This window comes from Lutjanus erythropterus, chromosome 22 (genome assembly GCF_056507025.1).
Source record: "Lutjanus erythropterus isolate fLutEry1 chromosome 22, fLutEry1.hap2, whole genome shotgun sequence".
NCBI classification, from domain to species: domain Eukaryota; kingdom Metazoa; phylum Chordata; class Actinopteri; order Lutjaniformes; family Lutjanidae; genus Lutjanus; species Lutjanus erythropterus.
Genome location: NC_139338.1, coordinates 19,186,207 through 19,330,385, shown reverse-complemented (window position 1 = coordinate 19,330,385; position 144,179 = coordinate 19,186,207). Strand labels below are relative to the sequence as shown.

General features: G+C 40.1%; 5 protein-coding genes and 1 non-coding gene across 8 annotated transcripts; 3 read left to right on the top strand and 3 right to left on the bottom strand.

The window, feature by feature from the left end:
• Positions 1-17,273: 17,273 nt before the first annotated feature.
• On the bottom strand, positions 17,274-17,360 carry trnay-gua (transfer RNA tyrosine (anticodon GUA)). The gene is given in 2 exon segments: positions 17,274-17,309; positions 17,324-17,360. It is a non-coding gene; the product is annotated as a tRNA-Tyr (tRNA).
• A 48,063-nt stretch (positions 17,361-65,423) lies between these two features.
• tspan11 (tetraspanin 11) lies at positions 65,424-84,382 on the bottom strand. 3 transcript variants are annotated; one of them, XM_084711291.1, is made up of 9 exons: positions 84,250-84,382; positions 81,123-81,230; positions 78,154-78,345; positions 75,027-75,101; positions 72,307-72,411; positions 71,800-71,958; positions 70,494-70,580; positions 69,324-69,447; positions 65,424-66,860 (listed from the first exon to the last, which is right to left on the bottom strand). In XM_084711291.1, exons 2-8 carry the CDS (start codon positions 81,207-81,209, stop codon positions 69,370-69,372), a joined length of 783 nt encoding a protein of 260 aa, XP_084567417.1. In that variant the 5' UTR covers positions 81,210-81,230; positions 84,250-84,382; the 3' UTR covers positions 65,424-66,860; positions 69,324-69,369. The 3 variants fall into 3 exon arrangements, with proteins under 3 accessions (XP_084567417.1, XP_084567418.1, XP_084567419.1); XM_084711292.1 differs by having other exon boundaries at positions 84,221-84,341; XM_084711293.1 differs by lacking the exon at positions 69,324-69,447.
• Positions 84,383-91,433: 7,051 nt separating this feature from the next.
• Positions 91,434-94,182, top strand: LOC146306861 (E3 ubiquitin-protein ligase TRIM39-like). Its single transcript, XM_084711232.1, has 2 exons — positions 91,434-91,591; positions 91,707-94,182. Exon 2 carries the CDS (start codon positions 91,709-91,711, stop codon positions 93,338-93,340), a length of 1,632 nt encoding a protein of 543 aa, XP_084567358.1. The 5' UTR covers positions 91,434-91,591; positions 91,707-91,708; the 3' UTR covers positions 93,341-94,182.
• Positions 94,183-95,105: 923 nt separating this feature from the next.
• On the top strand, positions 95,106-98,373 carry LOC146306860 (E3 ubiquitin-protein ligase TRIM39-like). The gene is made up of 2 exons (XM_084711233.1): positions 95,106-95,440; positions 95,554-98,373. The coding sequence occupies exon 2, from the start codon at positions 95,556-95,558 to the stop codon at positions 97,176-97,178; it is 1,623 nt and encodes a 540-aa protein (XP_084567359.1). The 5' UTR covers positions 95,106-95,440; positions 95,554-95,555; the 3' UTR covers positions 97,179-98,373.
• Positions 98,374-101,804: 3,431 nt separating this feature from the next.
• Positions 101,805-124,552, top strand: prmt8b (protein arginine methyltransferase 8b). The gene is made up of 10 exons (XM_084710797.1): positions 101,805-102,237; positions 104,057-104,281; positions 107,460-107,615; positions 109,034-109,097; positions 111,737-111,879; positions 112,208-112,295; positions 116,161-116,276; positions 120,105-120,255; positions 122,112-122,233; positions 123,717-124,552. Exons 1-10 carry the CDS (start codon positions 102,169-102,171, stop codon positions 123,798-123,800), a joined length of 1,218 nt encoding a protein of 405 aa, XP_084566923.1. The 5' UTR covers positions 101,805-102,168; the 3' UTR covers positions 123,801-124,552.
• A 37-nt stretch (positions 124,553-124,589) lies between these two features.
• cracr2ab (calcium release activated channel regulator 2Ab) lies at positions 124,590-143,126 on the bottom strand. Its single transcript, XM_084710799.1, has 18 exons — positions 142,990-143,126; positions 140,846-141,221; positions 137,565-137,676; positions 136,154-136,343; positions 135,860-136,006; positions 132,954-133,044; positions 132,520-132,615; positions 132,015-132,202; positions 131,177-131,248; positions 130,932-130,980; positions 130,739-130,821; positions 129,798-130,473; positions 128,563-128,701; positions 127,942-128,023; positions 126,773-126,887; positions 126,334-126,435; positions 125,813-125,889; positions 124,590-125,681 (listed from the first exon to the last, which is right to left on the bottom strand). Exons 2-18 carry the CDS (start codon positions 140,996-140,998, stop codon positions 125,594-125,596), a joined length of 2,460 nt encoding a protein of 819 aa, XP_084566925.1. The 5' UTR covers positions 140,999-141,221; positions 142,990-143,126; the 3' UTR covers positions 124,590-125,593.
• Between the last annotated feature and the right edge of the window lie 1,053 nt (positions 143,127-144,179).

Sequence of the window (144,179 nt, the reverse complement as noted above, 5' to 3'; positions counted from 1 at the left end):
GGTCGGCCGCCGTAAACAAGCAGGAAATGAAGTTTAGTATGGCTTGTAATTGTGTTCATTGATCCTGTGTTTGCAGGGATTAGTGAACTAACAAAGCCCCTGTTAAGAAGTCAGACTTGACAAATTTGCAGTGTTTGGTAAGCTTTTTTTGTAAAATGAGTGTCCTGTGTGACCGTATGTTTGTGTGTTCATGTGTGTCTAGAGGGTACAGAGTCCTAAAACCTGGAAATGAGTCAGCATGTTTGTACTTCTGGTTCCCTTGTCCTGAAGTCACTGGGTTTTTTGAACAGATGCCTCAAATAAGGTCTGTGCTTAGCATGAAATTAAGGGAAAACCCTGTCATACATTTACTGTAATCAATCATAAAATGACTGTTATATCATCAGAGATTAAGGAAACATGCTATGCTTAAAAAAAAGTGTTCATTTGTGAAGATTATGTTGCTGAACACAATATATATTGTAGAGCTGCAATGATTAATCGGTTAGTTATCAACTATTACCAGCTATTTTGATTAGAGACGGTTTTATTTGCTATGAAAAAAGTGAATTTCTTTGAGTTGTGGAGAAAACAAGACATTTTACACCCCAAACAAGCAGCTCTAGTGTATTGTATCAATGTTTTGTTCGCTATAGAGCTTATTTTCTGCACTGATATAAATTCTAATGAAAAAATTCACTTTGGCTTTTCGTCAGAGGAACCAGAGTGATGCTAATTTCCAGGTCCGTCAGCAAAATTACAGTCAACAAAAGAATAAAAGCAAAACTCTTGTTTTTGTAATCATTTTGTATGAGTTTAAGTGAGAGATCCAAGACTTCTTCTGTGTACACAAAATATGTATTTCTCTCTAATTTTGTTCACTAAATTCTTCTTCCCAGAGTCCCAAAGCCAGGACCCGCCCTACTCTGCCTTTGAGTGGCTAGTGCTCGTCGCCTTCGGTGGTTGGGTTGGTTAGGTTAAGGGCCAGACGTGACTTAGCATTCCTGGGAAAAAAAATGGTATCTATAACCCTGTGTGGAAAAGCCATAGCTCAGTGCCTGATAAATGTCTTTTCTCAAATAAAACTGCACATTTTAGAGTGGCCTTTCATTGTGACCAGTCCAAGGAACACCTGTGCAATAATCATTCCATTTAATTAGCATCTCTATACACCACACCTGTCAGGTGGATGGATTATCTATTACCATTAACATTTTAACAAATCTGTGAACACAAATTTGGGAGAAATAAATCTTTTGTGTGAACAGAATAAGTATGATTTTTTTTTCCTCAATTCATTAAAAATGTGAGAAAAAAACAAAATATTGTATTTTTGTTGAGTGTGCATCATCACTGCTGTAGTCTATAGAAAGGAAGAGGAGAGACGGGGAAAAGGAAAAGAAATTACCACTCTGTAACACACATCCAAGCATATACACACACACACACACACACAATCAAAAACACTTCTCTCTTTCTTGCTCTCTCAGAAGCACACACACACACACACACACACACACACACACACACACACACACACACATTGAGCTCATTACATCCACCCTGCTGCCTGATGCCTGGTTGACAACTTAGCACCTTCAACTTACTTTCACACTTTCCAAACTTCCTAAGTGCTCGGCCTCTGCGCACACAGTGGAGCTCATTCACTCGAATCCTCGGCGGACGGCGAGGAGACAAATAACCCTGCAAAACCTGTCTCCCCCAAATCCTCAATATCTTATCAGCTTGAACTCCTGACTTTTCCACTCCCACTTTAATTGTTCACACACGGGCCAAAAACTGCTGTTCAAAAACACTCCTCAATAAAAGTGAGAAACTTTTTCTCCCCCCAAAGCAAACGGGGGTTCTGTTGCGACTAAAATCTCCATCCATCATGCAGATAGGTATGTGTCCCTCGAGGGGACTCCAGCACTCTCTGGCTGCTGTAATAAAGTGGACCTATCAGTCAGGACGGAGCAGACTTATTACTGTTTGTGTGGCCACCTAATGCTTTACAGTCTGTAAACCTCCTGCTGCTGCTGCTCACTGTGCAATAACATCAGTTTTTAAAACACGGGTTTAGAAACAGTGGGAGGCAGACCCCAGGGTACAGAGCAGGACTAAAACAATTTATTATGGATTACTAATGAAAACGGCCAGAAGTGACAAATTTAAAGGAGAAATCTGTCATATATTTATTATAATAAATCGTAAAATTACCACATGTCAACAGAAATTAAGGAAACATGCTAACCTGAAATACTCGCTACTCTGACAACAACTCTACAGCTGCAGTGTCTTCCTTTGGCTGTTTGCTCGTTTCACATAAATTAAAGTTAAAATTAATGCCAAATGTTGTGTGTTGTGGAGTAGATGTTTATAACTGTTAAAATGAACAATGTGTTCAGTCACTGAATTCTCCAGAGTGTGTATTTTTGGAGCAGCGGGCTTTTGTTTTTCTTGACATTTGACAGTTAAAAGCAGCTGATCAACTCACAGTGTGGGACTCGTCATCGCTTGTTATTGTCAGATTTCTATGTTGCGCTCGTCTTGCACTCCTGCAGCGTTCCCGCAGCCTGCCTGAGCTTCCTCGAGTCTAGAGAGGAGAGGACGGACGAAAACAACTCACATCAACCATGGATCATATATTAAATAGGATTTTAACCTATTTATTATACATTTTACGGCTCCAGTACTCATTTTTGGATGTGCAGTTGTTACATATTGCTCCTTTAGCATCGCACTCAATAACAAACATTGTCAGAAAGAATTCTGAGTGTCATATATAATAGCCACACAGTTATTAATAATACAAATGATGAATTACTATACATGAAAAGCCTTTTGACTGCTTTGTGGCCACAATTTCTCACTTTGTTCCCATTTTGTTTTTATGTTGGAGGATTAATTAACTGGAAGGACAATGGCCAAACGCATTGTGCAACCAAAGGAAAATAAAACAATGTGCTGCACTGCGGCCACCAGACACACTGGCTGCAGCAACAACACAAGGACACTTATCAAGGATGCAGCTGCACTGCAAAGGCAACTGGGACTTCTTTTTTCACCTACATACCACCACTACAACCACCAAAACTGTGGTCACAGCACTACACTGCACTACTACCGATATAAAGGTTGACCAATATTATCGGCCGACAGGGCCCTGATATGGGCCGATCACAGATATATCAGTATTGGCGTACATGCTTTCCAATATGAAAACTCTTTTTACAGAACATATAATGAAAGAAAAAAGTAGTAACTAAAATATGTTTTGAAGTACACTTTAGCTGTTTCTGCTCATGAAGCTGGTGCCTGAAGAAAATACTAAATAAAACAAGATATGAGGCCAAAAAAATAGAGCTTGTGAAAACTGCACAGAGCACAAAGAGTCTAAATTAACATCATTCAAATGAGTTTGAATTTGGACCCACTGACGCTGCTGTAGCTGGTCAGTGTGGAGCAAGATCGTGATGCTATTCTACACTATTATATGTTAGCATCGAGCTAATAGTCTAAGGGTGAGTTATTTCTAAATTAAAAACAAATAATAATTCAGCAGTCAAAACATCCAAGCTACAGTACAGTGAGACACTTCAAATCAACCCCTGGTTTCTGCTCTACAGAGAAGCATCAATCTTTCGAGTATTTCGCAAGTGAGCCAAAGGTTAAGTCTTGGAAAATAACTAAATTATCTGAATGACACAGTTAACGCCCCACAAGCCATATGCATCAGGACAGGCTCGAGTAAATCATTGCTTGCACTTTCACATGGTGCACCTGAACGTGGCGTTTGAAGGCTTAACGGTGTGGCAGGTCATCTGCACTGTGTTCAAACACCCTCGGGGCAAAGGCGAGTCAGAGCACTCGTTCAAAGACCTCCAGTATGTACAGCTACATCTTCCACCTGGGTGGCAAGTAGTAAAGATACAGTGGGAGATCAGTGGGAAGGAATGTTATGGATTCATTCATGTCAGGTATCACCTGTCAGAAAGTGGGGATGATGTACAGGCAGAGATCTATAATGAAGAGGCCAGGGCTTGTAAATGAGGTTCCCATGTTTGTGGGTTATGGCTCCATTTTTCCATCCCGTCACACCTGCTTTCTCTCTGTCACTGTCTATGTTTGCTCGGGTCTTTAGAGGTGAGATGTTTCTATGAACCCTGTGACTTTGAGTTCACCAGCAGCAGAATCTACCTTACACTTTGCTTTCAGTTACTGCAATTATTTTGAATTAACAGCACACATGAGGCACTTTATTTATTTAATAATGTAATTCTGCTACTTCTACTCCTGCCAACACTGGATGTAAAACACATATTTCATGCCTTTATCTACTGGATCCTCTTTCTGTTGCTCTTGGTGTGTTCTGCTCCATCTAGACTCGCAAATCAGCCTCTAAACACTTCTCAGAATAGACACTGAGGACAATCTCAAAAACTTCCACTGCCTAATCAATCGAAATTCTTTAGAGCAGCCCTTCAAATTGGGGTGGTGACATTGTGTTCTTACCACTGAGGTGAATGGGTGCACACAGCAATGTTTCTGTTAAGGTGTGTCCTTGAAAATACATAACGGGCATAGATATGTTAGCTGCTGTTCTTGCCACCATTCAAACAGCCAACTTGCATTTATATCCCAAGACAATCAGCAGGCAGCAAGATCTCCAACTTTCTGGTATGAATTGCATTCATATTGGATTCTGCACTGCTGCTTTATGTTCAGGGCTGTTGTTCAGCGCCAGTGCAGGAAGTTGTGTGTATGTTGCAAGGTGGAAAAGAAGTGGGTGGAAGTCAGGTTGGTGAATGAGCGCGTGGTCTTCATAAATGAAACTGGAGGTTGAATCAAATCACTTACGTGCATTAATGTGTGACTTTAAAAAAAAAAAAAAAAAAATCTAAATCAAACAAAACATTGGCATTGGCTGGAGGAAATAAATCACTCTGAGGTTTTGGATTAGATGAGATAGCTTTGTTAACCCCCAGTGTGGAAACTCATTTGCCATCAAATAAACTCATACAGACAACAAACATTGCAGACATTACATTAACAGACCACAACAAATGAATGAAAACAACATAAAAATCCATTTGAGACATGAACAGTTGAAAGGTGCTATTCATCTAGGCCACAACTAAAAGCGTTCATTAAAAAATATGAACAAATCATCCAATGTCAACACTTTCATACGTTGAAATTAACTGTAAACTCTCTCCAAGTCCATTAAAAGAGGAGGAAATGCTGTGATTAGACTGTAGGTAAGCCATTACCCCCTTTGTCTCCTGGGCCTCTCCAGCCCAGGCAGGGAATGTGCTGAAATTCCCAGCGCCATCCAGAAGCAACTATTTCAGGACATCTTTAGAAGAAATGTCCCCCTCTTTCCCCTTGCATCATCAACTACAGCCTCTCTCCTTCGCCTGAGAGCTTTAGGGGAGCAGAGCAGCACGGGGTCAAAAAAAAAAACGCAACAGCTCCATCTTGATACCCATCACCTGTCATTATGTGACCCAGGTAATGCACTTAAGGCGCCCTGCAGAGCCTTGAGGGTATTTCTTCTGTTTTAAGTATCCACAATCAGAACCCCTTAAAATATCAGTGGGTTCCCCTGAGGCTGGGTGCACCGGCGACCTTTGACCTCGAAGGTCAGGCGACTAATTAGCCAACACCTCGGCGGAGCTGTGGAATGCTCTGTGCCGAGAGCAGGAAAAACAGAAGTGGGATCTGTCAGTTCCCTTCGCTGGGACTATAAACACTCGCAGGACGATACTTGGAAACAGCTGATTATGGTGTGTGTACAGTCACTCCTCATGTGTACAATACAGCAGTGGCACCAAGTGTCAAGTGGAAAATGATAGATGAGAGGGAGGAGGGGTTTGGGAGGGGGAGCTACTTATGTTTGTGTTGACAGAACATTTGGTGCAAACATCACCGACAAAAGTAAAAGCTTAAATGCTCTTAATGCCTGCCTCTGGGTCAGATTCTCCTTGAAATATGATGAAATAATTTACCAGAGGTGGGACTCTCATTGTTTTGCAGGTTATAAATAAGTCTCAAGTCTTTGCACTCACAGTCCCAAGTCTCACATCAAGACTGACAAGACCCAAGTCCTAAACTCTGAGTTCTGGGGCCTTATTACAGAAAGTCTTAAATCCATTCTTATCTCAGTTTAGGATGACACTTGGGAATGTTGCTATTACAGAAATGTATTTCCTAACTGCTGTTAGGAAAAATTATTATCTTAAGATAGCGATTTACACAACCAGCCTGACTGAAGAATTTCCTGAGGAAGGAATCTTAAGTTAGGATGGGACAGACGCTGCCCTAACTTCAAAATAAGCACCCATTTTGTTAGGCCTGTAAGGCAATGACCATGAAGATGGAGAACAACAAGAACACACAAATATTATGATTGAAAGGCTACTCAAACCATATGATAATGCTTTAAATTTCCTGAACCAGGTATTAATGGACATATATTGGCTGCTAAGTTCAAATCTTTACTCTGGGCTGAAATTTGGCGACAATTCGTCGTGGGTTTCTCCTGAAACTTGACTGGATGCTGTCTGAGAGATTCAAACAAGTGGATCTGGGTAATTAAATGTTGACTTGCTGGGTGTGAGAAGCGTTAATGCTGGTTGATTCAGGAAAAGAACTGATTTATGGATCTACACTCCATAAATAACATCTAATGTTTAATCTTTGGGGTTGGGGGAGGGTATCAAGTATTTTTTAAGGTAAAAGCCTCAAATCCAATCTAAAGTAATCAAATTTTTATGCCTCGAGTCCAAGTCATGTGACTCATGTCTCCACCTCTGAAATTTATGTATTTGGACCAGAAGAGCCTGTGTTTACATTTCCCAGGCAAAGTTACAGTGAGTATTATGTTAACCTGTTAAAAAGAAGCAGGAGATTTCTCTATTGATAATTTTATTTTTGACATTATATTTTATGGTTATGGAGGTGCACACTACTGCTTTTGTTCTCAGGGGCCTTCAAAATCAGCACCATATGAACGTTCCTTGTAGCCGTGTACAGTTCCTGCATGTGCTGTCATTCGCTAACTTTAACCTTATTTCGCTGAAAAACACCCTTTTGTTCCCAGACAGTCTGTGCTAGTTGCTGAAGGGGTAGAGTATAATTTAATGTGTTTAGATGGAGGGTATGATCTGGGTTCTAATGACATATAATGGTCTGTGTCCTACAGCACTTTATTGGCTTTTCAAGGGCATAATGATAGTCAATGGCCATGCATTACATTTCAGACCATGGCCCCCATTAGGTCCAATAGGATCTTTCATCTTCTACGTTCCTGCTTGTAGCCGATAGAAGATCCTATGTCATTGTCAGAACACTGTCCCCACGGTGCAGGAATCAACTCCAGGCCACCTTGACACAGAATTCAACATGATTGATGGTAATTGCCTTTTGTGAAATGCCACGGCCACCCTTTATTTTCCTCCCTGCCTTTCATGAGGAGCGGCTAACATACTTTACCTGATCTATATATGGAAATGGTCGGCACCGTATGAAACGCATGACACACTCGGCTCTCTGCGCTAAATGGCTTAATTATGCTGATGACATGTTGCGATTCATTGGCCTATTTGGACGTGGCGACTGTGGCCGAGCCGTGCCAGATTTAGAAGGGATAAAAAGACTATTGTGTGTGTGAGGATGGACGGGGGAGAATATATAAGGAAAGGCATCTGAAACTGAAACCAGATGTGTGCGTGAGTGTGTTTCTGTGTGAGTGTGTGCGTGTGTGCAAATGCAGCGCTTGTTTCAAGACTGCCGGCCATGCCATTTCTTGGCCAGCTATTTTTTTTTAAGAGTTTGTGGTTTTGAAGAAGTATGTTTGGTACAATTAAAGGAAAGAATAAAATGAGTAACACGGTAGGGTAAGAAACTGCTTGAGGTTTTGATTAGATCTGAGGAAAGGGAAAGCGGTGAGGATGATAGGAAGAGAATATATCCAAGTGCTCTCTTGACTCAGCAAAACAGGCCACATTGGAGGAAGAGAATATGTCAAAACCTGACATCCTGGATTCACATCACTGGAACAAAGGATGGGCAGAAAATCTCACCCAGGGATGACCTGCATGAAACAGTCATCTTACATAAATGACTGTCCTACAAAACAAACAAAGTCCAGCCTATTCAGAACTATTCAGTGTAACAACCAAACAGAGCAACAGAAAATAATTTCTGTTTGAGGAAGTAATGAAAAAAAAGTGCTCTGGCATTGCTCGGCACAATATCGGCCAAGAGACTCATTCCAACACGGCTCCATAAATGTCCCCTTTCCTTGCACCTTGAATATTTCCAGCCGCGGCAAATAAAATTGTTCCAGGTGCACCAATGAAAAGGACGGGCCCGATTTCCTAAAAGTGGGGCCAAGGGCTGTTAAACGGAGAGGCGTGAATTCAGCCAGGTTTTGTAATAGCTTGAAGTGTTGGCCAGTGGCCCCTGTGAAGGCGGAGTGCCCTCTCTCACAATACAGAGTGGTGTTATACTGACAGGTGTCTGCTAACCATTAAACCACATGGCAGATTCATTCTGTCTCAGAACATATGACAGAAATAAGGATGTTCACTGATTTTACATTATGACATTCGGTGGGGAAAATAACTATGGCAATTATATAATGAAACATAATAAAAAAAGAGACATATCATATCCCAAATATGCCAGAAAAATCCTGAGAAATCAGCCAATATATTTCAAAATGACGCCAGAGAAAAGAAAACTAGCAGCGACACAGACCACTATTACAATTATATGAGAAATTATATTAGACATATTATTTTAGACATATAACTTTGGGTTTCAGTTATTCCAGGAAATGATTCCCTGCGTATCCAACTTAAAGGTTTATTTGTTGAAAATTCAGGCAAAAACATAAAGGCTTTTTTTTTTAAGGCAAAACTATTGTGTCTTTGATGCACACGTACCAAGACTGCAAATGTGTGCTTGTAATGAAAGCTAGAATAGCTGAAAAGTAAAGACATATGGATATCATTCATCAGAAGCCTGCTTTTTTAGAATTTTTAGAAACTAGCAGAAACTTTAATTTAAATTTTAAAATATTATTCTAAATAGGGCCTATTTTGGTCGCTATTTTATATAAATATTTGAATAGAACATTATTGTAGGACAAGAGCAATCAAACAGTTACTAATAGGAGGGTCACATGACATGGAAATTATTCAAAACTATGAAAAATCTTTATGAAAAAAATGTGATATATGCTTTATGAAATAGAAGCACTCCATGCATGATCTACAGCCTCTGACTCTGAAAAACTTTCATCAGTATTTTGATGAGTCACTATATCTGTATCTAGAAAACAAATAAAAGAACTATTTAGTATAACTTATCTATAGCTAACATTCAGTAATGTAGCTATCTTGATACTTATTACCGTTAGCCACTTTGAACATAATGAATTAAATAATGAATAATGACAAACTGCTTGCAAGTCACATTCAGATGAAAATTTCATGATTTTTCAAATCATCTAAATTGAGCCCCTGGGCTTCTTTGCTAACATTAGCATTAAAATTGCAAAGATCCCAATTAAGGTTATTAATATGCAGCCTAACATGTAATTGACAGATCAAAGTATTCTGAGCAGGACTGAACGATTAATCTACAGTGTCTGAAACAGCAGTACATAGCAAGCAGAAAAATTATGTGCTGTCAGGTAACATAAGATCATTTATTAACCGACACACTCATGACTCAATTGGTCTTTTTGAACACCCGAAAGACTGAATGCTCACCAACTTTTTCCAAAACTAAATGGTACAGAGAGGAGTTTCTCCTTTCTCACAATCCATCTGGAGATGAGCGTACAGATATTGGATGGCAAATCTAAAAATGAGAAGCCTGCTTAGAGCTTTAATCGTACCCTTGATTTTATTGGGACACTCAGGCGCAGACGGTTGCAGCAATGAGACATTTTATGTTTTAATGGGGACATTGGTCTTGAGGGAGAAGATGGTGAAGAAATACAGTACAGAGTCCAGAGTTGTACAACAGATTCCAGCACTCAGTTTGGCAAGAATCACGTGTGATATATGAGAACAATTTTATTTTTACAAATATATTAACTGACTACTGTAGTTATATGCAGTATGAGAGACTACAGAGAGGTCAGCGAGTGGAGCAGGTCTCATTTTTTTAAGCCCTAACAAACTCCAAGCCTAGAGGAGCAGAGCTTTCTGTTCGAGGTTCATCAGTGCCACTGAGCTGAAACCTGAGCAGAGGAAAAAGGGCACCTCTACGTATGGAAAGGTTTAGGTGAGTAGTAAACTCCCTTTTACGGAACTGATGAGAAACACCTGGGCGTCTGAGCAACGACGTCAAGCCAGACGAATCAAAGCCAGAATAGATGATTGAGAGCGAGGCGGCACAAATCAAGACCTGTGATCACACAGTCCAGAACTACGAAAACGTACACGAACGGCTGAGTGGCCGGCGCTGGAATGAAACCTGAAACATCCCATCAAAGACGCAACACAAACAAAATATGAGTAAAAGAAATTAATCAAATACTTTGCAGTAAACATTTAATAAACAACTTTAAGTCTGCATAAATAATCAGGAACCAAGTTTAATCCTCTAAGAACTTCACATTAACAATTACGCAACACACTCAGAGGCATTAAAAGAGGCTTGAGCATTTACAAAATCGAGCCACTCTGAAAAGAAACCTACACTCCTAGAAATTAAGGGTTCCACAAGGGTTCTTTCCAGTTGCTTCTGAAAATAAGTAAGAAAGGGTTCCTCAAGCAGTTCTTTGAAAGACTAAATTTCCATTAAAAACAAGAACACTTCTTAGAAGAGTTCTTCAAGGATTTTTAATATTCTCAAAGAATTCTTTCTGCAAGGGTTTTGAGAAACCCCTCTTTGAGAGTTCTAGATAAAACCCTTTGAAATATAAAAGGGTTCTCGATACAACCTGCAAGTGGGTTCTGAATAAAATCCTTGGAACAGAAAAGGGTTCTTGGTAGATCCCCTCAGTGGGTTCTACATTAAACTCCTTGTTTTAACCATCTGGGTTAGTTCTAGATAAGACCCTTAGAATATAAAAGGGTTCTCGTTTGAACTTCCTGTTTGCATTTTAGATAAAACCCTCAGAAAATAAAAGGGTTTTTGGTAGAACCTCTGGGTGGGTTCTAGATTAAACTCTTGGAAAGATTCTGAATATAAATAAGTGGAACCATTACATCCTAGAAGGGTTCTGTGTAGAGCCTCTCATAAGGGTTTCTGGGTGATGGTTCAAGGTATAACTGTTTATGTTGAGGTCTAGGTAGAACTCTCTGAAAGGATTCCCAGTGGAACCTTTATAAAAAGGTTCTACCAGAAACCATAAGGGGACAAGCCAAAGAACTCTTTATGGGTCTAGTTAGCAGCTTTATTTCTAAGAGTGCACTTGCAGCATTTAGTCTATGTGTGAGGTTCCAGTGTTTGCCTCTTCCCAGCTTTCTGTCTCTTGATGGTGCTATAAATGATTAAATCGGGGCACTGGGTTCTTTCTTGCTTTGGCAGCAGAACATCTGATTGAAGTCATTAGAGGGACGCCTGTTGAAAACAATCAAATGAGGGCAGAGGAAAAGCAAAAGGGCTGGAACTTGTCTAATCCTCGACCAGCGCTGCCAAACACTTCTCCCTTCATGTGAAAAGGAGTGTGTTGGGTAAAACCAAGATTTCAAAGTGCCACGGGCAATTTTAGCTAACTGCCCTAAGTTGCCTGCTATTTTGGATCGTGTAACCAGATATTTCTTAATTTATGCTGTCTTCATGAAACCCAATTGCACCTCAACCAAGAGTGACCATTTTCGATGTTGTACATCAATTGAAAATAATTATATTCTGGATAATCGCAGGGGTTTGATGTTTCAATTTCCTCTTTGTGGCGAAAATGTTGGCAAATCGTTCGTGAACGGAAATGAAACACAAATGTCTCTCACCCTGTGGTCTCAGGTTTGTGATGTGTTTAAGGAGGCACCGTATGAAATGTGCCCTTCGCTGCCCACTGCTGCTGTGTGTTCTTGCATGGAGGACAGATGTCAAAGTTGTTTTTCCTGCACTTTGTTTTAAAGCATGGCTTCTCCCAACTGTACTCTGTTTATACTCTTGTGTGCGAGTCTGTCGGCTGTATCTGTGCGTGTGTGCTGGCGTCAGTACTAATAGGTCTGTCAGATGAGATGCTGCTGAGAGCAGTTGTCATAGTCCGATGTCCAAACTGGCAGCATTCACTTTCCACTTCCAGTCCCTGGAGACAGTTTGACCTGAGTGGAGTTACCACAATGTGCTTTCACACTGCCCAGTCGGTCATCTAACCCTGCATGCACACACACACACTTTCTCTCTCTCTCACACACACACTCACACACAGCCAAGGCAACTCAGCTGACACATTTAAAGAGTCTGTTAGTAAAACCTCAACTGAGATCCTATTCATTATTCAATATTATATTGTCCTAATTAGCCATATAAACAATTCAGTCCAGAGTTTCAGAAGGACGTGGGCACATTTTCATATCATAGATTTTAGCAGGCAGTCAATACTGTATATGCTGATTTTAAACATATGCACAAACAATTATTTATTTTCCCTTATGAGAACTTGTTCATTGGTAATGTAGCAGCCCGAGAGAATACCTCTAAGTGGCAAATACACTGCCACTTTACACAAACCTCATTCAATGGATTCATTACTCGACATACTGTGACAGTATTTTAGTGCAGAGAAGTATTAAAATGATCTATTGACACTGAAAACACGCCGTACGAATATGGAATAATATTGTCACTGTCACAACAAAAACACTATTTACATACCAACAAAAACAGGACTTTTTGCAATATCCTGTGAGGGGAAACAATAACAGGATCAAAAGCATTATAAAAAAGTTGAATGAAACAAAAGTCTATAGTTGATCTTTGTGTCAGTGTGAGGGAAATGTCATTCAGGTTAAAATTAGAGTCAGATTCTTGGTATCACTATAGGTTATCTCACTTGAAACTTTTTCTCATAAATCCCAATTTCCGCATAAAATGTCAGAACAACAATGGCTCTTCCTGCGCAGGGTCAGGCTTTGGCCTGCAACACGCACATATATATAATTCTCCCTGCGCATCCAAATTTTTTAAGGTCATATACTCGCAGTCAGAAATCTCTGCAGTGTACACGCGGCTTATGAAAAACTCCCTCTGTGCTCATAGATGAGGCTGAGTATACAATGAAGGCAGAGGACAGAGACCTCAACCGAGATTTAACAGGAAAACAGCATGCCAGCGCGCTGGCCAGCCAGTAGAGATCTCACTAAGAAAACAGCCCCGTATTATTCCAACCAGAGGAGCCCGGATTGGCTATTCTGCCTGTTCTACAGCAGGACCTGTTTAGTCTTTGACTGATTTTACAGCAACTACTACTGTCTGTGGTGTACAATAACCACACCACCCATGCTTTCATTGGAAATGAATAAAAGTAGTGACCTCACTGCGTTCGTCTGGACCACCCTTAAGTGAAAGCTCCCAGAGAAAATCAAAGTGTCGGAGTTTGAGGCCTTGTATGAAACAAATCTCCCCGTCAGGCGCCTATGTTGAGATTTCCCATATTGAAAGAGTGTTTTCGCATCGAGGCGGGGAGGTGCAGCTGCAGAACATCCGTGTGCTGATGTTTATAAGTGAACCTGGAGATCCAGCAGAGCTCTGTCACTACTTTTAACAAGCCTCCACAGAACGCTCCATGCATGCAAACACATAAGCACGCACTGCAAGCAGCGTGCAAACAAACACACAAGCTTAGGGGGACAGAAATGACGACACTGCACTAGAGTCCAAGTGACCTCAACCTGCAAATACCTCCTTTAACAGCAAGTCCTATGAACACATTCATTTATGAAAAAAAAATGTAATTCTTTTCCTGCCGCAGCCATTTTTCCTCTCAAATAAAACTGCACTGAAATCAAAATGGAATTCATCCATCTCTGTCTCGGGGGCTCTTATTAATAAATACAGCCAGGCAGGCTCTGGTTTGAGTGCTGCGGAGAGAGAAGAGTGTGCGCTTGCATTAGGGGTGTATGTGCATGAAGGAGATTAAGTGTGGGAGAAAATGTACAGCTTGTAGTACTGCTTGTAATGCTTGTAGCTTTGTTGTGTTTGCAGGAGAGTGTTTGCTGCCCAGAGGACAAGTAGAAGGCACCCGGTTCCAAATGACTCTCTATGTGTGTGCACTGGTGCTGGCTCAGCAGGCTTTGAGTCCGCTTCATTCGGCTCCCTTGATTGCATTGGCCTTCTGTCCACCTAGCCATTGATTCCCATGCCCCAGCCAAGCACTTTTCTGTTTGCATTGCTGCTCCTCTCAATACCTACAACCAAAGCTGCCTCAATACTGGTATTACCACGGTGTTACCTGTATTAGAGCAGAGGTCAATGGGTTTGAGAGGAGAGTGGAAGATGCATGGGCCCTGGCTTAGGCAACCTGACATTATGACTTACACCCTGCTGCACTAGTAAAACAGAGAACGGCTTGAACAATCCCATAGGTCAGAAGGTGCTGTTTCATCATTCCGCTTAAGAGGTCTATCACTTTGACTTAAGTTCAGTTATCGGTATTTGAAGTCCTGTGAGGAAACACTTTGCAAAAGGTTACAGGGGTCAGAGGTAAAGTACATAATTATTCCTCTGTCCAAAACTCACTACCCAAAATGACATCTTAAACTGACACCAAACAGCGTATGAAGATACACACTCCTCTCAAGTTCCTGCTGATGAAAATCCATCATTTCCTGATTTCCCTGCTTCATAACAAAAGCTTTTGAGTAACAAAATATTTTACACAGGGCTTTCATTGTGAAGAAGAAATAGAAAATGAAGCCTTTAACCACAGATTTACAGCCGCTCAGGTCAAGCGAACGTAGCCCTGAAATGCAAATCCTTGCCATCTTCATCAAACTGAGTCGAGCCGGGCCAACTCATGTGTATGGAAAAGGTGTATGAGTCAGTTTCTCTTACTCTTTCTCTCTGGATCTCTGGATTAGGATGTTCCTATATCTTCTAAATAGGCAAACAGTTGTAAATAGCTATATAAATAATCCATTAGAGCTTCTCACTCAATCTTTCTCTTCAGATCTTGGGTGTTCCTATATACAGCCACAAGAGTGCCATTAAAAGAATAAATCTATACAAGAATAAGAAAATAAATGTGGCAACATAAACAGTTAGCTTGATCTTGCTGATGTGCAAATAGTTTAATTTTGTAAATATTTAAATAGTTTGTTTTAGCTTCTTTTTTTTTTATATGATGTCCCTGTCATGAGTTTGTCATTATTTAGATACAGAGTTCTCCACATGGCATAAGATCACTCCCTTGCTGCAACAACACATCCAATAAGCTGTATGAAATGAATATGCAATGATGTCACTAATATGCAAAAGAGCATATGACATCATCTGGCAAATTTTAGCGACTTTTAGAGCTAGTGCGGTCATTATAAAAGAGTTAGCACCACTGGTTGTGTGTCCCTCGTGTTAGAAATGAATATTGAACAGGAAATTGCTCATATTGTCTCATATCATGCTAAATATGGAATGAGTGAACCGCGTCATTCTTGCCACAACCACAGCCAAAATCTGCCTGTGTTTCTGCCACCTTGTTAAACTGTTTTCCCTCTTGTTAATTTCCTCCAGGAGCTTGATGGGACATCATTTCAAAAGGAATCTAGTTGTAGTCTCAATAGTGACCCTGCAAGATCAACAGTCTTTGCACAATCTTAGCCTGTAACTTTGTCTTTTAAAAGTCTTTTTAAAGTCTTCTCGTGCATAGGAGGCATAAGTTTCTGAAATATCAATTTCACAAAAAAAAAAAAAAAAACTCTTCATAACCTTCAGCTGTAACTGTCTCTCTAGCGCCGGATCAAAATCACGCAAAGTGAACCTGCTGTGAAACTGATATTGGCTTTAAAGGAGAGCTTTGCAGGCAGACAAAAACACAGAAGGCACATTGTATTTTGTAATAGCTCTTTATCTTATAAGCATGTCTTTGATAATAATATGTCCAATTGTACAATGAAGACATTTCAAGACTCCAATGTGCGCCGTCTATGACACGGTGAGACTTGATCTGGCTTCTCCAGCAGAGTTTCAGTATTAGCAGCCCTGCATTAGCACTGTCCTGTCATTCATGCTCAGCTACGAGGTAGGTTTCATAATGGACGGAAACATGAAACCGGACGCAGAGGTGGGAACGTTTGCAGACACAAAATATTCTGAAAAAACACAAAGGAATGCAAGTCAAGCCTTTGAAGATTAGAAACCGAAGGAGGCAGTCTGATAACAGTGTCTGTCTGACAGGAGAGTTTTACAAAGACAGGTTCTGAAATTCCTTGTGTATTTTTTTTTCTTTCAGAGGAGCAGACTGTATTTACCTGTGTGATTTGATCAGAGTGATGGGCACTAACTACAGCAAAGAAAGGTCATAATAATTTGAATTTAAACAAATAAATTCCTGATGTTGACATGTAAAAATCACTGACGTCATGCCACTAAATAAAACCATCAATCTACAATTATTTGGTTTTTGAATCATATTACTAACAGAACATAAACTGATAGGAGGGGTGATAACATTCAGGGTTGATTGCTCAGCCTCAGTGGCTTGGATGTTTTCAACCAGTACAATTAGAGCAACCTTTTTTTTTGACTTGGCTTGAATATTTAGATCAGAATATGATGAGCCATTTCTATAATAATACAGTAATAATAGAATTTTTTTTTTGCCTATCGGAGACTTACTTTTTCTAACTTTTCTGAAATATTCCAATGGTATAAATTCAGTGCTATGTGAATTTCAACTACGGTTGAGTTTGTAATAGCGCTTTAATTTCACAGTATGATATTCAGTTGCTCTCAGGTTGAAGAAGTATTCAGATCTTTTACTTTCAGATCTTTTTATTTCAGTATCAATACCACACTATGAAAATGCTCCATTACAAGAAAAAGTCCTGAATTCAAGTAAGTAAAAGTAGTCATTGTGCAGTAAAATGGTCTGTCAGTGTTTTACTATTGTTATTAATAAAAGCCCTCCTTTGAAATGTAATCAAGTCAGAGACTCATGTACAGCCTGTTGACCAGCTAACTACTCCTAGTTAGTTAGTTTCTATATATTTTAGATTATTTTATTATTTTTTATGTACTGTATGTTGAACCATATGCAGTCTAAACTCTTCTATATATTGTATATACATGACATGCCAGCAAGTCCTTCATTAAAAAGCAACTCCTTCGAGCCGGATTTGAACCAGCGACCTAAGGATGCCTGATGTGACCACTACAGTCCTCCGCTCTACCAACTGAGCTATCGAAGGAAGTTGTCTGCCTGTGGAAGAAAAAAAAACATCACAGGAAGTGTAAAAGATAATATACTAGACTATGCATATCTACTTTTTTTGTAAAAGAAAAACAGAAAAAAATAGCATGTATATTGCATTTTACTTCTGTAGATGTTTAAAGTTGAGCTCATTTCAACTACTTTATATACTGTTGGGTAGTTTCATCTACACCAATGCATCGTATTCTATAAAAAATGGTTCAGTCTGGGGGTTGGGACCCCCAAGGGGGTCGCATGATAATTTCCGGGGACGCCAGATGGATGTGAAAAATAAAATAAAATATTGTTGCAAGCTGCGCAGAATGAGAGCCCAAGAAGCAGTTCTCAGCCTCGTCAGCTCGTTAAAGACATTCAGCATAAAGGAGAAACGCTTCAAAAAATGCAAAATAGGTCTCCAGGTGGCCTCACGAAATGTAACAGCCGCCTCACTCATGGTTAAAACAATAAACCAGCTTGAAAATGACTACTTAGTTACTTACTGACATAAAAAACCACCATATTCTGAACAGACACAAACACCAACAAAAAGTAACATTTGTATTTTGTAATATAAAATAGCAAAGTCTCACAAGGAATGATGGGAAATAAGGACCAAATTTTAAACCAGTATCATGATTAACCAAGCAGCTATAACCAGTTTTTCTAGCTATGACATGGAAAAACTACTATGGAGCGACGTCTTCTGAGAAAAAGTATTCCAGTTCATGACTCAGGCCAACAGGACACTGGACAGGAAATGCAGTTGGGTCACCTGAGAGTTCGAACAGAAGCGCCATCATCTGCTGGACGCAAGACGCCGGCATTTCCACCAAGCCATGGAAACATCCCCCTGACTTTCTGCAAAACAGATTTTTTGAGGGGGTCGCAGACACCAACCTGATTATTGTGGGGAGCCACAACTGGAAAAAAGGTTGAGAACCACTGTTCTACAAGAGCATCATATATTTTGTGTTGCTGTCCTGGGAGAACTATGAATCTCTAAAAAGTCAACTTTCCATGAGCTCAGAGAAACAGTCTTGTTTTCAGCTTTGTGATAATGCATTTTCCATCTAATCCAAGGTGGTTTTACAGTTTAGAGTTGATTTAGCTTAAGATGTATGAGAATTTGTGAACCCATAAAAGAACACTTTGTCCTTCTGAAAAATGCAAAAACACCAAATTTGGAGACACATGGTTATCACTGGACTGAAAAGTAACTAAAGCTCTCAGACAAATGTAGTGTAATAAAAAGTAATAAAAATGTAATAAAAAGTATATTTGCCTCTGAGATGTAGTGTAGTGCAACTGCTTTTAAGATTCAAATCCTTACAAAATCAATTTTCTTCCACACTATCTTGCCTAACTATAAACCACGAGAAAAAAAAGACAGATAGCAACAAATCCAAAGAGAAAAAGACAGTGTGAGGAAAGAACAAAGTGCAGACAGACCGACCTAAAGAATTCCTCTTAATGAATTCACTTTCACAAGCAGCAAGGCGCTTTAATGAAAATCAATAGTGTAATTTTCTACTTAGATAACCCAATCCCTCGAAACTGACTCCCTCATTTCCTCCTGGTGCATCTTCGATTATTCAATCAGGAAGCCGACCCCAACAGCACCTTGGTACGGAGATTACAGTTTTAAAGTCAGTCAACTCCAGCCCTCGGGTCAATCTTCCACAAAGTTCATGGCTATTTCATCCGCCCACTTCAAACGCTCAAATTCAGTAGCTGTTTGTTGTGTAACCCCTCTCACTAAGACATGCTTCTTATTTATGATTTAATCAATGTAGACCCTCAGACCTGGAGGCCAGTCGATATTACTACAGGGCTGTTAAAAATCTGTTAAGACTTGCCAAGTCCAAATTCAATTGTGCTGACTGGGCAGCCTCAGAAGGTTGTCAGTCTTCGAGGTCTCACTCGCGTAACGTCCAGGGATTTTGCAGAAGGCTAATCAGGGCGAACATGTCATGTTTGTGCAAGTTTAACCACAATCAAATGTGCCTTGCTGAGCTCCCGCTAAAGCCAAGCCTCCTCATTCTCAGGGTGCTCATGTTTTCCCCTGAGACATTTTAAGACCTTTAGCACTAAGCAACGCTGGACGTACGGAGCACCGTCTGTGTTGCATTCTTATTTTCACATTGTTAAACTGTTTAGGTTTGGGTGGGTCCAGTTGTTTTGAGCAGATTTCATTGTGCCACACTTTGGAGTTGGCATTTCAAATCCTGTTTCCTGCCAGGAAAGTGTTAATGCTAGTTGTAAATGGAAGGTACTGCAAACCATTACAAATAAGTGTGTCTAGACACATAAAGTGTGTTGTTAAGGGAGAAAGAGATAGGTAGTGGAAATAGCCAGAGAATAAATTTAAACTTGATATATTTTAGAAAGCTGTAACATTTATTAGTACCAAACAAAGCACTCCTACACCTTTTCCTTTGGTCAAATTCAAGCACTTTTCAAGGATTTTCAGGTCAGTTTCAAGCTTCCCTAGTACCTTACTGTATACAAGTGGTGGACTCTCCAGCTGGGCACCACCTGTATGCAGCAGGACACCAGTATGGTGAAAGTTGTGATGCATTTATTGCGAAACAGTTGAAATCTCTGGTGTAGATTAGAATTGTTTTATTATGCGACTTAAAACACAACAACTACTTCACCTTTTAATAAAAACACACAGGAAACTATTAACCACTTAACCATTTAGAGGCACACAAAGACCTAAAAAAGCTGAACTGAAATGTAAATCTTGATCATTTTCTAAAATGTAGCACACTATATGGCTCTGCATCATGTTTTCTCTGCTGAGAGCGTACTCAAGAGGGCACTTTACCACATTTTCTCTACTGGAAGTACATCCTAGTGGGACCTTTACCACATTTTGTCCACTAGAAGAGCACCACAGGGGGCACTTTATAGAGTTTTATCTACCATAGGGGCATCTAAGAGGGCACTTTTGTGTTGTTTTTTTCGAAACATGGGGCAGGAAGGAGGGCAATCACTACCAGTGCTACTCAAAATAACTATTTCACTGCTTCATCATATTAAATCAGATGTTATTGTGCAATAAACAACAAAGTTTTGTGACAGATTTCTACAGAAGGGTGACAAACTAAAGGAAAATACAACAAAGTTTCATGTTTCAAAATGTGTCACCTGCCTATAACTATACATGGCATCATATATAACTTGGCTGAGCCAATATAAACGATAAAAATGCAGATTTGGCAAGCGAGATTCAAAGAGAGTAATGTCTATTTTGTGCAAAAGGCAAAAGCAATTAGGCTCTTCCAACTTGTTTTATTTCTTTATCTAAAAAGCAAACTATTTGGTCAGATAGTGATTTATTATGAAAGTAATGCAACAATTACAATTTAAAGCAATTCAAGCAGCACTTTTTAAACCTGGAAAACATCACCACAGCACCTGTGTGAACCTTGTATTTTCTAACCAAACATAAATTTGGGAACAGTGAAAAAGGACAATTAAAAGACCAAACAATTCTTTACGATATTTCTGAAGTGATCTGTATTTTACAATCTGTACCTGCCGAAGTCTCTAAATCAACTTTTATCATGTGCTGGAACTTCATAAATCTCAATATGTACATGAAAGAGGGGCCTCTGCTGACGCTGTGCCAAAAACGATTCGGAATCTCATGAAAAGAAATCAGCATCCAGATGCAGTAAGCATGGGTTTCTGCTTTGCATTTAATCTGCGGCCCGATCTGGGTCTGAGGTAAGCGTGAGCTGATCGCTACCAACAGCTGGTATGCGATCATTTCCATTGTCTGGATCGTCTTTCTCTTTTGGACAGGCAGGGAAAAAAATGGGGCTCATGAAGTGGACGTAAAGTTTCTCGCTGGGAGAAGATGGAAAAGACGGAAGGTGCAACAGGAAGAGGTGGCATGAGAGGAAATTGAGAAAGGGGTAGAGGACAAGTGTGAGACAAAAAGAGACAGAAAGAGAAGGCCGGGCCTCACGGTACCTGATCAAACAACTTGACAGTCTGTCAACACACATCTGGAGCAGATATACCGCCTCCCTCCCATTATGAAACCAACTCCTCCCTTCCTCCACATTCCCAGTAAAACATATTTGATATCAGTGCCGTCTCACTTCATTATGATAAATACTGATCAAGAAGAGGACTCACCAAGAAGACAGAAATAAAGCGAAACTATGTTAATCGCATGAGAGTTTGACTTCTCAAAAGACTCCTTACAGTCTGAGAGCACTTGGCACAGTTTCCACATCTTTCTTGTTTTGCTCTTGGCAGCCTCCTCTTGTTTTTATGAACTGGCCCTTTAATCCAATGCGACCACAATTGATGCAAACAACACTGGGCAGTGGAGTACACACTCGGCAATTGCACAAACACAAACATGTCCTAACATTTACAGCAGTGATTGAAGTCAAGGCCTGGAACCTCGAGAGAGTCCAAATGAGTCCATTTCCCAAGGGCAGATAGAGTGCATGTGTGCAGGACCGAACAGTGACCATGTGTGATTCAAGGCATGTTCGGGGCATTATTCTTGGCGCGTGGACACGACGCATCTGATATTACTTCCGTACTGTAATAATAAACCACTTCATCTCTTCGGAAAAGGACGGATAGAGTGTTCTGGAAGGCACAGCCCTTCCTGAAATTACAAACCAGATGCTGAGGGCATCTCTACTGCCTGATATGTACAGAAATTAAAACCAACAGTCACTCCTCCTTAAAAGTACAATGCCTCAAAATGGTCTCAAATGAACACAAGGACTGACCAGTGGTGGGACATAACGAAGTACAAATACTTTGCTACTATACTTACGTACACTGTAACGGCAACTGGCTTCAGAAAATTTTTGAGTTTTAAGTCAAACTCAAACGCTTAAGTTTCGAAATAAACTAAAGTTTTGCTGACTATTAATCTTTTGCTGAGATAATTTACTTTTATTCTTTAGAAAAAAAAAACAAAAAATCAATATTTCAAAAAACTGCCCACAGTGAGCAGTGAGAAGTTTTAATTTTTTAAATTTGATTCAAAACTCAATGATTTAGTGAAGACAGGTACTGGTACCAATACTTTAGTTTCAATACTGGTTACTGAAACTACATTGCACTTTATGGTAGCTGCTCAAAAACCTGGTGGTTAAAAATCTGGATGTAACGTTGTGTTTTTTGTACAAGCATGCTGCATGCTTAATGGCTCCTGACGCTGATGAGATTTACTCCTTAGATATCTAAATTGGTATCAAATAACAAGCCGTTGTATCTGTCACTGCACATCAGGCACATAGGGATGAAACAAAAACAGGGTTCATAATAAACTGCAAAATTCCAGACGATTAGTATTTCTGTTTCAAATTTCAATTACTGTAATAACCAGCATCAACCAAAGTTAGCAACAGTGCAGGTGCAGCACCAATGTGGATTTGTTTTGCGTCAATGAAAACAACTGACACCACAAAGGACATGACACCATCTCAAACTGCTGAGAGGTTCTCATAGTGAAATGTCAGTGTGTGTGTCGGTGCTTTTTGAAAATTCCTCTTAACATTTAAGCAACACCCTGATAATAATGACAAACGTGAGATAACTTTGGTCATTATAATCCTGAGACGAAATTCCTCACGCTGTAGACATAACAAGACGAAAACAACAGAAAAGATGCAACGAGACAAAACAGACATGAGACGGAGACTCGACCGCAGAGAAAAGGTGAAGTTCAGTTGGCTTAGCACAGACACAGCTGGGAGAAATGAAATGTCTTTCAGATGGCTACTTTTTGCTTTTATACTTCTGAGTACATTTCAGAGACTGCATTTTTTTTTTTTTTATTTCTACTTGAGTAAAGAATGCGTGTGCTTTCGCCAACACTGCACAGGCTGAATAAAATGTTAGTTTATGACAAAAGAGGGGAAAGAAATAAATTAACCCAATGAGTCACCAAAGAGAATAACGACTCACGAGTAAATACTGTTTGTAGATTTAGTCGCACACATGGTACGAGGATTCACAAAAACAGATATAATTACTCTATCCCGGTCACATATATACAAACACACACAAACACGCCGCGCAGGACGCCTTTGTGACATAACCATGTGTGTGTGTGTCATTAAGTGAGTGTGGCAGGTTGTTTTTGCCCGGGCTGCCCTCTCTGCATCTGTTCCCCATAGAGCCTCATTAGTGGAATTCCTCTGGGAGCTGATGGGCAGGTCAGAAAGAGGGTCCCAGACCTCCGCTGTCTGTGGATCTGACAGAGCCGATAACGTTGAGGTCTGGATGGGACAGAGGAGGAGGAAGGCGGGGGGGCTCGGATCCAGGACCCCCTGACCTCGATACCCATGATCCGATGAGAAGGTGAGGCTGAGGAGGCGTGCGAAGAAGGCATCCCAGCATGCAACCTCAGCTCCTTTTGTGTCCTATCAAAGGTTAAGGGTAATGTGAGCAACAGTTGATGTGCTAGCTGTATTATTAAAGGGTCAATTCACCCAAATAACAAAATAATTGTCAAATAATACTTTTACTTTTTATCTTTTTTCCAGAGTATTTCTCTATGATATGTTCTGATTACACTTTGATCCCAAGTAACAGGATTCTCTGGAATACCCATCCAAGCCATTTCCCATTTCCTGAGAAATAGAAAAATGGGAAAAATACATTAGAACGTAGGCATTTTCAAATCTGTTCTGAAAATACGAATTATACGGTTTACTTTCTTAAAATATATGCAACAGGGCGCCCCTATAGCTCAGTCGGTAGGGCGTGCGCACCATGTATTGAGGCTGTTAGTCCTCTGCAGCGGCTGCTGGTTCGAATCCCGCCTGTGGCTCATTTGCTGCGTGTCATCCCCTGTCTCTTCACCCCCCTTTCCTGTCATACCTTCAGCTGTCACTGTCAATAAAGGCAAAAATGCCCAAAAAGTAACCTTTAAAAAAAATATATATATATATATGCAACAGCTGTGTGCACGCTCTGGTAAAACACACTGAAGGTGTCCAATTAATAAGCACAAAGCACCTTGAATTAAAACATTTCTGACCTTGTGGAACTGTGCCATGACTGTTAATGCAGTCAGTAGGTAACTTCTACAGTAGACTAACACAACACTATGTCTGCCACCAGCTTTGCATGGATATACTTAAAAATATCAAGCAATTAAGATGTAAAGTGTGTGTTGCGCTCTGGAATCACAAAAATTCCAAATAAAAGCCTAAAGCGTGCAAAAGGACTGAATTCATACTTTGTCTAAAACACTTCTTCAGGCAAAATACTGGCAGAGATGGCAGCATGTGATGGATTTACACTCAATAGTTTGGCGATATGCACCTATCTCTGAGCAACACTGAAGAAAGACGATCATTATCTCCAGAACGATCCATCTGAAATCTCACACTAAGAGCTTCGCTTTTTAAGTGATTAACCGCTGATTTTGTTAGGGCAAATATATTGAACACTGCTTGGCACGCACAGTGTGAGCTCTGCAAGCTAACAGAACTAATTCATCTCAGCATTATAGAATGACTTTAATAAGGAGATGCCTAAATAGAATGATTTTAACAAAGTTCATTTGCATCACTTCCTGTTAAGACAAACAGTGACGTTCAAGCTGCATGTGCTGGATGGTGTGCTTCTATTCCTGGGATAGAAAATGTCATTTTAAGGAAAAACATTAATCCCTAGTTCATAATGATATTTGCACCCCTATTGATTGTCTGAGATGATCAAGCACATCTTGCAGACCTGTATGTGCGTTTATTACCAAAAAAAATGTGTTCATTTGCAAAAAAACAGACATTTATTTATTTGTATGCATCATGTTGGGGGTTTTTTGTTCACTCCACGGGTTGTCAATCAAACTGCTGCTGAGCTGTGTTGATATCTCAAAATGTTTTCATTTTCAAAAATCATGTTTCTTTATTGTTCACTCAAAAGAACACCAATCAAACTCATGCTGGATCGTAGCTATTTCTGTAAATGAACTCTTGAATGTTGAAGCCTTTGAGCTAAAGCACATTTTCATGAGTCTCATAAAGTGCTGAGTGAAACCCGTTGCTCATATCAGTGCTAATAAAACATCCTTGATTATATTTTTGCAGGACGAATGTGGGATAAAAGTTTTTCTGGTTAGCAAAGAGACACTTTTGGTTTTATGTGCTCAGACTTGGATATCTGTCTTCTGTAAACCCAATGCAACAGAGCTGAGAAGAATGCTGCTTTCTGGTGCTCACAGCACTGGAAAAAATATATTTGCATTTTAATAGTAATGTGTCTTTCCAGGAAAAATATCCTGGTTATTTTGGAGAATCCACAGACCACCCAGAACTCTGAGTCCTGAGCACTGCAAACAAAGTGCCATTTACCTCTGTTGTATTTTGGTCGTGGCACAAATCTCGCTGAGGAATATCTTATAATATCAGCAGATAAAACAAAAACTACATGGGTAATTTGGGTGAACTGACCGCATCGCCTCCATCATCTCTCACTCTTATCCCTCTCCCGAACCCTCTGCTCCCTTATTTCCTTTTCCCTGACCGTTTATTTCACCAAATCCTTCCTGTCGGGTTCTTTTCTCTCGCCGACTCGTTTTCCATCACCGGCTCACGATTCCCTGATAGCGTTCATGTAATCAGTGTGAGGCACAGACAAATATCAGTAAACAGTGAGTGACGTCCCCCAGCTGGTTTTGATTTTTCTGCTGTCTTAGCGGGTCAGTCAGCGTCTTACACCGGATCACACAACCAGAACATGATACCTCGCAAATCCCAGCAGACCGCTGGGGTTTGACCACTGATGTCCCTGAATTATACACTCGCATGAGTGCAAACCTACACACACACACACACAGACACACACATGGTCAACACCTCAGTGAAACTAATGGTGGGCATATGTCTTCGTGCACACACAAACTAAAGTGCCCGAAGAACAATCAAATATCAACACCACTTGTTAAAGAGACGTATATGAGAATACGCACGTTCCATATTCTCTGGCTGCTCAGTACTCAGTGTTACAGGACATGACAGGTGTCAGCATTTATTCTGCTCCATATTAGAGGGATTTTCACCTGAAGTCAATACCTCTATTTGAGGTCAATGGGAGTTACATTCTTACGCTCTCCGGTCCAAGGGTGAGAGGAAGTTCACAGTCCATCAATGCAAATGAACAGCTTTCACAAGTGATTTAACTCAGTCTGTGTGTGAACCAGCTGAGTAGCTCCCATAGGCTCCTGTGAGACTTGAGAGTCCAAGTAACTTGGCAGCAATATCAGTTTGACCTACTGGGAGCACAAAATAACCAGTTAATGAGATAATTCCAAATATATCTGACGGAGAATCAAGATTTTGTGTAACAACAGACCTGATTTACAATAAGCTGGGCTGACAAAACAAACTATAGATGGGAAGTTATGGAGTAGAGCTACAGTATATTTGGACAGAATGTAACCTGAGCAAAACTATAACAGTAAGATTATCCTTAGAGTTCAACCTCCCAATACATTTCAGACACGTGAAAACCTTTACTAAAGGTCTAAGTGTAATAAATCTTACTGAGTGAAATTTCAAATATTATATGTGATGATTTATTCAAATTTATATTATTTAATAATTTGATTTGATAATTGCGGGTAACAGATCAGTTCCGGTACTCAGCTTTGCAAAACTGGACCTGAGCAGGACTCTGTGTTAAATTTTACAACAAAATGTGTCTATATTCATTTATACTTCATGAGTTCAGTGAATAATATTTTTGTTACTGACACAAACTCGTGCAAAACATAAAATTTAATGAGGAACCGTAAAAGCATGCTACAAGTTACCACTAACTCCATGGTGAATGTAGTGTTTCGCATTTTTAATGGTGAACGCGTTCCCGTTTTTAGGCCGCTCCTCTTCCAACTATTGATAAAATGTTAAACTCGCAGCCTAATAGGTCGTGGTTGGCCTCACTCTGCAGACAAGAGCCAAACCTTCACTGAGGATCATACAGTGCTTGTATTGTAGGTCCAGAGCGCTGCACAGAAAAGTAGTCAAACACACATTCTGTGTCATATTCTGCTTGTCACATGCATGGTCTGTTTCCCCATTGCGTCACTCACAAAAAGTGTAGTTAACTATTGGCAGGTACTCCAAAATCTGGTTGGATTTAATGAAATGTGACTGCCCATTTTAAACAGGCCTAAAATATGAAACTGTGCTCCCTCTGCCTAATCCCACAAGACTACGAATATCCATATAAATATGTCACATTTGTCTAAATCCACAGATTTGACAGCCCACAGTACAAGCAATCGTTTAAGGCTGACAGACACCATGGTCCAGTGAAAAAATAAATAAATAAAGAGAAAATAAAACAGCAGTCCTACTCCACAATTTCATCTTCCTACCATTTTGGTTACATTAAAATCCTGCTGCCTGCTTCCCCCAGGCTGAAGAATTTCAGGAGGATTTTTCAGCGTCAGCTTAAGGAGGAATTGCATCCAGATGTGCCCTCATCCTGGCTCACGGTCCGGTCCGGGCTGGAGATGCAGAATAGGTGAACGGGGTAGAGGGGACGGAGAAGGAACCACGTGGTTTTCAGCACACTCCAAGATTCACTGAATAAACATGACCCCGCCGTGACCCTTACTGGCCAGCGTGGCCCTCGGGGGGGCTCCTGCAGGTCCATTAAACCTGTTCAGATACCTCAGGGCTAACCTGCCCTATTTCAAACTCAATCAGTGTCCCGCAGGAGATCTCAGCCACTGCACCACAACAAGCTGGAGACTGAGCCCATATATACCTACAGGAAAGACTGGCTCCGCTGAAGAAAAACAATTCAAGCACAAAATTGAGTTTTGATTCTCTTTCCTAACAATATCCAGCTCACACACAATGGAGTCGGTCCCAGAGGAGAACAAGCATGGCTTCTAAAAGGTTATTTTTCATCAATGCATCGTACACTCTCAGAAATAATGATCCTAACTAGAACCATAAAGGGTTCTTCAGCTTGTCCCCATGGGAGAATCGTATATAATACTGAATATAAAGGTTCCACTTGATATAATTTCAGAAACTTCTACCTAGAACCCAACATAATGAGTTACACTGTACCTAGAACCATCTGTGAAAGGTTTCACTCAGGACCCCCATGAGAAGTGCTACATAGAACCCTTCTATGGTATAATGGTTCTATCCAGATCCCTGTCTGGGGGTTCTATCCTCAATCTTTCCACCTTTTAAGGGTGCTAACAAGAGTCCACCCCAGGAGGTTCTACCAAGAACCCTTTTATATTTCAAAGGTTTTATCACAACACAAACAGGGTCCTTTTCCATCAAATAAGCTGTTTTTTGAGCAGGTTCCTGTCACACATTTCCATTGGATTTGAGCAGAACCATAGTAATTAGGGACGTGATCAACAAAGGACATTGCACAGTATACAAGAACCTGTGGAATATGACAGTCTTTGGTTCCCAAGGAAAGCCTCCCATTATTCGGTTCCTATTGGGAACCAACTTTTCAGACTGCAAACTAATTAATTTTGGGTGGAAATTCTCAGAACAAAATCAGGTGCCTGAACCAGAACAGTGCTGGCTATATTCCAAAGGTTTTATCTAGAACCTACCCAGGTGTTCTAGCTAGAACCCTTTTATAGTCCGAGGGTTTTATCTAGAAACCACCCGGGGGGTTGTCATGAAAACTCATTTATATTATTGCACAAAGAACCCTTGAAGAAAGACAATATCAACAATCCTTGAAGAGCTTTTTCTTCCAATAAGTGTGGAACCCTTTCTTCAAAAAAGGGTACTTCAGTAGCAAAGGGTTCTGGGCACCCTAAAGTCTAAGAGTGTAGAGCCATGTCTAAAATCTGCTTCTCCCCCTCTGTAATGGGTTCCTGTGGCTGAAATTGGCCGTCATGCTCAAGTTGGCAGGTTGCATCATGAAAACACTCGGAGGGAACTTGAGTGTTTAGCTACGTCCTCTCTCGTTCCATCACATGTAAAACAAAACAGATACGTGGCATCGGCCGCTGATCACAAAAGCCAATAACTGCATTTTCTAATACCACCCATGGTAAGTCACGCATGGGGGATTTTTGATGACTAACGGCACATTGTTCAGTCCTACCTCATCCCTCACCCCTGAATCACCCCTTTGGCAGGATGGAGGCTGGTCAAACAAGGATGCACCAATTTTGCACGATTTTGCAAGCGAATAAAACAAACAACACTCCTGCATTTCACCCCAGGACACATGGAGTACAACTTAAAATAAACTGACTGAAAGACGAGGCAGGAAAATTAATTAGCACAATAAAAACGTCGTCTCAGTGTTGCTTTCACTCCATAATACGGTCGAATACAGTATCGTCACCTCAGCAGCTCTTCCTCACATTTTAAGTCTGTAACCTACTTTGGTTTCACAGCTAGCGGTTACTCTGCAGGCATTATCAGCTCCTTTTAACACCAACACTCGCAGCACAAGAATCAGCACTGCAGGCACTTATTTTCACATGCTGAAGAGTAATTACGGAAAGCTCGCAACTCATTGGCGTTCTCCCTGTGCCATGGTGGCTGTAATTATCTATTCATGGATCGTATTCCAAGGAAAAGTGTATCGATTCCAGCTGTGATGGGGGCTCTCCAGTGCTCAGAGCAATGAAGAACCAGCAGACGAGGACAGCGTGTTTTTATATTTGATTAACATGATCTTCATTAAACATTAACCTCGGAAAATAGATGTTTTATTGCTTTAAGAGCTGGGATATGTTTGGAACATATATAGTATAATATACTGTTATCATTTATGCATGAAATATAAAACAAGCCATAACCACAAATACCAAGGTCACTTTCATGCTTTTTATGTGTCTATATTTGTTAATTCATTAAAGCAATATCACACGAGAGGGAGTGAAGCGCAGTTTCTCGTGTGATATAGAAAGGCGAAGTCCAACCCCTTCCATTGGGCCGCTATAGGACCTTCAGAAAAAATTATGAACAGTGGTCAATGGCAAGAGAAAAATAATTTTTTGATCCTGTTTGAATTGTGCCATGAATCACACATACGATGTTAATCAATTTAAAAGATAGAGACATCATGACTTTCTCCCTCCAAAAGCTAACGTTAGCTGCTTAAACTATGAAGCCTGTGTGTTTTCGTACCGGGATACACACACAAACAACAGCTCTTGCTCATTCTTTCGCCTCCTGGCTGATAAAAGGGCCAGGAGTCGCTGGATAAAACACTTCAGGTAAGCTAACCTTACAAGGGACAGCGATGTGTTGATGACTCAGTATATTGTATGATAAATGAGTAATTGCACTTTCACTTCTTTAGTGAAATAACTGCCAATTTTATACATTCTTGTTTTAGTGTTTGGAGTTTTGGTAACTGAGGCTGATTGGCTGGGGGAGAAGCAGAAACAAAACTGACTTGGGTAACTTTATTCATTGCACTGCATTACTTTTATTTATCTGAATGTGTATTTGTGTGAATGTGTATTCTTTTCCTTCTGGTTCTTTTGGTGTGGCTTTTAAGTAAATACTTATTATGTTATATGGTTTTGTTCTCACCTAAGTGGTATCTTCCAACAACAACAAAAAAAGTATGAAAGCCAGCTTGTTGACGGTGGATTTTTACAGCTTTGTTTTTTTGTTAATACAACCGATGATTTCTAGGCAGGAAAAGATGCAGGAATCAAAGCTCTGACCATATTTTTCAGTTTAAAAGTAGCACAACCTGAACATGCTAAAGGTTAACTTTTCAGCCAACGTAAATTAATCACAATGTCCAAATAATTTGTGCTTGGAGTTAGATTAAACACAACCTGAAATGAGGAAACTATATAAAGATTTGGCTCTTAGAAGTTACGTTGTTGTATAGGAAGAACATGTTTACTTTTCCCATGGCTCATCACTGACTATGATTGGTTAATCACACGAGGGGCATGAAATTAACTATTGGACGTCTCTGCTTCCACATACCAGATTTCACCAAGCGGAGAAGTTATTCTGAGGCTGCCACAAGATTATTTGGATGCTTGTCAAGGCTTTAAATTGAAAACCACAAGCATTCGGAGTGCCTTACCCCAACCCCTTGACTAATCAGACTTGGAGTACAGTGAGTGGTTTTCTCACAGGTACTGGTGCAGCAATGAACCCTCCCAAAGTGGGTTTGATTCGTTCACAGTCGGCCTTTTGCTACAAAATTAAGGCATCTGCCAAGAAGTATTCCAGCCACTGGCTTTCTGATTTTTCGCATACCATTCTGTGCTGAAAATGAAGCCTTTCTGCTCATTGTGGATATGTTTGTGGAAGTTTATACTAACCACTATGTGCCTGCTTAACTATCTTAAGACAGTGATAAAAAATAAATGGCTGGCTTTTCAAGAAGAGCCCTGCCCACATATAAAAACACCCACAAAAATGTTATGTCGTTATTGTGATGGATATCACAATAACCTAGAAACAACTGTCAGACTATAAATACAAACATATTGCTATCTCTAGTATTGCATCTTAAAAAGGTCCAGATACAGTTCTGAAGGAAAACAGTGTGCATGCATTCACAGGTTTAACTGTTTTGGTTTATGAACAAAATGTTTACTTATACCAGAAAAAGAAACAGCAGGCTGGCAGATTATTTGTGGAAACCATTAGTTTCAATACTTTCTGCTACACTCTGCATTCTGGACCTTGGAAACATTTAATTATTTGTTTGAAAATCAGCATCACTGAATTATACATTAATGACAGATGGAACAGCGCGTTTAACCACGTCTATACCATTTACAATTTTTTATGACATTCCTGCCTCAAAATACCATCCAACCTAAATTGTCTTGCACTAATCTAACTTTTTTCTTCTTATATTATACTATAATTTCCATTAAAGCAACATTATGTAACTATTATACCTTAAAATAACCCTGTAAAATCATTTTGATACTACATATAATTTTGATGGCTTTACAGCACTGACCACCAACTACATCACAGATTTTGCTTAAAATTAATCCTTTTTTTTTAATAAAGAAAATGTGTTATCAGTGTGTTCTGGGTGTCCTGGTAGGTCACTTGGTGAAGTGTGTGTCTCAAGTCCTCTGCAGCAGCCGCAGGTTCGGTTCCAGCCTGCGGCCCTTTGCTGTGCGTCATCCCACTTGCTCTGTTCTCCCCATTTCCTGTCATGTGGTCAGCTGTTCTATCAATAAAGCCATAAAAGGCCCAAAAAGAAAATGTTTTCTGGTTGTCCCTCTGATGTCCTCTGGATGCTCCGCCTCAACTTACAGAGTTTCCCGATTAGCTAGGTAGCTCAGCCATACTGCCTTAACTTGGTGTACAGTGCATTCAGTTAGTCCTGGTGTTTACACCGCTAGTACAGGAGCTTTGGACTGCCGGGAGAGGGAAGTTTTCAGGCAAGGGAAGGGAAGAGCGGGAATGCTGGTGGAAGCAGTGCTAGTGTTGTGTCAGCACTGGAACTGGACGAAGAGGCAACATTACTGGGCTCAGCAGCCCCTATGGCGATCATGGCGGAGGCAAAGAAAGGAGGAGGATGTTGATGAAAGAGGGTAAGACGAGAAAACTAGAGAGCGACCATGCCACAGGACAAAAGTAAATGCCGGTCTGTCTTTTAGTCGCTGGTGAGTAGTGCATGAAAAAAATTCCTAACAGCAGTGTATAAGTAAATTGCACTCCTGCACCAAATCACAAAAAGTACCAAATCTTATCTGCTTCTTTAATAAGCAGACCATACTTCTATTGATTTTTATAACAGAAATGTTAAAAAGTATAGAAATAAGAAAGTTCTTCTCATCTTCAATGAGCATTCTTCATTCTTGACATCCGTTGTCCCAAAAAGAAAGACCTCAATTACCAAATCTGCTCACAGCACCACAAAACAGCCTGAAGGGAACATGCATATTATCTCCAATAACAGAAAGTGGAAATAAAACTGCCATGTGCTACTATCCATTAGTTATTTGTACAACAGTTTTCCACATTTCTATCCTGTAAAGAGTCCACATGTGTTTTTAAAATGGTGAGAAGTCCACAGATAAAAACGAGCATCAAAGACTGAAAAAACAAACAGCATCTGCACAAGTGATTGACTCAGGCCGAGTTGATTCCGGCTTCTCTGTTTCTGCTATTTGAGCAGGAGATTTTCATGGCATCCAGCCGCACTGAGCCTGCTGGACAAACTCTATCTCTTCCTAAAGGACAATGAAAAGAAGCACAAATTACATTTTCTCTTCATCTTTCACTATATTGTATATGTTGAAACATGAAGCACATTATTGTGCTCCACTAACTAACACTGATCCCCTTCCCCATCAGCCAAAACCACTAATTGGGCTACCACAGACACTCTTGCCAGCTTCCCCAAAACTAGCAACGAGCTGAACCCCTGAGAGTAATTCTGCCAAACACGGACAACTGCCAACAATGTGTAGTTGCTGTCAGAGGTCATTGAAATTATCTGTCTACAAATTACTTTGTGGGCTCATGGTAATGTGAGGCCTCGAGCAGAGGGGGTGGGGAGCGGCAAATTCAAGTCTCATGGATAATATAGAGTTGGTCTGCGCCCAGGAAAGCATCATCGGAGTTCAGATGATCTCTCTGCGATCCTAACCGCTGACATAGAGGAAAGATGCATCACTGCAAAACACCGGATACACAGCCACGGCTCTCATATCAGATTCCTTACATAGTTTGTGTTATTGAAACATGGCCAGATGGATGTGATATAGCTGGTCCTTTGTCGTGTTGTGATTTAGGATGGATTTACACAGAATTTTTGATTTATTTTCAGGCTGTGAACATCCAGCCAGCGCTGACGTTAACATTTAATAGTTCTCCTACTGACAGCGGGTTTATCAAACTGACACAGTAAAAAGTTTCTAAATCCAAAGCTGTATGCCAGACAAGTATTAATATAGAAATCTACACTATATGACATGCTCGCTGACATGTCAGCACCTGTGTCATCAACAAGTTGGCAGGTGTTTGCCCCGTCTGTTCCCCACAAAACAAGACCAGCACTATTCTCCCACCAAAGACACTGACCTACAGTGAAAGTTCAACCATCCTCCACCCTCAGGGCAGTTAAGGTTGTACGAGAAGGGCACAAGTGGCAAAGTAATCACTATAAAGTAAGAACAGAGATGGGGGGAGGGTAGACGCAAGAAAAGAGGAGCAGGTTCCTCCTCAGACAAACAGGGTCATTAGCACTTTCAGAGGGAGTCCCAGCAAGGGGTCGGCACTCCGGGAGTTTGATCTCAGTGAGAGTGTCTGAAGCCGTGAAATGTGGGGGCAAACCCAAACCATGGGGAAGGGCACAAATGGTAGAGCGATCACAGGACTGCAAGCGGAGCTCCGCTTTAAAAGGGGTCAGATGGCTTTTTCATCTCCGTTAAAGGCGCTCGGCAAAAGTGACGTGACGCACAAAGGACAGGCACTGTGATGATTGACAAGACACTAGAGGACGGGGTTAATGCTACTTTGCATACAGCCGAAACAAGAAGACAACAAAGCAGAAAATAACAAGAGAGAGTAGATAGAAGTTGGGCACCAGTCACATTTGAACTAGGGCTGCCCCAGCTAAAGACTTTCCTAGTCAACCAGCAGTCGTCAGTTAAAGCCATTATTCAACTAGTCCTTGCACAGTTATGATATTAGTTTCATTATTTAAATATTACTATTTATATGTAAGACATCTGTTAATACTGCAAAAAGGATAATGACTCAGAATGTGTCTGAACAACCAGCAAGGACAACAGAGTATGAACTTGTTGATCAATAAATAACTTCCAATTTCACAAAAACATATACTCACAGATTTGTCAACACGATATATTATATATAATTAACTTGCTAAGTTACAAACTCTTCTCAACCGCTTCACGCATCCTGTCCCCACCAGAACCCGCCATGTCTTCATTGTCCTCAGAGTCCTGTCCTGTGCCTCCGTCAGTCTATGAAGCTGTGTCCCAGTCTAACAGCACCGCTAACTGAGCTAACATTAGTACAAATGCCAAGCTAACGTTAACCAGTGCAGAAAAAGCACTGGATTCAAGAGTGCTAACGCTAGTTGTAGCTGCTACAAGGGATCTGACTTTTGGGCTATGAAAAAAGGTGCACTCTTTAGATTGTAGGTATATTTTGTGTTCAATTAAACGATTGTATTTTTCAATACAAATGTTGCAGAAAGTGTTGTCCATGTCGAGTTTTTAAGTTTGCCCTAACTTACAGTGACTTGAACAAGATGCACGGGTAACAGTGCTCTCTCTTTCTATTCCTTTCTATACTCTAAGTTATTCTCTTACGCTTCGTGAAGGACACATGGAAGTATGTGGACTATGTGACTGGACTTTCGGACATAAAGAGGGCATAAATGAGACTTTAAAAGTACTTAAAAGTAAGAGTTCAGTACCCAACCCAAAAAGTAGAGCACACGGACACTTCTCTGAGTTCTCCCTGAGACAGGAAGGAGAAAAATTGGAGACATTAAGTGATGGATGCTAAACTGTCAGTTCTAATAGGCAGCGAGGCAGTAGCACTGTACTGCTGCTTCAGGAGTCCAGGAGAGAACAGTCCAATGATCAACACAAGGGAGCCAATTAAAAACCAGACTTTGGCAGCAAACTGCATTACACCGACCCTCATGTGACGCTGGAAACACATCAGAATCCATGGAGAGGGCTCTTTATTTTATTTTTATTTTCTGCAAAAACCTACCCAGCATTTTCAGTCTTCGCACTACAGGCTATTATCGATCTGTGGTCTCCTGTTAAATCACTGAGCCTCCACTTTAATTATTTCTAACCGACTGGCTGCAGGAGAGTCTGGTTTCACCCCTTGTTATGGTGGAAAGGGATGAGTGCTGACATCATTCCCTCCTCTGATAAGCTGGGAGAGCCAAATGACAAGGTCACTGAGGTGGAGGAGGTGAGGCTGCAGTCTATTCTAAAGATAACACGTTTCAGCGGAGGTTTCTTTATACCGTTGCCTGCAGAGATCAAACACCCAGGCTGCTTTTTTTCACTCTACGATTGAATTTGTCTCAGTTCTCTGAGTTAGGTTGTTTTTCTCCCACTAATTGGAGAGAAGACTCACAGGCGGATGCAGGAGATAGCTGGAACTGAGGAAGGTCACTGATATGAAGTTCGTCTTCCTCTTTCAAATGCTTTGAAATTGTTTCAAAAGCGGCGTGTTTTTGTTCAAAAATAAATCCCATGAGACAGCAAGGCGTTACTGATATGAGAGAGATGTGCCAGGTGACCATACGTAAGCAGCAAACATGTTGGCAAAAGCGACCCGTTCTAAATAGAGTAGAGTTATTTCTGTATGGGAACTTCGACACCGAGAGAGTAATTATGCTGGAAGCAACTAATTATATGTTGAGCAATCAATCTTCAGCCAATCAAAGCAAAGTAACAGCAAACAAACAGCTTTTTAACTCTTGTGATTACAATGCTTTACAGAGAAAAGGGAGATTATCAAATTGCAATAATCTCTGCAGCTTCATTAAAGGTATGGTTCACACCAAAATCAAAAGCACATATTTTTTTCTCTTACCTGTACTGCTGTTTATCCATCTAGATAAGGGCTGTCAAACTTATTTTAGTTCATAGGCCACATACTGCCCAATTCGTAAAACATTGCATAATAAGCTATAAATAACAACTTCCAAACTTTTCCCTTTTTTAGTATAAAGAAGTAGAAGTACATTCTGAAAATGTTCCCAGTTAACAACCTATCCATTTCAAAAGAAACTATAAACAGCCTGAGATGTCTTGAGAAAAAAAGTTTAACAATGTCTCAGTTTTGTCTCAGTTTGAATATGCATTACAAATGCACCAAACATTTATGTACTTTGTAATTTTTCAAGACATTTCGACTCCTCTGCAGTAATGCTGTATCACCACACAACACCAATTAAACTGGGGGCTAATGAGGAAGAAGGTTAAGTTATTTGCTGCCTTATAAACCACTTACAAATGAAAAGGTTTGGCACTGCTGTAGCAAGAGTGTTTCACCAGTGATGCTTTAAGATGGAAGTCTGATACAGATTGTTTTGTACTGTAGCTGCTGATTGAAAATATTTTGCAGAACGATCAATATTCAAGTCTGGAATTGATAACTGCACTGCATTTTTTTTCTCTTTGCAAGGTCATCCGGTTTGCAACTTTTGGCAGACTGGTTCTGGCCCATGGGCCATATTTTTGGTGTCCCTTGCCTAGCTTGTTTTGTTTTGAGTTGCCAAGTTCTAGGGATATCAGTCATTGTGATGTCTACTGTCTTTCCAATAAAATGGAACTAGATGGCATTTGGCCTGGAGAACTCAAAGCGCTAAAGTAGTTTCACGTAAGAACTATTTTCTTTCTACCAAACTACACCTGCCAACTGTATCACAAACAGAAAGTGTGCATCTACTCATGGACGAAAGGTTACAGCTCAGCTGAGGAGGACACCATTAATGTTACATCCGGCGCTATCACAAGCCTCTCATCATGACTGTGCACAAAAATATTTGGTTGATGATCCAATAATATGCAAAATTAGCAGAGACACACACGCAAGCGATCGCATTATCTCCTCCAAATAAAACTAGATGATACATGGATAAATTAGATGGATAAATAATGAAAAAATATGTATTTTTTGAGTTTTGGGTGAACCCACTGAGGGGAGAGGTAACCAAAAGGCGTCTTTTGAATGTCTTGAATGAAAATATGTCCTCAGAGGAGTCAGGATGAAAGTTTTTAGGATGTTTTTTATTATGTCCTCTGGATATCCAGTGTTGACACCCACAGGAGGGTTAGGCTTAATTCAGGATATAAAATTGTCTCTCATGCTGTCCAATGCCAACAATAAATATGTCATTAAAAATGATACATATTAGTTATTTGTTTACAAAGTATTTAATTCATCACATATCATTTGCCTGCACCTGTCTTGCACATCTACAGATGTCCAAAAATCTCCCAGCAGGACATTCAAATATTTAACTTCAGACCAACATCCAAGAGGGGTAATAGTGAGACGTCCAGATATTGAACCTCATTTGAAAGTCGTGCAAACATACAGATATGATCCTGGACTGATGCAATACAGACATGATTTCCACGTCTGGCAGACATGTCATTTTTGCTGGGAAAGGATGCCACACATGGAAAACACACCAGAGATAATCCAAAACACATATGGAAGGGCCCTCACAAGAACGTTCTTCTTGAACCTCAACACACAGGAGCTTTGAAGACATGTTGTCTTGTCTCCTGTATCTTACTCTGAAATAAACCTTAACACTGTGTGAACTAAATCTAAAAATGACTTGACTGTACCTGGGCCAAACTGTAATGTCTCTGCTCCTGAGGAGAAACATTAGCAGACTTGGTGACAGAGATAGTGAGTGCAGAGTGTCAGAGATGTTTGAGGGTGTCCATCCGACCCTACGTTGTAACTGCCAAGGAGGGCGAGGCCGTCTGGAAATAGTACTTCCCAACGAGCCTTTGGTGTCTCCTCTTTTTACACTCATATGACCGACGGTTCCACCTAACTGACGTTCACAGGGTGTTAATATACTCTTACTGAAAACAAATAAAAGCTCAGTGAGCAACTGAGCAGGTCATGGGTTTAAGGTTTTGTGGTTCTTACCATAAGGTGCCACAGTCAGTCAGTCATCCTTGTCTTGCAGCAGAGGTGATTCCCTGCGTTGCTGCGGTTCATCAGCCGGGAAAGCAGCCGCTTCATTTATCACCATCCCTGCCCAACAGACTTCCACTGTCATGCTGTAACATCTGTTGAGCGTCATGCCAAATATCCTAGAAATTGATAGTATGTCACATCTGCAGTGTTCACAATAACTGTAACTCATCTGTTTGAAGACAAGTATATGAAACACATGTTGGTCATTCAACCCTTAGAAACGACCAGTTACAACCTACCACTGAGGACACTTCCTGCAACCAACACAAAAATACCTACGGGTCGTCAAAAAAGGGGATCTGTGGCACTAAACCTAGTGGTATGGGAGGAGGAGGTCGAGGTTCAAAAGGGTCAAAGGGCTACTGTCAATCTACACATCTGTCAGGAAATATTTTCTGTCTTTACATCTTCATCTGGTGTTTTGAGTTATGAGAGTCTGGTGCAGTGGAAATACAAACACAGTGCACATGCAGCTCGTTGGAATCCGAACAAAGATTTCACCGGTCTTCACGCCATCAAAGAGGCACTCAATCACCAGTCATAAAGATCAAAAATTTGGAGAAGTTCATGTTTAGTAAACATTCATGGAAATATGTCCAGCAGACTCTTTCAATTGCAGACCACACTGGACTGGGTGAGTCTGAAATGAATTCCAACCATACAGTCCAGCTAAATCAAAAACTGTTACAAAGCTGTCTGGTTGATGACCTTGTGCTTGTGGTAGAAATATTAGGACATTGTTTTAATCATGTCCATTAGTCAAAGTCTGGGTAGAATTTTAAATTACGGTCTGTAAGTAGCGGGAAATGTCTGACCACGCACTATTTTGGGATTGGTCTGAGACACTGTGCAGACAGAGTCGTCTTTCCAGTTGGGGGAATGTCAGGCCGCCTGGGAGAATTCCTTTCCCCCAGTTTGGGGAGTGACCCCTTGCCCTTTGCCCAACAAATCTGCAGGTTCACAGGTCCTTTACTGTTAAAGCCCATGATGGCTGTCCACAAGCGTCATGGCACATTGGAAGAGACGAAAGGGAGGCCTTTGTTTTCTCAGTCAAATTCATGTGTGATTCCTTAAACAGTAGCCAACCTGTTGCACTGCCAGTGCGACATCTGTTTACCATGTTGCCCCCTACTGGCCACCACAGATGAATTACAGGGTTTTTCTTTTTTTTTTTTTTTTTTGACAAACTAATCTAAAATATAAACTGCACAGTATTTCCCCAAAACCAACTCCAGCGTAATAAAGGACAAAAAATGCCATAAGCTTCAGTAAATAAATAAATGCAGAAACAATAACTAAGTACGTCAAGGATACATGATATAAATTGGTATCAACAACAATCAATATGCCAGGAATAGGAGGTAATTATTGTTTATCAATAGAAATGCTTATCATGCATCCCAACATTGATTTGGAAGGTGTAGAGAGTCTCCCTGTTGAAACATTTTTTTTAAATGAGAAAATCCTATAAAATGTGTGTGTTTGACTTTCAAATTCAATTCTTAGACATCTGCACCAAATTTGAAGCAATTCCATTCAGGCGTACCTGACATATCACATTCACAAGAATGGGATGGACATGAGGTCACAGCAACCTTGAACTTTGACCCTTGACCACAAAAATCTAATCAGTTCATCCCTGAGTCCAAGTGGTCATTTGTACCAAGTTTGACAACTTTTAAACTCAATGCCTCTGACCACGACTGTAGAATCCAATCTCAAAGACAAGCAAATGTATATGTATACTGTGAAACTGGAATGCAACCCTAGTTGCAAATTCATCTTTTAAATATGTCTCTTAATTAACTGAATAACTGAGTTTTTATTTTAATTGATGATTGAATTTCAGAAAATGCCTTATTAAAGTGAAAAACACTAATCAGACATGTCTGAACCCAAAGTGACATCTTCAAATTGCTTGATTGGTCCAGCCAACAGTCCCAAATCCCCAAAATCCAACAAATACTTTTGAGAAGCTAAAAGCAGGATATCAATTAACCGACTGACTTTTTCAGCAACTCAACTAATCAATCGTTTTAGGGCAGTATGGAAATAATCCGAACACCATATCAGCTGTATTCTCTTATTTTACTGATGTTGCACTGAGGGGCTTAATAAATCATGTGAGGAGTAAAAAGAATAGGAACAAATATCAACAAAACAAAAGCCAGGTGAAATGCATCACACAATGGTACAGTTTTGTTCAGAAATGAACTCTGCTTTGCTTTGTTATCTATTGCCTCCCTTCACCATTGTAGACATGTACATTTATCAGCCCCGGCTCTTTGCTTTTTGCTCATACCTCTCACTCTCCCTCTCAATTTACTTCCTGCGATCCCTCCCACTCACGCCCACTCATTCTATCGCTGTGTCTCCTCTCTCGCTGTCCCTCACACGCTGCTCCAGTCAAGAGGATGAAATCACTCCATCAGTGAGTGGAGCCTCTACTGTCACTGGCATCAGACAGCTCCAGAGAAGGCCGTAATTAAACAACTCAAGCTCTGGTAATTACCCTACAGTGGCCCTAATTACCCCATTCTCAGGGTGATTACAGCCTACAGGGGGAGGGGACCATCTACAAAAAAAAAAAAAAAAAAAACTCCCTGTCTGGATGAAGGGGGGAAGGAATGACGGCAGTGGGGAAAGCTAGGGGCCTTTAATCTAGTATCACGGTGGAAATGGAGGAAATGAGCAGGTACCTTGAGACAAAAGGACTACTTTGTTCCTGAAGGGTTGAGGCAAGAGAACAATGTGAGCACAGTGTAAGAACAGGTAGTGTTAAAATAAATCACAGAATCCTTGAGGGAGTGAACAAGGCAGCAGGATGCAGCTGTTTAGACTGTCAGAATAAAAGCTTTGCGCACTCCATGCAAAGATTACAACTGCAACAAGAGCCACAACAAGATGTTCACATGGATGTACCCAACACCTTGAAATTTTGCCAAAAGGTTACAGTCTATCGCGTCCATCATGCAGTGTTCAGGAGTGTATCTTACACAGATCAGCGCATCTCCTCTCTGTCTCAGCATTTTTAGTACAAGAGGGGCTATGCTGCTCTAAGCATATCGCTCTCTTCCCTCTCTGCTCCCCCCCCCCGAGGACGTGCTGACTGGGGGAGGGATCGATGCTCCGCTCCAACAGACACCGGTGTGTCGATTCAGCACCTGGCCAGAGGGACAAGGTAAAAGGGAAAGAATAAAGTGACATCTCAACTAACTCTGAAGAACTTGTGGCCTCCTTTGTGAAGGTGAGTCATTTTAGTGCTTACAGGGACCCGCGGGACCACCACCGACAGGCCCCCGTCCTTTGATGGGACAATGCAGTAAGGTGAGCCACAGTGGGAAATGTGCTGAACCGCAGAGACAAATACATCCAACCCTTGGGGTGTGGATGATTAAGTGTGAGTCTCCCATGTAAAATGTTTTTTGTTTGTTCTTTACCGTAAACTATTTGAAATAACTGGCAACACCAAGGAATGCAGCAATGTGCAGGGAAGAAAAAGACTGCAATCTAGTAAATGAGGATGTAAGAAGTGTAACCAACTTTTAGTTTTTCACACCATCTTCATATGGTGGCATAAACATACAGATACACAAATTATAAACGCAATTACAAAAAGAAAGGGGGGAAATGAGCCATCGCTTTGCCCAATCCACCTCCTGGCCCATACATGAAACCCCCTCTTGCCATTTCACAAGTATTTAAAGCTACTGTTGGTTGTTCACAATCACGGTAATTTATCTGTTCGCGCTCACTGATATGGCGTATCATAACTGTATACTAAGTTAGCCATGTGCTGGACACCTTCAAGTAACTGTTAATATAAACACTTCCTGCTATTGCTTTGTATTAAATGTCTTTACAGGCAAACTACTGCAATGCTTTTATTGTGAAGCACTTACAGATCAGACCTCAGGTCCAGGGCCACACTGGTTGCAAGCATGTATGCATGACAGCTACGTCGCTAAACTGCTGTGGCTTGCACGCCTGTGGTGGCCACACAGACAGCGATGCTAATGTTGTGCTGCTACTGTCAGCCCTGTCCACACTGAGTTTGAAGAAGAGTTGCGAAGAGAACATAAGAAAGCAATATTTTCCCCTTTGTTCAGAGGGGAGGAGTGGGGGGATGGAGGGAGAAAGAAAGAAAACTTGAGTGAAATGTAAAAATACCAGCCTTCACCTGAATTTCCCATGTCTGTGACGGATCTTACAGATACAGATGAAACAATAAAACTATTATACTACTTATTATAATAAAACAGTCAACCTGTCAGCGATCGACATGGAACATTAACATCAGAAATTATCACAGTCCACCAGAGAGTTTTACTACCAATGCACTAATATCAAAATTGGCAGAGAAAACACTGAATTCTCATTAAACAGCGTTGAACAGGATGCAAGACCACGCCCAACACCTTGCAGCCATTTGTAGACATAATGGGGATTTGTTTTGTCAAAGCAACAGAACAACGTCATTAGCATGCATTTGGCATTATTTATGCTGTGTGCTGGAGGATCAGACTGGGACATCTGCTATGTGTTGAGTGAGTGAGGAGGGCCATTTGAGTGAGCGTGCTGAGGACCCTGATTGATGTCACACACAGCGGAAAGTCCCGGCGGTCCCATTAGCAGCTACAGTCTGCATTACTGTCACACCCGTCAGCCATGATGGAGGACTGCTCCGGAACCACAGCCATCAGTAACCTGCCCTGTCTGTGAAACGACACACAGGGACAAATGAATCGAATGCAGCACTTCCCAAATGAACACTGGTTGAAACCAGAGACACGTCGTGCTTTAATGCAGCCCTCGGCTCTTGTGAAATTGCTCCCATTTCCAGCGGCGCGCATTTGGCATTCATCAAAATCCGTATCACCTTTCATGCTCGTTGTTGCCTCTGTGGCCGCTTCTCAGTCATAACAATTCACTTGGGATTAATAAAAGAGGAATACTGTCAGATTACTCGAAAATATTTACATGACAACACAATACGATGTTATGTACGTGCAGCGGGCTCTGTGTTTTGTTTTGCTAGAATGGTCCAGATGCAAGATTTCATTACTTCCTTTTTCTCTTGGGTGAGTTATGATATTGGCCTTATTCACAGGTGCAACATGGATAAGATATGAATCACCACACAAGTGGTGCTTCAAAGGTCACTCTAACATACACAGTCTAGAGTGTGCGTGGGGCCGTTCTACAGAAACTTCCTATCCAAACTCTTGAGTCAAGATAGGAAGAGTCAAAGATAGGCATTTTCCCAATTTGATTTACAGATACAAATCGTCACTCACATTAAGAATCCTATCTTATCTTATTTCATCCGATCTTATCTCAGGTTAGGAAATCCTAAATACTCAACCCAACATTGCTTATCACCTTTTATGTCTGTTATCTATCACCTGACACCACTTTTCTCATCTGACTGAGCTTAACAGCTTTGTAAGCATTGTAGAGAAAATGTCTTTCTATCTGCTCTCCTGCACACATGAGTTGAGTCTTGGTTTTACAGCACGTCAGAAAAGAGACCAAAAGACAAATATGTCTCATGGCAATGGGAAAAGGGTAAATTGCCTACTTTTAGCAGGTTGAGCTGTATTTAAAAACCTACATATACATGCTAATTTTGCTGTAAAAACAGTAAAACACTACCATTAGCTACCTTTAGCAAACATGACTATTTAACCTTTATCCTAAAGTTATATTTTATAGATAAACACTGACTTAGGAATTGTAATGGATTTTTGCCTAAATCAGGTCCTAACCCTAATTACAAAGGTTACCAAACAGTTAAGATAGGATCTGCAAGTTATGAAGTGTCTGATTTATGGGTATGCAACCCTAAATAGAAAAGGTTCTACAGAGAAAAGATGTGTCAGTGTTGAACATTCCCGATTGGTAATTCCCGTAGTCTCTGCCATGTCTGAATTACCCACAAAGCCCTGAGGATCATGCCATGTCATACTAGTACTCTTACACTCAAATCAAATGTCTCTGATTATTTGAACAGCTCCCTGTTTGACTAGACGCGACTACACAGTAAAACAAAAGGCTTCTTGTACTAAAGCGGCGCGCCTCTTGCCCCCAAAACAATTAGCTTCATATATGACAACAGCACTCTGATGTGTTTGCAGAAAAATAATTTACCCTTTCAATCTAATTACCCTGATCCCTCCTGCCCCCGAAGGCTTCCAACTCACAATGGAGCTGTTTGTAGAAAGCTGAGTGGGGATTGTAGATGACATAATTGTGATGAATATGTAAGTCGACCAAGACAAACAAGCATGGATATTTAGGATTCCACAATAATTCAATTAAGACACGACAAGATGTATCTCGTGTGCGGGCATGTTCTCTTACAGAAGCTCCATCTATTGAGAATCAACAGACCAGACTACACAACTGTGAATATATACATGCTTGTGTCTTCTCTGCATTTGAACATCTGCAGGCTATAGTGTACATATAGGCTTACTGTACAAAGCCTTTAGTGTTGTCCATGTATGGCCATACCTCCCTGTTCTGTCTGGGGTTGGCTGTTTGTGCATATACGCAAATGTATGTGTGCATGTGACTGTGCATGCGTGCATCATAAGCAATTACTCAGTATGTGACACGGATTACTTCATGAAATCTCTGGAAAACTGAATTTGATCAGTGTGACTCTGCTTACTTCAGACAACTTCAAACAAGAAGAAGAAGGAATGTTTGTTATAGAGGGGCTGACGATAATCTGAACTCCACAGGACTTCAGTGGAGAAGCACAAAAGGCCACTGAAGCCGTGCCATTCATGCTCCTTGCATGTTTTGCATGGAATTGCATGCCCCATCCTTCATGCTTGTTCTAATTTTCCAGCACTCTTTAAACGTAAACAGTGTTGCAGACACCGTGCAATAATATCACAGACTTTCTTATAGATCAACAATATGAATACACTTAACAAAAATGTCAATACAACGATGTTTTTACTTCATGAGCTGAAGTAAAAGGTCAGACTTCTTCTGTACACACAAAATGTTTATTTCTCTTTAAAATGTTGATAACAAATTTGTTGAAATTTGGCATTTTTTATTTTCCAAGATAATCCAGCCACTTGACAGGTGTGGCATATAGAGATACTGAACTATGGCTATTTCAAATACAGCCACAGACACCAAATAGGACAAAGTCATGAAAGTCAATGCAGTGCCATGCGAAGGATCAAGGTCAGAGGCAGTCAGTTTGTTTTGGCCTTGCCACTTACATGCAGAGATTTCTACAGATTCTCTCATTCTTTTAACGATATTATGAATTGTAGATGGTTGAGAAATGTTCTTAAACTATTGGACTATTTGTCCACGCAGTTTTTCACCAAGTGATGAACCTTGCCTTGCTTGTGAATGTCTGAGGCTTTCAATAATGCCCCTTTTTTTACCCAACCATGACACTATCACCTGTTACTTGTGGAATGTTCCACAGCTAAACAGGTTCCACGTTGAGCATATATACAGAAACTGGAGGTTAATGCTTTGTGCATACCTTATATTTTGAAATGGACAGACAATTGGAATGTGTCCTAGATTTAGTTCAGTGAAAAGGAATGTACTGTAACAGAGACAACGCTTTTATCAACAGTGATGCTCCTGCAAACACAACTAAGCAGGTTCATCGTTAGTTCAGCCAAAGGCTGCGCACTGGAAGCCCTAATTCCACTGCGAAGAACATGGCAACTTAAAGCCTTCCTTCAACACTATTACAAATCCACTCTAACAACGCTTCTGACAGCCTCTTTCCCTCTCTCTCTCTCTCTCTCTGTCTCACTCTCCCTCTCTCTCTCTCTCTCAGCCTCTGGCGGACAACAAGCAGAAAGCAGCACCGGCAGTGGACGGCGGTGTCAGTAATGAGAATGGATAGCAGCTTGGCTACACTGTCTCTGCCCCCATTGATCACACGGCTGTGAAGAGTGATGGAGCCCAGCGCGGCGAGATGGCCGTGTGCATGTTCTGACTCCTCTCAGATCCATTCTAATTTGGCTCTATATTGATAACTTCTCCCCTAGAACCCTTTGTAGCAGTGTGTTGTGCATGTTCAAGTGTGGAATAGAGTAAACACCCCTTTACAGCCAGCGAGCAGTATTCATCATTCTGCGGAAGGCGGATATAATTGGAGACATTTATGGATGCATTCATGACTGCTACGTGCGTGTGTGTGTGCAGTGATCACTTCTAACTGAAGGCTATGTCGATACATGTATTAATGGTTACTCTGGGCAAGGAATGAATTATTTGATTAAGTTACTTTAACACTTGGCTGGCTCTGAGGTTGTCACCATCAATCAGAATGACCACTAGCAAACGCAAAGATGGTGACTTCATTTTATACGTACATGCGGCCTCTTTCTCTGTCCCACTTTAGCCTTCATTCTGCCTCTCAAAAGGTTTTTTGTGGTAGTATGTGTGTCAGCAAAGGGTCACATTTGATCCAACACCATTACCCCGTACTATTTCCCCTTCTTCTATCCTTTACTCCAGCCCATGCCTCATAAATGTCATCCCAGTCTGTCTAAGCATTAATCTCTATGAGGCTGGGGCCCAGTGACTCTCCAAAACAAACCAGTCTTGTTGAACTGCTCCCCTGCTGAACAGTAGAAGCTTGGCAGAGCTAGAGGAAACAGAGAAGTATGGATTGGGAGGGCAGAAGGGAGGAGGGGGTGTCTCTGTCCTTTTTTTTTTTTTTTATGGATGCAGGGGAGTGCAGCAGCAGCAGCAGCAACAGTGGGGTCTCCAGTGGGAAAAATATCAGCAGCATTATGGAGTGGGGTTGAGCCTGCCATCACTATCAATGAGAGGAAGAGGCCTGTCAGAGCACACAAAGGGGAAAAAGACACAATCCCAGACAAAGACGGGATGGAGGGAAGGAGAGAGGAGAAGAGGGAAGAGGGAAACAACACACGAGAAGGACAAAGAGACGGATTAAAAAGCATTTCCAATTAGAAACGGAGGAGACAGTCGCAGCTAAAGAGAGCACTGATGAGAGACTTAGATAAACCGCCACAAACACACTGGCAAATTGAGATAGAGAGAAGATAGCAAGCCAGAGAGAGGAAGACAAAGAGAGAAAGACAAAGAACAAGCAAGAGTGAGCGAAAAAAAACAGACGCAGGCCAAAGAGAAATTAATTAATGACTTTAGAGAATGAGGCGAAGAGGTACAATAGGGAAAAAATAGACAATAGGAGACAAAATTAGATGAAAGGGAGAAAAACGTCCTGTCACAATGGCACATCAGAGCCCGCATGTGGCACCACTTGATAAGACGCGTCTTTGCCACCTTCCATGCTGGCACCCGAGGCCCCCCCTCCTCTCCAGTCCCCAACCATCTGTGCCATACAAACACACCAAGCTGTCCGTCAGCAGCTCGAGCGAGCTCACGACAACGCCAGTTTTGTGACATCAGCCCGGAGTCCAGCTCCCGATGACAACGAGGGGCCGCCGGGATCTGTGACATCACCAACCCGCAAGTGGAAGGTGCCAAACAGTTAGCTCCCACAGAGGAGGATTTGAGTCATGTGAGCCGGGACTCCAACCATAGCAGTCTAATGGTTATTCTGGACGAGGCACAGAGAGGCACAGTTCGCTGGGACTTTTGAGAAGCCGATCGACTCTCAAGTTCCGCTCTCCTCCCTCCATCTTTCCATGTGAAACGGCTGTGAACAGCTGTGGGTATTTGATTCGGCTTACACACCACCACAGCAGGGTAGCAGCCGCTGGCCAGGAATGACTGACATCTGACAAAGAGGAGATAGGCGTGGAACACAGCGTGGCAAAGTTCGACAAGAGGATGAATGACAAGTAGAAATCCGCTCACCAAGAATAGAAGCTTGTGCCCTCAGTGTTACCCACTGACGCCTCGACGGAAATGTGTGAAATTATAGTAAAGAGAAGGGTTGCGTTTCAGTCATTCAGTTTAGTAATGTTATCTAAGGCTACAGCTACAGTTATTTTTATAGCAAATTTATTTGTCAGAGGTTTTATTTTGATGAATTATTCATTTAGTCCATCACTTTTTAAAGGGCAGCCTCCAGAAACATTTTGGGAAGCTCCCTGAACATGATATGAAATGTATGCATTACATTTTAATCATCCGTGGTCAATATCAATAGCCGACATTTAATACACTACTTGGCTACTGCGTCAAACTGTGCACCTCTAACAAGCATCTGTCACGTTAGAAATGACAACTTGTAGAAAACCTCATGGGTGTTGCAGGAATGTTATCAATGCTAATGCCGTTAGTTAAAGTTAGCGATTTCGGTGGATGGCTCGGTAATTTAATATGGAGATGAGATGGAAAGGCCACCACAGAAATAAAGGACATTCTCACATTTAAGATGCAGGAATAAGCAAATATGTGGATTTTTTTTCTTGATAAAGAGACAAAAAAATGATACAATGTTGCCAATTTTTGTGTATTGACTAGTTTATTAAAGGAACCCTGTGAAGTCCCCATTTTGTTCATATCTTGTGCACAAAGACACACCTGCATTTCTGTGTGCATGCAATGATTAGTTATGGGCATTGTTAGGATTTTCTTGATACCAATATCGATACTGACACTGCTTATCAGTATCAATACTATACCAACACTTATTGATACTTTAATGCAACAGTCTTTTTACTGGGGTAAGTTGTAACTGGGGGTAAAGGCTGAGGTCATCTCCACAGCAAAGGAGGAGCATCTTGTCTCTAAAATAAGAACTGATGGCCTGGTCCACCTTAAGGTTCAGCCCACCTTAAATGAGCCTGTTGAAGTTGTTGCTAACTTTGGAGCCAAGTTCCTTCAGCAGCATGTAAGACACAGGAATTTGGCTTGTGCCTTGAGAAATTGTCGAATTTATTCACCAACAAAAAGCCTAAAGGGTTTTTTTTAAAGTGTGAGGCAGGTCTCTCCAAGGGGGTCTCAAACTGTTTCAAAGCTGAGGGGGGACAAAACTGAACACATATTGCAATACGGTCACAGCTGAGCAGAACTTGGAGGAGCAGCTTATCACTGGAATGAGAATAGCTTGTAAGATGGACATCTTACAAGGAAAGTCCACCTGTGTCCAAGTTGAAGCTACTTTCAAAGCTAACTGGAGCTAACTCTATTCAGCAGCAAGCAAGACGTGGGAACTTTGCTGGGTCTGTAGCATTTATTCACTGACAAATAGCCTAAACTGTACACCAACTGTGAGATTATGTTTTATGAGTAAGGAAATTCATTTATCTGTTCTCAAGGAGGCATCCAATGCATTTTGGTAAGGTAAGGTAAGGTAAACATAACCTTTATACCAAGAAAGGCTCAATATAGTACCTTACAATGACTGACTGTTTCAGCACTCATATCATCAAATAAATAAATGTATAAATCCAAAGTATTTTTGCTAGAAATAATGGTCTTAAAATAATAATTTAGGATAACTACAAGTCCAGGACCACCAGAAATACAGTTGCTCACATCAAAAGTGTTATTTATGCTCTTCCTCTTTCCCATCTTAAGTTGTAGGAGTCGGGTCTTACTGTAATACTACCACTAAATCAGTCCTTTGCTGTATAATCATTCATGCTGTAAGAGCGTTGCCATATGTGTGTGTGTGTGTGCATGCATATGGTCTGCCTGTGACTCCAGGACCCTTTTGAGAAAAACACATGCTCAAAAAGTAAAGGGCAAAAAGTAATATCATATCCATGGCAACAAATCAATTATCCCAGATGAAGAGCATGAGGGGTGACAAGTAATGGAAAAAGATTAAATGTCTGCAAGATATCCTCAATTGGTCAGAGTAAAAAAGAAATGACCGCACTTTGTCTTTCTCTCTCTCACTCACACGTATTACATGACCTATCACAATCGCTATATCCGGTGAAGTGGAGAGAGTTCCTGCACTGCCTGGCAGTATATAGGAGAAGCTATAACAGTTCTTCCTTAGACCGGGCAGGTATCCAAACAGCCTCCGCAGGCTTTGATGAAGTGTCCTGTCATGATGTCAGCCTCCATCGGTCTCTAGCTCACCTGGGACCTCCCTCACTCTTAACAACTCCTGGCTGAGAGGAACAAACGAAGAAAAAAAAAAAGGAAGAAAAGGGAGGATATAGAAACTGCCCTCTTCATCTAAAGCCTTTGCTTCTCACATACTTCCCTAACCTTGCGCTATAGCCAAACAAAAACTCAAGATATGGATTCATTAATCTCATATCTTTTCTCTCCTTCATCTTCCTCCTCCTCCCTCTCTTCCTCCTGCTTGCTGGCTGTCAGCAGGTTAAAAAATGGCTCGGCACAAGCGAGGGAGAAACAATTACTCATGGCGCAGGCTGTATAGACATTAGAAGCTCTGTACTCCTCTGCGATCTCAGGGCCATGTGTTTCTAATTAAACGGTGCACTGGAGGAATTATCAAAGCTTAGGATTGCATAATGAGCACTGGCAGAAATCTGCAGCAGGCTGTGACACTCTTTGTCTCAAGAGGCACACTGTGGTTATATTGAATTAAAATGGAACCGTGTCAATAAGTGTCTGGGAGAAGATTGTATCCCAGATTGTGCCTTGGACGTGTTTGTGACAAAATCATCACTTAGTCGCGTCAGTTTATACGGTGGTCAAAAAGCAAAGATAAGAAATTCATTCAAGGGAGCTTCTGCAAGGCTGTTTCTATTCATAAAGACAATTCTGCCTTCACATCCCATCTCTGTGCTTTGCGTGATGATCACTAACACCTCCCCTGTTTCTCTCCTCACCAGTGTTCCTCTATCATCACACAACACCAGTTGGCCAGAGACGGACACGGTTGATTTAGCTCGCCAAATGGAGGCATGTTCGTTCTTACGCAGAGAGACACTTCTGTAATAGACGTCGGGTCAGCTTTTGTGAAACATCACACATGAGCCTGCACACGCGTGTGCTTACCACACAAAGCACACACACGCACAATCCTGGTCTCCATGGTGATTGTTTTAGTGCCCATGTGAACTTGCCCCCTGCATCTGTTTCTGTGTTTGTTCCTTGTGTAACAAACCCCCTCCACAATTACTTATTCATAACCACATGACTATTTTCATTTTCTACACAGCGTTCTCTGAGCGCCATAAATGAGCACAATAAATACCAGAATCCAACAACAAGAAATAAGTGCAGGGAACAAACAGTTCCTAATTTCTGTTTTTGTGAGAGCCTGTTTTTGTTTTCCTGAGGATTGCTGGAGACATGATTCACATGTTCACCATTGATGCACACCATCATCACAGTCCAAGTTGACGGTTTACACTTCGAGCAAGGAGGGAGTCCTGCCTGCTCAGTGCTAAAATGGCCATTTAGAGCACTGAGGCCATCTGGTGGTTAAAATGAGAATCACATGTACAAACCCCAAGTCCAAAAAGCTGTGTAAAAAGTAAATAAAAACAAAATGCCATGATTTACAGATCATTTTGGACTTGTTTTCAATCAAATAAAGTACAAAGATAAGATATTTAATGGTCAAACTGATTAACTTAATTGGTTTTTGAAAATATCCACTCATTCTGACCATGTTTCGAAAAAGTTGGGACAGGGACAACAAAAGACAGGGAAAGTTGCGGGATCGTCAAAAACACCTGTTTGGAACATTCAGCAGGTGAACAGGTAAATTTGTACAAGTATCGTGTTTGGATATCAAAGAGGCATCCCCGAAAAGCCCAGTCGTTCGCACACAAGGATGGGCAAGATCCACCACTTTGTGAAAAACTGTGTGGGTAAAGAGTCAAACGGTTTAAAAACAATGTTTCTCAACAACTGTAAAGATTTCAGAGATTTCACATCTATAATCCATAATATCAATAAAATATTCAGAGACTCTGCTTTGCAGGGAGCAAGGCCTAAAAAAACAATATGGAATGCCTGGTAACTTTGACCCCTCTGGTGGCACTGCATTAAAAACCCACCAAAATGGGGAAATGATACTACATGGATTCAGAAATACTTTGGAAAACTGTTGTCAGTAAACACAGTTTGTTGCTGCATCTACAAATGCAAGTTAAGACTCTACCACGCAAAGTGAATGCCAACATCAACAACATCCAGAAATGCTGCCGACTTCTCTGAGCCTAGTGCTCATCTGAGATGGACTGACGCCAAGTGGAGTTAGTCTGCTGCAGTCTGAAGAGTCCACATCTCAGACTGTTTTTAGAAATCATGGACGTTGTGTCCTCCAACTAAAGAGGAAAAGAACTATCCATATTGTGAAGGCCTATTAATGCTGTATGGCACATACAGATTTTGGAGCAACATATGCTGCCATCCAGACAAAGTCTTTTTTGGGAGATGTCCTTGCTTTTTAAGCAAGACAATGCCAAGACACACTCTGCACGTGTTACAACAGCGTTGCTTCATAGTAAAAGAGTTCAGGTACTTGACTGACCTGCCTGCAGTCCAGACCTGTCTCCTATTGAAAATGTGTGGTGCATTATGACGTATAAAATACAGTGATCCCAGACTGTTGAGCATCTGAAGCTGTATGTCAAGCAAGAATATGAAAGAATTTCACTTTCAAAACTTCAACAATGAGTGTCTTCAGTTCCCAAACACTTACTGAGTGTTGTTAAAGAAAAAGCTGATGGTACACAGCCATAAACAAGCCACTGTTCTGAGTTTTGTTTTGGAACATGTTGCATCCATTTCACATTAAATGTCTGGTCCTTGTACTGTATTCAGTTAAATATTGGTCAAAAAGTATTTGGAAATCATTGTATTATGTTGATACTTACATTTTACACAGCATCCAAACTTTTTTGGAATTGGGGTTTGTAGGTTATGTGCTTTAGTGTCATTTTTCTATGGTACATCCTAATCAAGTCATTGTAATGTTTAATGCTGACTCTAGCCAGCATTTTAGCAAATTAGATTCTCATGGGGTACATCTCTCTGTGAAAAGATAAACCTGGAAATGCACACAAAAACATATACAACTTACTGTAAAAAGCAAGGAAGACGCCAGGAGTAATGCGAGGCATGTGTGTCAGAGACTGTGTTTTTAACTGTGTTACGTATAGCATGGATCCTATTCTGGCAGAGGAAAAGAAGTGTGTGTCGATGTGTTTCAGTGTCTGCGTGAAGGTTTAGAGTCATCCAGAGTTTCCTACACACACACACACAGAGACACACTTGTGGTCACGGTATTGGTGAAAGTTTCCTTGCCACACAGAAGAAAACAGCTTACCAGTGTCTGCTGAACTGTCTGAACACCAAACCACACACAAAGTTCAAACTGTCACCAATAAATCTTTTACCCACATAGTTTAGATTTCAAATCACCTGAGAGGGAAAACCAGAACGAGAGGTGACTCTGCTTTAAAACATTCAAGGATCAGCTGCAATGAGGACTGAAAGCTCAGACTATATTATCATTTTATGACGTTTCTGCAAAATATAACACAAGCTACAGTGACCTATTACAGTTCTGCCACTCACATTCTCTGATGCATCGGACATATCCCATGTTTTCACAGAGGTTAAAGTAACTAGCGACTAGTAGGAAACATACTGTTACGTCGGGTAGTTTATAGAGTTTTTCTGCATTTGACTATTGCGGGAAACATTTGAGGAAATTTAATTACACAACTCTACAAGGTCTGGTGTTTTAGAGATGTTAATGTGGAAATGTTATGATATCTTTAAATATAAAGTATGTACAGAGCTGATTTTGGCGACTTGTCACTCCCCACAAAGTTCAGCGCAGCAGGGACTGGTGGCTTTTTATTTGCGGTTAGGACATTTTACATTGCAGGCCCCTTTTGCCGTTTGAATTAGACCTTCAATATGCATAGTGAACGTGAACAATCCTTTTGATCAGGCCATTTATTTTGTTTGCATCTGGTACAACATTTTGTTAACCCAGTGTACATTTTTTTAAAATTACACTAAAACCAAAAAAGTGTTCAACTTAGGGTCACGACCCAAAATGGGTCACAGACCCGTTTTATTGGGTGAAAATAGAGAGAGTAACAGACCTTTATTTAGAGGCAGGCATTTTTTTTCTATTTCCCTCTGTTTGATAAGTTTAATTATTCATATTTTAGCAAGCAGCACAGAATACAACTCAGGAAGCAGCTCTGTGCAACATTAACTCTTCAACAAAATTCAACACGGGGTACAACAACCTGCAAACACAATAGCAAAATATAGCTGGGGTCAAGGAAGGCAACAGTCACCTCACTGATGGTGAAAACTATAAACAACTGTAATGCACATCATATTCCATTGTTAAAAACAAAAACGACAAGTTGACTATCAACATAAACTATCATGCTCTGAACATACTAGGACTTCATTCTTGGATGCATCGCGATTCTCTCTTGAAAAATTATGAATCAACACTGGAAAGTCAACAATCAGAAGTTTAGAACCCAATTATAAAAGCCTGCAACAATTTTCAGGCTGTACGACCCTGAACCAGCCAGATGCTGAAACCTAAAAGACGTCAAACATGTCCATTGTGCTTTCGTTCTAACTAAGCTACTTGTGTTGACCCACTCCCTTTTGCCCTGTTAAAGTTACTGCATTACACGTCTTCTAAGCTTCTCTCTGTTTCAGTGGACAATGCAAGTTCTTTATGAGGCATCACAGTCTTCAAATTTACTTATTGCTGTGATGAAGTAAATTTATGAAATAAATACATTTATCAGTAGCTCATAAATGTAGAGGTTATGGTAAGTCATGATGTATTTTTTTTACATTTGGGTCCCAGGAGGACACCAGATCCCTCTTCTGGGTCTCTAGCTGAAAGAAACTGGGAACTCCTGCTTTAAATCAAGGTGTTTTCAAATGAATAAACCAGCTGCAGGGCAATTTATACAAAAAGAACCACCACTCTTCATTTAATCCCACACTGAAATCCCTTGCAGGACAAATAATGTTGTTTTAGGATCATTTGTAGAGTGTTGGCAGTGCAGATTTCACTCACATTTGCAAGATTTAATAGTGCATGCAATTCAAGGTAAGCCCATTTATTTTGTTTTCTGGTCAATCTGTCAGGTGGGTAAACTCAAAGTCCCTGACTGCTCTGGAGTAGTTTATCGAAGGTGTACAGTCCTGAGTTTCTTCAGGCAAACTTTCCTATGAGAGTGTTACTTTACATGAAAACCCTGAACCTGAAGCTATCTTTGTTTATAAATTACATCAGCTTGTAATCATTTTATTTGCAGACATGTTTCACAGATGGGTCGCAGCAGGATCGACAACTACAACATTCAAAATCATGTTCACTGGATGAATGCTGATTTATTGAGACACGTTTCATTCAAGCCAGTGTTGAAAAGGATATCCAGATGTAAAGACTGTAAAGCTCCCACAGCTGCACACCTTAAGGCCTGACATGCACCTTCCTGTCCGCAGAGAGCAAAATTAAGCTTGACGCTTCAAGAGCTGCATAAACATTATCACACTCCCATGAAATACCATACACTGTTTATGTTTCCAAATCCATGAGATCGCTGATTGAAAACACCCCGTCTTACATTCCCTTCCAGTGTTTTTGATATCAAGAGTAAAAACTGACACAAAGCTAACCCTAAAGTTTCAGATTTTTATAAAAAATATTAATTAGGAGTTTACCCTACCATCAGGAAAGCAATATTTCATGCTTAACCTTCAGATGTTTATGCAGAGAAACTTTTATTTTGAAATCACAGGTTTGTTTCTGCTTCGTTCTCTTTCTGCACACGAGATATGAGCAGTTCCACAGACTGTATGTTAAGATCACTGGTGCAGAAGTCACTTGTAAGTAAATTACAACAGCTGTAAGGGTCAAGTAGCACTCCCAGTTGTTTATGACTGTGCACCCAATGTTAAGTGTATTCATTGTACCATTATAGTGTCAGTCAAGACTCATCAGAAGACCTAGTTAGCTTGCCCTGTATTATTATGAACACAGTTAACGTGGTTTCAGTGATTAATGTTACAACAACAGAGGATGTTTAGTGTTCATGCAGTCACACAGAGTATGTCGATCTCATTTACAGTCCTTAAATGCTTTTAGTTTACACTGGCTATCAGCTCTGAACCTGGTGCACTGATATTGCAAAAAATTAGCATTGTAACGGTTTCAAATATTCAGAATCAATATATATTGAAAAGAAGACAGAAACATGATGGTGCAACATGGCAGCTTCTGTAGAAGGCGGCCCGTGCACACTGTGGATATAAACAGCTCATCCTAACTTTTAAAAAAACAAATCAATCAAAAACAACAAATATTCTTATTTTCAGTTGATTTTACAATAATGAAAACATACTCATGAATATTATTCTGCAAACAAATCAGCAAATCTAACATACTGGATCTTTAAATGGCAGTTAATATAAAATTGTGATGATGTGAGACCGCACCAAAAGTGGTGTCTGTCTCAATAAAAAAGTAAAGTTTAATGTGCTGCATAATATGCAATGAAATGGCTAAACTTAGCAACACTCTTTGGAAAAACTTCTCAAAAGCTGCCTACAGTTATGCAAAAACACCATTCAGCAAATGAGTCTGCTTTCTGAAACAAAGAATGTGCATCTCAGTATGATGCCTGTGCTCATTTAGTCTAAATTCTCAATTAGATTTTGTGCATTTTCAAAGTCCAAACAACATCTTTCTCCTCCCCTTCAACCAATTTGCCATCTGTCTTCATTGCCTATCTTACCTCTCAAGGCCATGTGCTATAATGGCACAGCAGCGCCTCATTGTTTAAGTGTTTACTTCCTAAAGGGCACTCGAGAGTCTGTTTACTGATTACAAACTCTCCATCTCTTTTTCTGCCTCCGAGCTCACACCACTCTCATGACCAAGTCAAGGTCGCTCCCATGCTCTCCTCCGTGCCATCAATCTCAGAGGGAGAAGCAAAACTTCCTCTCACGCTATTTTCTTCCTGTGCACCCCCCCTTTTTTTGTGCGTACAGTATGATAAATACACGTTCCCTCCAAATATCATATCCGCTTCTTCCTCTTCTATTCATCATGCAGCATAAACAAACACAGGTTGACAGTCTAATCTGTTTTTATACAAAAATTTGCATCCTTTCCAGCTCACAGCGCTGTGTTTAAACCAACGCCACTGCTCTTTATTTGTGAAAAACTGTCATGTCATGTTTTTTTTATTGGCCGCATATGTGCGTCAGTTGAACATATGCTGTACACAACCCCCCCAAATTTACAGTATGCATACACACAGAATACTGTTTTTTGTAAAACTATTTTTGCAAACAGGTTGTTGCAGTTTATTGTTTGGTTGCAGCTTTTCCTTTTTAAGAGGTTTTTATATACAAAACACTACAAAGCAGGGTATGTAGGCTTTCTTTATGACAGAACAATCCATGGGGTGTAGAGACAGACTGCAGCCAGCTTGTAAAAGTTTACAGACTCCAACCGTCGCTTTAAACAGAAACACCACTCAGCCCATATAAATTACAGTGTAACGACACCATCAGTGAATGCAGGCATGTTGAAGTCCGGCGCTCCTGACATACTTGAAGCCTGAAACTCCATAGCCTTGTTGGCCTGCTTTACCACATATAAGCAACACCACATCCATCACTTCGAAACACATTCTTTTGACCCGGCAGACACTTCTCTTTGACTCACGCTGGGGAAACAAGCACCACCATAATGTAAGCAAATCTGATCACATACCACAAATCACAATCTATCCCACACTAAAGAATGGGTGTTACACAAACATGCTGATACACAAACCTAGATTATGTAAGCATGCTAATTTAACTGTCAGTATTTATCAAAGTGGTTGATACTGGTGAGGTACACAACAGGCCATCACTCTCTGAACTTTCAGGCACCGTTTCCGCACAAATTCCGGCTTTATCACAGTTTCACCAGGTACCGCTATAGTACCTGTACTGGAAGCGCAATACATCACAATGTGGTTGTGTAACCCTGCATGCTCCCCGCCATCTGTTTGGTATCAATCAACACCCTCATCAACATGACGCTCATCATCATTATCAGACAGCAGGCTTTTCAAACGCTGTCTTGAAACACTTTTTGAAGTTTGTTTCCATCTAAACTCACTCTCCCATGGACAAAGACCCTCCCACACACACTGTGAAACACACACATACATACCTCAGAAACCACAGCTTTCTCAACTGTGGGGGTACTGGGAAGCAAGTGAGAAACATTTAGGGGTCCGGGGTATGTACTCATAACCCGCATTTCAAATCACTAAGTGACATGTTATAGTTGTGTTTAAACACTGCAACCTTATCTCTGGGATTCAATTTGATTAAATTTCCATTTTCACCATCTTAGTTTATTGTGTTAGCATGCTAACATTTACTAATAAGCACTGACCACAAAGTAGGTTGTGTCTAGATGGCAACCCCAGACCCATGAAAGATCTCATGAGGGTGTTCATTTTAACCCAAACTCATCTATCCCTGACCAAGTGTTTTTGTCCCTAAACCATCCCAGATCTTAATCACAGACTTGTCATATTATAAAACATAATTAGTTTGTACAGCATGCACAATGAAGAAATAACATGTACAAATCTTTCAAGAGTTTCACAAATCTAGGGATACAATCTAGCCACGACCCACAAGGGTTAGGGTTAACTGAGACAGACATTTTGCAGGTATTGGACACCATTGTGATGGTGCTGGATGTTAAAGGATCTCCAAAGTAATCAGGCTCCATTCTGAGGGAAACATACATGCTGGTACAAAATTTCATGGCAATCATTTCAACAGTATTTCAGTCTGGACTGAGTAAATGACCGACTAACCAACTAACCATCTGACATTGCCATCCCTAGATCTACATTCTTAGCATGGCTAAAAACGATCAAGACAATCCTAAAACCTAAAGCTGTCATGTCTTCCTTCTACAGACTTCACTGATCAGCCACAACATTAAAACCACTGACAGGTAAAGTGAATAGACTGATCATCTCATTACAATGCACCTCTCAAGGGGTGGGACATATGAATGAGATGATGTGATGGAAGTACCTACCAAAAGTGGTCAAAGAAAGGACAATCAGTGAACCGACGACAGAGTCAGAGGTGCCCAAGGCTCACTGATGCACAAGAAGGACTTATAAGACAATATTACAATATTAGGCAGGTAGTTTTAATGTTGTGGCTAAACAGTGTAAGTGGACATGATGTGAAGTCAGTCATAACTTTCAGAGGGGACACAGAACAGCTTAAAGTTGGTTTATGCTTGGCATCATCTTTGTCACTTATCTGGGCAACAAACTCAAAGTCTGGGCAAGTTGGTGGAGCCCAAGTAAAGCTGGATTGAGTTGAGCAACCTACATGTGTGATAATTTAGCATGACAGCATAGTGGATCTGCCATTTAAGTCCAACAAATAGTTTGTTTTAAGCCAGCAGCTCCAAACAATTTTGGCTTATAGCCCTTGAAAATGAAGCCTTGACTCTCTTAAGTGTTTACATACGCACGGTGGCCATTTCAACCAAAGATTAGAATTGCTTTAATTGGATCTCAAGATGTAAAATTATCCAGCAAACCACAAGAAAAAAAGCAGAGATTACAAAGTCTGAAAAAATAAATACAATTTTGTGCTGCAGCAATGTTTTTATCTGTTTTTCAAACCCGTTTATCATCTCACGAACCCTGTGGTGGCCTATTTTTTGCTTTTGGATCTAAGCGCCACCTTTAAAGGGCTCTGCTTCTTGGCTCACACATTAAAATCACAACACTGCAGCTGTGTTATCTGTTGTCTTCATTTGGCTGATTTTTTATTTCCCACTTTAGACAAAAATAAGAAAACATTTATGAGACTAACTCGCGATCAAAGATTGTACTGACGCCCCATTCTACACACATTTCGTAAATGTTTGCTAAAGAAACCAAAATAGACTCCCACTTCTTCTGTCAATTACAACTGATCATCATCTGATCACGATGTGAATTCACAAATCAAAAGAAAATATTTGCATCACCTCAATAAAGTTAGTAGATTCTGAGAACATAACTGCTTTTGAAGCACACAAACTGACTGACATCCTAACTTGTTGTGGCAGAGAAGTGTTGACTTTGTATTTAGGGGGAAAAGTCAAAGGATTTGCTATTGATTTAGTGCATTATGAACACTTTGTTATGAAGCAGTGCAAAGTACTTTATTATTCCCAAATGGAAACTGCACAATAACAGGAGCTAAATCACATAGAACACTATGACAAACACAGGGACACCATGAGGTAGATGAGTAATAAAACATGCACGTCTGGATGTAATGTATGTCCATGTTGGTGCCTACACTCATTTCTAAATGCCATTCAAAAGTAGTTTTTACTCAATCAGGACAGGTATTAGGTTTCAATTTATGTTGGCATGCTGGTCTTCAGGCACCTAAGCTTTGACGTCCACTGCTGAACTTATCTACACACGCCATCTCCTTCCCTACGCCTTTGATCCCTGAGGAAATCTGTCAAACACATTTATGGCCAGAGCTAATGTGTTGCAGGCCATATGCAAACTTGCTGAGAGGTGAGTCAGAGTATGAACGTAAACATAGATTTAAATCTGACAAAAAAAAAAAACAGGTTCTGTTTTGGACCAAACGTGAATCACTAAATTTCATATTAGAAGTTGAGAATTAAGTCACAAATGTAGCTACTTTGTTGGAGCCAACAGATGGCAACACTGGACAGGTACTCTCTGTCATATTTGTGTGTTTATTTATATGCAACTATTACGTAATGCTGCAGTTTTCTGATGAAGGAATTCTGTACAAAATCTAGCCTCTTAGAGACCTTGGAAATCTTGCTTTGAAGTCCATCCACTAACCCTAACCCTAAAAGCTGACAAATGCTTCCTGACGTTCAACCTAATCTTACCCACCTTTGTAGCGTTGTCTGTAATTGTGATGGCCTTAACTTCAAAGCCGTCCTCCACCAAGTGTTTACATGCAGGCAGGTCTAGTCAACTACAACAGCCAGTCAAAGAACAAATCCTTGGACATTGATGTAATCCTAGTTTCAATTCAAGACGAAACACTTGCAGTTGCAGACTCAGGCTGTCTGAGGGACATGGGCCAGAAAAATAAAATAAAAAAGGGCACCAGAAGTTGTGATGCACCTTGTTGCATTTTGTTCAGTGGAAGGGCACCCTACAGGGCACTTACCACATTTTGTTCACTAGAAATGAGCCTAGAGGGCAATTTATCACGGTGTCTTGAACATTGCACCATTCTAGATGGCCTTTCATCACATTTTGTGAATTGATAGAGCCCCACAGAGGGCACTTTATCCTGTTGTCTTGCGCATTGTGCCAATCTAAACAGCACTTTATCACATTTTGTTCACTAGAAGGGCACCCTAGAGGGCACTTTATCAAGTTGTCTTGAACATTGTTCCACTCAAGATAGCACTTTATCACATTTCGTTGACTGGAAGAGCACCCTAGAGGACACTTTATCATGTTCTGTTCACTCCAGTGGAAAAAATGAGACAGAGGTCTCTTAATTACATAGTCTTGGACATTGGGCCACTCTAGCAGGAACTTTATCATGTTTTATCTACCATAGGGGCATCCAAGAGGACACTTTTGCTGCATTTTTTTTGAAGAGGGGGCACCAAATGGGGCAAACCCCACTACACCCAGAGTCCCCCAGTTATTTATTGTCTTCCTGATCTTACCACAGACATGTAGGCAGAGGCGGTTTCAAGAACAATGCAAATACAATGAATCCTTATCCACACTTGTGCACCTTCAGGCCTGTTACATTTAGCACAAAATGTGTTACAGAAGTCCTTTCCCACACATCTATTATGCTAAGGGCGCCGCACTGTTCGATCACCACAACTGAGGTCTTAAGTATTTCAGCACATATTAAACACAGGTGCACTTTCGGAGACAATAGCTTGCGATATGCCAAAATCCATTTTATGAGAGCTAAACAAATGCCTTATGGACAGAGAAAACCCATAACTCAAATGTGTGATAGAGCGCTGACATGCAAGGGGACATATACAGAACTGTACAGAAGTAAGTGCATTAACTTAGAATGTGGAGATGGCGTCAGTCCATTGTTTTTGCTCATTCCCGAAATGCTCTGTGCAAGCATTTGCGTAAATCTGCAGGTATTCATGTGTATTGTACTTTATCTCTGCACATGCAAACACAGTCGATCAATGATATCGCAACATGTGTTCTTAGGTAACTTCTTGTGCCGTCCTATTGAAATATCGCCCCTACGGCTACAGTGTGATGAGGATGGAGGGTGTAAGTAGTGTGTGTATGTGTGTGTGTGTGATGCAAAGGGGCCTCAACACATGGGAATGCTGAGTCTCCAGCTGCTCTTAATTCTCCCTCATGGATTTCTTCTGGCAAAGGGTGTTAACCGCATGCTAATGTGTGCAACCTTGCTGTGTGTGTGTGTGTGTGTGTGTGTGTGTGTGTGTGTGTGTGTGTGTGTGTGTGTGTGTGTGTGTGTTTCTATCTTGTCACTACCAGTGTGGCCTCTTTCTGCATCATAGTGTGTGTGACATCTGCAGGAAATGAGAGCCATCCTCCTATAGCTGATGAAGACAAAGGGACTGACAGACTCTATAGGCTAGCTGAAGCCAAAACGTTGGAGAACATCCAAACTCTTTTTAAAACTTTGTGCCCTTCTTCCTAAATGGGTGACAATGATAGATCGCTGTGAACCGACACAGTGTCTTGTAAGTAATCTGGAGCTGTGGAGGAACAAAGAAAAAGGAGAAAGTCGTGCTTCAAAGACAAATAGTTGGGTCATATGGCAACAATATAGCACAAGCAATAATGCACAATCTATGCGCATGGCATAGTGTTTGATATATGGAGACTTTGCCTCAACAAGGCCCTAAAACCACACGAAACTGCACTAGCGCTACAGCATGAATAAATGTGGTTTGAACTGGGAATCCTACAAGATTTTCCGATGCGGAATTGTGGGAGACCCCACACGTAACAAGTGTTTTCACAATGCTCTCCAACTAAAGCCCACACACTCCGGGATAATGTGAACGATCTCAACCTGAGATCTCACTCCAGCTTACACTATCTGGCAACACTTTGACACTGCTTATTGTGTCTTGAGTAAACACACAGAGACAGATTTTAAAAAGATGATTTACATGAAACTGTGGCTGTAAACACATAGCCAGGACAACTTCGAAGCGCAAATTGGATTTGACGTGTGTAATCAGAAGAACTAGACAAGTGAATTTTTAGCATGAAATTCAGTTACTTTTGAAACCACATCGCTGCAGCTTGTTTAACACAGTGAGTAGCAGAGTTGGGTTTGGTTCATAGATATAAAAATGTAGATACCATGTTCACAATTTGACGTGCGTCTGCCCATCCGACATATTGCAGCGGTCAAGATCTGCTGGTAAACAACACACAGTGCAGATTTCAATACTGTAACCAACTTAAATCTGAACAGATTTTTTGAAATTTGATTTTTCATACACATGATGGTGGTTACTTTCAGTAACTTGGGGTAATCTGATTAGCTCTTTGCCAAAAAATAACTTTCAGAACTGACACAACTTCACTGGGACATGCAGGCTCTGATCTATGAATGAGCAACATCAAGTGTAAATTATATATTTTAGATACAGATATCCACATTTTGGGAGCAACCCACCATCTGAATTTCTAAATTATTCACACTTGACGTTGTCTGTTCAAAGGTCAAAACCTGCATGTCTCAGTCGATGTTATGGCTATTCATAAGCTTAATGTTTTGTCATAGAGCTGATCAGATTGCCCCCAATAAGTAAATTTAATTCCAACAAGTAACCACAGCGTCACGTTCATTTTCTCATGTTTATTAAAAAAAGCTAACTTCATTTAAATGGATTCAGAATTAAGCAAGTTGCCCCGTTTTGTAGTTAAATCTGCATCTATCAATACACACTGGTGACTGTGCAGACAGACAGTGGAGACAGCAGCAGTCAGTGAGGTATCTGTTTCTTTATCTATATACTCACAAGTATCAAATGACAAGGCATTATATTAGACTTGTCAGATGTGTCAAAGATGAATCCTTGCAAACATGACACTACAAGGTAATCAGGTATCCTCTGATATCAGGGACTGCCGCGTTGCCTTTACCTGGATTTCAAACCCATACTGCTGCAAATGGAAAAATCTTTGTCTCCCTCTAGTGGTTTACTAGAGCTAAAAAAAAATGTCATTATTAAGCCGTACAAACTGAAGAGCCTTCTGGGACAAACTTGTGATTCTGACCTCGATAAATAAACTGACTTAAGTTGACATAATGCTCCCATGATCATCATCTCCTCAACGAGAGCGCCGCCAAACATGTCATCATAGCTGTCTGTCTGCCTGTCTGGAACAACTCTTAAATATTTGTTTTTCATAACCACAGTGCAATTTCTTAATGCAACAATATTTAAACATTTATTTATGAGTTTCATATCAATATTTTGAAAAGCACAGTCAGTAGTTGGAGCACATGCCAATGTTACATCATTATCTCATCAACAACCATCTACATACATTAGCACCGTTCGTTTATAAGGCGATCAACAGGGAAAAACAAACAAATACTGGGGTAGAGAGTCTTGGCAATGATGCTGTACTGTTGCAAAGGATCTCAAATGGATATTTAAATCTTAGATCTTTGAAACAGAAATAAATGTATGCAGACAGGACCGATTTATCTCACTTAATAACCAACAACAGCCAAGCCAAGACTTATGAACTCTACAGTGTTCCATATGTAATATCTATGGGAAAAGGGATGGAAAATGATAGATTAGGCAGTGAAAGCTATTTTTTTTTTCCTGCACTTTTCTTTGGCTCTCACAGAAGTCAGCTTCTTCACTGTAGAGAATGAAACCTTAGTGTATCAAGAGACATATTAAAATAAGTCCAAAATTCACAGAAGGTAATGTGTGTTAATCTTTAAACCTACCATCTGACATGTATAGTTTATGTATCTTTAGTGTATGTTAACAGTGTCGGCCACTAGGTGGAGTTATACATTAAGGAATGTGGCAATCATTCAAAGGAGCTATTTTTTTTCCTTTACCTACTCGTATGCTGGGAACATCTTACTGTTTGTAGTCTTACACTTCAGTGTTACCATTTTTGTTCAGTTAATGTATCTATAGTTCAACATCCAGTGCTGCTATTTTCAGGAATATAGACATTACTACAAATATAAAGATAAACTAGATTTCATTTGCTGCAGTTCATCACAGTGTCAGCTCCCTTTGAAAGAAATTCAGGCACAGAATTAATGCATAATCATTTACCAGCAGAAGTGAATGAGAGAGGCACCTTGTGTTCACAAAAGATACAACCATAAATTACCTTTTTTCATTAGCAGTGTTCTTACTCAGCTTACTCAAGTACTGGAATGGCCAAAAAACAAACAAACATATACATCTTTGCACGGTGACAACCTGATAAATCAATTTGGATTAGATAAAGAGAGCAGAATTTGTTATGAAAACTTGTGTCCCTTTCTCCTGTCCTGCTCAAACTGAAGTATGCATCTAAGCCAAGGCAATGATGTCATGTTGTTCCAGCAGATCAGTCAATCAATAAGCCTGGATCAAGGTACACTGTAACAGAAGTGCTATACTGAAGATGAATCAAAAAATTTTCAGACTGCTAGACCTGAATCGTGCATGTGCACTTGGCTTAGATCACCAGGTCAAGAGTTCAAGATTCAGAGGTTGAATTTTAGGTGTCCTTGTTCCATCTGCTTGTTAAAGGCGGTGTGTTGGCGGCCCGGCGTGCTCAGTAAGGCTCCATCTTGATCCTTCTGTACAAGCAGCTGGTGAACACCATCCCACAGATCTGAAAACAGGATGTGTTAGGTCAAAAAGAGCTGCTCAGTCTCCATGGATGACTGCAGGAAGCTTGAATGCTATTGTATGTGGGGATAGAGAGGGGTTAAAGGTGAGGGGGGTTAGAGAGGAAAAGTGTGTGGTTGGTTACTATGGAGATGTCAGGAGTCAAGCAGCTGTTATTGCAGCAACATGTGTGTGCACAAGCTGGCACAAGCAGATGTGAAATAAAGTGCTGGGAGTCAGGTCAAAAAGAAACAAATATTAGCCAAATCTTGGTTTGACATGGGCATCAAGAACCAGCACTAACACTGTACCAGTTCCTGACTGGTCAGTACCAAAATACAGATAAGGTCCTGGACAAACGATACTGCAGTCCATATTAATGGAACGTTACATAGAGCTTACAAAGCAAAAAATCCAGATGTTTGGACTCACTTGGGCACACTGCACTGCACTACAAAAAAGATTGTATTGAATAATTCTGCATTAGAAAGAATTTAGATTTTAAAATACTAGTACTTGTCTGTAAAGCAGTAAACGCTCTTAGGCCTAAAAACATCTCTGATATTTGTAAGCATCCAGGCCCCTCGGGTCATTAAGTTTCTCTGCTCCCAACCTGTGGAACAAGGTTCTTAATACCCAGTGTCTGCTTGTATTTTACATGTAACTTAAATGTTTTCTGAATTAATTTTTCATGTATTTCTGTGCCTCTGTAACACACTTTGAACTGCTTTGTATCTGAATAAACTTGGCTATCCATTAAACAAAACAACATTACATAAACTAACACTGTTGTTTTACATTTATCCAGCGGTTTCTTCTATGATCTGATACTGTAATCTTCTCACACCAGGGTGAGCTCATACACATTTGCAGAACTTCAAGAATCCACACAGCAGGTTTTACAGAGGAAATGTGCTATATACTGCTATAGAAAAGGTCAAAAATAAAGTGCAGCAGTACAACGAACAGCAGGAACAGATATTGACCTGAGCCACTGGGCCTGCCAGGCTTGATGGATAAACAGGCAAGTGCCCAGATTCAATCTCTGAGTCTCTAAAAGCCCTCTGAGAAAGTCTTATTGAGCGAGCCAGCATTGTGTATAGACTCATCATAATCTCTCTTCGGGCAATTTTTTTTTTCCTTCTCCACCACAACCAGCGGATGAGAAGAAAAAGAAAATGTTGGCTCAAGAACAATGATATGAGAGGAAAAGTGAGGGAAAAAAGCTTCAGTGTTTTTGTTTTCTTGAAGCCTAATTTCAGAAGATATTGATACAAAAAAAAAGAAAGAATGAAAGAAAATACTTATTTCCAATTGGATGGCAGGTGTCTGTTCAAACTAAATATCTGGGCACCAAAACAGAGTTCAAATCAGTCATAATTCCTTGAATCGCTATTCAAAAAAACTCAACATTCATGGTAGCCTAATTTATTTTAGATTGCAAGTAACTATAGCAACAGCACTAATGGTTTTCCTGAATAATAATGTACTGGGAGGTGTCCAAATAAAAAAAATAAATATATATTTTTGCCAGCTAACAGTGCTTCCCTATGATTAAGACCTGTTTATCTGTGGACTAATAAATGTACAGCATATCGGATGCATTAATCCAGTTGCTAGAATGTGTGACACCATAATGCATGACTTATGTAAATGGAAAGGACTGATAGTTCACTTGTACATGTTGATGTACTGAATCTTGTACTGAGATAACTCAGTACATTTTGTTTGGAGCACTGAACATTTGAAATAAACCTATTTATACCTCCAACCTATTTCATTTGAATTTCATCTTTTTAGATTTCTCATAAATGTTATTTTTGTCATCAATGTTTATTTTATTTATTATTCTTCTATTTTTAACCTTTTGTTATAATGGCAGAGGGTGAATAGAGAAAATCCTTTCCTTTTATGCTGTATTTGTACATTTTGATACACTTAATGTTCCTTCCAGTAAAATATTATTGAATAAACAAATAAAAAAAATAAGAAAGGAAATCATTCTTGCATACCAAATCCATCCCCACTGCAGTTATCATCTTAAAGAGGAGCCTGATGATAATATTTGAATTTAAAGTTAAACTGTCATTAGGGATATACAGCTAAATTTTCACTACAGTCCTTTTTTTCCTTTCAGACACTACTGTATAAAGATACAAAACTGGATTAATCACACATCATCATTGCACAGATGCAGTTAAGCGTTGATTAATCAAGCCATTCTCATGATGTGTTTGACCTTTATCACATTCTTATCAGCCATAACAGCCCATTATCACAACATGCAGAGCAACAATCTGCAATACAAAGTCAAAGGCAGGCAGCTTCATGCTTCACACCAGGCAAAAGATCACAAATGTTCAATTACTAAACGTATAGGCAAAATATTTCACATTTTGCACAAAGCACACAGTCACACAAGGACAAGCATGCAGTCAGACACCCAATTTCCACAATGCCCTCCAACCTTGTCTCTCCAGTTGATTAAACCACAAAGCTGCTCTAGAGCTAAATCACAATGTACCGAAGTCCTCCTCCTCTTCTTTATAGAGCAGATAGATAAAGCAGGCCGTCAAGCCCGCCCCGGCCAGCTACAGTGACACCACCACACACACACACACACACAAATAAACACAGACAGACATAAAAACCATACAGAACGATTCCACATAGGTTAGTTTAACACACATGTAGTTTGTAGCATAAATTAAAGACAAAAACTACAGATTGTGTGAGTGAGTGAGACCATGAATTTCTACAAATCCACATTATTTCCATCAGTCTGACTGTTATTGGAGACAGAAAAGTATAACAACATTAAGACAGGACAAGACATACAGTGAACCTACAGAACAAAGGGAAAGCAAACATATGGGTGGATTGAAAAGTCTTAAATTATGAATTTCACATTCATTTCTCCAGACATATTCTACATATTCAGCACCTCATCTGTATGTTAAGCATAATCCCTTCACATCATTTGGGGATTTAAAAAAAAAATGTCATTACGATGATTCCTCATCTTTTGCTGCCTCGATTATGATGGTAGAGAATTTCTGGCCTTATGTCAGCAGAACGTCTGGCCTTACTCTCAGTCCCCATGTGTGCCTAATGAAATCTGTTCAGCATGTAAAATGGTGGACGTTAAAGGGAAAACCAGCCTGACAAATACCACAGGGAAGAATCAATGCAGGTTTGTTTGGTCTCAAGTTTCCCTCAAGTTAATGTACAAAGAGTTGGTGTGGGGCTGTAAGAGGGCTGTCAGCCAGCGAAGAATAGTAAGAAAGCACCCCTGTATGCCTCCTTACAGGGCTTTAAAAGCTTAAAAGCCCCAGTCCATCTCAGACTGGGACAAATCCAATAACACGAATGAAGAAAATCACATAATGATAACTGAGAGACGAGGGTGGGATGAAAAGAAGTGTCCATTTAGAGGTTGTTGACCTGAGGTAGTACATTTTCAGTAATGGAAAGATTAAAACCCATCTGTCGGGGGTTTCGTAAGGTTTCATTCAACAAAGGGCAGCATTTCATTCAGAAAGGTAAAAGCAGTATCCCATTTTGGATAAAATAACTACTGGGTTTATATAAAGTACAGTCCTCTGAACTTCTCTGTCTAAACTACAGATTTACTTACCTGAAGACAAGCCACTCCTATTCCCACAGCACCAATGACCAACAGGTGATCAGCCAAAAACTGCTCCAGCTTAGTAATGCAACCGCCCTGCAGAGACAAAGACTGAATGTTTGCAGCTAATCTGAACATACCATTAGGCTAATCACACGTAGCAAAAAAGTGTTTTTGCTGATTCTATTTCAATATTTCTGCATAGTGGGGTCCCTAAAAAGCAGTGGAAATGCTTAAATTAGGTCTGATTGGAAAGCTGAGAGTCTTGTGGATTCAGTGAGCCCAACTGTATTCATGCATGATGATGCTAATTCCCCCATAGTAGCCATTTTATTTTGTGGTTAAAAAAAATGGTTAAATTATAGACCAAATCTGTGTAATAAATTGTGTCAACCCAAAAACATCTGGAACAACTGATACAGCACGGCCATCATATACTTCCATCACAATGTTTTAAGCCCTTATACACTCCGACCTTTCAAAATTTGAATAGATGCCTAAAGAAAACAATGTTTATTACAGATTTTTCACTAGAAAAACATGAGTGCTGAGCTGCAACTGAAATTACTTTTCAGGTTCCCAGCTTTTGGATGATGTATACCAGTGTTCCCCAACCCTGGTCCTCAGGGCCCACTGTCCTGCATGTTTTAGATGTTTCCCTGCTCCAACACACCTGATTCACACGATCAGCTCATCATCAAGCCTCTGCAGAAGCCTGACAACAACCTGATCATTTGAATCAGGTGTGTTGGAGCAGGGAAACATCTAAAACATGCAGGACAGTGGGCTCTGAGGACCAGGGTTGGGGAACACTGATGTATACCACTTTTATGTGATATATACTGTAGACCTGCTATCTCCTCTCTCTCCTCTAGGCTTGGAATACCATGCTGAGATGTTCTTGTTAAATTCCTAGGGTATATCTGCATGTTTACACCTTTGCATATGATGTAGGCAGTGTACTATGAGTAATAAGAGGGAGAAATAAACAGTTTGACACAAGAAGGTAGAAAACTTAATCTAAGCAGCACAGATAAGCATTCAAAACCTCATTTTACAGATTTTTCAGTTTATTTTAACAGAGAAAAGTTTCAAAATACAGTGTTTCTGTCAATACTGTAGTTGCAGAGGGAAAATATCAATTAATGGGAAAAACTCAAAATTATTCTAGTTATACTGAGATTGATATGTCCAGTAAACATGTTGTCAGTCAACAGAAAACTCCAATGCTGCTACATGACATTTACTTAAAAGACTGAAAACAATGCTGGTCATTTAGCACTTTTATTTCCCCAGAAGTGTTTAGGCCACTGACCTCCACCTTGTAGATGTTGGAGGGGTGGTCTCTCTTGCCACAGAGAGGAGTGATGGTTTTACAGCAGCTGTCGGGCACCACCCTGCCTTCTGCTGGCTTTGATGAAATGTACACACTCGCCGTCCAGTCGTGGGAGTTGTTGCTGCCACAGCACTTGAACTGGAGAGGCAGGAAGAGGAAAGCAAAGGAGTGTAGGTTTCATGATGTTACACACAGTCAGAAAAGTACAAATCCTTCTTGTGTTCATAATAACTAAAACAGCTTTTAAGGTTTAAGTCAAACCACTTCCTAATCAGTATTCTGTAAAGTTTAACTGCTGAAGGAAGTGGCGTTCCTTTTTCTCAGCAAACTCCAATGGACAACACAGAACTGTGAACAATTTCCTCTATTGAATTTCAGTAATTTCAAGTGACAAGTGAGACTTGACCATGCTAGCTGAAGAAAAGTGCAACATGTAATCTCACATAAACCAAACAGAACTTCAGAGGCTTTTTTTTTTAAACATACGTCCTGTTGTAGTCTGTTCACAGCTAATGTGATGGCATCCTTCCCCGGTTGGGCGTAGTTCTCCGTCATAGTCTGGTTAAGATGCTGCTTGAGCTCCTCGCTCAGCTGGAAATGAGGAACACAGACAGGCAGTGAGAAACAGTGTACGTGAGACGGAGAAGGTAGTGGGGGGTAAAAAGATATTGTAACTGCAAGCTGCTTGATTTGTGACACGGGACACATCTAATACACACACAAGAGGAGTGCAAAAATGTACAGGACCAGGGTGAGAATTCTGAAGTGATAAGCTTGACACAAGGGAAAGAGTTGGAGGATTAGGGCAAGATAGATGGGGAGCAACTCCTACGCATCTATAAGTGCTATGATTGAAAAGACATGGCAAAAAATAGACTTTAAATATAGCCTTTGATGTGAGTATGTTTGTGCACATCCACACTGGGGAGACAACGAGAAACACAGACGGAAGATGAGAGCCCTTATCTTTAAAGTGATTCTATCCTGTGCTGAAGCCTTTTCCATTATAATAAATCTCTATGCTCTTTGCAGTCCTGGCTGACTGACAGGCAGATGTTTGTGAGATAACAAGACCCTAAGAAGTGTGTGTAGATAAACTCCACACACTGAACATAAAGCTCCATGCAGGTGGCAACCGGTGACACCTCACATACACATTTGGAAAGGAAGAACAGCAAAAAAGCAAAGGTGAAATATCTACTGTAGATTCTGAAATGACTCATCATCATCATCCATGTCCTATGAGATGGAACAAAGTCCACCTGGAAACCTTTTCACATAGGGAAAGGATGACAAAATGGGATTCATTTGTAGGCACATGGCATTGCTAACATCAAAGTACATGATGATGCCCTGGAGTCTGTGTCCCTGCACAGCAGCTCAGTTTCTGAACTCAGTCATCCAAATCACAGACGGGCTATTCTGAGATGGTACTCAAGAGGTAACTGCAGATATTTGTTTGGTTTATAAAATGTCAAAAAAATTGTGAAAACTGCTCCTTGTAGTTTACCAGAACCCTAAGTGACGTGCTCAAATTGATTCTTTTGTCAGACTAACAGTCCAAAACCCAAAGACTCTTCATTTACTGTCAAACATGACAAAGAAAAGGAAGAAAAGAATACAATGATTGATTCTTTCATTTCAGTAGAAAAATTCTCCATTTTGTGCCTTCAACAAGAAAGGCAGCAGCCCTGGAGCTGGTAGTGAAATGCTTATGACCCTTCAGCACAGTCAGTGCTCAAGGTCACAGCTAGGACACGGTTTCCTTTCTCACCACCTGATGCCCTGAGGGGTATAAGCTAACGGCAGTAAGATGTGACGGTGAGGTGGCTGAAGCCCAGTGGAAAACTAAAATTGTAGCTAACCATCGGCCTCGGTGTGCATTATTATGCAAATGCATCAAAATCAAGAGGAGCCAGAAAATTAAGAGGCCAGAAATTCAGGAAAAGCTTTTGCCATCTTGACAATTATGTAGTTCAAAAGTGTCTTCACTGCAGAGGTTTTTTTTTTTTGCTGAAAGTGTTGCTCCTCAACCCACACCAAGAGGGCAAACACAATCTGTAACACTCAAATCTAAAAAGCAATTAAAAGCAATTAAAGTTTTTCTTCCAGTGCAGTGTGGGCAAAGCCTAAGGCTTACAGGCAACTAGTTAACAAATGTGAGTGAGCAAACCTGGAAAAGCCTTCAAATAAACACTGGGCGTATAATGAGTCATTGATCTGGATCCATGTGTTAATTCAATGATCAACGATCAAATATCATAAATGTAAAGTGAAAAACAGGGTTCTACATATCAAGCACTTTTCAAGGTACCTATTCTTTTCCAGAGCCAATCAGCTGTGGAAAATTACATATTTATATACATATGCTAAAAATAAATATTTCACTTCTGTGTACCGATCAGCTGTTATTGTGTCATGAACAAACAAAGTTATGCTCCATTCTACCAAAAGGAGAGAAGTTAAAGGAAAACACAACAATGTTTCATGATTCAAAATGTGTTACTTGGCTGTAAGTAGAGTAGCATCCTCTATAACCTGGCTGAACCAATATCTGCCTTATGATGTTTCTATATTCAAACACTACATTAGAATTCAAGTGTTTTCAAGGATTTCCAGCGCCCGTACGAACCCTGGAACATATCAATCTATATCACCATCTTTAAGATAGGTTTGTGCTCGCACCATGCAGATAATGGCAAGCAGTCAAGAAAAGGATGCTGAGGATATCTGCTCTCCTCGAGGTGATAAATCAGAAATCTGGACATTTCTGAGAGAAACAAAAAACAAAACAGCCAGCCTTAAGCAAAACATTCAAGAACACCACATAACTGGTTGGGCATCTCACTTGGCAACTCGTTGCTCTTAGTACAGCAATATTAACTAGTTTTGTCTGTAAACGTTGACAGTTGTTGTTAAGCTGAATCTTATACTTTTGTTCAATGTTCTTGTAATTAAGCCACATTTTATGTGTGTTATTGGAGTCACTTTAAAGTCAACTTGACAGTACTTAGCTGGTCATGATTATTTACAATTATTTATGTGTTGATTTTTAAAGAAAGGAAGGACATATCAGATTGTTGTTTAAAGAATTGATGATGATTTACACCCCTAGTGGCCACTGTGGCATACAGTTAAACTCAATGATCATTGTTCAACACTCCAAACTACAACTAAATAATTAAGTGACAGTTTTAATCACTTACCCTCTGGTAATAGACATAAGCCAGTACTCCAGCCACCAGTTCAATCAAGAAGATCACCAGCAGGCAAAAGAAATACTGTGGATAAGAAAGAGGACAGAGAGCCAGTATGAATAGTATTCTGAGGTAACTTCTCTGAAAAAGTTGCTCAGACTCGTGACGGTTCAATAAAAACTTCAGCTGTCATTGTGCTGCATCTGTCACGTCTAACACAGATGGCAATGCTGCATGAAGACAGAACCGAAAATCTATCTGACAGGCTGTAGAATAAGATTTCTCTGGGGCGTCTTTGAAAGAGCTCTCACACTGCTTGAAAGAAGCTCCATTATACATCATAATTAACTTCAAAACACCATCTTGGCAAAAACCAAATTAAGGTGATTTAAATATTAATCGCAGCATAAACATTCTTTTGTAGTCAGGGAAACAAAGACTATAATAAGTGAGAGATCAGATTGGTGTAATTAAAAGACTAAAAATCAATACCTAAGCAGCTCAAAACAGAAACGTTCATTTAAAAAAAAGATATGGGATTGATTTCTTACAATTTTGGAATAAAGACCTAATTTGATAGTTACCAAACGAAATGGTAGCTTTCCAACCCCCATTTCTTATATAATTTCACTCCCATTTAATTATTTGCTTATTTTTCTCTTTCTCAGTTGATATGTCCACGTGTGTAAATGTGTACATACATTCCTGCATACTGTGTATGTGATTGGCTGCTACCTTGGCCAGGTCTCTCTTGTAAAAGAGATTTTAATCTCAGTGGGACATTGTGGTTAAATAAAGGTAAATTATACATGTGTATATACTGTATTATTAATATTATCATTTTGTAAACTATCAGTACTGTTTTTAACTACATTGATGGCTCAGAGTTTAGGGGTGGGTGGGGTGTGGGAGGGAGGGAGGGAGGGAAGGAGACCAAAATGCTGTGACAAACTCGTTTTGGAAACAGTGATGTAACAGGTTCAAAAGCAATAAATAATATGACAAGGCGAAAAAAAAAACTGTTGATAAAAAATAAGACACTGGTGGCTCTAACTATGAGTTTCATCCCTAATGATAGACACTGTTGTACACACTGAAATGCAGAGCAGAGTTATGTAAACTGTGTAATGAACAGTTCACTCACACAGGAGAGTGCTCAGACAGATGTGGAATGACCGAGATCAAACTACACCCCTCTCACACAAAAATAACACAAGCACAAACTTTTGATTTCTCATAATCTGCACATACACACACACACCAGCCATGCAATGTAATGCAAAAACACACATACAGCTAATTAGGCCCACCTGCCACAGAGTGGGAAACAACCGTTTGACAGCAGCAACAGCGCTGCTTCACTCAGCATCATTACGGAGAGACAGATGCTACTACCCATCCTGCACGACGCGGGAAGCAAAGTGATGGCAAACTGCTGGTCAAACAAACAGCCGCAGGGGGGCAATGATCTCACTGAATGAGTATGTGACACTTAAGCAAATGTTCTCTTCTCTTTTGCAGTTATCACAGTAATTATGTCATAGAGAAATGCCAGCCTGCTCTCTTGGTTACAAGATTTCAAAAAAAGAAACACTCCAGTCACTGAGTGCCTGCCACCCACACAAAACACTAACTTCACCCCTTCTTTACACACACGCACACCATGCTGTCATCACTCATTAACCTTCCAAATTAATCTATACATAGCACATCAATACCGATGATAATCAACCAAAAATGCACCACAAACTCCATAGGCTCCATCTACCTCTTCACTCCTGTGCGATCGACTCTCTTTCCTATTGCTCCATCCATCAACAGCAGATAGATAGACCTATAAATAGTGCTGCGGCAGTGAACGTTCACCTCCCGCCTGCTTCCTTCTCTCCCACTGGGCCCTGTCACTGTAAAATAATGAGGACAGTAAGGGTCCTGTCAGAGCCATTTGTCAGCATCCAGTCATCCACAGACCTTAGACCGGGGTGAGAATGTTTCAGTTCCATGTCACGTTGTTGCGTAGCTGTTGTGTAGTTGTGCAGAGAAAACAAACCTTTGTGTACATGGGTGAGCACCTAGCTTCTCACGCAGACATGACGATCTAGAACCCCTAACAAGTTGCCTGGACCATCATTCATCAATCACCGAGCTTTCTATATCAGAATGTTGATGAATGATTTCCTCCAGTGTCTCTTCCTCCATGTGTGCCTTGAATTAAAACCTTCTATATACCTTATATACTAATGACTGACACACTGAACCAATTTTAAACATACCAAGCAAAGCAAACTGAAACTTTCCTTTAATCAAAACTGAATCATTATTTACGCTGTGCAGAGCTGCCTTTGTAGTTGTCCATTTTTTTCTGTTATGTTGTTGTCTTCACTACTGCAAGGCACTGTTTGATGTATATGCCGACATAGTGCCCAATGCTTGAATTCTGTAATATTTCCAAGGCAAAAGTAGGCACCTCAGGTACTACTGGTTTCATACTTATTAAAACATCTCACATACTGTTCTACCACACTAAATAGTGTCTTAGTGTAACATTTTGGACACAGCCATAGAGACAGTGAATAGATGTTTTTAATTTCGCCAAAAGCAAAATAGATACTGTATGGATTCGCCCCGACTAATTTTAGAATGAAGTGGAATTTCTGCCAGATCAGTTGGTGTTTGACGTGCAGTTTCAGGCGAGTCACGATGCTTGATTAATAGCCCAGACAATCAACAATCTGGCTCTCGGACGATCCAGTAAATTTTGGGAATTCTTGTCAGCTGTCTAGCAGTTTGAGGAGTTCCACAGCCCAGTTTCCCCATGGCTGTTGTCAAAAGATCCTTTATAAATTATAGTGAGCTTGTTTCAATATTATTGGAGTAGTAATCTACATTTTGTGGCTAAAACTTAACTCGTAAGACTGCTGTGATATAAAACTGAACTTCACTGCAGGACAGACACCATATTCGCTGCATCTTCCAACCGTCTGCAGTGTCTGTGCAGGTTAAAAGAGAATACAATGGTTTGTTGCAGCCAAGCAATGTAATATTCTGTTAATCTGCTGAAACTCACATGCTAATAATTGCAAACACAAAGGCATGAACCTCAGTACAAACCCCCTGAGTGACTCCCCTGTCTCACCGTGGACAGACAGCTCCTCTGCTCCCGGATGACAGCACAGCAGCCCAAGAAGCCTGTAACCACCACCAGGCTGCCGGCCAGGACGAGGATATATGCCGAGACAGCAAACGTGCTGGATGCCAGCAGACTCAAGTAGTCACTCTTCTCCACCAGTGTCCAGACTCCTACACCCAAAACAGCTGCTCCACCCACCTGGAAAAGAGGGAGAGAGAGGAGGTGGTGGGGGAAAAAAGGATATTAGAGTTTAAAAAAAAACATGAGGAAAGAGATTCTATGAAAGTGTTTTGGATGTACAATATAAGCATGGTGAAAAGGTATGAGTCATAAAATGGAGGCAGAGGAGATATGGACGACTTGAACAGAGAAAGGAAATATTGTGGAAACAGTGAGTGCGTCACATTCACTCTTACAGAGAGACAAAGACACAAAAACGTAGTGCTTTACAGGACAGGAAGTGACAAATGGGAATCGAGTTCAGTGCTGTTAGGTGAGTCACAAACATGTAACAACATGAGAGGACAGTGGGAGGCAGTGAAAAGGGCCACAGGATAGAGCAGGAAGAAAACACAGGAAATCGAAAGAGAAACAGAGAAGTAACCATGCATAAACACATACAACAGCCATAAAAGCAGTGGGACTTCAGAGGTCAAGTCAGGGTATAATGACCACTTCCTTGCAAACAATCCTGGATAACAGACCCAGGGTGGCGTCCAGATCTGTTCCTCTCATCAGTTTCAAAAGCACACAGATAGGAAATGCCTCAGAGTCTCTCCCCTTCATCCTCCCATTCCATTTCCGTCAGAATCAAGACGCACAAACATACAACAAGACATGCCCAACTAAGGAGGCACCACTTGGATTTGCAGAGTGCCCATAGAGAAAAGATTCTTCCACAGCTTGTAGCATATTAAGGACTTTTATTTTAGATGTTAATTGGACCCAGTATCAAAACATCTTACTGAAAACAAATCCCTTAAAGGAGCAATATGTAGGATTTAGAGGCTTCTAGCCATGAGCTTGCAGACTGCAAATACCTTTGATATTCTTTCAAGCATATAGGAGAACCTACGGTGCATCTCTATCTGTATCCAAGTGGAGATTTGCTATTTAGCAAGACTACCAGCTAAATGTGTTGAGATGAAAAGCCAGAGACGTCCTTGGAAAAGATGTACTGTCCCAAGGACTGCTGCATGTTATAATGGTGCAGTGGTGGACAAAAAAACAGAAAAGTCTAAAAAGAGATGTGAGGAAAAATATGCTTGTAATCCAAGGCGGAGTGGGAGGCAATGTGTTTCCTTAAGAATTTTAAGGTGGTGACAGCACCTGATGACAGAAGCTTGATCCCTTTCCTGTCTTTAACCTCTCCGACACACAGAGATCTGAGTCTCTCTTTACACACAATCTTCTCTTTGCCTCAGACTCAATGTGACCCCAGCAGACACTCTCAACAGTAGCTGTAAGAGCATACACTTTAAGCACAATAAAGTGTGGTGCCAGAGAGCAGGTTTGACACATTGCTCCCCATCGCACACTGACAAGCCCTAAATAATCTATGACTCACTTTGGGCCGAGTCCATAGCTCAGCCATTTCAGAATCAGAATTTTCCTTAATCCTCTTCCTGTTTCTATATGGCTCCTTTCCCCCTATGTCTCTGTCTGCAGTCTGTAGGGTTGTATGAGGTACTTATCCATAGACAAGCAGTTTAAATGTGCACTATTTTTAAAATATTTTCACCACTTTACCTTGCAGCATTATCACTCTATCCAAAACTATCAGACTCCTTGAGGAAAATCAGTCATTTTTCCTCGTAGAACACAGGAGTTGCTGGTCTACCACTGCCTCCATTAGTTAATTTCTTTGTGTTATTGTGTGACTTCAGTGTTTTCAGAAGTTAGTTCAAATTCACCAAAGTCACACAATAACACAATCAAACTAATGGATCGAGGCAGTAGTCCAGCAACTCCCATGTTCTGCGAGGAAAAATTAATTAAATTCCTGAAGGAGTCTGGTTGCTTTGATGAGAGTGATATTTGGCTAACATTTCCTGGGATGAGCAGGGGGAGAAATACAGAGTGAAACTACTTAAATACTTGCTTTATCTGTTGCTTCCCTAATTATTGTTCCCGATTGATAATAATTGTGGGGTGGGAACATTTTTCTGCCTCTGAAGGGGGGCATGTCAGAAAATGTTTGGGAACCTTATACACTTAAACTGATATAGATTTTTTTGGATGGACCTTTCTAAAGTACCTTTCATTGCTGAGCCTGTCCACAGCAGTGTATTGCTTAGCCTCTAGTGTTGTCACAATACTGGAATTTCTCATTTTCAAATAATACCTTTAAAACTATCAACATTCAATCTCATTTTTGATACAATGGGGTATAATTGACCAAACAGTGAGGACATAAAATTTTAGATTTCTATTAAAAGATAAATATAGCACAGCTTTAACATGACAACAGAATCAACCAAAAAAATTGAGATGAGTGACAAGAAGCACTCTATGTAAGTGAGAGGAGGCGGGACTATGTGGGCATTGCAGCAGCGTGCGTGTCAACTCACTGTCAGAACGAAGAGAGAGCGTGAAAGTACAGCTGGTGCCAGAGTATTGATAGTGAGAAAATTGAAATTGTATTGAAAGCATTTCAAATATTCAGTATCAATATTTATCGATATTTTTGACAAGACTTTTAGCTTCCATGTTGGCACTGCTTCTCCTAACTGGGTGCGTGCCAACAACCCTTCTTCAAAACATTCAAACAATCCCTTTAAAGCATTTTTAATTGGGCCTTACAGCAAAAACTGTGGTTTCCCATTCACTTAGAATAGCTAGTGAATATTAGCTCTGAATAATAGATATTTAAAAAACTATATCTATGAGACACACCGCTGTAAGGGTTTTTCCTGTTAGGGTTCTGTGGGTGTACATAGCTTAAAATGAGGACTACATTTACAGCTCTCACTTACCCAAAACAGAAAGTTGAAAACGAAGAGCAGGTACTTGAGACACACTGTCAGCCAGTCCTCTTGGTCATCTTTATAAACCGCCGACATCTTCCTTCCTCCAGTTCAGTTCTGAAAGGACAGGGTTTTTTCTCAATGTAAGAAAAGGATAATGGGAAATCAAAAACAATGTACAACAAAAAAAAGGCCCGTTCTTAAAGAAAGCTTTCGAACAACAACAAAACTTACTTTTCAAACAAAGATACCGCTCAGCAAAAACACAGAAAAGACTTGTAGAAAAATTCTGCAAACAAAATGCCAGTCTTTACCTGAGAGAAAGGAAAATGAAATGGAGTAAAAGGAAAATGCAGCCAGCTAAAACACTAATACTGACACTGACAGGTAACTGAAGCGGGTCCAAATTAGTCAGGCAAAATAAAACCTACTCATGTCAAGGCTCAGCTTACTGTTATTTGACAGCTCTGCTTAAAATGTGCCACAGCAAATGAGAATAATCACAGTGATTGTGTTTGCCAAGGGGAAGCAACTGCCTATCAAATGTCACAACAAAAGCAACATCTCAGCAGCAACATCGCATCCCCTTTTCAGCATGCACGGTTTGCCAGCTTTACAAAGTCAAATAAGTAATAAAATACACCGCTGATCACACAGTTTAGTATCCAGTCGCAATCTCAAAAGGCCTTTTAGTATGAGTGACAAAACCTGAATCATACTAGCAAGCTAAAGCTACATTACTGTCCCAACACTGCACCTTCAAACTTAAAATTTTGACTATTTTCTGACTAAAAATCCTTCTGCTGTGTGTTTATTTTAAAGGCCTCCATTGGGGTACATCTGACTACTTGTTAAGTGATGCAGTACCCAAGTTCACAATATCTATCCTTTTGTTATATCCACAAACCACATCTTTAAATTATTCATAGCACCGAACAGACCATAAACCTCTGAATCATTAATTGAGTTGAGCACAGGTTCAGTTCTGTAAATAAAAGGCCATGGGGTGGGAAGCACTTAGACCCATAAAATTGATCTACACAGTATCCTTCAGTGGACAGCACTAAAGGAAACAGTGCAGGTTTTGTGTTTGTTGATCAGGGAGTTGTGCACCAGAATGTGTCTAACAGGCTAAAACAGTCAGGGTATGTCATAGTCATATCATATCATATCGTCTGTCCTATTGTCTGGGAGGAAAAGTGTTGGATTACTCACAATAATTCACCTGGTTTAAACTTGGCATGGTATGGCACATAAACATCCTATTGGCCTTGTCAAAAAGGGCTGGTTTATCCAAATTACGAAAGATTTTTTTTCCACACTTTTGGCTTATCAGCCTTCACCCAGGTACAATGGAACTGAATAGAGTTTCAATCAGTGTGTTCACAAAAAAAAGAAAAAAATCAACAATGTCATCATCTCTTTCCATAAAGTTTCCTCACTGCTCTGGATCAGACCTGAGCAAAATGCAGCGCTGTGAAAAGTTTCAAGTGGCCCACAAGGCCATCATGGAAATACAAAAATTAAATGTTTCATTGGTAGTGATAATGAACTGTATCTTTTATACTAAGCTATGTTGTTTATGTTGATCTTCTTCTACTTCACTGCTATTATCGTTGCAACCGGTATGCAGCATATATTATACAGCAAAACATCAAGTTTTGGACACTGCCAACAAAATATTAGCCCACAGTTCATCACATCGTTAGAGATCATTAGAGATTTGGCCATTATTAAGGACCTTATATGATTTGTGTTTTGCCCATGGCAGCCAGATCAATTTCATATGTGGCCCCCCATGAAAAATAATTGACCACCCCTGCTGTGGATAATCCAGACCATTATCAAATAATTTCTTCAAGAAAAGTAGTTGCAATTATTGTCTTCTTCTCAGTGTGTTCTGTGGATAATTTAGAGCAGGGGTTATAAAAGTTTTGATGACTGAGTGCCAATTTAGGGAGCTAGCATAAGGTCGAGGGCTGCACAGGAAAAGCCATAAACTTGGCGTAGGGTTTATGATTGGTTTCATAATAGCATTGCAATTTAAGGATCTCTTCATCTGTCCCCGAGGTCTGACGAAGTTTTCCTCCTCAACCATGCAGCTTTTTTGGTGGTAGCTTTTCTATCTCACCAAGAACTGTAACTATAAAAAACAATACAGCTGCAAGCAGCAATGAATGGGGTCCAGGCAGACCGCTTGTAAGAGGCAAGCATTGATAAGACACACAACAAACTGTCATGTAGAGGTTGCCCCATGACTAAATGGAGGTATGTGACAGGGAATGTTTGATAGTTGTAATATGGGTAAACCAAGGCTTTAAACTTACTGAATTGACTACTCCATACTTGCATTATCAGAAACCATGCAGATTAGCCTAACAGGCAAACTTTTAGCATTTTGACTTTAGTAGTTAGTACGAAGGACCTGAAGAAAATACATAAAATATTATAAAACATATCACACATCCATACTTTAGATGACAACTGCAGTATAGTTCCTGCCCTGTCCTCATCTGATGAAGTCACCTGTGACCGTAGTACCTTAGCTAATTGAAATATTAGCTAATGCGCGACAAAAGTCACCACAAACATTAAACATTTAAGGCCTCACTTCGGAAGCAAACATGCAATTTATCTAATAATATTATGATTGTGGCCAACAAATGTTTTTCAATTTGCTGTTTTAATATAAGCTAGTCGTTTGAATGCCACGTCTTGTCAATGTTTTAGTGATATTAAGGCACCTAGCCAAGTTGACGGTTACTCCTGGCTTCCCACTAACCGTTGACCTTCCAGATGCGTTGACTGGCCACGTCGGTTACCGAATAAAACGGTTTCTGCTCTGCCTCAGAGATTTCGGACTTTGACCACCGCAGGTGTCCTTCGGCGTTACAAGCAGCCCGTAAAACAAGCGTATATACGTCCTTTGCTTTTTATGACAAACTTTCTTGTCCTGTTTTTTTCGGGATGGGGTGTAACGTTAAGACTGGAGCATCCCGAAAAAAAACACCTGCGTCGTTGATGTGCAGGACAAAGTTTAACCGATTTATACTGCCATTACATCGACAAACTAACGTTTTTTGTCTCATAAGCGACAACACACTCACCGGGCAGACGTTAACGGAGGATGAATTACCTCGTGTTGATGTTATTCCCCTCAAATCAGAGTGTACGGCACTGCAGCAGTGGGCGTTTTGTCCAGTCAAGCTTGTTGCTCTCAGGGTGTCCTACAGCAGGTTTGTGCGGATGCTGCCTTCGGGTTCAGCTCGTATTTTCGAATATCCTCGGACATTTCCACTCTCTGTGCTTAGAAATAACAGAAAGACACCAAGCTATACCGATCAAGCAGCATTTTCTTGACAAGGACGAGGACCATTACTCTTATAAAAAGAGAAGATACGCCTTGTATCAGATTTAGCTGCTACTTACTTTCCATCTGCAGACCCTAGGCAAACACTACAAAATAGGCAACAATTATTGAAAATTAAAATTCCTGAAGTGCTTTTCTTCGACCAATGTACTAAATATAGTTGGTAAACCAAGATTATTAGGCTATGTAAAATGATGAAAACAGAGGTGCAATAGAATTGGAAAAATTGTTTGTTCCATTTTATTTTACAATCATTTTATTTTTCTGACGGTCCTTGAAGGCAGCACAGTGCTAACTTGTGGAGAGGGTCACAACAGTGGAGGGGCAGAGAAGGAAACGGAGCTGCTACCCTGAAGCACATGATAGCCAGGCTGAATACCACCTAACAGCATAACCGTGGTTACAATGTAACCACATACCCCCTGAAGAATTTCACAATGAGGTGTACATGAATAAACAAAGATAAAGAGAGAGAAAAAGGCACAGACTGCTGTGACCACAGCCTCAGAGTTAATGTGTAGGCTCTGATTTTTTTTTCAAGGCCAATTTGTAGTCCACCATTAATCTGTGCCATTTAATAAATGCACAGTAGAAGCCCTTGCTGTTGACTTGGATACATCTCATTTTGAATTCCAGTCAAGCCACTAACAATTAATTTTCAAATTGGAACTAAATGACTGAACAGAGCGCCTCCGTGACCCCAAACGGAGACGGTAATTTGATATTTCAGGAGTGAGCAGACTGTCATTGATTTGATTGTCTAGACTTCAGGAGTCATTCAATCACCAAAGAAATTAAAATTAAGGAAAAGATTTGTTAAAGAAAAAGAAAGGAAAGGAGAAATAAGGGCACCAGACTCTTCAGAAATAATAACTCATCACTGTTCTTGTGCCACCTGTGTACAATGTAATAATAGGAATATCTTTAAAAAGTTAGTATCCTGGCTGCCTTAAGAATTTTAACTTGACTGAATTATATGAGACAAGTAAATCTGATAACAGCAACACAGTACTGTAACTGTTATTACAGTAATAATCAGCACAGTGTATTTTTTATCACAACACTAATTCAACTACTGTAAAAGGCATTAGTATATTAACTTTAATACTATAAATTTATATATGTAGAACAATTACCTACTGTAAAATAAAGACTTTTTAATCATAAAAAAAAAAATTATAAATTCATTGAACTTTTAAATATTTAAATAAATTTTTTAAAACTTTTTAAAGTGTTTAAGTTTGGCCATTTCACATTAATCGGCGTTCAAATTAATGTCTCTTGAATATGTAAGAGTCATACAGCTGTGTATACTCTGATTGTGGCCACTTTTTTTCTGTCAAAATAGCACTTTTTTTCAAAGTTTTCCAATGGTGGTGGAGATGTTTGAGCGTGCAAACTCAACCTCCATCTTTCATTCATTTAATCGCCTTCTTGAAAAGAATTGCGATGTTTGTGGATATCCAAAAATGCAGTGATATCAAATGTTCAGAATAATGTTTGAGAGTGGGTGTGTTTCTCTGGTTTCCCTTCATGCAAATTACACCACCATTTATTGTATTCTGCAATATATTATAATACAAATAAATTTTCTGTCTAATTTATCACAATTAGTCAACATATTAAAAAGCTATCATAAAGCTGCGTGGTAATGATCCTGGAATGTGACATCTCTGATCAGACGGACCAGAGATCAACCAGGATGTGAAAAGGAATAATGAAACTATCAGGAGAACATTTTCCAGAGAACTTAATGTGGACTGTGGTGGTTCTGTCACTAAGTTGTCTTTTTAAACTTTAAACTCACAGAACCCCACCCGTCCGGCATGCAGTAGCCCCAAAAACAAACCGAAACACGTTTGCAAATCCTGTTTGGCTCAATTCAACAACTGAGAAGGATCAGCTGTTTCTCCTTCATCTCTCCTCGTCACCTCTTGACTCAGAAGACTGAACTGTGCGGTGCTTCAAACCTACTTTAGTGTTTGATCTCAAGCTGTTTGTTCTTGACTAATTAAACTGAATTTAATTTCTGCTTGCGTGTTAATTATTTATGTACTGAGCTGAGAATAATCAGTGTGAGTAAGCGTGACACAAGTGGGAGAAGAAACGCAATATTTCAAATGTTCTTTTTTGGTGCCATTTAATTCCATTATATTATCTCTATGGCTGATTTCTCCAAAACACCATAGATGTGGAAGAATAGCATTAAAGGTCTGAGGACAATACGCCAAGATCTTCATGATGTAGCATTACCATGGTTGAAAGGCCTTTCTGACCAGATTTGAGATGGATATGGTCAACCTGCATGAAGTTTGCATGTCAAAGCCTAAAACATGTCATTTCCTGTTGCCAGTAGGTGGAGCTATGACGACTGCAGTATATCGTCTTATATATGTGTTCAGGGTGAGACGGTTATCAAACATGTGAAGTTTGGTGCAGATTCGATCACTTATACTGAAGTTACAGCAATTTCGTGTTTCGGGTTGAGACGTCAAAATTCTACACCCAAAATTCACGCCGCGGCGAAGGTCGGGCGCCCGTCAGACGCCGGCCAGCCACAGGAGGCCCCCCAGGGAGCAGGAGCTGGAGCTGCTGTTGCTGTTCCTCTGCAGCATCACAATCCTGTCCAACCAATGTGCTCTAATGCTTAATGTAATCATAGTTTTTCATCACAGCGAGACTTCCTCTCTGACCAAAACAGACTCTTCACTATGTATTTCCCTCTTTTTCCACCTCAGTAATTCAATAAGCTTGCAAGCTATTAGGCGTAGATGATGGCTGCAGGGGGAGGAACTCTGCAGTGGTCACCTGGACTGGAGACAATCAGTCTACCAAAACAACATTAGTTGGCGGAGGATGTTATCTGTCAGGTCAAGTTTTCCTCCAGTGCACTCTTAGAAATAAGAGTTTCAAATGGGGCTCTTTCTGAAGGGTTGAGGTTCTTCCAAGAACCATCTGCTTCTGAAGAACTCTTCTTTTAAAGAAAGGGTTTGTCAAGTCAAAGGGTTGCATTGCTTTTTTTTTGGGAGAAATAGTTCCTCAAGGTTCGCTGAAATCATTGAAGAGCTCTTTTGTCAAAGGTTCTTTGTACCATAATAACTAATGGTTCTCAGTAGAGCCCCCTGAGTGGGTTCTAGGTAGAAGAATTTGTTCTTTATGACTTGCCTGGTTAAATTAAGGTCAAATTAAAAAATAAAATTAAAATAATACCCTTGGAATATAAAAAGATTCTCTGTAGAACCCGGTGAGTGTGTTCTGGATAAAACCCTTGAAATATAAATTAGCTCTCAACAGAGCCCCCTTAATGGGTTCTAGATAGGGATGGGACCGATACTGTCCTCACGTACTCGTACTAATAAAACTACTCCGATTGAATCCCTTTGAATACAAAAAATGTTCTCTATAAAACCCTTTGGTGGGTTTCAGATAAAACCCAGGGGATATAAAAAGATTCCCAGTAGAACATCCTGAGTGTGTTCTAGATAAAACCCTTGGAATATAAAAAGGTTCTCGGTAGAGCCTAGTGGGTTCTAAATATGGATTCACAGATGTTTCTTATAAAACTTTATGTTAGGTAGAACACCTGGAGCCTTTAGAAAAGGTTCTACCAGGAACCAAAAAGGATTCTCCTATGAGGACGAGCCAAAGAACACTATGATTCTAGTAAGCACTTGTATTTCTGAAGTGAGTGTAAATGTCATCCAACCAGAACGTGGAACTCAAACCTGCAGGACGTCGTCGTTCTGTGGGTAGGAATTTGGAGCGCGCCTGTTTTCCATTTCCTCATATTTGCATAGGTGACACACGGTAGAACAAACAGAAGTGTGGTTTCCCTGAGAGCCGGCTCAGTTCTGTGCCCAGTGAGTGTCTCTGTGTCCACTCTCACTCTGCCGTGGTCAGTTTACCGCCTCTCCTGCTTTGTACCCTGTTAAACCCTCTAATGTTTCCTCCCACAGGGGGGCAGGAGCAGGACACGACCGGGCGCACGTGACAAACACAAAGTGGTTAACGAGGAAAACAAACAGGATGAGCCCTGATGTGTGTGTGTGTGTGTGTGTGTGTGTGTGTGTGTGTGTGTGTGTGTGTGTGTGTGTGTGATTGTTTGAGCAACAAAGAGAAAAGAGGTACTCGCTTGCAGTGTTATGCTTCCAGTCATTTAAATTTCACACGAAGTTTGCCAAGTTCTGGCATCTGTTCGTTTGGACGCGTGTCTGTCTAGTTAGGCCGACAGCTGGGTGCTTTTTTACCACACTCTGAGAAATAAATGTGTTGATTAGAACATTACAGGGTTCTTCGGCTTGTCCCCACAGAATCCTTGATGTTCCTGGTAGAAACATTTAGAACTGTCCCACTTGGAACCCTTTCAGAGGGTTGTACTTAGAACACAGCATAAAGAGTTATATCTAGAGCCATCTGTGAGAGGTTCCACCCAAAACCTCCCATGAAAGGTTCTGCAGAGAACCTTTCTATGATGTAATGGTTCCACCTAGAACCCACTCTGGAGGCTTTATACAAATCTTTTACACCTACTAAAGGTGCTAACAAAACCCACCAAGGGAGGTTCTACTGCAAACCCTTTTAAATTACAAGGATTACATCTAGAACCCACCCAGGGTGTTCCACCGAGAACCCTTTGTCATTGAAAATTGACATTTTGCAAGTTTTCACTGTCACTCGTAAGAATAAAAGTGCTACCTAGAAAAATATAGGGTTCTTCATGTTGTTGTTAATAGCTCCTGGTAGAACCTTTTATGAAGGTTCCACTTCTAGAGGGTTCTACCTCAAACCCTGAATAAGGATGCTAACAAGAACCTATCAAGAACCCTTTCATATTCTAAAGGGTGTCCTGTAGAACCCATGGGGAACTAAAAATATATGTTTTCACCTATAGCCTCTTGACTTCAGAGGGTTCTCAGAGGAACCATATCATATTCTACAGATGAGTCAAAAGGTCATTGAATGTCATAGATTTTATTTTGTGGTCATCCATCATTTTATGAATCTGCTTACAGTTACCAGTGTTTAAAAACTGGGGATGCTTTCAACAATCCTTGAGAAACTCTTTCTTTGAAAATTGTTTTTTTTTTTTTTGGATGAAAAGGGTCTTCAGAAGCAAATGGTTCTGGGTAGAACCTCAGACAGAACTGCAACCCTTATTGGAACCCTTATTTCTAAGAGCGCATGGTGGAATTGTGCACAGAGAGTGGAAGTTAATAAAAAAATTAAAATAAAATGACAAAATGTCTTGCTTAAGAGCTTTTTAAACTGAAATGATGAATTACACAGGGAGCTGCTACTATTTTGAAGCATTTTATACCTTTTGTTTGTGTGACAGGGTTAAATCAGTAGTTTTGTAGAGAACAGACTAGAGGTTCAACTCTCAAAAGTGCAAAGGAGCAAAGTTTGAGCCACTCAGCTCCTGCTTGTCGTGCCTGACCTCTTGTGGTCAGAGAAGTCACATAACAGACTGACCTCTGCAAAGAGAGCACGGTTCTAGTTTTACAGGTCATGGAGCGAGGACAAAGGTGGTGATATCTGCAGCACAGTTCAGGCAGATGGTAGATAACAGACTACAAAGAATCTTATCAAGAAATAGAGAACTTTCAGACCATGTTATCCTCTTTGCTGTTTTTGTTAGCTGGAAAAAAAAGACAGGGTGAAGTGATAGTAATCTTGTTTCTTGAATGTGAACCAGCAGCCCTTTTTACAGGTGAAGCAGGAAATTGCCAGAGTGAAAGCTCGGGGCAAAAGGACTACAGAAGCACCTCTGGTGATGGTAAACTGGGAGTGTAGGAAGAGTCAAGTCTGAAGAGGGACAGTGTCAACAGATGGACGGAGATCTGAGGACACTTAGAAGGAGTGATTAAAGTGATGAACAAAAATAATAATTATAAAGTCCATGTCTGTCTAATGTCTAATAATAATAATAAATCTGTCTAATAATCTCAGTGTCTGTCTCAGTTGGTTGTCCCACCACTGTGGTCCAAACAGAAATATCTCAGCAACAATGGACTGATATAAAATTTTGCACATGTTCAGCTTCCTCAGAAGATAAAGCCTCTCTTCTCACCTGGTACGATCATTGCACGATCATCAGGTCAAATATTCAAATTTAATTCTATTATTACTATTGTTATTGTAATTGTTAATGTGTTTATTTAAGTTTTATTATTAAATACTTGCAAAACTATATGACAATCCCATGAGCCTCAGCTGTAATTTATGTTTAGCGATCATTAGCAAATGTTAGCATGCTAACACACTAAACTAAGATGGTGATCACCATGTTAGCTTAGTTATTGCGAGTAAATGAGCTGTGGTGGAGTTTGCTACTTAAGTAGGTGATTACTTGTACTTTACTTGAGTTGAGTATTTCCATTTTATGCACCTATATTATACTACTACTCAAAACACCCAAAATTCTATTCATTTTGCCCCAAAATTTAATTTAATTTATTATTATGTGGCATCAGCATGATTTATTATTATCTCTCATGACACTAGTTTGCTGAGCTGCTGAAAGACTGACATGATGTTTGTTATACAGTCTCACACAAAAAAAGCACACAAAAATTTATAATAAATTGCATTATCAAATTGCAATACTTGTAGAATCACAATACATATCGAATCAAATCTGGAAATAAGTATATCATAATATATATATCAATAATAATGTGATATAATTTGAACAGACTCAGAGTGAACCCTAAATTTAATCTTAAATGATTCAAATGATGGGCAAGTCCTTGTGAATCTAGCAGGATGTAGTGTTTATATACATTTTTGGCTTCCAACTTAATTGAATGATTGGTTTGTGTAGCAAAATACTCATTAGCTTTTTTTCTAGAATCCCAGTGTGTTCTGACATTCATGAAACAAATGTGTAACTGTTTCTTCTTCAGTCTTACAGAATTCACGTGGAGCCGAAAGGGTTAAATTTCACCAGGAAGTGTAATATCACAGAGCAGGGGAGGAGCCATTACTGACATCAACATGCTGAAACGAAACTCAGTGAGGAAACTTACAAACAACAAGTTTTCAGACGGAAAGAGCTGTTTGCTTTGAGTTTTTTGTGCAGCTGCTGTTAAAATCTGCAAATTTACAGGTAAGAAAAATATTTGTCCCAGTCTTTATGATAGAATATACTGTTGTAGAGTCCATTGAGGTGAATTGTATGAGTTGTAATTGTATTTTTTCTTTACATATGAATTCTTATTCAGATATGGCAACTGCCAGCAGTCTGCAGTCAAAGGAGAGGTTCCTGTGTTCTGTCTGTCTGGATGTGTTCAGTGATCCAGTCACAACACCATGTGGACACAACTTCTGCAGGGCATGTATCCACAAGTATTGGGACAGCAGTGACATTTGCCAGTGTCCATTATGCAAAAGGAGTTTTTTTCCAAAACCTGAACTCCAAATCAACACTATCATGTCTGAGTTAGCTGCTGAATTTAAGACGTCAGTTCAGGTCAAAGCCTCGACTCCGGAGCCGCAACTTCCTGAAATATCAGACGTTCTTTGTGATATCTGCCCCGAGATAAAGGAAAAGGCTGTTAAATCTTGCCTGACGTGCCTCGCGTCTTTCTGTGAGGTGCACCTTGAGCCACATCAGAGAGTCGCTGGTCTCAAGAGCCACATGTTATTAGATCCTGTGAAGAATCTGGATGAGAGGATGTGCAAGACACACAGCAAGACGACAGAGCTGTTCTGCAGGACTGACCAGGCCTGCATTTGTGTCCTGTGCTTCAAAACCGATCACAAGGGTCACACTGTTGTCTCACTTGAGGAAGAATATGAAGCAGTGGTGGCAAAACTAGATGAAACAATGGCAAATATCCAAAAGATGATACAGTTACGGTCAGAGAAGATAGCTGAAATTGAAAACGCAGTTGATGTCAGCCAGAAAGAGGCTGAGAAAGAGAAAGAAGCCAGTGTGCAGGTCTGCACTGACTTGATCCGCTCCATTCAGAGCAGCCAGGCCGAGCTTGTCGAGGCGATTGAGGAGAGACACAGAGCGACAAAACAAAAGGCTGAAGGTTTCCTCACAGAACTGAAGATGGAAGTTGCAGAGCTCAAGAGCAGAAGCAGCCAGCTGGAGCAGCTGTCCCAGTCTGAGGATCACCAACATTTTCTCCAGAGCTTTACGAACTTGAGCTCTCCTTTAAACAAGGACTGGACCAACGTCAGTGTTCACAGTGATCTGAGTTTTGAAGCAGCCAGAGGTGCTGTGACTGAACTGAAACAGAGACTTGATAAAATAATAGGAGAGCTTCCTGAGATCAGAATGAAAAGAATGAGAGAACATGCAGTCGACTTGACTCTTGATTCTGACACTGCAAATTACTGGCTTGTCATCAGCCAGGATGGAAAACAAGTGACAGATGGAGATACAGAACAGGATCTTCCCCAAAATCCAAAGAGATTTGAAATACATTTAGAGGTTTTATCAAAGGAGGGATTCACCACAGGGAAGTTTTACTATGAGGTGCAAGTGACAGGGAAGGCTGACTGGATTGTTGGAGTGGTGAGAGAGTCTATTGAAAGGAAGAAGGACATGCCACTAACAGTTCAAAATGGTTACTGGACATTTAGGTTTCATGACGGTATTTACAGTGCATATAATAAATCACATGTTAAAATCACAGTGAAAGAAAAGCTTCAGAAGGTGGGCATCTTTGTGGACTATGAAAAGGGAGAGGTTTCTTTCTATGATGTGGTTTCTAAATCACATTTATATTCTTTCACTGGACACCGCTTTACAGAGAAACTTTACCCATATTTCTATCCTGGAATCAATGAGAATGAAATAAACTCTGCCCCTCTTATCATAACCCCTGTACCTCAAACAAACTGAGTTTACCCATTAAAGACCACAGAAAGTAACAACAGACAATTTCAAATATTATATTGATAATCAAACTAACCTTCTTACTATCTGAAACGTTTTCTGACCATTAGGGTGCACAGTTAATTTAAATATCATGGAAATCACAGTATGGTGAAATGCAATACCCAAATCACAGAAGCTACAACTTTTTGATAGACGAAAAATGTTATTAAATGATGATGTACTGTAGTGCTGCAGAGATGCCCTGACCTAGAAATCTTGTTCTCCAGATCTAAGAAAACATGTTTTTTATTTATTTTTTATTTTTCCAAATTTACGTTATCTGTTTTGTTCTTGCTTTGTTTTCATTTTTGTTGCATTGTATAGGCCTACCTATGGTGTGTTTGAATATAACTGTATGGCTTGAACATGGTACAATATATGTTAAAAAAGAATCATATATCTGTCCAAATTATCACAATTTGATTTTTTTTTCCTGACATATCATTTAGCCCTACTGTTCATGCATAGATATAGAAAAGAAGTATCAGTGGCGTTCTGTTCCTTCCTCTGTGTGTACTGATGACAGTACTCATCATATGTCATTTATCATCATATAATGTAATGTTACTTTGTTCAGATATTCTGTTTCTCTGTCATGTATACTTTGATCGTTGAAAGAGGTTATATATAGTCAAGTGTAACATTCCTGTAGCCACTACACTGACTTTGATTTATCACATGGAGACTTATCTACATACATGTACAGCACCGGGAAGAAAAGATGATTGTTTATAAAGTCTTTATTTTGTTGGTTTCTTGTGATTCACAGTGGCTTGAAATAAAGAGCTTTTGTGCATTTGATAAAATGCATGTGCACAGGGGTGGTTTTAGTGATTTTGAGGCGCCACGTAAAAACCAATATGAGGCCCTTCTTCAACAATGTAATCGCAGCAAGTGAACACAAACTATTTGGAGGCAGCTCTTTCATTTAACAAAGACACAGAACTAAAGGCCCAAACTTTGAGCTGTTGTCTGATCTCATCTACTAAACTATTTAACTCATTAGTGTTCAGCAGTGGTGTACTAAAATGCTGCACAAAACAAAACAACAGTGAGGTACTTGTATTTTATGTGACCATCTTCAGTTTCTTTTACTTGAATCTTCTACTTTGTAGACTGAGATTAACAATGCAAAAGACGAACAACAAGTAAATTATAGTGTATCATTAAACTACCCAGAAATATATTGTATGAAGTAGTTAAAATCAGCTCCACAGTTACCAGCTGTAACATTAAACTGATGAATGCATTCATGCATTAATAACTACAATCCAATTCTGTGTTATTCTGAAAGGAGTAATACTTCACAATTTAAGTAGAATTCAAGTAAAACTTTTGTACTTTTTGAACTGCAGCCTTCTTCAAAATATATGTACATAAATAATATGTACAGATGTACAGTTGGGAGTTTGATGAGAAGGTTGTCATCTTAAAAGGTGTGCAATATCCATATTTTTGTATTAATTTAAATTGCCAGGATAATCTATATCTACATTTAATAACAGCAAATTATCTCAAAAGAAATTTGTTACAAATACTGACTCATCTCAAACAATTACTCATTATTTCAAATTAATAATTTAATGTCTTAAAATAACAATTTAGTATTTTAAAACATGGAGTTAGTACCTCAAAATTGTGATTTAGTGTCTCAATATAATGAATTATTACTTCCTGTAAGTTGTTACAATGTGAATCTATCCCAAAATAATAACTCAAAATAATAATTTAATATTTCAAAATGTTGATTTAGTATCTTTATGATAGAATATACTGTTGTAGAGTCCATTGAGGTGAATTGTATGTGTTGTAATTGTATTTTTTCCCCAGTGTGTTCTGACATTCATGAAACAAAACTGTTTCTTCTTCAGTCTTACAGAATTCACGTGGAGTCAAAAGGGTTAAATTTTACCAGGAAGTGTAGTGTAGGAGGAGCCATTACTGACGTCAACATGCTGAAATGAAACTCAATGAGGAAACTTACAAACAACAAGTTTTCAGACGGAAAGAGCTGTTTGCTTTGAGTTTTTTGTGCAGCTGCTGTTAAAATCTGCAAATTTACAGGTAAGAAAAATATTTGTTCCAGTCTTTATGATAGAATATACTGTTGTAGTTCATTGAGGTGAATTGTATGAGTTGTAATTGTATTTTTTCTTTACATATGAATTCTTATTCAGATATGGCAACTGCCAGCAGTCTGCAGTCAAAGGAGAGCTTCCTGTGTTCTGTCTGTCTGGATGTGTTCAGGGATCCAGTCACAACACCATGTGGACACAACTTCTGCAGGGCATGTATCCACAAGTATTGGGACAGTAGAGACATTTACCAGTGTCCATTATGCCAAAGGAGTTTTTCTCCAAAACCTGAACTCCAAATCAACACTATCATGTCTGAGTTAGCTGCTGAGTTTAAGACGTTAGTTCAGGACGAAGCCTCGACTCCAGAGCCGCCACTTCCTGAAACATCAGACGTTCTTTGTGATATCTGCCCCGAGATAAAGGAAAAGGCTGTTAAATCTTGTCTGACGTGCCTCATGTCTTTCTGTGAGGTGCACCTTGAGCCACATCAGAGAGTCACTCATCTCAAGAGCCACATATTATTGGATCCTGTGAAGAATCTGGATGAGAGGATGTGCAAGACACACAGCAAGACGACAGAGCTGTTCTGCAGGACTGACCAGGCCTGCATTTGTGCCCTGTGCTTCAAAACCAATCACAAAGGTCACACTGTTGTCTCACTTGAGGAAGAATATGAAGCAGTGGTGGCAAAAAAAGATGAAACAATGGCAAATATCCAAAAGATGATACAGTTAAGGTCTGAGAAGATATCTGAAATCGAAAACGCAGTTGATGTCAGCCAGAAAGAGGCTGAGAAAGAGAAAGAAGCCAGTGTGCAGGTCTGCACTGACTTGATCCGCTCCATTCAGAGCAGCCAGGCCGAGCTTGTCGAGGCGATTGAGGAGAGACACAGAGCGACAAAACAAAAGGCTGAAGGTTTCCTCACAGAACTGAAGATGGAAATTGCAGAGCTCAAGAGCAGAAGCAGCCAGCTGGAGCAGCTGTCCCAGTCTGAGGATCACCAACATTTTCTCCAGAGCTTCACGAACTTGAGCTCCCCTTTAAACAAGGACTGGACCAACGTCAGTGTTCACAGTGATCTGAGTTTTGAAGCAGCCAGAGGTGCTGTGACTGAACTGAAACAGAGACTTGATAAAATAATAGGAGAGCTTCCTGAGATCAGAATGAAAAGAATGAGAGAACATGCAGTCGACTTGACTCTTGACTCTGACACTGCAAATTACTCACTTGTCATCAGCCAGGATGGAAAACAAGTGACAGTTGGAGACAAAAGACAAAATCTTCCCCAAAATCCAAAGAGATTTGAAATATGTTTAGATGTTTTATCAAAGGAGGGATTCACCACAGGGAAGTTTTACTATGAGGTGCAAGTGACAGGGAAGATTGAATGGGCTGTTGGAGTGGTCAGAGAGTCTGTTGAAAGGAAGAAGAGCATGACACTGGCAGTTCAAAATGGTTACTGGACCATTGGGCTTGAAGATGGTAAATACACTGCGTATGCCAAACCATATGTTAAAATCACAGTGAAAGAAAAGCTTCAGAAGGTGGGCATATTTGTGGACTATGAAAAGGGAGAGGTTTCTTTCTATGATGTGGTTTCTAAATCACATTTATATTCTTTCACTGAACACCGCTTTACAGAGAAACTTTACCCATATTTCTATCCTGGAGACAGCAAAAATGAAACAAACTCTGCCCCTCTTATCATAACCCCTGTACCCTGAAAAAATAACTTTGGCGTGTATTAATACACTTAACCACTCTGCTCAAAGCAATAATAGCTCATTTCAAATATTATATGGATAATTAAACAAACCTCTTTAATCTGAAACAACAATAAGCAGAGCTGAATGTATTTTTATTATTTTTATACATTTCATTAAATCATTCATGTGCTGTTTATTTGTCATTAGTGTTATGTAAGCAACTTTAAATGTTAATAAAAATGTTTTTTTCTGATTACAACTTAAATATTTACTTAAAGGCAGAGTAGAGGAATTATTAGACTTAGAAAATTGTTTGATGTTTACATTTCTGAGTAAAATTACACGTTCAACATTATTTCAATGTATTTGATTGGTTTCTCAAACTTTGGAATTATATTCAAAACAAAGTATTTGATACTAATACATAAATATCAACTAATGATTACATCGCCAATCTCCAAAGAAAATATTGGTAGAAATAAAAAAAATACACTGATAATTTATAGATATCACACAAACTGATCATTTAATTCTATTATTTAAGTATTTCGATTGTTTGTTTTTTTTATGTTCAGTTTTTTACCCTTATGTATATGAGATGACTTTCACCAACCCTTGATTGTTGAAATTCTCGCGAGATTTATACATTTGTTTCTCCAATGTGCAAACTAATTATGTTTTGAAATGTGACGACGCTGTGGTTAAATAAATCTGGGTATGTTCAGGGGCAGAAAACACTTAGTAAGGGTTTTGTAAAGATCGTGGTTTGGGTTTAAATGATTACTCTCGCGAGATCTTTCGCGGGTCTGGGGTTCCCTTGTTGGGTGTACTTCCGTGTTTTGACTGTTTTTTTTTTTTTTTTGGTTTAGAAGGAGAATCTTAAATGGAGGTTTATGAAGTGGAACAGTGAACAGTATGACCAGGGAATTTAAACCTGTTACCTCTAAGTCAAACATGTGCTACCCGGAATTTTGCTTTGAGAGATCCATTATTAATTTATTCGAGAAGATGTTTTACTCTGTGTGGAAAAAACTGAACCAAACAATTGAAACCTGGCTGGAGATTTCTTACTAACTTGGTTGGGGAGGTGATTTACTCTGTGTTTGTTATACATTCTAATATTACTTGTTTTGGGGAAGATGGGTTACTTGGGACTAATTTTTAGATACTGAATTCAACAAACTGAGTTTCTATTTTTTGTTTTTTATTGCCGAAACCCTGAAAAGTGATGTTTTTGTTGTTGTTGTTGTTGTTGTTTGTTTGTTTTTTGTTGAACTCCTAATTCGGGATGATATTTCTTTGGGGGTGGGGCTTTCATTTGAATGAACATGACTTTTTCATTGGTTGAATGTGGTTTTTCATTGTTCCATCAATAAACAGACAAATTATACAAAATTGATTTGTTTTGCACTATTGACCTGATTTTTGTTGTGATTATTTGTGTCCTATTGGTTCAAATTTACAAAAATGGGTTGATGATAAAACTTCACGCAGTAAATTGCTGGATAAACTACCAAAATGGTGAGCAGGGGTGGAAGTAATGAATGAGAACTACTCAAACTACAGTGATCTGAACATCTTTTCATAGATTAGATCCATATGAAAATAGTTATTGTGGTTAGCATTATATGCAGATCCTCGTGTGACGTCTGTGTATAGTTCAGTCATTCCCAGAGACTGGGTTGTGACCCACAGGTAGATCACAGGATATTTTATTAGGGTCACCAAATAAATAAAACAGAACGGAAGAAATCCCACAAAAGCAAGATTTATATGAGCAGCAAACCTTTTATAAAAAATTTAAAATGTTCATATTGTTTTACTGATGTGAGGAAAAAACAAGAGCCTGTTAATTCTGTCAAATCACTTACTTTCTCATTTATGAAAGAGGCTAAAATGTCCTAAATTGTGAAAACGAACAAGTAGAGAAATTCAAACTTCCTTCAATAGATTATTCAGTTTTGAGTCCAACTCCAATGCTTTACAAAAAAAAAAAAAAAGCTTTACAAACTAATGACGTTGTTGAGATAATTTTGTTTGCTGAGTAAACATGAACACAACAGCCATGGTGTTTTCCATTACAGACCACCACTAAGTCGGTCTCTGCAGCTCTGGCTCCTTGCAGTTTTTAACAATTTAGGCGTATAATGGCATTCAACACGTCATGTTACCTGCTTTGTGAGGCTTGTAAGTTAATCAATAGTGGTCTGCCCACTGCTTTCACTCCTGACTCCTGCCTATGTGCTCCTGCCCCCACACTGATGTGTGTGTGCGTGTGTGTGTGTGTGTGTGATAGAGTGGATGCACACATTATCCTCCAGTGTGATGCGTGGGCCGATGTTCTTAAGCACCACTGATGGAGCCCATCCATAACTGTGACTAAAACCCGGTGTGTTTCATTGTACTTGGATTTCATTAATGGGACGTGGGCCCATTTTTCTTTAGTAACAAATATCTTGTGATAATTTTCAAAGTAGGATGCTACCTGGCGAATGAGCGAAACAAGTTATGAAAAAGGTACAGATGCAGACATCAACAGCTTATTCTGGAGCGTGCAAATCAAACGTCCTGAAATAGGACGTATTTTGGAGATTTTTTCTCCAGGAGGAAGGCAGCATGTAGTGTGGATATAAATGTATTACATTGTGTGAATTTGAAATTGCATTCATGAGTATTTTTCTTTACGCTCTCACTTAGACGAGAAGCAGAAATCCTCATGTTTTGAGACCTTTGTTCTTCTCAAGATATCTCTCACTACCAGACAGATATGTAATCAGGTGTAAAAATGGAAATAAAGTGATTTTAGAGGCTGTGCCATAGTATGAGGTTGATGTCACATATGAGTTAATTTCCTCCCGAAGTTAAAAGGTTGAATTTCAGTCCTGAAAGAAAGGAGGATATTGGAAAAATGGCCAATCTCAGCTCTCTGTATGGATTCAAAATCCAAGCACAGTCACAGCACAATAAGTGATGACACAGTAGGTGTTTTGCCTTTAGCAGCCAATGAAAAGCTCCCGCTGTGACCTCACTGATTGGGATGAAGAAAGAGGGCAACATGCTTCAAAGTTCCAGCCCATACAGAGGAGTGCAGAGGGAGTTGTTTTTGTTATGCAACACCAGGAAGATTTTATATACTACAGAGGATGAGTGAGGGCTTTTAAAGTAAAAAGATGCATCAACTATTTTTTATTAGATTTTGGAGGTGGGTCAAGGTAAAACATTTTATTTCCTATCAGGTAAATTCAGTGGTGGGGAAATCAGAGTGGCAACAACACTTCATTACAAATAAAAGCACTGCATTGAAAACTATACTCAAGCAGAAATATTTGCAACAATATTAACTTAAGTTATTACAAGTTGAATAAGTCATTATGCAGAATGATTGTACTGTTACTGTACTGATGGTACTGTTATATTATTATGTCACTGGATTGTTATTATTGTTACATTCATCTAAAAGGAGTGGGGCAAGATGGGGCTAATTTTATTTCATGCATTGGTATTTTGATGTAATTTTTGAATTATTTTATTAATAAATATTTTTTGAATTATAAAGCTATTTGTCAAATTTGAATACAGCTGTGCCTTGAGATTTTGGCTTGCCCTGTGGTGTGACTTGGGCACAAAAAGTTTGAAAACCACCGGTCTAGATAACTGTAGAACTTTAGTCCCAGTCCTCGATTCTGATTGGCTGAATTGAATTCTAAGCTGGTAATGAAGCAGGTACAGGAAGCATTTCATTTAAATAATGTATCACTGAAACATGCTATTTGCTGGCCATTAGTATATGATCATGAATGTCTTCAAGTCATTGTAGTCAAATTAACTTTCTGTAATGACTCGAAAGAAGCTCATTGGTGCTTTACACGGTCCAGGTAATTGTAGAACGCTGGTCCTCGATTCTGATTGGCTGACTTGAACTTTACAGCGCTAAGGAACATTACTGTACAAGTCGAAACCACCTATTTTGTATGTTAAAATATTACTGAAAAAAATAGGCTACTAGCGATAGATCTTCTCCAAGTTACACCTTAGACATAATTTAAATATTATTGTAAATGTGCCACCAGAAAATGTCAGTTAAAGGGCCACTGGATGCTTTAAGTGTCATACTTTATTTAGCTGTTGCCTAAGAAATTATATTTCCAGATGGACGAAATTACCATATCGTGGAGTATAAAACACCTATGTTATATAAGCGAGCGGCTGAGGAGCTCATTGGTTGCTGTGTTTCTGTGGGAAACTCTGGTGTGAGGAGGCATCATTTGCCTTTGGGAAGCAGAGTGACTGCTACTACATTTTTTTTTTTTAGCACGATTCGTTTCCTGTCATCCGAGGGACTCGAGTGTAACGTCGGTGCACGTTCACAGTTTGAACCCCCCCTCCTCCTTAACTTTCTCTCCGGGAAACCCCTCGGGAGCGACGCAAAGGACTTTCCACGGCGCACACGGAGGCGAGAATTGTGCGAGTCCCAAAGCTGAGAGTGTTTCCAACAGAAGAAGAAAAGAACAAGAAGAAGAAGAAGCTTTTTTTAAATTCTGGTGTGGAGTTTGGTTTCTAGGTGCCTTCTTTTTTTTTTTTTTTTTTGGTCGTGAATGACACTTTCCATGTTCTCGGATAGTCTCTATTTAAAATGAGGTAGGGTCGCCCGGGTGGTGATGGACACTCCTGCTGGGATCAAACCTGCAACCTTTCAGTCGCAGCACACAGCCTCTCCAGCCAATAGACGCCTCTGCCACCCTGAGTCCTCCCACTAATACAACCTGTACCACATCCACGGTATGGATTTCTGTGCGTTTCACGCCGCGCGCATCCCTTCAACAACTTTTCTGGATTTAATTTGGTCGAAACTGTGACAACCCGCACGTCACTCATTATGACTTTCACCTTCCCATGTGTTCCCGCCACGCACTCGGTGGCTTAGTGTCATTTTTGTCACGTTTCTGTTGAGATTTTCAGACCCTCCGTACACTTAAAAAGAGTTGTAGCCTAAATCTCGCCGGCTCTCATGGGACTGAGGCATTCGTCGCGTTGTTTGCTGCTACGGCGGAAGATGGCGGAGGCGGACAGCTCGGAGGTAGGGACCTTGTGGTGTCCTGCACCCGGTAACAGCGGGACCGGGACGCTCTCACTGTGGTTATGTTTTTTTTTTTTATGGTGACAACACATTTGACTTGAACGTTTATGTGTGCAATGCAGCTTTGTTTTTCTTAACATCATCGCAGCCACATTTTAGAATCGGTGTTGCGCTGTGATGGCGTGCAAGCAGAGGAAAAGTGCATTTCCCGGTGTCCTGCAGATGTTACGGCTGGTCTGAGCACACCGCTGTAATTGCAATAGTAGAGATAATGCATGCAAATGGTTTGTAGTCGGGTTTAAATGAGCGGGTTCGGATGCACGGACGTGTTGATTGTAGCTGTGTGCGCTGTCCTTGGTGCTGAAACAGAACCCGCATCCTTCACTGGCTCTTCTCTCAGTCTCCTGTCCGTGTGATGATGACAAAGACTACGTAGGCCTATATGTTTTTTATTAATTTTTTGACTGCTTATTATATAATTCCCCTTTGGCTTGTAGTTGATTGACTCTGCCTCTGTCAGCCTACAGGCAGGTCCATTGATGTCCGACAGATACTGGATTTCTGACTGATGCTGATACTAGGTAGTAGGGAATAAAAATATCGATACATCAGCTGATATTCTTCTTCAGTTGGGACCTGACTGGTACTTGATTTTTGGGATAGATGCTGACACTGATATTAGGGAGTGTAAAAAAAATTCTGATCTCAAAATATATGCCGATACACTTTATACAAATTATAATATACAGAATACAGAACATCTACATAAAGTCATATTTTTTTGCAATGATCTATTAAAGGTGGTTAACCCTTACAGCAATAATTTGTGGAGGCGTTTACTTTTAATAATTATAAATAAGAAATAACACAAATAGAATAAAACATACATATATATGAAGCTTTAATCAAATATACGTATAATGCTGCCTATAAAGCTAACAAAAACTATTTGCATTAGCTTATGTTCTGTTGAAAAATAAAGTTTTCATATAGGCATATATCAGACAATCTGTATGCTGACACCGATATAGACCGATATAGGTGTGACGGGCCAATATCGGTCCCATAATACAATATAATTTTTCAGTTGACCGATATTATATTGGTCAGGCTTTAGTTTCAGTGCCCTGATATCATTTTAAGCTCAGCGTTAAACTGCAAAATATCCTGCCTCCATTACATATCTGTCACAAGTATTAAACCAAATTACATCAGGGCACAGAAACAGCAAACTTTCACTGTTGTTTTCAATAACCAATACTATCGGCCTGAGCTATAATGGTCAATATCGGTATCGGTATATATTTTGTCCAGTATGCTGCTATATGAAAACTTTTTTTCAAACAAACATAATACAGATCATTGTTATTTGATAGCTTTATAGTCTGTGTTTTATGTATATTTGATCCTTAATTCAAGTTTAATATAATTTAATACCTACATTACATGTCTTTATCACAAGTGTTTAACACTTGCATGTTTATTTATTTTCTATTTTCTGTATATCATATTCTGTATAAAAAATATTGGAATTTATTTACTCCTGAATATTGGTAGAAGTTTTAATATCATGTAGGTTCATATCAGACAACATTTAAACTAATACCAATATTGGCCAGTAAATTTGTGATAGGCTAATATCGGGCTGATAGTACCAGCCAACCGATATATCTGTCTAGGTCTAAAGTCCATTCCTTCAAAATGTCACTTACAGTTCTGTAATTTGTCTGTAAAATCATTTGCTTTTTTTTTTTGACTCATTCAATGTATAAATCATGATATAACTTTATCTCTTCTCTTTCTTATTCCTCGTTACTAGCGGCAACAGCCTGTCACGTCCCCCCTCTCTCAATCAGCCCAGCCCTCCCCACTGCCTAAACCAGTGCCTACTACCCACCATGTGCCCTGCATCCCCCATACGCCTCATGTAGCGGCCCTGGCCACCTGTCCTGGTCGAGGCAAGATCGCCAAGTTCATCAGCCCAGAGGAAATGACATCACGGGACTACTACTTTGACTCCTACGCCCACTTTGGCATCCACGAGGTAGGCAAGCCAGGCGGATCGGCGCAGCCAGGGTAAAATAATGACACCAGATGCCTCCTACTCTGTCTAACCTGATGCTCTTTTACTTGCCAAGTTCCAACCCTGTTAGTCTGGCTTTCTCTCAGCAGGATATGTCAAAAACTGTGGCTGATTTAACATCAACAGATTTCCATGGTTATTTTGGTAGTGATCCAAATCTTCTTTCTGGCATTGATGATATTTCATCCATAACTAAGAAAGTATTGCACACAGACACTCAATGTGAAAGCCAGTTTGCAAAGTAGCTTCATGAAAGCCAAGTTTAAGCCCAAAAAAAACCTGCTAGAAACGACAAAACAAAGATCCAGGCAGAGAAAGCAAACATCCCTAAAACGCTAACACTTCTCAGAATTATCTGAATCAGGTTGTACGATGTACTCATCTGTAGTCAGTGTATTACCAACAGAAGACGGCAGTCAACACGGCCCCAGTTTGGAGAAACAGCAGGAGTACTGGTGTTGGAAGCTAAGCAATGTACTTAAAAAAACAGTCCATCCTAAAAAGAAAATATAAGTTTAAGTGGTCACTACATTGAGAATATTTTCATCACTTTACCTTTCTGTCAGACAGCAATTTCTGATAGGAAACAGCAGTTATTTTACTCCCCAAACCAACCAAACTCCATGTGAGAAATCAGTCAGACAGTTAAAATTCACACAATAACACAAACAAACTGTCTAATTGAAGCAGCAACTCCTGTGTCCTCAAAGGTAAAATTACTAATTTTGCCTATGGAGTGCCTATGGTGGCTTTGCAGAGAATGATGTGTGGTTTCCTGTTAGAAAAGGCTGTCTGATTCAAGGCAAAGTGATATCGATTTTATTTTTTTAAGTGGCTAAATGACAGGTTTTGTTGCTCACCCTGTCCACAACAGTACATCGCTTGGCTTCCACACTGGTGCTCCTGTCTGCTTCTTTAAACTGGCAGCGTGCCGACCGTCATCTACTGTTGGTAATACACTGACTGTGAATAAGCACCTCATACAATCCCACTTCAAATAATCCAAACTATCCGTTTAAATCTGTTTATAGCACCTCTTGTTAAAGGTGGGGAACGCTATTCTTGAGTAACATTGTTTATATTTGAACTCAGCAGCACAAACGAAACCTCCTCCAGAAGATTTACCATCCCGTCCGCTCCCCCTCCCCTTCTCCTCGTCCTGTGCACAGGCACGAACACAACCTGTCGCTGTTGTGTGGCTCTATTCAGTGAATTTGAGAAAAAAAAATGTAAAACATATGTAGCCTAATTATTTCTGAGAATGAAAGTCAACTCCAAACACAAACCTCAGAGGAAAACGTCTGCTTATAAACAACTAAAACTTAATTTTTATGTGATATCTTGAATGGAAATAGAAAGTTACTGAATTATCTGCATTGTTTGAGAGACTCTCCCAGCTGACAAAAGACGAGGCTTTCCCATTACCAACTGGCATTAAAGACGCAAGATGCATGATAATAGTCCATGTGCAGTGCTCCCTAAATGAAAACAATCTGTGTCCGTATTTTGCAGTCATCTACATTGAACTGCTAAATAAGACTGCAGCGCTGCTATACCCCAGCTAATGACCTTGAAGGAGTGGTGGTGGTGGTGGAAAAGTTTGGGGACATATAGACCTTTTTAAATTGTCCATATTTAGCATGTGGGTCAGGTTTTTGTCTGCTTGCAGACAAAAGAGGGTGTCCTGATTAAAGGGAGTGCAAAGCAATAAAGACGGAAAGTGGGATGTGTGAATGGGCTCAGGGAGATGGATATCAGGTGGTCCCCAAAGGCTTTGTGTTGTACTCCTGTCTATTTCAAGAAGCTCTGCCACTGTCACAGAGGCTTTTGGCCTAAATTCTGTCTTATCTACCTCATTACATATAAGAAAATTATGTATTCACAGGCTGTGGAAAATTTGCAACTGCCAGCTTTTAGCATAATGTACACATTCGTATGTCCATTATGTAACATTATGTGTATTATGTATTCCTCTGAGCATCACACCATTTCTCAGGCTGTCTGTACCAGTTCAGCACACAAACCGTCATGGTTTGCATATTATTCAAGACTACAAAAACCTCTAACACTTTATTTGAAGACGTGTGCATAAGACTGTCATTACACTGTCATAACAATGCTGTGACACTGTCATGAACATGATGTCATGTTATTAAGTGTCATTCAGTCAGTTATTCCATTGTTTTCAATGCAAAGTTGACATTGCTTGAGTTGTCTCTGTTATGACAACTTGACATTAATCAGGTCTATAATGTCTTTGTTATGACAACTTGATATTAATCAAGCCAATAATGTCTTTGTTATGACAACTTGACAGCGAGACAAAAATTATGTTGTCTGTACATCAGCGAACTCTGTAAGTGACATCACTTTGTCACTGCACTCCGTCATCAAACTGGCCTCATAACATTTAATGACATTTTTATGACAAGTCCAATTGATGTCACTTTACTTGAAATCCAGGAAGTTATTCATGACACTGTCACAAAAACACGTAACAGTGTAGTAAAACTTAATGACACTGTTATGTCCAAAATGTACCACTTCACTTGAGGTAGAGGAAAATATTCATGACATACTTATAAGGGTTTTATGACGGCCAGTGTCAAAACCAGCCACATATGTAATATGTGTAATGTTCACACAAAAAGCTTAGCAGTTTTTTTTTTTATTATTATTATTTGTTAACGTCATGTTGTCATAACAAAGACACTTTTGTCTTGCTTAATGTCAAGTTGTCTTAACAAAGAGATTTTTGTTTTGGTTAATGTCAGGTTGTCATAACAAAGATATTATTGGCTTGATGAATATCAGGTTGCCATAACACAGATATTATTGGCGTAGTTAATGTCAGGTTGTCATAACAAACACACTTTTGATTTGGTTAATGCCATGTAGTCATAGCAAAGGCATTCTTGGCTGGGTCAGTGTCAAGATGTCATGACAAATATATATTGGCTTGGTTAATGTCAAGTTGTCATTTAACCTTCATGAAGACTTCTTCAAGGTCATGAGAGGTGTCATAACATGGGTATGACAGTTTAATGACCATCTTATGCACCCCTTCAAATTAAGGGTTATGCAAAAATCGTCATATATCACAGCTATGAAATCTCATTAACATCTCATATTTCAACAGGAGATGCTGAAAGACGAGGTGCGGACGCTGACTTACCGGAACGCCATGTACCACAACAAGCATGTGTTCAAAGATAAAATCGTCCTTGATGTCGGCAGCGGCACAGGGATCCTCTCTATGTTTGCTGCCAATGCCGGCGCCAAACACGTGTACGGGGTGAGACGGATGGACACGCCCTCTGACCACAGACAAACACTCCACAGTTTAAATTCTTCATTATAACCATCTAACAGCTTCTCCTTTTGTGGGAGGGAAAAGCCACACACACCATTTCAGTGTCTAAATTAATATCATATCTGGCTCTCCCGTCACATTATCTCTCATCCGTGGCCTTTCCTTCGCCCCAGATCATGCATACACATACCCACCCTTTTTAAAATTCATCTTAAGGGCTAGAAATTGGTAATCTGTCTCAGAAAATCTTACACACAGCTGCAATAAGAGACATCTGGCTGTCCTTTGAGCAGAGCTGTAAGTCACGGGTTATACATTACTGACAGTGTCTCCCACAGTTATGTATGATTCATATACTGTATTACATTAATAGATGGCAGAGCAAAATGATGTATTATTTTTTCATGCTGCAGAGGGTCTGAGATGAGCGACCAAGGGCATTACTGTTAGATGGATTAGCAGGGTTTGATTAAATTTGTCCTTCCAATATTACCCCAAAGGTTAACCTACTTAATATGGGGAGGGAAAACGGTCGCAAACACCATTGCTGGTCACTGATTAGGAAATTTTTTGTTAACCTATGAAATATATATATATTTTTTTATCAATTATTAAAATAATGAAAAGTGTTATTAAAGAGATTGTCTGAGTTGGGTTGTAGAGATACCTATCAATAGTCAGTGTAATACCGACAGTGGATGGAGGTTGACACAGAAGCTAAGCAGTGTACAGGGTCAGCAGCAACAAATCAGTTCAAGCATACACTATATTTAGAATATTTTCAATGCTTTACCTTGCCGCCACACAGCCTTGCATAGCTGGGAAACTTCCGTTATATAAGCCAAATATTGCTCTTTCCAAACCAACCAAACTCCATAGGCAAAATCAGCAATTTTACCTCACAGAACATGGGAGTTCCTGGTCTACCGCTGCCTCGATCTTTTAGTTTGTTTGTGAATTTGTGCCACTTTGGTGAAGCTGAACTATCCTTTTAAAACACAAAAGTCACACAATATCACAAACAAACTAACAGATCGAGACCAGCAGCTCCCGTGTTCTGTGAGGTAAAATTACTGATTTTGCCAATGGAGCCTGGTTGGTTTGGAAAAAGTGATGTTTGGTTTATATGATGACGGTTTCTCATTTGAAAAGGCTGTCTGTCTGTAGCGTACGCTTAAACTGATGTTGAATTCATTTTGCTGCAAACCCTGAACAGGGTTAGCTTCCTAAACCGGGACTCCTGCTGCTTCTCCAAACTGGGGGGCACGCTGACCTGATCTACTGACTCCAGATAAGTCTCTTGTACAACCCCACGTCAGACACTCCAAACGATACAACAAACACTCAAAAGTTTTTGTACAAAAGACAACAGACCTGTGTTTTTCTCCTTGTGCTTACAGATCGAATGTTCAAGTATATCTGAATATTCAGAGAAGATCATCAAGTCAAACCACCTCCACAATGGTAAGCTGAAGTGTTTTTCCATTACTACTATGTATCTTATATCCATCTGTCTGAGTGCAGAACAGTGTGATGACATCTGGATTAGAAGTAGCGTGGAAAATCTGCATATTTCCATCATTACCGTCACACCCGACGATATTAGTCACAGTTCTGATGGTTAACTGGCAGCTCGCCTCTGATGTCAAATAACCATAATCTCTGCCATCAATCAGAAACCCCTCAGTGGTGCTGATTACCATTGTAAAATGCCACCCTGAACTTCACACAGATGGAGGACTGGAAACAGATGGTGCGTTTCATAACCTGCACATTTTAATAGTAGGCTTTTTTTTTTGGGTTTCATCTGCTATATTTACGTCTAAGGTATTTAAAGCTGATGGTCTTAGTGAAGTACACAAGAATAAAAACCCAAGTGTCAGCGGTAACTCTTTAATGTATTGGCCATTATTTATACAGCAGTGCTACAAATAATAATTATCCAATCAGTATCCAAGCAAATTTGATGCAATAGTAGTTATTAAAGTCATGAAATACTGACACTTGGTTTTTGGGAGTTGGGTCGGGAGCCATCCACCCAAAATATATTTGATGATATGTGAATGAGACTTAATCGTCTTACTGAATTGTGATTGGCCAAAGTCTCCCATCAGGGGCTAGATTTACTAAAGCTTGAGGTCTGGCTTTCTCTCAGACTCACAGAGCTTTCTAAAAGTCCAGACCAAGGTCCAAACATTTGGTCTGGTTAGCTTTGGTTTCTCATTTTAATTATCCAAGTAGACTAAAGAACTATATATGTCATTCTGTCATCATCTATGTGGGCTGCGTTTCCCTGTAATTGACATTGACTGTTTTGTAGATGGGCATGCATCTGATGTTGGCATGTTTACAATTCAGCCTGACTTCAGGGGCTGTTGATGAACAGAGATGAATAACCAGATTCACATTGTTGTCACCATAATGTTATTATTATTATGGCGCTACTACCAGCAGTACCAAAATGTCTTTTTCCAATTGACTCTTCATAAAGTTGTCAGACCAGATGTCAGTGCCAGATGGCGTGTTGTTTTTCCTTCTTCCAGCTCTGATGATATCCTGTCGTAATTTTCTGTAACTGGTAGAAACAAACTGAACCACGATTCAGTTTGATACGGACCAAGACCAACTCTTTTTGCCATACCGAAGTTTGGCTGTTTGGTCCGGGGGAGGTTTCACACATGTAATTTTGGTCCAGATCAAACTGGAAAGTCTGAAAGACCTGTCCAAAAGAGGTAGGTGTGAAAACGTCCTCAGTTGTCTCTCACGGATGTTTTTGCCAAAGGATGACAAAAATAAACTGCCTTCCCCAGCTTTAATTAGGAATAAACAAGCAGAAAACACAGTGACTGCATTAACTAAATGTGGTTACATCACCTTTTAAGGTGTTGAAGTTTAAGAAAGAACTAGTTTTCAAAGAATCTGCACATTATATGCATTCATTTTTCTTCCAAATTATGTTTATGTCTGTTTAGCAATATAAATAATTCTACAGTGTAGATTTCTTTTTTCAAAAAATAACATAATTTTTCAGCTTGAGACCCAAAAGGGAAATTTTGTGTCTCTCTGTGACCCAAACTTGGAAAAAACATCATGAACTGCCATAACATCTACATTTATAAACTACTGATAGAAAACATATATTTAAAATATATATTAAGTGCATTTATTCCATTATAAAAGTACATCCCAGCAAATTAGCTGAGTATTACATTAAGTTTCACACCACCTCATACTGTACTTGCACTCCCAGTGGGGGTTTGAGGAGGAGGATGTGGGCTGGTGCAGAATCAAAGTAGGCCGACAACGATGCATCTCTGACTCGCTCTCTCAAGTCCGCACACTCGTGGAAACGAAAAGAATAAACAAGCCGGGTTAGCTTAGCTCTCATCCGGTTCTTTTCCTGAGATGATAACAGTCTGGCTGGTCTGGCTGGGTGAGATTCCCTTTCCCTTATTAATGACTGTATTTCTGTGTTCTATTGTATACAATCACATGTCATATTTTACCATCGACCAAAGTTTGCTGAGATGTAAGTTACCTTTAGCCTCAGTCTTTTAGCATTAACGTTTCAGCAATTACTCCCAGTTTTGAAGTTAAATCTGCCGCTGTTATCACTGTAACCTGCATGTGTTCAGTGCAAGAATGGAAAGCTTGGCCGGCGTAGCAACAGTAACTAAGGAGGGTGGGGCTTAGTGAAGGGTACTTAGTACTCAATCAAAATGACTCATTTTGCTTTCCTAGGTTTGGCAAACTCTGTTCCAGAAACCCAAAGAGAAAATTATACATTTTTCCAATTCTTTCCACTTATTTTACACAATTACAGATGCAAAACTTTTTTTTTTTAGTGAGTATTACTGTGTAATTACTCTGTAGGAATCTGCCTTGCTATAATGGGACAGAGAGGCAAGAATGGAAAACAAAAAATAAGACATATTCATGCATAAAACTCAGAGTGCAGTAATAAGGTGTACTGATTTACAGCAATCCCTGGGAGTAAAAACAGTGTCATGTGAGAATAGAGCCAGTGTTCGATTTGCGTTAATGTGATGAAGATGCCGTGCAGTAATTTGCTGCCTGCTGTTTTGTGCCTCTCCACACCGCAGTCATTACCATCTTCAAGGGCAAGGTGGAGGAGGTGGAGCTACCTGTGGAGAAAGTGGACATTATCATCTCAGAGTGGATGGGCTATTGCCTCTTCTATGAGTCCATGCTCAACACCGTCATCTTCGCCAGGGACAAGTGGCTGGTACGATGGTGCAGCTGTAGGCTCGTGGGGAGGGCTGGACTCAATGTGTGTGTGTGTGTGTGAGTGTGTGTGTGTAGCTGGCTGGACACATAAACATAGCAGACAGTGATGAAGGAGAGGATTTACTGTACACTTCAGCTGCATGTGTCTGCTGCTCAGATGCTGAGGTCATGCGTGAATGATTTGGTTTCTAACCTCAGTCGCCGCCTGCAGGCTTTAAAGTCAGCACATGCGATCTTATATTACATGCCAGGTGTGTGGATAATAACGGTGATGGATGGTCTTTGCGTGCGCATGCAGTGATTCATGAAGCTTTTTTTGTCTTCAGAAACCTGGAGGCCTGATGTTCCCTGACAGAGCAGCTCTGTACGTGGTGGCCATTGAAGACAGGCAGTACAAGGACTTCAAGATTCACTGTGAGTAATTATGGGACAGTTGTTAGCATTTTCTCTCATGTTTTTGCTAAGTCATTCCTTTCTTCTGTCTCCCTCTCAGCTGTGCCGTGCATTATTAATGACCACTGTGCAGATGAAGTAAAATCAAACTCAGGTTATATATGAAATAGTATGGTTCCACTTTCTAAAAAGAAAGAAAAGATTTATTAGATGTTTTATTAAAGGTGTGAATTTTCAGAAAATCCTTGTTACTGTATTCATGACATCCATGGCCGTCACGTGACCTGCATTCGGCCTCCTGCTGCTCACGCTCAGGCCATCCAACAGCATTTTTTCCATGCATGAAACGCTGATTAATATGCATTGTCCCTGGTAACTAAATAAAGAGGGTCGATCTCACCAAGTTCCCTTCAGTTTTTCAGACCAATGGAACGACACTTATGACAGCGGTGGGGATTCCCGACTGAGTGCTGAGTGGAAGTCAGACGACTAATGAAACGTAGCGAATGTCCGCATTTGAAGGAGGAGGTCGGGTGGATAGATGGCTCAAACAAGCACAGGACTTTCACCCAGGATCCCAGAGTTTGACTTCTGTGTGGAACAGAAAGTAAATGTAGAGTTATTTAAAGTTTTGCATAGTCAATTCTGTAATTTGGCATAAATAATGTAGTTATTTTACCCCAAACGACAATCTTTTCCTAACCCCATCCAAGTAGTTTATTTGCCTAAACTTAACCAAACTGTGACGGTCTTATAATCAAGTGTGTGGTCACGTGAGTTATGTCACCTAACACAGACTGAGTGAACACAACTCGACAGTGGAGGTGGGCCGACGCAGACTGACATGGCTGCCCAGAGAGGAGAGGCTGTGTTCACTGTTGGCGCTGTAGGGTAGCTAAGGAGACACAAGGCACAATATTCCCTCCAAATTTGTCCTTTACAACAGTGTTCCTCAACCCTGGTCCTCAGGGCCACACATTGCTCCATCAGACCTGATTCACATGATCAGCTCGTCATCAAGCCTCTGCAGAAGCCTGACAACAACCTGATCATTTGAATCAGGTGTGTTGGAGCAGGGAAACATCTAAAACATGCAGGACAGTGGGCCCTGAGGACCAGGGTTGGGGAACACTGCTTTACAACATAGACATTAGTCCACACGCTGTTATAGGTGACCAAAAAGTCGGGGAAGCTGCGTTACAATCTGTAACAGTGAAACAACCTGGCATATTATCACATTATAATTAAAAACAACAACAACAAATAAAGAAAAGAAGCCATAGTCATAATTAAATTAGATACACAGCAGTTAATATGAAATAAATATCTAAAAGTATACACAGGTTATTAAAAAGAAAAAAGGTATATACAGCAAGGTGCTTTACACTAGACACACCATATCAGCCCTTACTCGTGAAAAAATCTGATACAGGGTCTCAGATTTTATCGAACACAGCTCCTCTATCCTCATTATAAAATCCGAGTCTCTCCAGATGCAGTGTCTCTGCCATTTCTCCCATCCACAAATCATACGTGGGTACGGTTCAGTTTCCACATTCACAAGATTATTTCTTCTTTTTTGCAATCTCCGTTATAAGAAAAACAGCCATTTTTCATACATATTGGCAAAAGATAGGGAGCTCGTAGCTCCAAGAATACTGAGGAGTGGATCAGGTTGCCAGCGCTTCCCAAAAGCCTTCGGAAAACAAAGAAAGATGCCTTTTCCAGTATCACCTTATATAGTTGATATGAGGAATATTTCAGCATCACAGTTCTATTCATCTATCTATTCACACACAGGCAGATACAGAGCAACATTAGCATTTATTTGAAGTTACGTGTCTATCTGCCTAATGAATGTAAATCCAATAATTACTGTGCAACTTGTTCTGTTTTTCTCTCCAACCAATGAGGGAAATACAAGCTCTGTAGCCACTAAATGCTCCACAGTGCTCACTAGCAAGTTCCTAAGTTTATCTGCCATGTTCTGCTTTGTCAGTAGCATAACAGTGGGTTTATTAGAGCTTTTAGTTGAAAACAGGTGTCTGCGTCTGATAAGCAAAGTGAGACATATCAAGAACATTAAAGTTGCAGGACTTAAAACCAAAACAGTGATCTAAAAGACCCTAAAACGTTCCACAGAGCTGAGAGGAACTACAGAGTTTGGTGGGTTCATCACCAAGAATGAACAGTTTAACAATGACTCTGTTATTTGAGCCATTGTTAAGATAAAAAATATTGATTAGAGCAGCTTTACTATCAAGCAGTTAGCTACTAATAAGGACAACATTTGGGTTGCCAGGTTGGTAAAAAATCTGTTTGGCTGGTGTAATCCTGCAGACTGCGAGAAATGAGTCAGTCATGAGTTTGCTTACATTTTAATGAGCCATCAGGTTTGTCATAATTATCATTAGTTAGACAATAACAAAGAGTTAATCTACCACTATAACCCATGTATTTTGGTCAGCAGCCCTTTAATAAATGTAGTCTATATTAGGAATGTTCCTAACTGCTATTATCTCTGTTGATTAAACAGAAATTTCAATTAAGACTCTTGACTAGTCTCAAATTAAGAAAACACACAATGTCAGTGTGTGGCTAATGTTAGCAGTGCTAGCACCAGCAGCCTGTTCTCCTCGCAGGTTAACGTCCACATGCCTGTGCTAAATGTGTGTATTGTTCTGGCTGAGTGGTTAAATGTCCGTTTATTCTGACACAGCCTACAAACAACTTTATTAGCTTATTCTTGAAAATACTCTGCAGCTATGCGCTCATTTAGATGTCATTTATTCTCATTTTCCACCTCGCTGGTGCACATCTGAGCATTAGGCTTCAGCCCCAATTTGTTGTGGGAGGCTGTATAACATCTTAGACACACTAGTTAACAGGAGTTAACAGAGTTTAATACTGTCTCTAACGTGTTTGTTGCTGAGTTTTGTGTATTTTAAAGGCCCAACAGGGCATTGCAAATTAGCTTAAGCTATAAATGCTGCGGTATGCGACAATGGTATAAATACATACTCGTCCCCATACAAATAAACTAATAAAAATGTATTACTCAATAGTAAAGCCGTTAGTGACAATATAGAAACCCAGCATAAAATATGCCTTATTAGAAAGTAGAACCAAACATTTTTAAACCAGCGAGGTGCCTCTATCCTCGAGTACATTCGCTGCTCTATTTGTGTTCAAATAACTATCACAGCAGGAGTGCTGAGCTTAACATTGTGATCCAGATCAGAGCACTAATATTAAAGGTGCCATTCACACTTGTACTTGTACCGAATCTGGGTTAATAACTCCTACTGAGTTTCCTTGTACTGCACAGGTGGCCTTCTCTGTTCTATTACATGCATACTTTCACATAAATCCCAAAAGAACCCAGTCAACCCAAACCCTCGCGCTCTTATTTTTAGTTTCTCTCTGCGTCGGTGGCATATTCCACCTTCTCATCGTTCAGACTTAGTCCTTGGCCCCCTGACAAAGCAAGGTGGAGTGGAGGGACAGAGGGAATGGGGGAGGAGAAGCCTGCTTGGTGTGTTTTCAGTCCAAATTATAATAAAAAAAAAAGCCTGCCAGACATGGTGGAGGTGGAGGAGGCCACAGTCTATTTTCAGGAGGGCTTGTCTTTCTCCACATAGGGGCTGGATAGACAGAAAGACAGCATTAACGCGGGACTCTTTTTCCTGGCAGGGTTAAACACTTTGTTTTACTTTCTCTGCTACCTTTCTTTATTCGTGCTGACAGCTTGGCAGGGCTGCAGAGAACAGAGCTTTGCAAGTGCATGAAAATTCAAAAAAGTAAAAATCTACAAAACATACTTGCGTGTGCGTGTGTATTCATATGGGTCCCGTACTTCAGATGTTCATGTTGTGTGTGTGCGCAGGGTGGGAAAACGTGTATGGCTTCGACATGAGCTGCATTCGCAATGTGGCCATCAAAGAACCTCTGGTGGATGTGGTAGATCCCAAGCAGGTGGTGACTAACGCCTGCCTCCTAAAGGTTAGTCTGTGTCCTTGTGTATAAAACATTTGTCTTTGATGCCATTGTGACGGGTCAAAAATAGATAAAACAAGATAAAAAATATAGTAAATTCATGGTCTGTCATAATAGTAAAAGCTGATAAAATAAATAGATTAATAAGAAAGATTCATGAGGATTGATTAAAACCATTAAGGGTATTTTGTGGATTTTAAACAGAGTTAATGTATCTGTAATAACTTGTTGAGAGTGTTATATTGATATTAAGCTAAGTTTGGCTGGGTTCAAACAAGGATTAAATTTGAAACCTGCTTAACTCTCAGTTTAACTTTAGATTATGTTGCACCAAACTTTTAAACTAGCTCAAAATGAAGAAGGATTAAAATTAAACCTCTCTTTAAACCTTGGTTTAGTTTGTATTTAAAACCTACATTAAAATTAATTCTGTTGCACCAAAACTTTAAACTCCAGTTTAAAATGTGATCCAGTATTTTCAGTAGGCCTAGTTTCTAAAATAAAGTTAAGAGACAGACTCAACACAGAGTTTTATGCTTTGTGTCTTTCACTACAGTTGACAAATCTAAGCAATAGTTCAAAAATAAATAAATAAATAAAGAGCCATCATAAGTTGGCTAACTAGGTGAACAGACTTCTTAGCTAGCAAACAATGTTACATTTTGTTAACTTTTTAGCTAGCCAGCAAAACATATGTTTGTTCTATACTTTGTAGCTAGCTAGCAAATAGTATAATATTTTTATTAGCAATCAGTGCAACACTTAACTTTTTTGATAGCTAGTAAACAATTACAGTTACTTTTTAGCTAGCTAACTCACAATATAACGTTTGTTTTTTACTTTTTAGCTAGCTAGCAAAGAATTTAATGTTTGCAAGCTAACAAATAGTATAACATTTTAAGTAGCAATCGATGTAACATTTTATTAACTTTTTAGCTAGTTAGCTTTGTTTTTACTTGTTAGCTAGCAAGCAGAGAATATATTGTTTTCATACTGAGAGAAAGTCAGTAATCGTAGGTTAATCATGTTCATATTGAGGTAACTTGAATAAGGTGAGTACTCTTTACTTTCCTGTGGCTGTTTTATTTGTAAATTGCTGTACTTTTGTGAAACACCACTCTCATGATTATTTTTCCCCATTTTTCAGGGGTGTAAGACCATAATGTTTTATACCATGAAACCCCTGCATGTTGGAGGCATACATCCCAACAAGCAGAGTTCTTCCTCTCTTGTGTTCTGCTACCGACTACGTGAAAAAACAAAAAAAAAAAGAGTCGGAGACAGCTATCACTCCCCCAGCCTCTTAACGTTTGAGTCTGCTGAGTCTATTTTCTAGTGCATTACAGAGGTTTGTGGAGAGCTGTAATAGTCTGCGGCTCTGTTTTCATGCTTGACGATACAACAGTGGCTTGTCTTTCATCTCACAAATGAACAGAGGATAAGAGCATTCAGGGAAGTAATAGCTTCTCTCTTTGTCCTCTCCACCTCAACCTTTCTTTTCATCGCTTTTCCTCTCTCTGTTCCTTCTCTCGGTTCTCTCAGCTTTATATCCCATTTTTTTTCTATTCTGGGTGTCTTTCTTTTCTTTTGTCTTGTGTCATTTTGTAGTCTCATTTCTCACCACTTCTTCTTACCCTTTATCTTCTGTCACTTTCTCTGATTTAAACCACGTCAGGCCTCACTAGTTTGAGTGAATAGGAAGGTTTCGCTCTGTGCGATGGTGAAATGTCACACAGGAGCAGGCGTTGAGTCACCAGTGGGGATGAAACAGACTCCCCATCACTTGAATAAGCACCAACCCTCCTTTTGTGTCCGAGAAGGTGATTTATGTGTCAGGTTGGAGGGCGGTTAGTGGTTAGTTAGTGACACGCTGCACTCTTAGAAATAAAGGCGCTAACTGCAACCATAAAGGGTTCTTTTGGCTTTGGAAAACACTTTTTGGTTCCTGGAAGAACCTTTTACAAAAGTTTCACTTTCAGAGAGTTCTAGCTAGGACCCAACATAAAGGGTTATATTTAGAACCATCTGTGAAACCATCAAATCTGTGAAACATTTTACCCAGAACCACCAATGAGAGGTTCTAACAGCGCTTCTCTATGGTATAATGGTTGCATCCAGAACCTTTCCACCTTCTAAAGGTGCTAAAAAGAACCTACCCAGGGGGTTCAACCCTATATATGGTCCAAGGGTTTTACCCAACTGAGAACCCTTTTGTATTCCAAGAGTTTTATCTAGAATGCTCTCAGGGCTCTCTTCCAAGAACCCTTTTCTTTTCCAAGACTTTAAGCAAGAACCCACTAAGGGGGTTCAACTGAGAACCCATTTACATTCCAAGGGTTTTATCTAGAACTCACTCAGGGGGTTCTGCCGAAGACCATTGTATATTTCAAGGGCTTTGTCTAGGAACCGTTCAGGTGGTTCTATTGAGAACCCTTTTATATTCCAATAGTTTCGTTTAGAACCCACCCAGGGGGTTCAACCGAGAGCCCTACATACTCTAAGGGCTTTATCCAGAACCCGCCCAGGAGGTTTAACTGAGAAACCTTTAATATTCCAAGAGTTTTACCAAGAGTTATACATATGGGTTCATATATATCCAAGAGTTTTATCTAGAATCCAGGGGGTTCTACTGAGAATCTTTTTATAGTCCAAGAGTTTCATCAAGAACCAACTCAAGACATTCTACTAAGAACCTTTTTATATTCCAAGGGTTTTATCTAGAACACACTCAGGGGGTTCTTCTGAAAACCCTTTTAAATTATGGGACAAATAAGCTTTGACAAAAGAGTTCTATAAGGGTCTCAACAATCCTTGAAGACCTCTTTCTTCCAATAAGGGGTTCTCTGAATTATGGTCCTGAGTAGAACCTCTGTCCTTCAGGAAGAACCATTTTGGAACTCTTATTTCTCAGAATACGCTCTGAAGATGAACTCGGTGACACCGTCTGTGTCTCTTTCACATGTATGTATTCAGAGCTTATTCACCCCGTCGTCGGCTGTTAGCCCCGTCTTAATTCAAACTGCCACTCACTCCTCACGCGCTAAAATTACGGCGTCGCTCTGGGGGGCTTTCTTCTCTCCCTCCTCCCACAGTTTGCTGTATATGATACCGGCCTGGTCTCATTGGAAAGGACAGAGGTGTTAAATCACAATCTGTCATGCTGACGCCACATGGCCGAGCGAGCCGTAGCCCAATAGGCCGGGCAAGATGAACAGGTTGCAGTGTAAAATACCCCCCACCCTCACACACAGACACACACACACATACACGCATGTCCTGTTAAATACAAAATCATCTACATGCAGAGGAGACACACCTGCTCCACTCCTATTTTCGGACCCATGGCGATGCCTGCCAGGTAACAAAATGCGATAGTTGAATTTGCGGCCATATTCATAAGGCGGTTCTTGATATAGACTCAAGCAGACACACACTCACTCTCTCTCTCTCACACACACACACAGCCTCCCTCCCTTGTAGACTTGAGGGAGGACACCCACACAGCATGTGTACTGTGAGCAGGCTTCGTTTGCCAGCCGTGATTCAACCTGTGGGCTTTCACACACACACACACACACACACACACACACACACACACACAATAATCATGGAGGATTCATAATCAAGCAGGATTGACATATACATGGGCCGCATGTGTGTGAGAGGTGGTGAGTGGGGGCGACAACGTGTGTGTGTCTGTGCTTGTACATGTGTTGTGCCGTTGTACTGTGCTGCGACCGACACATGACATTTCATGAATTGAAAAGCAAGATATCTCTTGAAATAAGAATTTACAGAGGAATAATTTGGTTGTTTTTTTTTCCCCCTCCCCAGGAAGTGGACATCTACACTGTGAAGCCAGAGGACCTGTCCTTCACCTCTGCCTTCTGTCTGCAGATCCAGCGCAATGATTACGTCCACGCCCTGGTCACCTATTTCAACATTGAGTTCACCAAGTGTCACAAGAAGACTGGCTTCTCCACTGGTGAGGCTCATCTCTGCAAACGTCTTTACTTACTCATCCCCAGAGTCCTGCACGGGGTCCTGTAATCCATTACAGTTACAAAAAAATAAGATGATTCAGATTACAGTTACATATCGTATAAATGGGTATTATTAGCAGGATTATAATTTTAAAATACATTTTAAAGTAAAGAACAATATACTGCCATGAGAACACTTCACAAGTCAAACAACACAACTTTTGTCTCATTGAAAACAGCTAACAGTTACCAACTCATTATCTATTATTATATGCTTTAATTCGGTGGAAATGTCGCCATTATCTTGTCTCAAGGTTTAATTTAGAAAACATTTAGAGGTAAGATCAACCACTAATGTTAGCTACACAAACTATCCGCTAACGTCAGATACACAAAGTGCTAATGTTAGCTACACAAACTATCCGCTAACGTCAGATACACAAAGTGCTAATGTTAGCTACACAGACTATCTGCTAATGCTAGCAACACAAACCAACTACTGTTACTTAGACAAATGCACTGCTAATTTAAGATACAGACCAACCACTAACATTAGGTACACTGACCAACCGCTAGTATTAGCTACATAGGCCAACCGCTAACAAACCAACCGCTAACATTAGCCACACAGATCAATTGTTAACGTTAGCTACACAGACCAACAGCTCATGTTACCTACACATAACAAACCCTAACATTAGCTACGGAGACCAAATGCTAACTTAAGCTACACAGAACAGCTGCTAACATTAGCCACACAGACAAACCAAAGATGTTAGAGGTAATCAAGTTATATTACTTTAATACTGTGATACTTGGATTAGATTACTCACAATTATTATTTAACAACTAATTAGTGGTTGTATCGGAATATATTTTTAAAGTAACTCTCCCAACGCTGCCAAACAATTAATCACTTAATCAAGAAAGTAATGGACATATTAATTAGTAATGAAAATAATCTTTAGTTGCAGACAGTTTTTATTGGAACTGCTTCCTACCAGAAAAAATGGCACTGAGAAAAGTGTGAAAAATGGTTCAGTGAGGCAGAAATCCCAAAACTTGAGCAAATAAAACTGAAGTATCTTTATGGCTAGAGGTAAAAAAAAAAAAAAAGAAACTATTTTTCATTTGAGTTCACAAACACTTTAGTAGACATCACTGAAATGTAAGACTTGAGACAAGAGTGCATTAAAGGACATGAAGAGAGCAACCAGTAGATTCAGTTTTCACACTGTGGTTTGCCCTACGGTGAAACATCCAGCACTACTTCCAAATTTCTTTTGAAATGTTTGAGCATTTTTTGAGCCATAAAATCAATGTCCATGTTAAAAAGAAGCTACTTCACTTGAGCACGTTAGCTCTTGGCTACACTCTGCTGGTGTTATATGAGCCGACCCGCCGCTCGCGCCGACGGAGTCACCGAGCGCTTCTGGTAACGTTTTGCAGAGGACGACTGTTATAGAGAGGGTACCTAAGCTGTTATGTAAGCTTATGTTAATACATTCATGCATCCAGCACTTACATAATGTTGTGTAGAGGAGGTTCTATGTTTGGCCGAGTCTGTTGGGCCTGAGGCTCAGCATCTCCTCTCAGCCTCTGTATTTCTCCCACTGGGTGACTGAGTTTCAGACGCTCTTCACTCACTTTCCTCCGAGGGAGCCGAGTGCCCACTGGAACCAGCGTGCTTTGTAAATTTTTATAATTTCTCACGCTCCCCTCAACTTTTCTTCCTCTTTAACCTCTTTACACATCATCTTCTCCCCCTCTGCAAATCATGTTCTTTTTCAATGCGTTTCCATTTTCTCTGTTACTCATGTTCCTCTCGTCCGCTCCTCCTCCTCCTCCTCCTCCTCAGCTCCAGATGCTGCCAGCACACACTGGAAGCAGACAGTGTTTTACTTAGAGGACTACTTAACTGTCAAGAAGGGAGAGGAGATCTTTGGCAGTATCGCTGTCAGGCCCAATGAGAAGAATGTGGTAAGACTCATAAGAAATAGGTACACAACACTCAGCAATTTAGATATAAACGGTGGTGGAAAACTTCTGGCTCACTCACAGCCAGCAGCCAGTTAGCTTAGCACAAAGACTGGAACCAGGGGGGAACAGCTAGCCTGGCTCCATCCAAAGGTAGGGAAAAAAAACACCTACTAACACCTCTAAGGCTCGATTATTACATATGATATCTGTTTAGTTTAATGGATTCAAAAACGGAATATTTATTGGATGGGACCAGTTGCCAGGCAACCAGCAAATATTCCATCTAAAGGTGTATTCACACGGAAGCGGAAACTTTTCAACACTACCCCAAGCATTTCCTAGTGGTATTGTTGTTTGCGCTGCTGTTGCAGAAACAACGGGATCACTTTCTGTTCTTTGAATTCTAGGTAGAGTAAGAGCTTTTTCAAAATTAAAAAAAGCTGCTCTGCTCCGTTTACCCCAGAAGAAAATATGTGTGTTTTGGAGGAACTCGACAGTCACAAAGACATTTTACTTGGAAAGTTTAGTGAAGAGTGAAACAATACCAAAAAAAATCTGATATGGAAAAAAAACTGCAGTGACAGGAAACAGTGTGAATCCCACGGTTGAGAGGAGCATCAAAGATGTTCAAGAAAGATGGCACTGATTGCTACCATGGCAACGTGGGTCTCAAAACTGGGTTAGCCTGGGGGTAAGGTGTCTATTTTTTTTTTTATTTATTTTGCTCACAGTTGGTCAGTCTTTATTTTTGTGAAATGGTCTAATTTGCAATAGACGAATCTATAAGCAAAATTAAGACTAGACTAACATTACAGACTGATTTAAAATGTCTTTGTGAAACCGACAGTTCAACTTACATTTACAGAGTCTGGATTTTTAATGAAGGAGAAGCAGTAGATCTAATTGCAAAGATTTTAACAAGATAATTTAACTTTTTTTTGTGTGAAAAGACCATGGCAGAGACATGTCTTTAGTCCTACTCAAAGTAGAGAAATCTGTGTACATGTTAAAACATGTCTGGGGGATCTTTAAAGTAGGCTATTAAAAGTACAAGTACTCATTATGCAGAAAATGGCCCTTGAGAGTATTATACTATTAAACATTATATTATTATTGATGCATGAATCTTTAAATAGACAGTTGAAATGGGGCTAATTTTAACAATTGCATTTACTTCATTCACAATTTCATTATTCGGTTAGTTTTTTCATCAAAAAAACTACACTTTGGCTTTTATTGAGAATTTTTTTAGATTATTTGTCAAATCAGATATTATTATTATTATAACCTATATTTAATGAGATATAATTTTAATTATTGGAATAAAAATATAAATCTCCCCTAAACAGCCCATAATTTACCATCACCAATATTTATTGTGCATCCCTTTTTTTTTGTTTTGTGAAGGTTTTGTTACTACAAGTGGAAATTTCTGCCATTAATTTCTTAATTAACTAATTGTGAATCATTGTATCTTTCGCAGCGTGACCTGGAGTTCACTCTGGAGCTAGACTTTAAAGGACAACTATGTGAGGCCGCCATTTCCCACGACTATAAAATGCGTTAGGAACAACAACCAACCAACCAACTACCCTCAGCCCTTCAGGACCCACTTGGAGAAGAGGGGGGGGGGGCCCGGCTCTCCACGAAGCATTCCAGTCAGCCAGCGAGGGCGACCATCTGATCGGATGCCATCATGCCAGCACCTAAGTGATGTCATCAGAACGGGCAAGTATCTATCAGCAATAGTGCCATCACCTGTACCAACTTGATCAACTCGGGCACATCGTTGAATGTAACACCCTAAACGAACTTGATTTTTTTTTTTTTTCCCTCACTAGTTTCTGGAAATTGTTATTTTTTTGAGAATAAAATGAGAAGCATTTATGAGTCTTTATATTGTTGGTGCAGCTAATTGAAAAGCATTGATCTGCGCGATGTTGAGAAGGTCACAGCACAGTCATTATCTGTTTTTCCTTTAGTCATTTGTTCAGATTTATCACGCACTGTGTAATTGTATAGAGGGTATGGTAATCAATCGTGTTTTATTTCATTATTTATTATTTGCATGTGGAGGTTTTTTTTGCTTCATTGATTTCAGAAAGATGTGAAATGTGATTTATTTATTTCTTTAATTGAGGATAATTCGGAGCAACTGTATTTTGGTGCCAGAAGAAAACAGAGCAATGCCTCGGAGCAGTAACAAACACAGATGCAATATGTCACGTACCACTTTGTTTTGGAGATCAGACAAACAAAGAATATGAAAAAAAAAAATGTTAAAGAACACGATGATGAATAAAATGTCAGAGAATCAAGTCTGATTTTTCTCATGTGATTTTCTTTTATACAACTATTTTGATGAATTCCAAATTATTTATTTCGGTTTAAGTTTTAACATAAAATATAACTACATTAAAGGGATAGTTCGGATTATTTGATGTGGGGTTCTATGAGGTACTTTGAGTATCAGTGTATTTCCTACAGTGGATGCCGCTTGACATGCATCTTGTTTGGAGACCCTGTTCTGTGAACACGATCAGCAAGAAGAGGTATTTTAGCCACTTACAAAAGGTTGAATAAAAAATAAATAAATATTCTTTAAAGTGTACCACTTTACCTTGCCGTCAAACAGCCTTTTCTAACGGGAAAGTGCCGTTACATAACCCAAATATCACTCTCTCCAAACCAACCAAACTCCATAAGCAAATCAGTCATTTTAACTGGCAGAATACAGAGTTGCTGGTCTTCTGCTGCCTCAGTCGGTTGGTAAAGTGGTTTTAAATATTCTAAATATAGAGTGCCTCATACAACAACACTTCAAATAATCTGAACTGTCCCTTTACAGTATTCTAACCCAGACAAATACAGAGAAATTAAGGCATTCAGTTGTGAAAAGCTACAGTATATTTATGATTCTTCTCTTGGGTGAAGGTTATCGAAAGTAATCATAATACACTCACTACTTAAATCTTACAGAGCTACTGTGATCTGGCGACATTATTTACAGGAAATGATGCAGCACCTTTGTTTTCTGTCTGAGGGTCATCATTTAAGGCTGTTTGGGGAAGTTCGCCTTCATTGCATTCTGCCAAAAATCCCTTATTGGGTACGTGTAGGGGGGAAAATAGCAAGATTTCTGACAGAAAGCCCTGAAGGTTAAGGTCTCAGATGTGCTCGTTTAAGTTTGACAGGAGGTTTCTTGGTCATGCGGGGCAACACACTCCTTTGTGTGCATTTCTGGGGCAAAATAAAGACACAACTTCAGTCTATGACAAAGGTCCAAGAATGATGTCAGTGTTCTCTTAAAACGCTGCAAATGCAATGTCCAGGAAGAACTCGGTAAATTGAGTTTGCACTTCACTTGCAGCAGGCTTTCTTCTTTACGGGCTGAGCGCTGAGGGTGACTGTTGTGTCTCTCACCCTGTCCTCCTGCTCCATTAACACTCTGAGTGAAGACAGACAGAGAGAAAACACCTCTTGAGCCAGTCAGATCAAGTTGCTGGTGTGCAATGTGTCTGTTTCCTTGGCAACCATTATTGTCTCACACACTTATTTGATTCGCCGTCTTGATCTTACCTGGCCAGGTGTGTCAGGGACTCGGTCACATTCTTGGCCGTGTAGGCGCTGACCTCAAAGAACATCACCTTGTTCTCCTGCACAGGATAGTGAAAAGATATCAGTCATTTTTTACTGCACTCTGAGAAATAAGGGCTGTGGATCTCCCCAGAACCATCTACTTCTTATTCTGAAGAAGAGGTTCCTTAAGGGTTCTCTGTAAGACTAGTGTAGAGGCTCCATCATCTAGAGAACCCTCTTTGAAAAGAGTTCATGAGCGTTTTCTTTATCTAAATATGATAATTGTAACACTGGTTGTTAAAATGGTGGCTGATGATGATGATAATTTTTTGCCTCATGTGTAAAACACATTATGGTTCTTCGTAGAACCCTCAGAAGACCAGAGGGTTACTGGTGAAACCCTTATAAAATGTATTTTTAGATGGGTTTTAGATGAAACCCTTGATATGTAAAAGGGCTCTGGGTAGAACAACTCTTTGCTCACAGTATAAAATCGTCCACGAGCTTTGAATTAAACTCACATTAGCCAGTTGCTCAGCTTCTTTGAAGGACACCTCTCTGTCCTCGTCCATGTCCATTTTGTTGCCGAGAAGGAGGATGGGGATCCCTTCTCCTGCTGCTTCCTGACAAAGACCAGTCCAAAGACATAATAGAGCCTTTTTCACTGAGAACATTTTGACATGTCACATAGGAGAACCGCAGGTGTCCATAACAGAATTAATGATTACTCAATGTCATGTCTTACAGGGACACTCTGTGCTTTTCCCTCTATAATAACTTACAACATCAGCTGAGCAAAAGGATTATTATACAGACCTAAAAACATTCAACTAGTGAAATAAATGAAAACAGTAAGTGCGACATTTTGAGAAAACTACTAATAATAAACCGCTATAGTCTCCTATTCGACGTATGAAGAAGCAAGAATGACAGAGGACTTCCTCGGGTCAAAGGTCAGACCTGGACGTTGGTGAGCCAGGGTTGCACGGCCCTGAAGCTCTCCGCCACGGTGACGTCGTACATCACCACCACGCCGTCTGCCTTGCGGAAGAACTGCTTGGTTATGCTGCGGAACCTGTGGCAATGAGACCGACTGTCACCACGCTGACCTACTGCACACAACACGAAAATTAATTTGACTGTATATTAACTAATATTAGACTAATTGTTCACACTAATTACACACTTTTAATCTATTTTTCAAGTAATTAAATTTAGGTTTGCCCTTGTTTTCCTAAGACAAACATCAACTAAGATTATTACGAAACTCAGCTGCACATTTGCTGATGAAGAGCAGAAAGACAGCACACATTACACCAATTTTAAAGTCTCTGTATTGGCTTTCTGTGTGCATCAGAATTGATTTTAAGATACTTTTGTTGGTTTATAAAGCTCTTGACTAACGGTCTTAGTCCGGGCTATTTATCAGATTTGCTTTCTATCGTATAAACCCTCAGGTCTTCCGGCAGCGGCCTTTTAATCATCCCCAAAGTCAGAATAAAAACCCACGGTGAGGCATCATTTCATTATTATGGTCCACGTCTGTGGAACAGCCTGCCTGAAGACCTGAGGGCTGCAGTAAATGTTGAGAGTGTTTTAAAAAGCAACCTCAAGACCTGCCTTTTTAACCTGGCATTTAATTAAACTTTATTTATTTATTCATCTATTCATTGCCTATTTATTTATACATTTAGTCTGTTTATTGTTAGATGGTACTTTATTTATTTCTTATTATCTTACTTATTAATTTGCATTTTCTGGATTAATTAATTAATTTATTTACCTTATCTTTTTATTTTGAATTTTATTCTTCATCTGGTGTTTCCTCACGTATGACAGCGTTTCCTCAGTGCAGTTCCTGTTCCTGTTTTTATTGGGCGCTGTCATTTTAGATCTTTATTTAATTACAAAGTCATTGCTTTGGGAGTGTGAGCGGGGAGGGGGGTATTCTACAGTGCATGAATAACTGAACATGTCTGTAGCAATTAAAAAGAATTTCAAAATTACATCTACTTGCTATATGTAGACTTTGACTGTATTTTCTTAGAAAACTTTAAAATCTAAGTGTTAGATTAAAATATCTTTCTGGCTTCTCTTGTTCTGTGTCTCAAAAATAAATAGAAACTCACCTTTCTTGACCTGCTGTGTCCCAAAGCTGCATGGCCACCTGCATATTGTCCAGGGTTAGTGTCTTCACGCTGTAGTCAATACCTGATCAAGATCAGCATAACATAACCAGGATATATTAGTGATTACACTTCTCATATTTAGCTTAAATTTGATGGTACTCTGTCATGATAACTCAAACAATCAGATTTCTGTACTTTTGTGAGGGAAAATGTCTAAATAATGTTAAATTTGATAATATTCATCGTTTCTTGACAGGGTGACAGAGACAAAAATGTCCACCAGGGGGTCTAGCGAGGTGTGATGCAGGCTGAGTCTCATTTCAGAGGAGAAATGGGGGAACAAAGTGGAGATAACAAGGCTCGAGTGTGGGTTTGGAAAAGATGAAAGCAGGGAGAAAAATTCATCAGAAGTGACATAATCCGCAGTACAATGTGTGCCAGGGCTCTCAGACAGGCAGTGTGACTTCACAAGCCCTTTCATGTGATGCTAAGTCGCCCCCCGATCTTCTGTGTTAGCATCCACAAACGCACACACGTTACAGTACACACACGTGCCATTCGAATTCCTCCGAAACACTTCTGTACGTTCATGCAGTATTATTACAATGTTTGTCTTCTCACCCACAGTAGCAGTTGTGGAGGGGTGGAAACGGCCCTCACAGAAGGAGCGGAGCAGGGAGGTCTTGCCTACGCTGGAGTTTCCAACCAGGACGACTTTAAACAGGCGATCCGGGGCGAACAGACCGCCCTCTTTTGCGTTCTGAGCAAGACGGAAGAAATCAGTTGCAATCATGACCTCTGCAATAACTTCTCCACAGGTTATAACATATTTTGCTGTTAAAGGATAGTTCACCGCAAAATCAGAAATATCTATTTTTCCTCTCACCTCCAGTGCTATTAAACCATCTGGATAGTTTTGGAGATATTGGTCATAGAGATATCTATCTTTCTCCAATATAACAGGCTTAGCACTCTTGTGGTGCCAAAAATGCGTTTGAAAAACTCAGCAGCAATGTCTCTTTCTAGAAATCGTGACCTGGCCACGCAAGATAATGCACTGACTTTGATGTTAGCAGTTTCACTTACAGCTGCCAGGATCATGCTTGTGAGTGCACGAGATGTCAACGATAACGACAGCTAGCTGACTCCTTCTGGACTGGTGGCTCCCAATGAACATGGGAAGACTGGGACCGAACATTGCCTCCATGACCGATGGAGGTTTGACAACAAGGAATACAGTACAAAGGTGGTTTTCTTGTTGCGTTTGTTTCCTGACACTCCAGGGCTGAATCAGCTCAATCAGCTGCATGGCTAACCAAGTTAATGGTAGCTACTTCAGCAACAAATAAAGCTATTTTGCTATCAGGAAACTCTGCAAATGACCAAGGTACTGTATTCCTTGTAGGTCTTGGAGGCTGTGGTCGGTCCTGGTCCGTCAGTGTTCACTGGGAGGCTGCTCAGCCCGGTTCTGTTGCTCGCTGACAGCAGCTAAGTTAGTAGAAAGTCTGAACCAGAGTTCAAGCTGAGCCAGATTAGCAGCACTAAGCTAGCTTTTGTGGTGATGCATTTGGCAGATGTAGTAACTCCTCATAACAAGATCTGTGGACTTTCTTGAGTAACTGAATCATGATTTCTGGAAAGAGATATTGCTGTTGAGTTTTCCAAAGATACTTTTTGGTGCCACAAGTAAAGTATCATGTAGTTCCATTATATTTAAGAGAAGGCAGACATCTCGACAGAAAGTATCTCCTAAATTCAGCAGTTCAAACTATCTAGATGGATACACAACACCAGAGGCAAGATTTTGAGGTGAACTCTCCCTTTAACATCAAAACAAACCCAAACCTTGTTCGTACCTGTTGGGTCTCCTTCCCGACAGGCTGTCCTCTTGGCGACAATGGCGTCTTTTTCGAGGAGTATAAGCGGGATTTTATTGCCGCAGCAACTTCTCCCGACACAGGGACCAGAGGGTGACTGGAGGGTGGAGTGGTTGCCAGGACAACACTTGTTTCAACATCGCTCTGAGCCTCCTCTTCCTCCTCATCGTCCACCTCATCCTCCTCCTCGCTGAGCTGGTGCAGCAGAGGTTGAGGTCCTCCATGGAGCAGGTGGGGCAGGTGGTCCTCCTCAATGGAGATGACTCGACGGAGGGGCCACCCGTCCGGAGGGGCATCCAGGACCTCCTCTTCTACCCCCGTCTTCCTCTCAATTTCCACTTTCTTTGCTCTTACTCTGTCTTTTGCCGTCATCCTCTTCGTGGCGGCCGTCTTGCTGGGTGATTTTTTGGCCTTTGCCTTCACATCTTGCACTTTGGGAGGAGCAGGGTTGGCGTAACCGTTGGCCAACCCGAAGTTTTTCTTCACCGCAGGGCGTTGTTGACATGCGGGGGAGCTGACGGTGGTGGTGGAGGAAGGGGTAGTGGTGATGGTGTCATCCTCACTGCAGGAGGAGGAAGCAACAAATACGATTTGAAGGTGCTCTATAGGCAAGGCCTCCAGAGACTGGTAGGACCCGTCCACCAACAGTGGGGCTCTTTAAAAAACAGAGGAGAAACAGAGGATATACTCCATCAGTTCACTCGACTGAGATGAAAATCTGGACTCTGATTTTCGTCTAAAACCTAAAATGTTAATTTATTTGATTGTTGTCAGTGTTTAGAATCAGATATCCTCTGTTTTTCCTCCTCAGATACATGATTTCCACATCACACAGAGACTGAAATTCATCTTTGTCACACAGGAAACACTCTGACAGAGATGATTTGTGTTAAAGAGAACTGGGAAGATAAATGAGTCACCTTTTCACCGGCTGGCTGGTGTCATCAAATAAGTTGGCGAGGCCCGCTCTCTGCTTCTGCTTCTTTCTGAGCGAGGTTCGGGGCTTATTTAAAACAAAGAGGGATGTACGTTAGTGCCAAAGAGGTATTTTATCAGTCAGGTAATGTCATGACAGATGCCGCTGCAATGCAGTTAGATCAAACGTATACTCACTACACCGCAACATATGTCCCGCTCATCTTTTAAATGTTTGTTCATCTCTCTGGGAACAAGAGAAATTAATGAGAAAGATGGAATCTGCGGTAAGAAAGAAAGCACTGAAGCATTAAGAGCAGCCCAGTCTCTAACTTCGCTTACAACCAGATTTAAGAGGTTTGCCAATTAGGACTGAAGCCAAAAAGATTAAAACCAGCTACTGCCCAGGTTTGATTTGCTCTCATGGGATGTTTGTATCGTACTTGAGGAGGTCGAGTTGCTTCATGAGACTCTGTTTCTCCCTTTGAAGTCCCTCGGTGACTCTGTACATTTCCCTGAAACAAGACAGAACAACAAATACACGTGAAGCAGGAGAGGAGCGAGCCAAAAACAAGTTTCACATCTAACCCGATAAATTAAGGGCTTATTTTGACCAAACTAGAGTTGGTGATTGTTGGAACAGTAGAAAGAAAAAACAAAATGGTTTTGTTGAGTTTAATTTTGTTTGCTGAGTTAGAGCTAACAAGGAAATTAAGCTAGTCTTTGTTCAGTAAAGAGAGAAACTTGAATTGAAAAGGTATACGGTTGTAGTTTTCTGTTTAATAAGTAAGAACATGTCCTTTCTTGACATTTAGTGAGTTTATTTTGCTTCATAAAAATAGCTTCATAAAAATGGTGTTTGTTTGTGGAGATGATCTTGCTGCACAAAACATGTAAGTATCACCACTTATTTTGCAGAGGGAACTAGAACAATGCTAACTTACAGGTTGGTCGACCAAAATACATCATCCCTGCAGCACTCTATCACCTCTTGAGGTATAAAGTGGTATGACAAGACAGGACGGGATGGGGCTAGCTCATTAGCATGCTAACTTCAGTAGATATGTCTGCAACACAATATATAATGTCAAAACTGTTATTTCTTTTTCTTTTGATAATTTTACTTCATTTTAAATGTTTTAAACTAAACCTCTTACAAATTGCATCAGGTTTGGTTTAGGTTATACTAAGCAAATGTTAGGCATATGTTGGACATAGTGTGGAAAGGCTCTTAAATGATAAAACAAAATTTAAATATGAGCAATCTGTGCATATACCCACATCTCTTTCTCCTGCTGCAGCCGGGCGGCCTGCTCCTGCAGCATGGCCAGCTGCTCCTGGGCCAGCGTCAGCTCCTGGCTGGTGCTCTCCAGCGCTCGGGACAGCTCGTCGTTGGTCATCTTCAGCTTGACGTTCTCCACTTGGCTCTCCTGCTTCTCGCTGCTCAGCTCGTGGCACTGGAGCTCTAACTGGAGGGAGAGGGAAACATTCACGGGAGTGAAATGCACTAATGCTGCATGAGTGGACTTAAAGTCCATCTACAGAGGAGACGGGACTGTACGGCTGCTCATTAAACCCCTCCCTGCAAGAATTAATACCCTCACACACATTCTGAATCATATCCGTCTTGTGTTCTGTCTGTTTTCATTATAAATAAATGCGCAGGAGTTGCTTCTTAATAAAATATACTGCTAATAATGTCAAAGGTTTGTTTAATATCTAAATGTGTGAATGCATGTCACTGTTGAGTCGTGAGAAGTGTTGTAAATAAAATGCACTCACTCACCCTTTTCTGCTTCTGGAAAAGAAGTTCCAGCTCTTTCTCCTTTGAGGACAGTTGGTGCTCCAGGTCGACGCTGCGCAGCTGAAGACGCTCCGAGTCCTGCAGGGCCAGAAGAAGGTCAGAGGGTTGAGGAACAGGCACCGGAGGAATGAATAATAGTCTGTTTGATACTGACATCTACTCCTGCTCCCTCATCGAGTTTTGATTTATCTCAAAAGTTTACAGCCTCCTCGTGTCAAACCCTCCACCTACGTCATTCTGCACAGTGAAGCTCGATCATCCAAGCGAAGGAACAATAAGAAAAACACATTTTTGAGCAGAGGGGGACAAAACAATGTCAACATTTTGAAAAAAGAACAGGAAATTATCCCTCTGACTCTGACAGCTGTTAGTTTGTTGCTGCTTTGGTTGATTTTGTTTGTCTTGAGCTCTCGTACCTTCAATAGCAGCCTGTCTTTCTCGTTTTTGATCTGCGCCTCCATCTCTTCATATAAATAACGGATCTCGCTGTCGTGTGTTGCAGCTTTCCTGCAAAGAGGGACAGTAAATATTAGAGATATTACAATTCTCAAGGCTAACGGTGAATCGATGAAAGACTGATTGATGGATTTGATTTTTATTTTTATGTCAGGCACAAATAATGTGCTCAACCCAAACAGGCTTTTTGAAAAAAAAAATCAGACCAGAAACCAGAGTATCAACATAAATTACAAATAATACCAAAGAAATAAACAATCCTGATGTTTTGTCTAAGCTTCAGAAACAAAGATCACCAACTCTCATTCTATCCTCATCAGTGCACCAGAACATTTCCAGATTTTGAGCAGACATTTCATTAAATATACATATACTTAACTCATCCTCAAGGACAATACAGAAGTAAATATCATTCATTCTCCTGATATACATAACTCTCACAACCTGTCGTCGTCCTGGATGTTTTCAAATCTGCCCACTTCAAGGCTCAGAGGAAGGATGCACAGTGTGCATTTGTGTCGTATTTATATGTCGTCCATTTTCATATTTGGTGCTTCGTAATCCGCTACACACGTTCAATGTGAGACAGGTCTGGACTGCAGGCAGGTCAGTCCTGCACCCAAACTCTTTTACTATGAAGCTGCACTGTTGTAACACGTGCAGAAAGTGTCTTGACATTGTCTTGCTGAAATAAGCAAGACAATCCCTGCTTGAACAGGTGTTTTTGCTTGAACAATTACCCTGTTCGCCTTTTGAATGATCCAAACTGGTGTTTTTAGAGCATTCAAAAACTTTCCCAGTCTTTTGTCGCTCCTGTCCCGATTGTTTTCTAACGTGCATGCAGGAATTTATTTCAGAATGAGCGCATATTTACAAAAAACAACAAAGTTAATCAGATTGAACATTAATTACCTTGCCATTGTGGTGTATTCAACTGAATTCAAGTCGAAAAGCTTTTGCAAATCTTTGCATTCTGCCTGTTTTTTTTTTTTTAATCCGGGTTTTATTTTAAACCTGTTGACAACGAACCCTAATGATGTGCATTATGACAGAATATCTAGGAACAGAACAGAGTTGTTGTCTAGGCTGAGCTTAAGGTTGTATTTTTCCCTCTGTATCTGTAATTACATGTAAATGCTTGAACACACACACACACACACACACTAGCACACACACACATCAGCTGAGCTTCATTTTCAGAAGAATACTGAGTGGTATTTACATTCCCACTGACAATTGCTAAGACCCAAACAGCCAATTAGTAAAGTCTAGAGGAATAACAAGCTGTTGCACAGTACCATGCAGTGCCATGGGAAAAACACCATACCCATTAAATCACACTAATTTAAGCTGCAATTTGGCATTTTCTTCAAACATGTTGCTCTGCATAATCACAGGAGTAAATCTTTTGACCAACATATAAACTATGGATTTGACCTCTGCACAATATTCTTATTAATCGCCTCAAAAACTGACCGGTTTCTTCTCTGTGGTAATGCGGTGTTCCCCAGGGGTCAGTTCTCAGGCCCATGTTATTTTCTATTTAAATGCTTCTGTTGGGTCAAATAATTCACTGATGTAATATTAATTTTCTCTGTTAGGCGGATGATGCACAAATTTATGCTACACTGTTTGGTAGCGAGGACACTGAGACACTTTCTCATCAGTCCAAATCTCAGGTCCTTTTATTTTGGCCTTCTACCTTATAAGACAGCTTTACCATTTTTACTATATTTTGATTTATTTGGTCCTATTGTTAGATTTTATATTGTTATTTTTTATAGTTTTTACCTGTTTTATCTTGTTCAGTAAAATAATTTTTAACTGTGTTTTTAGTACCATACAAATAAAGTCTATTGTTATTAGTAATTATTATTACTATATACTTCTTACTGCTTTCATGTCCCCATCATGCATAATATTATTGGATTTCCAGACCAGCTGAAGGTGGTCAGACTTCAGAGCGTGCCTGCAGATTAGCGGTCATTTGACATGGATAAAGGGGGTTGTTCTATAGGTAAATCCATGCAAACGCTCTCAGGCTGCAGGGCTGACATGGGGCAGTAATGTAAACACACACACACACACACACACACACACACACACAAACCCACTGTTATGTCACTGATTCTTTAGGTGGCTAATGAGAGACAAGAATGTTTATGCTTTACATGGTACATACGATTCTTAAACGCTTTACATGTGGAAACCAATTGAGAATTGTGGCCTTTTTAACCCGGGATCCACACTCACTGTTGCAGCAGTAAACAAACAGCTCTTTAATCTCTGCGTTTCCAGTTTGATTCTCCTGCCTGCACGCCATATGTTAATGTTTTCCTTCTCTTTTCATTCCGTCCCTTCATCTTTTCCTTTGTTTTTTATTTTCATTTTCCGCCCAGAAGCACCAAATGAGGGAATATAGTCTCTTGGGTCGTTTTCCACAAAATGAGCTCTGCTTCCTTAAGATTCTTGTAACCATTGGACTATCCTGCACAGCAGTTCTCAAACTTGTTCCTGTCAAGGAACCCTAAATGGACACAGGTAGACCACAGACCACCATCTGAAAAGATGCTTATTTTTAGATTGTTTTCTATTTTATTTTAAGTTATTTATCTGTTTATATATAGGCTTATATTTTGCTAGTAAAATCCCATTTCTTCGGTGTCTGCACATTTTTCTTTCTTTTTAATTTCACACATGCATTAGAAAAGTAAACATCTGTTTCCAGAGTCAATAAAGTCCCTTTGAATTTGAATTTATTACAGAAGGTGCATGAAACCCATGATCAAAATGCCTTACAGTGCGTGAGGATCCAGCAGTTTGAGTCAAGCGCCAGCTGCATTTACTTGCCATGCTCAAAATTTACCTCTGGAGGGCGCTCTCCATCTCCTTCTTCTCCTGGTGGGCCTCTTTGATCTGGTGGGTGACCCTGGCCAGGAACTCCTCAAAGTTGGACAGGAGGTGAGGCTCATCTCGCCTGAGCTGGGCCCAGAGACTACGCACCTCGTGTGGACTGGAGAGAGGGAAAATGAGACGACACAAAGACAGAGAGTAGTCATATTAAACCGCACGGCAAATGTGGATCATGTCAGTCACATGGCGTGTTTTCATGTGCAAAACACAACGAAAAAAATGTATAAATATAAGTGATCAGACTCACTCCTCAAACACATTACTGGCCCCCAGGCTCTCCATCAGCATACTGAAGTGTCCCTCCTCCTCGTCTTCGACTGCTGACAGCTTGGCCTCCCATTGGCTCTGATAGAGGGCCTCCTTCACCCTGAAGACGGGGCCGGGGGTCTGATTTTGGTCATCTGCCACAGAGATCCTCCGGCCATGCAGGAACTGACCTGAGACACACAGATCGATGCGTCGGCAGCATCGGAATATTATCTTCAGCTTTAACTTGATGGTACATTTCCAGTAGATATGCTGTCATACTTCCTGTTTAGCTCTTGTGCTGATGCACTTGTAAAGGAACAATAATAATAATTAAAAAAAAAGGCAAGAGAGTGACGTTCACTCTAAAGACTGACACTACAAACAACTTTGTAACCTTTTGTAACAAGCACTTAACTTTAAGATAGATAAGTTCGAGGTTTTGGTAACAGAGAAAGAGCAGCAAAATCAGAACATGCTCTTTTTGGGGAATTTACAACAACGCTAATTTGGGAGATTAACGAAAGAGAGCAGTCTCAGATAGCAGCCGTCTCTGCCATCCGGCCTGCAGTGTGTAAAAGCAATATAAGAGCAGCCATATAGATTAAATAAGTTTGCTAACACCACCTTTAGCTACTGTCAACAAACACTTGCATTATCAAACATTAGTATGAACTACTGCTGGCAAACACTGCTGTTAACTTCTGTCAGTAGACACTACCATTAGCTAGTTAGTAAATTAGGTACACCTACAAATGGAAAAATGAAAGTTAGGACAGCTTAAATGTTATGCAAAGTTAGGAGAGTTTATTTAAGATTTTGAAAAGCCAATGTGCTTGTATAACACACTTTTCCTATCTTCAGTCAGAATTGGAAAATTGACTTTGGACTTTGTTCATCCTTTCCTGGATCAGGTCCCAAGTCTCATTTCCATGGTTAGAGTTAAGATAGGATCTTAAAGTCAAGCAAAAATATTTTTAGAATGAATTTTAGCTGCAAGTTAGGAAGTTTCTGTAACAGGATCTGGTTTGACCAAAGGTTACAGTGGCTAATGTTAGGAAACTTTAAATTGCTGCGTAAGTGTCATGACTACAGTTCTTTGACTCTTATTCACTTTTTCCTGTTACGCTGTGCTTTAGTGTTAGTATCCTGATTGTATCACTCGTAGCCACAGTGACTCTGTTTAGCTAGAATTACACAGTCTAGCTTTAAGCATTTCATAGGCTTAACATGCAAAATAAATAACATAACATGCATATTATTTTCCCTGAAAGAGACCATCTGTGTTTACGTTCACTGTTATTTTTTGCTGAGGTTCCACTTGAAGCCATATTTGACAGTCATAAGATAAAGTTCACATCAAAGTTCGCTGTATGATTGAAGCTAAAGGCCTCTGACAGCAGGACACCTACTGAATCCAGAGGAGAATGCCTCCAGTGTGAGGTAACCAGTGTGGTTGGTATCCAGAGAGTCAAACACATCCTCCAGCTCCTCCGCAGACAGAGGCAGCTCTCTGTGGAGCCTCTGCCAGGAAAAACACAAACACACAGGACCTTTAAATGTTTTCAAACTGAACAGGAATGATTAGCAGTACAAAAGAAGGTAAATAACTGACTATGGACGTGATAAAGAGTTAGATTAGAGAAGGATTAAGTTTTAAATGTGATTAAGTCATGGTTTAACTTTAAATGATGTTGCACCAAACTATCAGACTATTTTAAAATTTAGCAAGATTACCTTTAAACCTGAGGGACAGACTCAACCCAAATGGGTTTTATGATGCTTCTCACTTTCACTCCAGTTGATAATTCAGCCAAGTTTTTATCAGAGAAGGGGAAATCAGAGTTTCATTGCCGAGTCATCATGAATAGGCTAACTAGGCTAACTAGCTTTTGTTAACTTTGAAGCTAGATAGCTAGCAAATAATACAAAGTGTGTGCGTTTCTTTGGAAGCTTTTTAGCTTGATAGAAAACAATGATATGCTTTATTAACTTTCGGCTAGGTAGCAAACGATGAAACATCTTAGTAATATTTTAGCTAGCAAGCATAATATGTAACTTTTAAAAAACTTCCTAGCTAACTAGCAAACAATACAACATTTTGTTAACATCTTGGCCAACTAGCAAACAATGTAACATTTTATTAACTTTGCAGCTAGCTACCTAGCAAATATTTTAATGTGTGTGTGTGTTTTAATACCTCTTCTATTACTTCTTTGCCAGCTAGATAGGAAACAATGTAAGATTTTGATAACTTTTTAGTTAGCTAGCAAACATTATAATGTTTTGTTAGCTTTTCCGCTAGCTAGCAAACAATGCAAATTCTTTTTTTTGTTTTGTTTTTTTACTTTTTAGCTAGCTCATGAACAATATAACGTTTTTTGGTAGGTAGCAAACAATGTCACATTTTGGTAAGGAGCACTGATTAAACTATTTAATTTCAGGAAAATTTGGATTTACTTGTGTAACAGAGCTCTGCTTAATTTTACATCTGGATTTGCTCATTTTAAACCTAGTTTTTCTCAACTCTGATTAGATGTAATCTTTGTATAAATGAATATTTGCTGGTGCAGCCCAGTCTGTCACTCACATCTAAATGTCACATAAAAATGTGGAGCCCTACTCTGCTGTATCTGGCCGTGTTGTTATAACTCAAGCACAGAATAAACACTGGCACAAAGTGGATGTTTTATGTGTCACTGTAGAGGCTTTCTTGGAAACTCTCAACACAAACAACAGCAACAAAAGACGTGACGCTCACAAGGGCCGTGTCCTAATTAACTGACAACACAGCTCGGACACCGTTAGTGCTTTGAGGAGGCTTGTGTGTTTTGTTCCTGCCCGTGTTCTTCATTTCAGCCAATAAAGTGATGTGTGTGTGTGTGAGAGAGAGCTGAACCTATCTATGCTCATAAACATTTCCATCAATGGTGCTACTCTGCCACTTCAGCGGCTGTTCGAGTGCGTTGAGTGGGTGAAGGGCATCTTTAACAATGGTGATGTAACATTAAAAAAAAGTATAAAACCTCAGAAGCAAGTGTTTCCTGTTTGCCATTCACTGCCATTACAGCACCACAGGACACTAAATTATGCCACAGGTAAAAGCATGTCCTCTTCACCTATTGTTATTCTTCGTGGAGGCTTAATGCATTCAAAGAGCATCCATGCATTTTAAATGGAAGAATGAGAGACATTAAAGAGTGGCTGCGTGGAGGAAAAACATGCTCACAAAAAAAAACAAAACAAAACATTTTTGTATGAAAATCATTAATTAGAAAACTCAATGGTAAGATCTGATCTCGGGCCAGCCAGGTTCCAATAAGGCATGACAATATCTGTAACCCCTCAAGCACACAGACTGATTCTATTAAACTGGAACCAACCACAGGCTCCAACACACTCCATACAATCTCATGCAAGATTTCATGCAGCTCTTACATCTAGAAAAAATTAAATCTACAAAATGTTTGCAAACCCTTTCTACAGATGAGCCTAGATTAAATATGAGTTAAAACGGCACAACCGACCCTTCTCAAGTCCCGCCCCTTTTCAATCTGCACTCTACAGATGAGCAAAACTTGGTCCTCGGTCAACTTTCTCCTTTCTTGTTTTTTTGCGCTTATCGTTTGTATGCAGTCAAAGTTGATGACTGACTTATATGCCAGTGTCTGGCCCAACAATGATAACATTTTGTAGATATTTTTGGGTATTTTTAATGGTTTTTCAGAGTTTGTCTTTTTCTGGATAATTATTATAAAATGTTGATGACTCATCCTGCACCTGTTTAGCAACTTAAGCAACTTACTTGTTGCTAAAGTAGCTAACGGTAACTGTTAGCTGCCGTCAACAGTCAATAGAATCTAACTCACCGGCCTCCCAGTGAACACAATAGAGTGCTCGGGTTGTTTACTGTGTTTCTGGCTTTACTTGTTGCTAAAGTAAGTTAGCTAACCACTAACTGCCGTTGGCTTGTAACGCACTTTCAGTGCTCTTTGCTACTAGAAATGCCAATAAATGTTTTATCTCTGTTTTCACGCCTGTTTTTATTCATGTATTTTGTCTGATTTTTAATGTTTTGTTTATATTTGCACTAGAAGTACTTTTTCATTAAATTCACGTTTAACTCTGAAAACCACAATAAAGATTTGCAGACAAATAATAAGAAAATTCATCACCAACAATTTTGATAACTGATTGGGAAAAGTACCAACCAACTGCCACTATAATGTGAAAAATTTCCACTTTTTCTACCATTGTGGTCATAGATATAATATATGTATATATGTATTAGTTACATAAATATCTATGGCTTATGTTATTTGGACAATTCAAGCATTTTCAAAATATCACCTTGAGCTCAAATAATTTTTTGCACACTTCTGACATTTTATAGACACACTGATAAATTTATTAGTCAATAAAATATCTAGCAGAATAATCAGAAAGAAAATAACCCTGCAATATCTCTCCTGATCTCCAATAGTGTGCACACTTTACTAATGGGTTCTCAATCTTAGTCCTGTGGTTCTGAGACAAATTATTCCAAGGGACATACACAAGGGGGTCCTTTCTTTTTCTATCCTTTACTTGGAAAAAATTGAGACACACACTTTAACAACACACACACACACACACACACACACACACACACACACACACACACACACACACACACACAGCCTCCTCCTCTGACCCTCATGTCTGTTCGGGTGATGAAGCCTTTGCCCTCCACATCGCAGGTCCTGAAGAACTCCTTGGTCTTGTCCAGCAGGGAGATTCGACCCCAGTCTGAGCCCCTCCTCCCCGGGCTCAGTCCGATGCCGTTCACCCTGCCCTCCTCCTCCATGTCTGGGACTCTTTGTTACTCTTTGACGCTCGAGCGGCAGCACGGTGCGTAAGAAGGAGCGTGTATTTCAGTCGGGAGTGGGAGCAGGCATCAGGCCTCCTCACTGGCCCTCTGTCCGGTGCTCTGGGGCTCTCACAGTCGCCATGACGACAGAGTCAGGAAGTAGCATCAGATGATGAGATCGCGGATAATAACTCTGTGGCTGAAAACTGGCTGCAGGCTGCTGTGAGACAGAGAGAGAGAAAAAATATAAATACTAAAAGGAAGGAAGGAAGGTGACACTTTTTAGAAAACAACACTCTAACAAATAAGGGTTCCGAAAGGGTTCTTCTTGAGGTTCTACGCAGAGTCATTTTTGGGAGAAATAGTTATTCAAAGACCATTGAGTTCCTTAAAGAACTCTTTGGCCAAGGGGTCTTTGTACCATAATATAAAATGGTCCATGAAAACCCCTGAATAGCTTCCGGATAAAACCCTTAGAGCATAGTTAGGGTTCTGGGTAGATCCCCCTGGGTGGGTTCTAGATGAAACCCCTGTAATATAAACAGGGGTTCCTGCTAGAACTGCTTGAACGGGTTCTAGATAAAACTCTTGGAATATGAAAGGGTTCTCAGTTGAACCCCATGGGTGGGTTCTAGATACAACGCTTGGAGTATATATAGGGTTCTGGATAGAGCACCCTTGGTGGGTTCTAGATGAAACCCTTGAAATTTAAAACTGAATTGGTTCTTGATAAGTCCCTTGGAATATGAAATAATTCTTGGTAGAACCCCATTGGTGGGTTTTAGATGACACCCTTTTCAACTAAAAAGGGTTTTTTGGGAGAACCCCCTGAACGGGTTCTTCAGACCCTTGGAATATGAAAAGGTGAGTTCTAGATGAAACCTATGTAATATCAACCAAGGGGCGCTTGGTAGAACTGCCTGAATGTGTTCTACATAAAGCTCTTGGAGTATAGAAGATTTCTCAGCAGAACATCCTGAATGTGTTCTAGATAAAACCCTGGCAATATATTCAGGGTTTTTGGTAGAACCGTGTGAGTGGGTTCTCGATAAAACTCTTGGAATATAAAAAAAAGTTCTCAGCAGGACCCCTTGGTTAGGTTCTTGTGAGCACCTTTAGATGGTGGAAAAGTTCTGGAAAGAACCCCCGGACAGGGTTTTAAGTGGAACCATTATACCATAGATGGGTTCACTGTAGAACCTCTCATAGGGGGGTGCTCGGTGAAACCTTTCCTAGATAGTTCTACTTACAACCCTTTACATCGGGTTCTAGGTAAAACTCTTTGAAAAGGATTCCAAGTGGAACCTTTACAACAAGAAAAAAAGGGTTCTCCAAACCCTTTATGGTTCTAGTTAGCACCTGTATTTCTCACAGTGTCATAATACAACAGTGCCACACTTGTTTCATCGACTTCCCTTTTCTAAAGAGCCAACACACACAGTGGAACATAAACACACTGTGAAGGATTATCTTAATACCGTTCCATACAGAACACATGACAGCATAATGCCTGCAAGACCGCAAGTAATGTATCACCTCTGTGCTCTCGCAGACGGGTTCTTCGCTCTCAGCAGAACTTCATGACTCAACAAAGTCTTGAACCACTGTCCTGTTTCACAGCTCAGAGCCGGGCTGCACTCTGTCACGTCACAACACCTGAATAAGTTGCAAAAACTGAAATATGAGACGCTGATGTGTGATTCTGAAGCCAGATACTGGGTTTCAGCTTTGCACCAAACAAAACTTAATGTTAAAAAACTGAAAATTTGACATTAAATTTATTAATCTCCCAGTAGCATCTTCAAATAATACTCCCTTTATCCACAGGCCTCAGTTATGCAGAACAACAAAAACTTTTATACTCCTCTAAATATTAAGAAAAAGAAAAGCTTCTTTACAATAAAACTTTAAACACAGCTTTAACACACTCTGCAGCTGACTACAACCCCCTCCTTTAAATAAACCAGACAGAGAAGAAAAGCTCTTACCTTTTTTTAACAAATGGAGACACTGAAGGCTTTTTCCGCTCTCAGTATCAACAGAGCAGTGATCGCGCTCTGTGTTTAGGAAGTCTTGCCTCACAGATGAATGTCGGAGAAGTCATTCTGCAACCATGTGATGTCATGAGGAAGCAGGCCTGGGGCTTTGCAATCCGCACGCTGCCCCCACACTCAAGAGGGAGAGGTGAACTCTCTTTATGAGGGCTACGTGTTTACATTGCCTGTTACTATGACGACAGCAGCCATACAGCCACTAGTATCTTTAATATTAATGTGTGATTGACCGGGGGTTTAAGTGGCTGCTTGGCATTATCAAAGTTCAATCAGAAAATTACAGACTTACAGAGTTATTTTTAACAGTTAGTAAAAGTAAAACTAGTCCACTGTTGCTACATTATTGATTATTGAATGATTATTTTGTGTGAAAACAATTAGCTACAAGTGTAATTTGTTAGCCACTTGGAAATAAGAGCACTTTAAAGTAAGCTTTTAACATTTATTGATCAAAAAATGTCCAACATGAGCATGTTTTCCACTCTCTTCATATGTTACAACGCCCTCTTGTGGCCTGAGATTAGAATTGACCACAGCATTGAGTTTTTAAGAGACAAAATAGTGGAAGAATAAAAATAAAAATACAGAAATAACAAGGCAAACTGGTTTATGAAACACCCCTGAAAAGAGTAGTTGATGTGTGAAAAGCACAATCCTGAAAACAGTGTTTTTTTTTAAAATAGGATAATCCAGAGGTTCTCAAATTTGGGTACGGGGACCAGCAGGGGTCCTTGAGTGGACTGTAGGGGGTCCCAGTGAAAGGAAGAAAAAAAAAAGTTCTCACGTTTTTGTAAATTGGAACAACAAGGAAAGGAATACCTGAACAGAGAGGGAGAGATCCGCACACCAAAAAGCTCCCATTTAAAGTATTGTGTGATGTTTGGAGCTCCAGGCTCTTCCTCAGACTGCTTCTCGCCATTTTAACTACGCATAATACCCAAAAATCATACATCCATCATGTGACGTGTATCAAGCAGGAGTAATAACTCTTACACATGACATTATACAAATCCGCACCAATCAGAAAAATACTAAACTTTTCAAAGAAAAAATGAAAATCATTAAATAAAAAAAAAAAAAAATCATCATCAAAAACTAGATTCAATAATTCTTGATTTGACAAA

Bases quoted from the DNA above. Each gene is read 5' to 3' on its own strand.
- tspan11 (XM_084711291.1), bottom strand. From the start codon at position 81,209: ATGTCGGCGGTTTATAAAGATGACCAAGAGGACTGGCTGACAGTGTGT. The intron at 75,102-78,153 runs GTGAGACAGGGG...TCTTATCCACAG, and splicing joins AGAGGAGCTGTCTGTCCACG to TATTTCTTTTGCCTGCTGGT. The intron at 70,581-71,799 runs GTCAGTGGCCTA...TTGTCTCTGCAG, and splicing joins CCAACATCTACAAGGTGGAG to GGCGGTTGCATTACTAAGCT.
- LOC146306861 (XM_084711232.1), top strand. From the start codon at position 91,709: ATGGCAACTGCCAGCAGTCTGCAGTCAAAGGAGAGGTTCCTGTGTTCT.
- LOC146306860 (XM_084711233.1), top strand. From the start codon at position 95,556: ATGGCAACTGCCAGCAGTCTGCAGTCAAAGGAGAGCTTCCTGTGTTCT.
- prmt8b (XM_084710797.1), top strand. From the start codon at position 102,169: ATGGGACTGAGGCATTCGTCGCGTTGTTTGCTGCTACGGCGGAAGATG. The intron at 102,238-104,056 runs GTAGGGACCTTG...CCTCGTTACTAG, and splicing joins CGGAGGCGGACAGCTCGGAG to CGGCAACAGCCTGTCACGTC. The intron at 116,277-120,104 runs GTTAGTCTGTGT...CCCCCTCCCCAG, and splicing joins CTAACGCCTGCCTCCTAAAG to GAAGTGGACATCTACACTGT.
- cracr2ab (XM_084710799.1), bottom strand. From the start codon at position 140,998: ATGGAGGAGGAGGGCAGGGTGAACGGCATCGGACTGAGCCCGGGGAGG. The intron at 132,616-132,953 runs GTACGAGAGCTC...CTGGCCCTGCAG, and splicing joins AAGACAGGCTGCTATTGAAG to GACTCGGAGCGTCTTCAGCT. The intron at 125,890-126,333 runs GTGAGTTTAATT...TATCCTGTGCAG, and splicing joins AAGCTGAGCAACTGGCTAAT to GAGAACAAGGTGATGTTCTT.